The sequence below is a fragment of the Argiope bruennichi genome, chromosome 6, assembly GCF_947563725.1.
Source record: "Argiope bruennichi chromosome 6, qqArgBrue1.1, whole genome shotgun sequence".
Lineage (NCBI taxonomy): Eukaryota > Metazoa > Arthropoda > Arachnida > Araneae > Araneidae > Argiope > Argiope bruennichi.
Window position 1 is genome coordinate 110,552,536 of NC_079156.1, and position 136,365 is coordinate 110,688,900.

Genomic DNA, 136,365 nt, shown 5'->3' on the forward strand with positions numbered 1-136,365 from the left:
AATTATGGTTTTAACTGAATTAATAGATCATTACATTACATATGTATATGATTTTATTGAAATTCACTATATAGATGCATGTATATATGTATGAATGCCATTCTATTTAATCAGTAATTGAATTATTTTCAAATTTAAACTATAAGCAATAAGTATTCTTTTGAGTTTTGAAATGATTTTAACTTGTTGTTGTGTGTTATAAAACTTCAGAATGTGCACGTTTATAATGTATAAATAAAGAAAGATATTTTTTATGAGAATTTGCACTATTAAGGTATACAATTTTCGTTATAAAAATTATTTGGTTTTCCTGCATTCTATTTATTTAGCTAAATTTTTTATTATTATGAGTTCTATGTTTTTTTTTTTTTTAATATTGCACATTTATTTGTTATAACTTATATTTTAGAAATATATTGCATTCTTATTACAATTCTTAGCTTAACTAAACAGCATTGTATGATCACCAAACTGTAATTTTTTATGTGATAAATTGTTAATATTTGAAAAATCTTTTGCTGTTTTGCTTGATTTGGGGGAAACTCTCTTCCATGTTCTTTTTCTATAATGTTTGCCATATCTTGCATAATTGTTTTGTGAATTTGTGAAATCTCTTATGTTTCTTCAATTATAAATTGTTAGAGAAAATAATATTTATATCTTTATTCACCAGAGAACTGGTACAAAAAAGAATATTTTTGCAATTCATACTTTGTCTAAAGAGTGTGTTATATGATGCTTTTACTTTTCATTCTTTCTTTGACCACCTTCTGAATTGCTACACTAGGTTTGTTTGCTACCAAAATTTTTTAACAATAGCATGCTTTCTTGAATTTACATTCTGAATGCTCTTTATGAAGACAGGCTATAATCGGATATGTTATCAGAACCTCCCTTGGTATTGCCTCATAATTTTTTTACTGTTACTTTTGTTTCACTCTATGCTGGAAGTTATAACATTGAAAGTATATCCAGTTTTAATTCTTTCAAAGAATATAAAACAGCTTTTGAAAGAGTAGAAATCTTATTGCTTTCTTTTGAAAACTGAGCGAGTTCCACTATCTCTTTTCAAGTTGAAGGAAGTGTATTATGTAGCATTTGCATGAATATTAATTTCTTTACTTCATCTTTAATGACCAAGTAGAATGTGTCCTAGATATGAAAATTAATTTTTTATATTTAAATGCTTATAATTTTGTTTTGATTCTAATAATTGACTGAAGTTTAGTCAGATTGAAAAACTAATGAGAATTGTAAATGTATATGGAAGTGTGGAGAAATTTTTTATCTGCACTTGGTTTTTATAATATGCAGATAATGATATATTTTGTTAATTTTCCAGCATTGTATATTTATTTCAAAACTTTTATTGTAATACTTTTCTGCTTTATCCTCTTTAGAATCAATATATTTTTATTCAAATTGAAATATTATTTTTCTTCAAATATTACTACTGTTTATAAATTGTTAATATACATTGCATTTTTTTTCCGTGGCATTTATATAAGATGAAGTCAAGATTTTTAAAGAAATGCTGTGCTGTTTTTATCTATTTTAAATTTAAAAAAATTTCAAAAATTGAAAATATTTTTTTCAAAATGAAAAGAATAGGAAATATTTAGATCGTTATTTGTCGGTATAACTGATCTCATTAAAAGAATTAAAGGAATATTTTTCAAATAGTTTAAAGAAGACTTTAGTAATTAATTATTATTGAGAACATTCCTGATATATCTTTAATTTCTAAAATATTAATCAAGAAAGATTGTAAACTTGTGATATTCTTTCTGTTAATAAGGAATTTGTTCTTATTCTGTCTGCAAATAAGAAACTCTGGTATTTCATAGCAAATCAGGTAACACAAATAATTATGTAAAATATTTTCAATAATTACTATGGATGTGATATGAGAGAACACTTTATTTGCAATTATTTACATAGAAAGTTTCGAAAGCATATTTACATCGAGAAAAACGAAATCTGAAGGAATTACATTGGAGCGGAGTTGAGCTGCAACTGGTATGACGCTTACATAATCTCCCATCTTGCAATTTTATAGAGTACCTGAAATTGCAACAAAAGTTATAAATCGAGTCAGTTGGGAATTTTAATACGCCGATCAGCTTTAGTGACATCAGGAGTTATTTTGATTATATAATCATTATTTTCACTGGAATTATGATCTGAAACAGCTGGAGTTGCAGGAAGTTGAGTGTTTGTGCCTTTATCCTTTTGCTGAGCAATGAATGGTAATTTTTCAGAACTTCCGATTTCCAAGGAATAAAGTCTCTGGAATGGTCTTAATTTTTCCCCTTGAGCTGTTCTTATTCTGGCGACTCTTGAATGTCCATCTGCTCCAGGGAGGACTTCAGTTACGATTCCTTAGGGCCAGTGAAGGCGTTTTCCATCAGTTTCAAGAAGAATTATGTTTCCAACATTCAAAGATTCATCTCGAGTGTGATGACCTTTATGCACTAACATTGCTACGTATTCGTTGCGGAATCTCGTTCTTAAATCATGCCGTAGATTTTGAATAAAACGTAATCTTCTATTTAGGCTTTTACTGTCGATTTCGTCTAAATCAGTTGTATCACTACTAGGAATGCCTTGCAAGAAACAAGCATGTGTCAGTGGCCTTAGACCTTCTGAATTATCTTCAATATATGTGAGAGGTCTGGAATTTATTGTAGCTTCACAATCACATATAAGAGTTTCCAATTCTTCATAATCAATACTCTTTCGGACCAAAATTCTTCTTAACATTTCTTTTAGCATGGGGATCATCCGTTCCCACCATGCAGCAGTTGGAGGGTTGAAATTCCATTTAATTTTCTTGAGAGTGGAAAACGACATGATCTTCTCCCAATCTAGATTTTTCAATGCATTACTTGAAACAACGAAGTTGGTGCCGTTATCAGTGTAGATTATATTAAGTCGATCTCTTCTAGCAAAAAATCTTCTTAAAGCCATTATAAACGCTTCCGTGGACAAGGAATTGACTAACTCAAGATGAACAGCCCTATAAATAGCACAAGTAAAAAGGACTATCCATGTCTTTTCTCCAGAACGCAAAAACAATGGGCCTGCCAAATCAATCCCTGTGACTTCAAATGCTGCAGCAACTTTTATTCTATTTTTAGGAAGAGATGCTAAAGGTGGCTCCGTAGGTTTGGCTTTAAATCTTTTGCACGTAATATATTGAGAGCTTACTCGTTTTGCTATTTTATTGACAGAAATAATCCAGTAATTTTCCCTTTAATTGGAAATGAGAGTTCGAAATCCGGCATGCTGCAACTCACAATGTTTCTGGTGTATCAATCAACGAATTATTTCATGGTTACCCGCAACAATATTGGGCACTTAAAATTCTCTTCTTCATCTCCCAGTATGAGCTTAGTTCTAACTTTAAGAATGTTGGAATCGTCTTTGAAAGTTTGCATATTTTTCAATGCTTTCATCTTGCTCTCTGCAAAACTTTCCTTTTGAATTAGCTTTAGCAAACAGTTTTCAGCTGATTGGACTTCTTCATAGGTTAGTTTGGTTTCCTTACATTTTTCTTTAAGACGACAGTTTTTAATAAAACGTAGTATCCAAGCCAGCATTCTTAAAATCTTTGTATATTTCGAGAAATAAAGTAGATTGTCAGTAAAGTTAACTGATTCATGCTCAACATTACTGACTATTGTTTTCCTTTTCTCTGATTCAACTAAATTTTCATCAATAATTTGTTTTCCATTCAAAGGCCAGAACTCTTGTGATTTTGATAACCATTCTGGACCTTCCCACCACTTGCTCTTCAATAAAATCTTTGCATCACAACCTCTTGAAGGAAGGTCTGCTGGATTCATATGACCTGGCACGAAATACCAGTTATCAGAATTGGTATATTTTCTTATTTCAGTTATCCTATTTCTTACAAATATATTCCAAGAACTATCCCGTTTAATCCACGTTAAGACAACAGTCCAAAAGTATACTTCATTAAATTTTACCTCAAGTCCATCTGTCACTTGGCAATATAATTGGGATAATATAAGAGCTTCCAACAATTCTAATCGAGGAATTGTAATTTCCTTTGTTGGTGACACTCTTGACTTACTTGCTACTAATTGAACGGAAACTTTCCCGTTATATTCAGCACGTAAAAAAATACATGTGGCATAAGAGGCCTCAGTGGCGTCACTGAAACAGTGAAGACCTATCTGACAATATTTAAAAGGATTTGAAATGAGTCTTCTTGGGATTTTGCAATCTTTTAGCAGATTTACATGTTTGTACCAGGCTAAAAATTCATTACATATATCTGGTAGAAGCACATCATCCCAATTAATTTTTTTCTTCCATGTTTTTTGTAGAATGATCTTTGGAATTAGAGTAGTTGGACTCGTAAATCCTATTGGGTCGTAAATTCGTTGAGCAATAGATAATAATGTTTGTTTATTTATATTTTCTTCTGAAATTTTAATAGCACCGTTACAAGAAAGTTCATCATTTTCAGTATTCCAGGAAAGTTCTAATATTGGAATATATCTCATTTTTGTTTCTCCTACAATTTTTGCAGAAGTAACCCAACCTCGTAAATCAAATTTGGCTGCAGACATCAGTTCTTTAGCTTCAGAAATAAATTTGGCTGCCTCTTCTCTTGTTTCTAAACTAGTTATGCAATTATCTACATAAAAAGATTTTTGAAGTTGACGAGCTGTTTCCTTCCTTCCATCTGAAACGTTCTCTAGATGATGAGCTATCGTTGCCTCAAGTAAAAATGGACTAGGAGAAGCACCAAATACCACTCGACAATGTCTCAGGGTGATCAATTCCTCTCTTCTTGAAAAATCTTTCCACCATAAAAACTGAAAGTAGTCTCTGTCCTTTGGGTTCAGACTGATTTGTAAGAAGGCCTTTTTAATATCTGATGTTATTCTAATAGCATTCTTACGAAATTGCATTATTAATTTTGGTACTGTAAGTGATCGTAGCGCCATCTTTTATTCATGTCATTCTTAAGCGCTACCTATCTACTTTCCCTAATACTTCGCCCGGGGAATCCCCGTTCTATGTATACGTGCACTAAGCGGTGATGTTCCGATGGTTGTTAGTGAAATAAAGAGTTTATTTTTCTAATAGCGATGAAATGCTTTATACAACACTACATGAACATTACCAAAATGGTGACCCGGATAAGAAACCTCGCATCTCTTTTGATTTAATTTGGTTAATATTATCTTACTAAGTTTCGTTTTGAAACGACATTACTACCATGATGGAGGAAATCTCAGCGGTGAAAATGCCGAACTTCATGCCGTCCGACCCTTCCCTCTGGTTTACGATGGTGGAGTCAACATTTGAATTGGCTATTCCAAAGCCAATAACAGCTTCTCGCACTAAATTCAACTACTGCGTGAGCACCTTGCCTCCTGAAATCGCGATAACTGTGCTCGATATCATTCTTTCACCAGATGCAGCTGACCCTTACAGCCAACTAAAATCGGAGATCATTTCCCGATGCGAAGAATCTAAATCCCAGGAAATTCGTAAGTTATTGGCTGCAGAACAGTTGCATGATCGGAAGCCGTCCGAGCTGTTAAGAATTAAGCAAAGACGCGCCGAAAATCACAATATCGCCGATTCTCTTTTACTGCAATTATTTCTACAGCAACTACCATCTAATGTGCAATCGATTCTTGCATCAATACAACCTTTGACACCTCAAAAAGCCTCTGAAATAGCCGACAAAATACTGGATATAACACCAATCCAAGTAAGTGTTGTTTCGAATTCAACTGCTACAGCTGATTCTGAACTGCTAACAGAAATTAAAATGTTGCGCAAAGAAATTGCACAGATGCGTCGCCATTCCAGAAGTCATTCACGGAATCGTCAACCTCGTTTTCGACGGAAAAGCCCTGCCAGTAATGATGATATCTGTTGGTATCATCGGAAGTACGACTCCAAAGCGCATAAATGCATTCCGTCTTGCAATTATCAGCCAAACCACAACGGCAAGGAGTAGCGGCGACATACGCCTCGCCCAGTAGTTCTCGTCGCCTTTTTGTTCGCGATAGAAAATCAAATGTAAATTTTCTCGTTGACACTGGCAGTGATTGTTGTTTGATTCCTGCGACTAGAAATGATAAAATGTGTATTCCGATTCAAAAATTCTTTGCAGCAAATGGTTCCATCATAAATGTTTATAAACAAAAGTTATTATCTTTAGATTTAGGTTTAAGAAAACAATTTGTTTATCCTTTTTTATGTTTGTGATATTAAAACTGCAATTATTGGTGCAGATTTTCTACATGATTTTAATTTGCAACCTGATTTAAGAAATCGTCGTTTAAATGATATGTGTACACATATAAATGCCCATGCTATTCTTAATAATGCTGATGTTCATTCTGTAAAATCTGTATTTTGTAATGATGATTTTTCAAAGTTATTGCATGATTTTCCTAATATTGTTAAATCTCCATATGCAAACCAAACTGTAAAACATTCTGTTATGCATCATATTGAAACTTTTGGTTCTCCTGTTTATGCAAAACCTCGTAGGCTAACACCCGATCGCTTAAAAATCGCTAAAATGGAATTTCAGCATATGTTGGATTTAGGCCATATGCGGCCATCCAACAGCAATTATGCCTCTCCTCTACATATGGTTCCGAAAATGGTAAGTGACGATTGGCGTCCTGTTGGTGATTTTAGAACTCTTAATGCTCAGACCAAAAAGGACAAATATCCTATTCCCAGTGTTTTGGATTTTACTAGCGAACTTCATGGAACCACAATTTTTTCTCATATTGATTTAGTAAAAGCTTTTCATCAAATTCCGATTGCTCCCGTGGACATTCATAAAACAGCTATTTGTACTCCGTTCGGACTCTTCAAGAGCACTCGGATGCAATTTGGTTTGTGTAATGCATTAAGTACCTTTCAGAGATTTATTGATGAAGTTACTAGAGATTTAGATGGTGTGTATGCTTTTATTGACGATTTATTAATTGCTTCAAAATCAATCGAAGAGCATATTCAACATCTCAGAGCTCTCTTTTCAAAATTAGACCATTATGGACTTACAATTAAATCTTCTAAGTGTACATTTGGTGTTCCTACCCTAGATTTTTTAGGATTTAAAGTTTCCAAAGAAGGTATTTCTCCAATTCCTGATCGAGTTAATGCAATTCAAGAATTCCCACGACCCACTACCCTTACTCAACTTCGTAGATTTTTGGGTATGTTTAATTTTTACCGCAGATTACTTCCCAAGGCAGCTCACATATTATCACCTTTGATTAAACTTCTTGAAGGCCATACTAACAAAAAGAAATTACCACGGCCAGCAAAAAAAATCTGAAACTACTCTGCAATGGTCTGAGGAAGCTGACAAGGCATTTTCTAATGCTAAGAAAGCTCTTGCCGAATCTACCCTTCTCAAACATCCGATTCCTGGAGCTCTTTAAGTCTGTGGACTGATGCATCCTTATTTGCTATTGGAAGCTCTTTAAATGAACTTTGAAGTGGAATTTGGGAACCCATTGCATTCTTCTCAATGAAACTTTCTAAGAGTCAAACTAATTGGTCAACATACGACAGAGAACTTCTTGCTATTTATGCTTCCATAAAATTTTTCGATACATGCTTGATACATGCGATACATGCTTGATGAGGTAGGGAATTTTCAATCTATACTGATCAATGACCCCTTACTGAAGCCTTTAAGCAAAAGCTGCATAAATGCTCGCCTCGTCAACTGAGACATTTAGACTTCATATCCCAATTTTCTACCGATATTCGTTATGTCAAGGGTACAGAGAAAATTGTTGCAGATGCATTGTCTCGCATTGAAATCAATTCAATTTCAAAGAAAAATTTAATTTTCATGACATCTTACTTGCACAGTTAAATGATTCTGAACTTAAAGAATATCTGAAGTCTTCAAATTGTAAAATAGAAAAGCAACATTTTTCCATAGAGGATGTAACTTTGTATTGTGACTTATCTTCTAATTCACCTCGTCCGTACATTCCAAATTCTTTTCGTTCAATAGTTTTTGAAAATATTCACAATCTTTCTCATCCTGGCATTCGAGCAACAAGAAAGCTGATTACTAAACGTTATTTTTGGCCAAACATGAATTCATTTATTAAAAATTCTGTTCAATCTTGTCATAATTGCCAACGTTCTAAAATTCAAAAACATACAAAATCTCCTATAGGCACTTTTGCTTTGCCAGATGCTCGATTTGACCATATAAATATCGATTTCATAGGACCATTCCCACTATCTGATGGTTATAAATATTGTATGACAATAGTTGACCGATTTACCAGATGGCCGGAAGCTATTCCTACTTCTGATATAACTGCTGAAACAACATGTAAAGCCCTAATTCATAATTGGATATCTCGTTTCGGTTGTCCAGTAACTATAACTACAGATCAAGGTAAAAATTTTGATTCACATCTATTTAGACATTTGAATAATATTTTGGGTACAAATCGAATCCGCACAACGTCCTACTATCCCCAATCCAATGGACTTGTAGAACGTTTCCATATGGCTCTTAAGAGTTCTATTATAGCCCATTGTCAACCAAACTGGACTGAAACTATTCCCAAAGTTTTACTCGGAATTCGATCTGCAATTAAACCGGACATAAATGCCACATGTGCTGAATTAGTCTTTGGTACAACCCTCAGATTGCCTTCTGACATTTTAACCTCAAAAATAGATCTATCAATACCAACAGATACCTATGTATCAAAATTCAAAGCACTAATGCAATCTATAAATCCTATCTCTACGTCTAGACACTCGGTTAAGCCTATTTATATTCATGCATCCTTAAGTACTTGCTCTCATGTATTTTTGAGAGTGGACAGTGTTAAACCTCCTCTTTCACCTCCTTACACTGGTCCACACCCTGTAATCAGCAGGAAAGATAAAACTTTTGTATTAAAAATTAATAATAAAAATGTTACAGTTTCCATAGACCGTGTCAAACCTGCATATGTGTTGACAGGATCTAATGACTCGTTACCTTCTATACCTGCATCTATTCATAAAACTCAAATGAACTTTCTTCTAAAAATGAACAATTATCGACAAAACCTCTCGTAGTGGACGTCATGTCCATTTTCCAGCGAGATTAATTACTGAGATATAAATTGTCGTGTGTATATATATTGTAACTGTAATTTTATGTATTTCATATATTATTGCATCTATTTACTTCAATTTCTATTTACCATTTGAAACCATTATCCTATATTATACTTATTGTATTATGTGATGTTTTATTTTTATGCGTGTATAATTATCTTGTATTATTACATTTGTCGTTCTCCTTGTTCACTAGGGGGATACTCATGTAGTGATCGTAGCGCCATCTTTTATTCGTGTCATTCTAAAGCGCTACCTATGGTCCTTTTTTTTGAATTTTTAATTAGAATTTTAATTATTAATTAAAAGCTAACTTTCCCGCCAAAAAAATCTTTTCACTTCCCCACCGCCAAATAAATAAGGCTTCAGATTTTTTTTTTTTTTCCCACGCTAAAGAGGATAGGCTTAAGAAATTTTCGGCAGATTATTTCAAAGGATTTTGTTTATTTTCTTAAGGTTTAATGCATTTAAAGTTAACGATCGAAACATCGATTTAATAATCGATCTTTCAGATTCATTTTGAAGTACTTTTGAATTAAAATAAAACAGAATAAAGGAAACTAAAAATTTCTAATCTGCATAGCGTTACCCCAACTGGAGTAGAAATTCACGCATTTGCATTACCATAAGTGGCGTTGAAAATTCACGCATGCGCATTGTGTTCTGATTGTTGACAACGGATTCGGACTTGGTTTTGAAGGCTTAATATGTTTTCGACAGATTATTTCAAACGATTCTGTTTATTTTTTTAGTGTTTGATGCATTTAAAACTAAACATTGTTAATTAATCGATCTGTTCATGATGAATCTGAGAAAATTTTGTTGAAAACTTCTTAATATATTATATGAATTAAGAAATATATTCTCATAAGGTTTAAATACTCAGCGACTCTGTTTTCAGTACTCGTGTTTAAAAGAAATACTTCGTTTTAGTAAAAAAAAAAAAAAAAAAAAAAAAATTATTATATTTATTGCAGTTTTATTATTTCCACTTTAATTTAAAGCATAAATTCTATGGGAGCTAACAGAAAATTAGAGATACATATTACGTTATGGCTGAAAGCCTTTATAATATTAAGAGTGAATTATATGACTATTAAAATTTGAAGTTTTAAAATATTTTAATGAAGAAGCAATTAAAATGGGAGTTCCATAAAATATTTAATTATTAAAATTTTAATGTGCATTAAGATTGGCTAACCGGCTGGTCGCCAAAGACGGCTAGTAACACAATGTTACAAAGGTTCAATTTTTAAAAAAAAGATTGAGATTTTTTATATTTATGCTTAAAATCAAGTGAATGAAAATGATAGAAATAATTGCTTCTACATACATAGCATGAAAAAAAAATTCCCATTTACCATGGTGTAAGTATTTAGTTAATCTTTTACCATTTCTAATGTACTGATTTTACACATATATGCATGAAAGAGATTTAATTAGTGTTCTGATAGTGGAGTATAAGGAAGCGGTAGATTTTGTATGAACTTTTATTTTAGTGTACGCAAAGTATTGAGAGAAAACATCAATCAATTTAAGATGTGTCAGTACTTTTCATATCATTGATGAATATTATAAGTATTTTCTTTTTTATGATAATTTATTAATTTCATAAAGGCACTTGCCCGAATATAAACACCTCCTCAGAAATTATGTCAACGGACCTCGTAATTTTGAATCGCGGTCAAATGACGAGGACAACACCTTAGCTGGCACTCCCACTCCAAACTTTCACACCACACCAATGGGAGGGCATTTGGCCCCGATGTATTTAGCCTGCACCTTACACGACGGTTCTTCGGTGTCTCGGGTTTCGAACCTGAAGCTATCCTGTTCCGAAGCCGAGATCTTGCCACCGCAGCCCATTGCAGACATTACAACCGTATTATTTCAGAATCATTGTCCTGTTCTGGTATTTGTGTATAAAGTTCCATGTACTCATAGTGTAATTAAATTTGGCACCATTTGTTTTCTGACATTTGTGATACTTAACTTCACTAAGTTATTTCTTAAGCACGCTACTCAAGTATTAAAACAAAATCTTTCTTCCTGATATTTCAACTATAAAATCTCACGATTATATAGTTGATAAAAAAATGAAAACAAGTGGAGATTTTTGCAACAAAATGTATTATTAAAAATTAGATTTAAAAAATCATTTTGATTAAAATCACACACAAAAAAACAGTATTTCAGGGTAAAAAATTGCACAGTAAGCAAACTGGTATTGTAAAAAATAAAATTTTTAATAATATTATTTAAAATATTATATAAATCAATTTAACAAAATAATACTGTCGAGAATTTTCAGGAAAAATATCAAAATTTTGTTTTATTTTTAATTAATTAAAATTTTAAAAAAAATATTACTTGGTGCGCCTTTTTCCCGGATAAACAATTTATTCTGTAACACACCAGAAACACCCATGCGCGTTCTCTTTTATTCTAATTAGATAAAAGTACTGCAGTTTATTTATTTCTAATGAAAATCAATGTTAGTAACTTAAATATGCATTATTTCTTCTACAACTACCAAATTTCTTTTTAGTGTTCCACTTGAAAAAGGTTGTTTATTTATTATTCTCTCTCTCTCTCTCTCTTGTGTGTGTGTGTGTGTGCGTGTGTGTGTGTGTGTGTGCGTGTGTGTGTGTGTGTGTTTAACTACATTAAAATCTTCTATTTTTCAGGAATATCTTAAGATGTAATTCTACAACAAGTTTCTTTACTTTACCTTAACATTCAATAGTTTAACATTTACATTAATTCATTTAAATGCATAACCTAATTTTAGCACATTTAAAGTGAATTTTTAGTAAAATATAGAATGAGGCATTGCCTTCTTGATGTGAGATTCGATAATTTTTTTTTTTTTTTTTTTCATATTGATACAAACATTACATTTTTTAAAGAAACATTTATAACTAAGACGTGAAAATATTGTTCATTATATGTATAATACACATTATAAAAAATATATTGCATAATGCGTTGTGTGTTAAAAGGTATTTTGCATAGTACGTTATATACATAATACATATTTTAATAAATTGTAATGCATTGTTAAAATATTTGTATTTGATGTTTGTGGGCTTGTAATTTCTTTATTTCTGAAAATTTAACTTCAAGTGTAAAGATTAATGAAATTTTCTTTTTTTCAGGTTATGGAAGCAGCGGAAAGAGCAAAAATATTGCTTATAAGTCAGCAAGGTTAAATATATGCAGCTAACGCTCTACTTTTCAATAAGGCTTAGGATCTCATCAACCCAGTGATTGAGAAGAAAAGCTATTACTTTATATATGCAATAAAAACAAGTAGTCCTCTGAAAATTTTTAAAAAATATTCTGTCAATTCTTGTAAAATATATAAATCATGCACAAGCAGCATATCTATTAAGATACCTTTGCTAATAATAGTTTTTTTTTTTAATTCTTTACAAGGCACTTTAACAAAGCATTTTTTCACGCTTGTGAAAGAAAAGCAAATATGTGGATCATGCACTATAAAATATTATTTTAATCTTTCACGCCTGTGAAAGAAAAGCAAATATGTGGATCATGCACTATAAAATATTATTTTAATCTATGCACTCAAATTTAGAATATATGCAACCTTATGTAAGTAGAGTCTTTTCTTCGCAGGAATATATGATGCCACAAAACTTGACGCTTATTAGACAGAAACCATTTGTTTGTCATGTGTGCAATAAAGTGTTCTCTCTACGAGGGAGTTTAAAGATACATTTAAGAACGCATACAAAAAATCTGTATGCTTGTAATGTAAGCGATAAAATATTTTCCCAACAAGGAAATTTAAAGACAAATTTACTGACACATACGAAAGAGAAACTACATATTTGTGAGATATGCTGTAAAATGTTTTCTGTACGAGGAAATTTAAAGAGACATTCACTGATATGCAAGAAAGCGTTTTCTCATAAAGGAAGTTTAAGGAGGCACACGAAAGAGAAACCGTATATTTGTGAGATTTGCAGTAAAGCGTTTTCTAAAAAAGGAAGTTTAGACATGCATTTAAGAACGCATACGAAAGAGAAACCGTATGTTTGTGAGATTTGCAGTGTAGCGTTTTCTGAAAAAGGAAATTTAAAGAGACATTTAAGAACGCATACGAAAGAGAAACCGTATGTTTGTGAGATTTGCAGTGAAGCGTTTTCTCAAAAAGGAACTTTAAAAATACATGTAAGAACGCATACGAAAGAGAAACCGTATGTTTGTGAGATTTGCAGCAAACCTTTTCCTCAAAAAGGAAATTTAAAGAGACATTTAAGAACGCATACGAAAGAGAAACCTTATGTTTGTGAGATTTGCAGCAAACCTTTTCCTCAAAAAGGAAATTTAAAGAAACATTTAAGAACGCATACGAAAGAGAAACCTTTTGTTTGTGAGATTTGCAGTGTAGCGTTTTCTCAAAAAGGAACTTTAAAGATACATTTAAGAACGCATACGAAAGAGAAACCATATGTTTGTGAGATTTGCAGTGAAGCGTATTCTCATAAAGGAAGTTTCAAGATACATTTAAGAACGCATACGAAAGAGAAACCGTATGTTTGTGAGATTTGCATTAAACCTTTTACTCGTAAAGCAAGTTTAAATATACATTTAAGAACGCATACGAAAGAGAAACCGTATGTTTGTGAGATTTGCAGTGTAGCGTTTTCTGAAAAAGGAAATTTAAAGAGACATTTAAGAATGCATACGAAAGAGAAACCTTATGTTTGTGAGTTTTGCAGGAAAGCGTTTTCTCAAAAAGGAAGTTTAGACATGCATTTAAGAACGCATACGAAAGAGAAACCTTATGTTTGTGAGATTTGCAGTAAACCGTTCTCTCAAAAAGAAAATTTAAAGATACATTTAAGAACGCATACGAAAGAGAAACCGTATGTTTGTGAGATTTGCAGTAAACCGTTCTCTCAAAAAGAAAATTTAAAGATACATTTAAGAACGCATACGAAAGAGAAACCGTATGTTTGTGAGATTTGCAGTAAACCGTTTTCTCAAAAAGGAAGTTTAAAGATACATTTAAGAACACATACGAAAGAGAAACCGGACGTTTGAAATATATGCAATAAAATATTTTCTTGTGGAAACATTTTATGTAAATATTTTCTGATAAATACGAAGCAGAAAGTTCTGTATGTAATAAAGTATTTAATGAAAAAGGAAATATGCAGTCCCATTTACCGATCCATTCTTAAAAATAGCTACATGTTCGTTGTGTGTGTAATAGCGTATTTCCTGGTCGAAACATTGTAAGGAGGTATTTATTGACGCATACAAAATTAAATTCGCATATTTGTAAGATGTGCAACAAAACGTTTTCCTTGCTAGGATGTAACTACATTTCAAAATTTTTAAAAATAATTAATTTAGATATGGAATTAGAATTGAAAAATTAATTTTATATTCAAAGTAATTGCTTTTAGAATTAAAATTTATTTTTGAGTGTCTATGTACGAAAGATCTTTACGATTGATTGGTCCCTTAATAAAAATCATAACATTTGTGGTTATATAACACATTCTTTATGTATGAAATATTTTTGCAAATTTCTTGTGAGAAAATTTACTAAAAAAAACTGTTGAAAATGCTACAAATTGTATGCTTCAAGTGTAGGAATATGTAATATTAATTACTATCAAATCACTGGATAATTCCAAGACAAACTAAATCAATGTGAGAGATGTTTTTACAAAGATCAAAATTGAATTGTGTCTACCCTACTTTTTAAACTATCTTTATCTGCTACCTCTCTCTGACTTCTCATTCTACTTTTGAAGAAAAATAAATTATTTTATTTTCGACTCCCTAGACATCCAATAATTTTTATGTAATGATATCTTTAAATTTGGAAAAGGAAGCTGTAAAACAATTTGGCTGAATTTTTATCTAAATTTTAAAAGTTAAATAATATACAGGGTGATCAAGACATTAAAGGAGGTGCTCAGAGCCGTGTGGCGTGTTATGTATTAGATGAAATACAACAAAATTTGGTCATCATACACATTAAATTATGCGGTTTTGATTTATCAAGAGGGGGAAAAAAATTAGTCCCCAAAAAACGCCGATAAGAGAAATTCTGGCGTTGCAAGCGCAGAAAGTGTGGAAAAAGAATACATAACTGTCAGTGGAAACAGTAAATAGCAACACACCAAATACCAATAAAAAGCGTTTATTATAGCTAGCTTATTTACTTTCAAATTTTGCTCAAGGTGACTACCAACTTGATGTTCCAATAATTGCATACGGTACATGAAGTTTTCGAAGGTGGCTCGCAGCATATCGGCATTTATTCGTCTGACATGTAACGTTATTGATCTTTTAAAGTAGGAATGTCAGGAAAATGTCCTTGGTACACAACGCCTTTCAAGTGAATCAGAATTGTCACATAACCAGATATTGCCAAGATTCAGATCAGTGTCATAAGTTAACGGATGTTATCTTATACGGATAAAATTTCAGGATCTTACCCAATATCTTCTGGTCGTCGAGAACGGGGTATCTGTTTATCGTGATATTGATCGAGAACTGCTGGTACCCTGCTTATTAGCTATCCCTTGATCCATAACGGCAGTTGCAAATTCAACTTGTTCCTGCTTGATAACTTCACGTCCTCGGCCTGGTTGCACACCAAGAATTCCTGTTGTGTCAAATCTTTCAACTATCCTTCGGAAGTTAGTTATGGTCATCTGTCCTGTACGTAACTGTTTTAACCGCCGGTATTCATGAAGAGCAGCACTGGCATTTTCATCCCGCTGGATAAAACAGCTTGACTAATGAGGCGCGTTCACGTAGTGACAACGCAGTCGACTTGCGAATTCTTGCAGAATGACATATTCAACGCTTCCTTTTATCTTCGACGTCATGTCACAATGTACCCGTATAAGCAAATTACATAATAAAGCTTTGGTACTAATTATTTTTCCCCTTGATTAATCGAAGCCGCATACTTTAATGTGTATGGTGGCGGCCAAATTTTGTTGCATTTCGCCCAGTACATAACACGTTACAGGGCTCCCAACACCTCCTGTTATTTCTTGATCACAATGGATATCTATTGTTTCTATTTAATTTTCTTATTGTGTATATTTTTATGCGTTAGAACTTAAATTTTTAATTTAACATTTTTATGAATACTTAAAACATAATAATTTGTCAATAAAAATGTTTGAATTAGATGGAATATAAAGTTAAATAACATAATCAGTTACAATATATAAAGTTATTTCATAAAGTTTTAAATAAATTAATATCAATAATGAAATGTGAAATAAAAAGTATACATTTTAATTGAAAAAAAAATTATTTTGAATTTCAAGGGGGGAAAAAGATTTTTAATACTGCTGCAGAAATATTTTTATTGCTGCATTCCTAACATCTTGCAGGAGTTCCATATCTTTTGCTTATAACTTCCACAATACTCTTTAAAAATACAAATAAAATCCATAAGAATAATAACATTGAATTAACAAATTTTTATATAAAATATAGAATGAGTAACATTGACTTGGTTAAAGGATAGCTTATTGAATTTCAGATAATAAAACTTTATATTACAGATTACAATTTAATTGGTAATATACACATATTTACAAAGAAAGTTTTATGCTATTCTAAGAGTATCTGATATATGTGAAAAGTATTTATTTATTCTTTATACTCCAATTTGCAGTTTAAATAGTAATGAGGTCAATGATTACACCCAAAAAATTCAAACAATGTCTATAAGGATTAAAAATATCTTAAATGCATTGTAACTATTTATAACCAAAATTTATATGTTCATATGCATTGAATTTATAAATTAGTATAAAATTGAAGTTGCATTCAATGTAAGTAATTTACTACATATATGTAAATTTCACGTATTTTTGTACTCATTAGATAGAGAAAGAAATTCTAGATTACATAGAATTAAAACTTCATATAAAGACATCCAAAAGGAAAAGAAATAAGATTATATTTACACAGCATAACTCAATTTCGCTAATTAGAGTTTTTATAATTTGTTGTATTGTAAATACATTGGTCAAGTTATCTTTAGATTAGCATTACTCTGTAGTGATTGATTGATTATAAGGTATAATAATTGCAAAAGTTTTGCCAATGAAAAATACAAGTTAGTTGTTTGTAAAATTATTAAATATTATAAATTAAAATTATTCATAATATTTAAAATATAATCTTACCCACTTTTAATTGTTAGTAATAGTCTTGACAGTTTTGTAAATTACAATTTTCGACTTAGCAGGCAGAGGGTAATCTGCAAATTATAAAAAACATGTATTAATCTATAGAACACATAAAGATAATAAATAAAATATAATTATTTACTATTTTCTAAATTTAAATTAATACTGTTTTCTTTTTTACTACTAATACAAATGTGAAACATTTCAAATTTATATTTACATTCTAAATCAGAATGTTTTTTTTTTTTTTTTTTTTTTTTTGTACTATGTTACTTCTTCCATTATCATCATAACTTGAAATTATAAATATTATTTAAAAATTCATGCTGCTGCACAACAAGATATTGTAAATAAAAATAGGGTTTAAACAAAATGAAAAAAAAAAGCATCCCAAATATTCAAATATATTTATGGTTAAAATGCAGCTTTTGATTGAAAGCTGAATGTTCAAGTTTTCATATTTCAAAGTGGACATAGCCTGCCATTTAAATTACAATGATTGTTAAAAATTCTAAACAAATAAACATTACTTATAAGCATATTCTTTTTTACACCATGAAATAAAATTTGTAAATAGTTACTTATTTTTTTAAGTGATATTCTTTTGAATTGTTTTCGTTTTAAGTATATTCATTATATTTAAAATTTTACACTTCAGTTGTATAAAATTTAATTCTTTAAATAATAGTTTTATATGTTTTAAATTATTAGGATGAAGAAAATTTAATCCAACTAAAAAATTTCGAAATAATGAAGATTAATGTCATTGTTATAAAGAATTCTTCTTGAAATTTTTATACTTCCATAAAAGATTTTTTATTATGAAGCAAGCATTGCAACCTTAAACTGACTTCAAAATTTATGCAATTAATAATTATTCTTAAATTTAAAAGGACAATTTAAAATTAAATGTAGAGGTGTCCGTTGGTGCTTTGTGTATAGCAGAATTCCATTAAGAACTCTTGGCTTACCAATATTATTAAATGCAACTTTTGGCATTCAAAGGAAAGAGAAAACAAGCGTCTGTACCACAAGCAAGGATCTGAGCAACTTAACGTTCATTGGCTGTCTAAATCACGTGAGCTAAATGCAAGTTTTTTCTATCTTGGCAATTTACTGCCTTTTTGGCAAGCTAACTCGCTATGTAAAAAAACAATTTGCATTTTTATATTTGTTTTAAAATACTATTATAACACAATGAGTGGGTACCAGGAATTTTATTTTTATTTTTTTTAATGATAGCAATGCTTAGTGAATTTCTAATGCGACATATGTATAGGTTTAACATATTTTTACTTAACAAATATCATTTATAAACAGCAACAATGGTCGAAAAAATTTTATTGAAAAGAAATTATGTCGATTTTTATTTCTGCAAAGGCTTTATTTGTTCATTAAATAGAATATGCTTCTTTGAATGTATATACGGATAGATTTCCAATAACTACCACCCAGGACGTTAATTAATCTCTAAATTGTTTGAATAATCTTGATTTTTATATTGATGTGTAAAGTGATCTAAAACACCTTAATATCTATTTTTAGCAGATGTAAAATGCATGCACTGCTGTGATTTAGGATATTTATATATAATATAAATATGTATAGAATGCATATTTAGAATTACAATAAGCTAATAAGAAGAAAACTAGAAATATGAGAATTTTTAAGTTTCATTGCAATTAAAAACATGAATCAGTAAGAGCAAAAATACAATTTTATTGCATGGATCCTTCATAAAATATGTGGTCTAAAAATATTAACTCTTTTTGAAACAAAATGAAATGTTGAGTTTGGTTTTTTAATTACAAAGCGCTGAGAATAGAAACTAAAACGTAATATATAATTGCTTATAATTCTTTTTGGATTAATAAATCAAATTACCTTAACGTTTTTTTGAATTCAAAAGGCATATTTTAATAAGTTTTAATAAAGTTCGTAGCCGCCAGAAGCTACGAACCTTGTTTCAGATGCATAAGTTGGAGGAAAATCTCTTCGCCCTACTCATTACTCATGAGTTGAGAGTTTTTAAATGTGGATTATTCTGAAAGTATATTCATTCATATTACTTTCAACAAAAGTATTTTTGTAAAATGATTTCAGCAGCAAGGATCGTAAATTACTTTGTAGCTGAATCTGTTGTAAATAACTGACCTTATATTAGACACACGCTCCTTTTTTTTTTGCAGTTTCTTTGATAGACAGGATTTATCTGGATCATGAACTTTAATATGCTTTTTTGCTCTTAATTTTAATATAAATGTCAGGATTAAAATCTAACTAAAAGGAAACCCATTTGCAATTTTAAGAGGAAAGAATTTTACTTTTACTGCTTAAAGTTTAAATTAAAACACAAAATTTAAATTCGAATGGCCATTCAAAAACACATTATGTATATAAAATACTTTTTGAAGGATATTTAAAAAACTATGTAGATGTTTCATTGTCTATCTATTTTCTGTTATTATTATTATTATATTAATTTATAAAATATCCAGGCTTTGGGTATATACCCTTGAGAATTTTCCCATCCCACATCGCTAATTTTTTGCCTTCTACCTGTTTTATTATTATGATTAAATGGGATATTTTGTCAAAAATTCACCAAGATAAAAAATATATATATATTGTGACGGAGGTGAGAAGAATAACAAATCAGAAAGCAACACTATATCAAGTTTATTAGCTTTAAGCAACTCTAACATGCAGGCGAAGAACTGACACTACGGCTTGCGGAACTCGGAATTTATACCTTTACGGAATAATCTAGAATTATAAAGAAGGTTTTAGAAAGTTCTGGAAGCTTATAGAATATTAACAAATGAATAATAAGATTTTCAGATTAAAGTTCAACATTTAAATTAATGGGATTTCGCTTTCGTTCTAACCCTTGACCTTGTTCGTTGCAAGCGCGTTCTTTATCTCCGAGCAACGCTGACTATCTGCAGATCTTTCTTGTGCGACAAGATTTTGAACACAAGGCATCAGCATTATTTAATGATTAAATTACTGTAATTTTTTCCTGTAACAAAGTGAGTGAAAATCTGTGATTTTTATAAGTTTTATACTAGGCTAATACCTTTTTTCATTATTTTTGCAATTTATTTTTTACAAAATGCATTGCTCTGACAGAATTTCAATTTGTTCCTAAACACTGATAATTAGGTATTAAGAATAACATTTTTTAAGACAGGTTAAGATTCATCTGGTGGTTTTTAAGACTAATGAATTTGATTCCTTGAAAATGTTGCTAGTAAGCCAGTACGGACAGCTTGCCGAGCTTCTAGTGACTTCATATGAGCATCCAATCAGCGTTAGGATGCATTAATTCCTAGTTTCTGATATTGGCGCTTCGAAACAGAAACGGATAATGCAGTGGTGGATTCTGACAACATGAGGCCGCAGATGCTAAATTATTTTCAGCCCCCTTCTAGTAAATCCTATTTATAAAAAGAAAATAATAGGAATTAAGTTTATTTTAGCCTTTAATTTTAACTCTACGCTCACTTTCTAGCCATTTTTACATTATACGTATATATCAAATAGATGGGGGGGGGGGGGGAATGCACCTTTCTTTATAAAAAAAATTGTTATCAGAAAAGGATAAAATGACTTTTCTATTCAGTAACTATTAGGGAAAAATATTCTTATTTACATTCCCTCAAAACTTTAGTAAAAAGAGTTTCAACATACTCTAGATGTACTAATAAAGTTTTAAATAATATAATTACAAAACCCAATATTTCATGTCAACAATGTGAGCTCATTATTGTCATATTAACAATCTGTTCTGCTCTGGTTATTAAACTTATAACTAAAATAATTAGTTAAAAAAATTCATGGAATTTAACTTATTAAAAAGAGAAAGAGTTAATATGTATCAAATGTACGGTTAATTAATAAATATTTCACCGATTTATGCCAAAATCACAATAATTGTTTTAATGATAATGCGGAAAAGAGTAAAATCTTGTTATTTCCGACAGTTAAAATGGTTATATTAGGCAAGAAATTATCACGACATATAAATTTATTACTGCTCGATATCCAATTCATGATCAAAATGTTCACGATATTCAAATACATTAAATGCTCTTTTCTATTTCATCTTGAACATTTATTCTTAATTTATGTTTGCAGATGTTTCTTAGAAATAGTTTTAAACAAAACCATGCTTTTATAAAAAAAATAATTAATACAACAAATCAATACAATGTGCAACACAATAAGACTTCTTACCTCTTTCAAAGTAATTTCAGTTTCAAAGCAGCTATTTTTCAACCGTCTTTGTTCTTATAGTTTAAATTGCAACACCCTTCCAGGTCGTAAATGTGCCCCTACGTAAAAAGAAGAAATAGTCACGTTGCCTCAGCTGCCAATGCATCTCAACATTATTTGAAAGATTTTATTCACCGAGTGCGCACACTTCACTTAGAAGAACGAACATACAAAAGAGTCAGAAATATATTTCTCTAGATTTATATAGCATTGAATTAAAATTAAAATAATTAAAATAAAGAATTAAATTATACTATAAAAAATAACTATATATATCATTCGGTGTGTTTTCAAAATATTTAATGGCGGTAAAAATTGAAAGCATATTTTCAATAACATAAAAACAAAATGATTTAAAAAAATACCAAGCTTTTTTTTTTTTTTTTTTTTTTTTGAGGAAGGAAGAGTTTGCATTAAAAAAAAAAGACAGAGTTCCTAAACTCCCTGAAACAATCTATGATTTGAGTATTGTAAATATTAAAGCGTCATAACAATAACTTGCTATAAACAACATGCATTTGATTATAACGCATTTAAAGAGACTACTACTTTAAAATTTTCAGAATGAATATGTAATTAACTAGTTATAAATACATGTCAATTCCCTCCCCTCGAATGTAAATAGTACTTGCAGAAAAAAAAAGAGGAAGTAAAGAATTTCATAATCTAGTATAAGAAAAAAAAAAAAAAACTAACGAATTTTTTAAAAAAGCACAGCAGAGAAAAGTTTAAATCAGAGCGTTAAAAATTGTCAACTCTTTGGCTTTAATAAATGTTACCATTCCCATAACTGAGTTCACTTTAATAAAAACTCCACTGTAGTGATTGGATTTTGAAGCGTTAGGAAATAAACGTTCATAGATGGCGCTAGACCACTAGCGCGAGTGTAATTAAAAGAGTGATGTCATTCGAGTGTTGGCTCTTGGAAGAGAAGGAGTTACTGAGCAGAGTAACTCGAACGAATCTGCAATAAATTTGTTAAGTTTTCTATTTGCCTATTTATTGAAAGCACTCACGAACCAGCCACGACATCCACCATTTATTAAACAGTAATTCTTCTTTTATTGTGTAATAAATACCATTCGCGTGATTTTTGTACCAAACTAATAAAAATTTTCAACCTTTTTTTTGTAATAAATATTTTGATGAAAGCATTTGCATGAAGTGTATTTTGGAAATTTTTTTTTTCCTATATTGGAAATAAATCCTAAGAATAATACTTTTTTTTTTGTTATTGTTATTTCTGAGTATTTTTTCATAAAATTTCAACTCTGTGAATTCAAATAGTTATATATTCCTTATTTATTATGGAATTTTTAAAAAAAATAAGAAGTCATAAATGTTTTCTTTTATTTAAAAGTATTAAATTAATAAGAAAATGACAAGCACAAAATTAAAATTATCATTTTATTTTTTAATATTTTTTGTTATAAAATGCTTTTAATTTAAAAAAAAATTAACGCATATAGAAAATTATAGAATGAATTATCTTTAAATCATTAAAAAAATGGCACTGAATAAATATTTATGATAGCTGAGAAAAATTATAGTTTTAATTCTAAGAAAATGACGTTTGTTTCTCACGGTGCTTGAAAAATGTGTATAGAAACTGGGATATTCAAAAATTCAGCTAAAAGAAAATTTCGGGAAAAATAAATGCTTTAATGGAAATGTAGACGACAGGAAACGATAAATACACAGAAGTTTCGACAAATCAAAGTCATTCCCTCAGCCTAAGGTCAAGAGTGAGATCAATTTTACACCCTTTTGTTGGTGCGGGGAATAGCACTGATATTTTTTGTAAAAGGGGGCTTTTATTTTCTTCATCTTATGTTAGCTGAGAAATGTTTACTTCTGAATCGTTCAGAAAACGAAAGGAAAATTGGATCTCACGGATTTGCAAACATATTTGATATAAATCATGATAGAAATATTTTAATTATAATGCATTTGAGAACACTATCCTTCTAAATCAAATAAATAAAACACAGTTGCTTATTTGCTTCCGAAGAAAAAAGAAAGTATTTAGAATGTCCCTCGACCCGGTGTGCCATATCTCCCTCAGTTAATAAAAATATTCAAAACATATGATTTTGCTAATCTTAGTGCAATTTATTTTGAACAAATGGTTTTAATGTTTCGTTTTCTTTCCAAGATTTTACAATTTTTTTTATATGTTAGAAATTTCTTGAATATTGTTACGAACTGATGCGAAGTGATACTAGCCGCGAGGCAGAGTTACACTGTGACCTCAGCTTGTTCGTGTTTTGTGTTCCGTGTTTGAGTGTGTATGTCGAACGTCAAATAAAAGATGTTTTATGTTGAACATTGTTAGAATTTTCATTCCACAGTCTCGTCCTAGAATCTACCGAGTATGAATTAATACACGTTAATAGTACATATTTGGTGTCCGCGACAAGATTCGAACCTGCAATCTTCTGATTCGAATCCAGTCGCGGACGCCAAATATGTTCTATTAACGTGTATTAATCCATACTCGGCAGATTCTAGGACGAGACTGTGGATTACGAACTTTGAAATAAACTGCTGAATTTCGATAAGTGAATTTTGAACTTAATGATATTGATATTTGAATGAATTTTTTGAAAGTTGGAGTGATTAGAATTTTGATTTGATTATTCTTGAAAATGAAAGTACGTTTTATTTTACTTTCAAAACGAAACGAACTTTGGATTTTTTTATATCCTGGAAAACTGGAACAGAATTTTATGATTGAAAAAGAAACTAATCGAGAAAATGGATCTGTCTGTTCTAAAACCAAAACGAAAAGAATTACTATCTTTCTTCACCATCAGTGCTAATAAAATTGAAACCGAAACCGGGACAGAGGAATGGGATTTGAAAATTTTGACCCCATTAAGCAAACAGTTGGATTATAAATGTCATCCACTTGAAAATGTTCAAGAAAAAATTAATAATATGATTCTGAAAACGGAAGATTCAGAAGTGAAGTTTGAAGATGAATTTTTGGAAACTAAAGTTTATAGAGAGAGAGATTTAGAGCTCATCACCGGAATCGAAGAGAAATTGGAAAAAATGTATCCTTCTCCGAAAACGAAAAACTAAACTTCCAGCTTCCAAAAATAGAGTTTAAGAAATTTAATGGAGATGCAAAGTATTTTCTGATATTTTGGGCTCCATTCAAGAAAATTCATGAAGACAAGTCAATTGAATATGACTTGAATGAAACATACACGGAAACTATATAATAACGATGCATGTTTCAAAAATTTCTATCTGAGTGACTATTGGAAACTTGAAAGTTTGGGAATTGATCATGCAGCAAAAGTTGAAGGTGCAAAAACGACTTATGATGAACAGTTGATTGATTTTAAAGAAAAATTAAAGATTCTCCCAGATGGTCGTTATGAATTGGAATTACCGTTTAAAGACTTTTCTCAAAATTTGCTGGTTTATAAGGAATTAACTCTGAAAAGACATGAAAAAATTAAAGTACAACAATTTAATTAGAGATTATAGAAATGTTTTTGATGAATGGGAAACACTTAATCTCATTGACCGTGTTCCGAAAACGGAAGTTGGGGATAAATGTCATTATTTACACCATAGAACGGTAGTAAAAATGAGCAGTCAGACCTCAAAAATTCGGCCGGTATTTGATGTCTCTGCTTGTGAGAGAGGGAAACTAAGTTTAAAGGATTGTCTCTTTAAAGGTTTGAATCTTATTTCTTTGTTACCAGGCATAATTGACAGATTTAGAATGTATCCCATTGGTCTAAGTGTTGATGTGGAAAAGGTGTTTATGATGATGTCAATCGCACCGAAAAATACGGATTTTCATCGATTTTTTTTAACCTTGTGATGATGTAGAAACAATAAACCGTCATTGTAGAATTGTATTTGGAGTATCAGCGAGCCTCTTTTTATTGAATGCTACCATAATGCAACTTCTTAATAATTATACAGAATTTCCTGATGTATTTCAAAAACTTAAATGTTCCTCTTATTTTGAGAGCTGTTTAACTGGAGTGTATAATGCTGCAGAGGCTGAAAATTTTATTGAAAGGGCTGAACTTATTATGTCTGAAAGTTGCTTTAATTTGAGAGTTTGGGAGAGTAAAGTAGAGTTAAGACATACTAGCAAGCATTCTGGAAACACTTCTGTATTGGGCATAATTTGGAATCTAGATGAAGATACGCTAAAGTGTAAAATTGATTTTGAAATTTTATCTTGTGGTACAAAAATTACTAAGAACAAAGTGGTTCCTATAAAATCTCTGAGCATTCCAAGGATGGAATCAATGGCTTTTTGTATCGGAGCAAGACTTGTAAGTTCTATTATCAAGGTTCTTGATACATCAGGTATAAAAGTTATACTCTGGTCTAATTCCACTGTTGCTTTGTGGTGGATTGAAAAGCATGGAATTTTTGGTTTTCGTTGAAAATCGCGTGAAAGAGATTAAAGAACTAATTGGCAGCTATTTATGGCGACATGTACCTGGAAATTTGAATGTTGATGATCTCTTATCTCGCGGATGTACTCCTCAACAAATGTTTAATTCGAAATGGCAACAAGTGTTTAATTCCATCTTGGTTGAAAGAAAAACCAGAGTACTGGCCTGTTAGTGAAATTATTTGTCAGCATGAGGAACTAGGTATTTAAAAGAGAAAGAGCAAATTAGTCAGTATGAATCTAACAGAAGATCCCCCCCTTGTTATGCAGAAAGAGTATCCGATTATGATAAAATGATTAATGCATTTGCATGGGTTTTGCGTTTCATGTAAAGATTTAACACTATCTAATTTTGAAATTGAAAATTCTGAAAGAACTCTGATTTTATTTATTCAAAACAATTACTTTTCCGAGGTGTCTTAAGAGTTAAAACTGGAATTATTCAACATGAAGATGATCAAGCATTTTTGACACTAATATTATTTACAGGTAAAAGTAGGTTTACTAGATTATTGATTGAATTTGTTCACAAAAAGAATTCTCATGCAGTATTCAGATAATACAATGTATGTTGCATGAAAAATTTTGGATTATAAGATTTAGGAAAACCATTTGAAGTGTATTCAACAAATGTATAAAATGCAAACGTTTTAAAGTGACATCGATGTTAACTGAACCTCCACCTTTGCCATCAGACAAGGTTTCAGACTGTTCAGTCTTTCAGGCACCGAACTAGATTTTGTTGGCCCCCACATTTTGAAATCTGGCGAAAAGGTTTGGATCGTCCTTTTCACAGGCACAGTGTACACGGTTGTTCTGCTTGAACTTGTGAAATACTTATCGACGGGTTCCTTTTCGTTAGTTCTCAGAAAGTTTATTGCCAAACGGTATATTCAGATAATGGGTATAATTTTAGTAAATCTTTCAATGAATTTTCTAATTTGGATTGGGAAAAATTGCAAGAGAATCCAAATTACAGAGAATATTCTGGAAATTTATCCCTCCTACCTCAGCTTGGTAGGGAGGGTGGTGGTTCGGTCAAAAAAAGAACTGTTAAGGCGTACTTTAGGTAAATCTGTTTTAACTTATGAAGAACTTGAAACTGTCATATGTGATTGTGAGTCGATAATTAATTGTAGACCTTTGACGGTAAATATCCGAAAATTCTAAGGAATTGATTTCGCTCACCCCTTTCATGTTTCTAATTAAAACTCGATGTTTTGGAGTTGCAGATATTGATAAAGTTGATTGTCATTCTCTTCAAAAGAGAATAAGATGTAGAGCGAAACTCTTTAACGACTTATGGCATCGTTTCAGAAAAGAATACATTGGACAATTATCCAAAAATGAAATGAAAACAAGATAACTCAAGAACCTAAAGCAGGAGAAGTAGGGTTAATAGGTGACGGTGTCAAAAAACGATGAGATTGGCCTTCGGCTTTGATTATCGAATTAATTCCGGGCCCTGATAGCAAGGTCCGTACTGTTAGGCTAAAAACAGCTAACGGGACAGTCTTGCGACCTGTGCAACATATTTTCCCCTTGAAAATACAATCAAATAAAAATTTGGAGCAGACTGCAGAGGAATCAATTCCAGATTCTGTTGAAAGTGTGTCATCTGAAGAAATGGTACTTAAAAAGTACACTTCATCAGGAATAGAATTGAAAGCACCTAAGAGACTAGATCTTTTAAACCAAATTTGCTATGAGTTTGAGTCTCTTCACCAAGACTCAATGGTGGGGAGGATGTTACGAACTGATGCGAAGTGATACTAACCGCGAGGCGGAGTTAAACTGTGGCGTCAGATGACGAACGATAATTTGTTAATAGAACGATGTTGTATACCGAAAATGTAACTTGTTTGCGTGTGTGTTGAACATTTAATAAAAGATGTTTTGTGTTGAATTTTGTTAAAATCTTCATTTCACAGTCTCGTCCTAGAATCTGCTGAGCGTGAATTAATACAAGTTAATAGAACAAATATTACAACTTTTGAAATTATTTATTTTTCGTTTTTCCATTCATAGTTATTTCCAACAGTTTGGTTCACTCTTTTCCTCTTCCTTTAGTTAACTTTAATTTTCTTTCCTTTTCTTTCTTCTTTTCTATATAAAAGAGAAAAAATTCTGAACAAATCTGCAATGAAAAATATTGCTGCCGAGTCAGCACTACGATATAGTTTTCGATTTGTGATGGATTCAAAGTGAATTTATATCAAACAACTTTTCTATTGTTAAAAATGAAATGTCAATAGTTTATTGTATTTAAACTGAAATTGACTGTTATCATAATATTCTGTTATAACACAGTGCACCTCAGTGATTTCTGTTTTAATAAATAAAGGTCTTTTCATTGAAAATCAATTTCTATATAAGCATTTATTATATAATTTTTATTCCCAACTTCATTGCTACATGCATGTTTCACTTTTTTTTTCCTCTATTTCTTTAACCTATCAATTTTGAATTATAAATTCTGTGAAAGCATAAAAGTGTTTCTTTCAACTCCTCTTTATATCCTATTTAATTTCTCTCTCTCTCTCTCTCTCTGTAGATATATATATATATATTTTAACTTTATATAATGTATATATATAATGTAACTTTAGCATTTCAAAAAGTTTCATTAATATCCTGCTTTAAAAGTATATTGTTCAGCATTATGTTTTTATTAGTGATAAAAAAAATTGTTCTTTAGTATCTAGGATGTTTCTGTTGAATAAAATTGATTTCATCATTTACATTGACATTCTTGTCATACTGTGTTTATATTATTTTCAAGTGTCTAGAAAAATAAATGGTGATAAATAGTAAATAGTTTAATTTTAATTTTTTGAATTAATGAGTACATTAAAACATAAAATTGATCATATTTTTTCAAATAATCATCACATATATTTTATATATATATATATATCTATATATATATATATTTATATTTGTAATGTGTAAATAAAAATTATGAAAGCGTGATTTTGTTTGTTTTTCTTTAATGATTTCTACAAATTAAAATGAAACTATTTATTGATAAGCTGCATAGATTTAAAAAAAGGTATCCATACCTTTTAAATTTCATAATTTGAAATTGTAAACATAATTTATTCAATATATACTAATTTGAGTTTCATGTTCTTTCCTCTGAGCAAACTGAAAACATCAAAGTCTCAATATTTATAAAAGTAATTACATAAGAAAAAAGTATAATAATTATTTCAGTAAGCTTTAAAATATTAACTTATCTAAGACTAATAATTATTTTTAAAAAGAACTAACTAGTGGAACTATATTCATAAGATTCTACATTCAATAATATTGAAATAATATGTAAAAAAACATAAGTAATTTTTCAGAAACACTGCCATAGTTATTTGTCAAAATGTATCCTTCGGATAAAAAAAGGGGGTGGAAGGATATGGGAAAGGAAAGAATAAAGCCGCACCAAGCGAATTAAAAAGCGATGTTAATTAATTAAGTAAAAACAATAATTCCATTGAAAATACTAATTAAAATTTTAATATAAGAAATAAAATTATATGACTAAGAAAATTTGGCGAAAATAATTCAAAATAATATCTTTAAAAAAAATCAGCAGTTTTTAATTATTGATCGGCTAGCGTAATATTTACTGAACAATGATTTCGTCAACGTTATCGGCAGATATCACGACATGCGCAGAACTGTTGAAAATTGAACAGAAGCGGTTTGTTTGGTACGCGATCGTGAATTGACCCCATTAGATGCGTGAATGTATCAGTCAGTGTTTTAAGAGGAATTTTATTTGAGCTCCTTGCGATAGCACTTTGAGGGGGTTCTGAATTGCCGGGACCTACGGGCCTAACTGATTATATCAAAGAGTGCCAAGCAGAAGCTGAAAGTCAGAGAAGGATCATACAATGTAATCGGATTTAGAAAATTTTTTAGGAGTAAATATATAACTGGCTACTCTAATCGATAAAATCTTTGTGATCACTCTGCCTTAGAGATGCATAATCCACGATTTTTTGAATAACAAATAATTTTGTTCTTGTTATTTTTAAATATTTTTTCCAAATATCTGTTATTTCAATGATATTATTAATTAAAAATTATTACTTAGGATTAAATATAAAATCTATTAATTGTAATTAATACTTAATTTACTAATTTAAGTAACGAGTGATTGAATTAATTTATTTATTTCTTAAATTTTATTTTTTTTTAAAACTACTTATTTAATTTCTTTATTAGAGTAAACCATATTCATTAATTTTCTGAAAAATTTGATTTAAATATATATGTCATTTCTTTAAAATGTTTAATTTAGTTCTATATTCTAAATATAGATGGCGTCAGCAGTAAACAGAATATATGCAGTCATGTCACATGATAAAAATGATTTGTATGGAATAGTGCATTATCAAATGCGAATATCGGAAAGTCCAATTTCAGCGGCGACTTCACACTTTTCAGTGAAGTCACCGCTCCGATAAATCTCAGTGATATGCAATTCAGTGATACGATAATTCCAAGAATAACCGATCCTTTCACTTTTTACCAATTCACAGATTTCGCCTTTTCTGTTTTGTTCGAGAGCTTCCATTGGACACATCATATCGATTGTTACTTTCTATCATGATCCAAAACCTGTACTCGAAATATCACCCGTAAGATCGTATCAAGAATTTGAATCACACCCATCTTTGAAAAGTATTGATCACTGGTATTTGTGACTTTATGATATTGGTTACGTATTATCCGCTCGTAAAATATTCGTTATCCCTACTCTACCTTGATATAGCAGAATTTATTAAGGAGAGGGTCATTGTTTTTTTCATGAAACACGTGGTTGCTATTTGCATTACGCTTATAGTAAGCACGGATTTCTCTTCAAAAATGCGCTAATCATTCAAAATACATTTTAAAATTCGAATTATCGCGAATTCATCAGATTGTAGTAAAAGCTTATAAGCCAGTTAACAGCTACACTAAACGGGCAATTGCTTTTGCCTTGTGGTCATGTTACTTGGTTGCGAACCACAAGGTCCCAGGTTCTATCCTCGCTCATACCATTCCGCTACAAGGTAAAGATCACAGGGAGGAACGTGAAGATGAACAGAATAAAAATATCAAAGATTACTGTGATATTTTTGGAAGAAATTTGAAAAGGAAAGTTATGTCAGCATCAAAGGAAACAAGCACGATGTTTCATATGAATAACTGCACAGAAAACAGAATTTAGTGTGCGTTAATAGTTCAGTTTTTTATTTCTTTTAAAAAATAGAAGAATTTCTTAACTCATGTGGTAAATTTCTTAAAATATATCTCCGATTCACAAATGAGAAGAAAAAAAATCTTCTCTATGGTGATAACCCTAAACAGAATAATTATTTAGATTTTCCATTCTTGCCAAGCAACCGGATGGATATTACTCTTTTTCTCCAGTTAAATCTGAGCATGAGCAGTAAAACTTATTCCAAATTAGAAAATTTCTTTGTCCATTAGCATCACATCACGGTTTTTGAATTCAACATTCTGATCTTAACTTTGAAATAATTGTAAGTAAGTTTTAATTGATTCATAACACCTTTTATTTTGAAAGAGTTGATTTTTTTAAGGAATTAAACGTCATTATATATGGATAAATAAGACAGTTGTTGTATTGAAATGGAGGTTTGTTTTCCGGCATAGCTGTATTGAAAGTTTAATACTTGCTTCATTAGTAAATAAAAAACGCGTGAAGTTTTGTTTGTATTTTTTTTAAATCTAAGATTATATATGTATATTACTGACTTTTTTATATGGTAAAAGTGAATTATAGTGTGCTCCCTGCTGCGCCAACAATGCCAAGTCGCCAATAAAGATGGCGGACAAAATAAACAAATACTTACGTGGAACAGTTACGGTTACAATTTCCCGCCATATAATTAGGACTTTTTAAAAATAAGTATTGTCTTTTTTTACATACTGCCCAGTGCCTTCTACAGATGCCGAATTTTGTACATTAAAAAAAAACACCCTACGGCTACGCTAGCAGCGGGAACCTAGTAGCTTCGCTAGCACATTGAACATAAGGACTGTTTGTATAACAGAAAAAGTACATAACCAAAAGAAAGAAGCAGTCGGAACATTCTCCATACAAAATTTCAAATATTCTTTTCCCAACTTCATCAACTCGTAAAAAAATATATTCCACTCACCCTTCATCCATTCTGCCGGTTCGATATCAAACCATTCTCAATACAAAATTTCAAACAAGCATCCTTTCCTATATATATATTTACATATTTTACTCACCCTTCATCCATTCTACAGGTTCGAAATACTTCCGACATAATAAATTATGAAGGGAGTCATTCCATTGCAGCTGTCTTTTAAAGTGAGAATGCAGACGATTTTTTAAAGAGCATATTGACAATTAAAAATTGCAAAAGAATAAATATTTTCTGTTCGTATTCACATTAAAAAAAAAAGAAAGCAGAATATAACTTTTAATTATAAACTTAACTTTCTTTGTTTAATAAACTTTTAATTATAATAAAGAATAAAATTTAAATCTTTAATAGATATTTTTTTAATTTAACATTTTTCATAATATAGTTGTAGTTTATGTACAACTCAACCATTGCAAAAAGTAGTAAACAAAACAACATTAGTGTTGCTAGAAAAGCGTTCTGATGGGTTGCAATATTGGCGACAAACTCTTGTGCACACTATTCTTCACTTAATCCTTTTATATATTTAATTATGTTGCATAAATTTCAACATGTAAAATTGAATGATTAGTCAATGTATTTTTTCAAAATCAATTTGAAGCATTTATTTACTCAATAAGAATTCAGTAGAAGATCAGTGGCAATATTTGAAAATGCGTTTCTAAAAAATATTTTAAAATTTCTTAGAAACTCTCAATTGTATCTTCATTTCGATATGCAATTTTCACTTATAAACATCAAGTAAAGATTCCTTTGCCACAAAACATGCTATTTCAAGTATTACATTTTTAGAGGAGACTTTAATTTTGTATAATTACCACATCATAAATGAAATTTCAATTAATGAAAAGTGAATCCAGATTGTCAAAACTTCATAGGTATTAAATCTGTCATAGAGTTCATATTATTTAGAATGTGACTTCAATTTTTTACTAGGTCTTAACTTTTTTTCAGTTTGATTCGATTCCCCAGAAATAATTTAATTGTTTACCACAAAATTGTCATATGCATCTGACAGGATCTGCTTATGCATAAATTCCACTTCCACTCTTCCTTACTAAAAATTCATAATAGTTTACCAAAAAAAAAATTGCTATTATAATCTTATTACATTATTAAAATTCTGAATCATTTAATAAATATGAGCTAAAATTATATAAAATGTTCATATCATAATTCTAACATTTAATCATTAATAAATATGATATTTAAGACTTTGAATAACATAAATTTTGAGTTTTCTGTATTGAATGAGAATTTTGAATATATATATATATATAATTAAATAAATTCTGTTCATTTCATTTAATAATAGAATAATTCTTTCTAATATTAAGTATCAATTTTGTTTATTAAAAATAATAAAATTTATTTTTATTCAACTATTTTTTTAAGTAATAAGATACTTGTAATTTTATGCATTATTTATAAAATTTGGTTTATAATTTTCAAATGTCATTCGATATAAAATTCATTATTAAAAAAATAATTGAACAAAAACAAAGATATTTTTCAAGAAAAATAAAGAAAATTATTGCAAACAATTTGTTCTTAAAATGGTAATGCAAAATATGGGATTTATCATCAAAGCATATCTGTCTACTCCCAACACGTAGTAGTCTAATGCTAATACAATCTTAGGCTTAATTTGTAGCTGCAGTCAAAAAGTTACAACTCGGAAAATGCTGGTAATAAAAGAAAATAAAATATGTTAAGTACTTACATGAATTACAGAGATATTATATATTTTGTTTTAGGTAATTCATTGGTAAATTAGAATTGGTAAATTTGCATGAATTTGTAATCCATTGGTAAATTTGCATGAATTTTAAACTCAAAAATTATTTAGGAATCCAAATCATGTGAAAGTTCTCCCTGGTTCTGCTATAGAAAACTGACTGGCTACAGCAGAAAGTAATTCATTGCTTATTCTCGAATAGCAACGGCGGAAGGGGTTAGTGTTCCAGACATATAAAACAACTGTATTATTTCCCCAGAGACCCCGATAATGTCTTGTTTCTTTCCAAGATATGCTAAGTAAAATAAGAGAACTGCAATAAATTTGCTAGGATTTTACTTGGCAAGAAATTATCTGAATGCAATTTACACGCTGATACTTTCATTGGAAATGGAACCAAAAATATCTGAAGTAGAATATGCTAATTCAGTTATATTAATTAAAAAAACATTACATTTGTTTTAGGATAAAGAACCTAATTTAGATAAAAGTTATTTATCCATCATGTAAAGAAAGTAATTCCCCTGTTATATCAATAAAACCTCATTTTCTATTGTGCATATATCTATAAAATTTATTTTTAAGATAATGCAAATTTCTTTTGATTTACCATATCAAAACTCTCAGAAGCCAAATGTGATTGAGTTACTACAAATGGGAAATGATTTGTTCATTAAACATGCTTGCCCAGGTATATATTTGAAAACATAAATTTTTTTTTTTTTTTGAGAATTCTATTCTCATTATTGCTGTTTTTGAAGGTTAAGATAATTTTTCTTATTTATGAAATTGAAGCTCATGCATTCAAGTGTGCTGAGTTCGAATTATGTTAGGAATAAAAGGGTTTAAGAAATGGTTATTCAAAGTGTGAAATGTTACATGTGTTTTTAAAAAATACTGCTTAAGAAAAGTACTATCAATTTCAAACTATTATGAAGTTATAAAAGTCTTATTTTTGCTGTGAAAAATAGTTAAAGTTGTTATGTGTTGCTAGAAAAATATTGTAGTGATCGTAGCACCATCTTTTATTCATGTCATTCTAAAGCGCTACCTATCTACTTTCCCTAATACAATCTATATTAATATTTCACCCGGGGAATCCCCGTTCTATGTATACATGCGCTAAGCAGTGATGTTCCGATAGTTTTAGTGTAATAAAGAGTTTATTTTTCTAATAGCGATGAAATGCTTTATACAACACTCTACATGAACATCACCACAATATAATCATTTAATTGTATTACTCTAAGTGAAATGGTATCTAATTCTAAGAGAATAAAAAAATTGAATCCAAGTTTAAAAATTTCAGAAATCATATATATTTCACTTCTTAAATGAAGAAGATGACTGCAAGTTGATAGAGACTGACTTGCAAATAGGACAATGAAAATATTTATTTTTTCTGCCATTAACACTTGTTAAAAATTTGGAATAATTTGGTTCAATTCTTTGGAGATTTTATCATGAAAGAAATTGTGATCTTTCTATGCTATCAAAATTTGATAACTTTCTGGATATAATATGATTATAGATGTTTGTGGATATATGGATATTTGCATGATAATATGAAAATTAAACTTTCTGAATAACCTTCCTACAACAAGTTTTTTTCCCTGTCTTGATGATTTTTGGGTTTCTTTACTTTTATAACATAAATTGTGAAAACAATTACATATATAGAAAAATTTTGAGATTCATGACCAAAAAAAAAATGACTCCTTTAGAATAATTTTCAATTTATTTTTCTTTGGAAAGTCTAAGTTTGTATATAGTATAATGTGTTCAATCACAACAGAACATATGAGATAAGGGATTCTAATAGAAGTTCTTTGACATGTGTCAGTTCAGGAAATGGAATCTTGAGTAACCTTGAAAGGAATGTGTGGGTGTTAGTAATTTTTATCATTTGTTTGTGTTGTGGGATTGTTAAGCAATTTGTTTCAGGCATATTAGAAATAATTAAATGAAAAAAATAGAATTTACATCAGGAAATAAGAGAAAAATCTGGAATAAAGTAAATTAACTAGAAAACTAATTATGGTTTTAACTGAATTAATAGATCATTACATTACATATGTATATGATTTTATTGAAATTCACTATATAGATGCATGTATATATGTATGAATGCCATTCTATTTAATCAGTAATTGAATTATTTTCAAATTTAAACTATAAGCAATAAGTATTCTTTTGAGTTTTGAAATGATTTTAACTTGTTGTTGTGTGTTATAAAACTTCAGAATGTGCACGTTTATAATGTATAAATAAAGAAAGATATTTTTTATGAGAATTTGCACTATTAAGGTATACAATTTTCGTTATAAAAATTATTTGGTTTTCCTGCATTCTATTTATTTAGCTAAATTTTTTATTATTATGAGTTCTATGTTTTTTGTTTTTTTTTTAATATTGCACATTTATTTGTTATAACTTATATTTTAGAAATATATTGCATTCTTATTACAATTCTTCGCTTAACTAAACAGCATTGTATGATCACCAAACTGTAATTTTTTATGTGATAAATTGTTAATATTTGAAAAATCTTTTGCTGTTTTGCTTGATTTGGTGGAAACTCTCTTCCACGTTCTTTTTCTATAATGTTTGCCATATCTTGCATAATTGTTTTGTGAAATCTCTAATGTTTCTTCAATTATAAATTGTTAGAGAAAATAATATTTATATTTTTATTCACCAGAGAGCTGGTACTAAAAAGAATATTTTTGCAATTCATACTTTGTCTAAAGAGTGTGTTATATGATGCTTTTACTTTTCATTCTTTCTTTGACCACCTTCTGAATTGCTACACTAGGTTTGTTTGCTACCAAAATTTTTTAACAATAGCATGCTTTCTTGAATTTACATTCTGAATGCTCTTTATGAAGACAGGCTATAATCGGATATGTTATCAGAACCTCCCTTGGTATTGCCTCATAATTTTTTTACTGTTACTTTTGTTTCACTCTATGCTGGAAGTTATAACATTGAAAGTATATCCAGTTTTAATTCTTTCAAAGAATATAAAACAGCTTTTGAAAGAGTAGAAATCTTATTGCTTTCTTTTGAAAACTGAGCGAGTTCCACTATCTCTTTTCAAGTTGAAGCAAGTGTATTATGTAGCATTTGCATTAATATTAATTTCTTTACTTCAACTTTAATGACCAAGTAGAATGTGTCCTAGATATGAAAATTAATTTTTTATATTTAAATGCTTATAATTTTGTTTTGATTCTAATATTTGACTGAAGTTTAGTCAGAGGGAAAAACTAATGAGAATTGTAAATGTATATGGAAGTGTGGAGAAATTTTTTATCTGCACTTGGTTTTTATAATATGCAGATAATGATATATTTTGTTAATTTTCCAGCATTGTATATTTATTTCAAAACTTTTATTGTAATACTTTTCTGCTTTATCCTCTTTAGAATCAATACATTTTTATTCAAATTGAAATATTATTTTTCTTCAAATATTACTACTGTTTGTAAATTGTTAATATACATTGCATTTTTTTTTCCGTGGCATTTATATAAGATGAAGTCAAGATTTTTAAAGAAATGCTGTGCTGTTTTTTATCTATTTTAAATTTAAAAGATTTCAAAAATTGAAAATATTTTTTTCAAAATGAAAAGAATAGGAAATATTTAGATCGTTATTTGTCGGTATAACTGATCTCATTAAAAGAATTGAAGGAATATTTTTCAAATAGTTTAAAGAAGACTTTAGTAATTAATTATTATTGAGAACATTCCTGATATATCTTTAATTTCTAAAATATTAATCAAGAAAGATTGTAAACTTGTGATATTCTTTCTGTTAATAAGGAATTTGTTCTTATTCTGTCTGCAAATAAGAAACTCTGGTATTTCATAGCAAATCAGGTAACACAAATAATTATGTAAAATATTTTCAATAATTATTATGGATGTGATATGAGAGAACACTTTATTTGCAATTATTTACATAGAAAGTTTCGAAAGCATATTTACATCGAGAAAAACGAAATCTGAAGGAATTACATTGGAGCGGAGTTGAGCTGCAACTGGTATGACGCTTACATAATCTCCCATCTTGCAATTTTATAGAGTACCTGAAATTGCAACAAAAGTTATAAATCGAGTCTGTTGGGAATTTTAATACGCCGATCAGCTTTAGTGACATCAGGAGTTATTTTGATTATATAATCATTATTTTCACTGGAATCATGATCTGAAACAGCTGGAGTTGCAGGAAGTAGAGTGTTTGTCTTTATCCTTTTGCTGAGCAATGAATGGTAATTTTTCAGAACTTCCGATTTCCAAGGAATAAAGTCTGTGGAATGGTCTTAATTTTTCCCCTTTAGCTGTTCTTACTCTGGCGACTCTTGAATGTCTATCTGCTCCAGGAAGGACTTCAGTTACGATTCCTTAGGGCCAGTGAAGGCGTTTTCCATCAGTTTCAAGAAGAATTATGTTTCCAACATTCAAAGATTCATCTCGAGTGTGATGACCTTTATGCACTAACATTGCTACGTATTCGTTGCGGAATCTCGTTCTTAAATCATGCCGTAGATTTTGAATAAAACGTAATCTTCTATTTAGGCTTTTACTGTCGATTTCGTCTAAATCAGTTGTATCACTACTAGGAATGCCTTGCAAGAAACAAGCATGTGTCAGTGGCCTTAGACCTTCTGAATTATCTTCAATATATGTGAGAGGTCTGGAATTTATTGTAGCTTCACAATAATAAGAGTTTCCAATTCTTCATAATCAATACTCTTTCGGCCCAAAATTCTTCTTAACATTTCTTTTAGCATGGGGATCATCCGCTCCCACCATGCAGCAGTTGGAGGGTTGAAATTCCATTTAATTTTCTTGAGAGTGGAAAACGACATGATCTTCTCCCAATCTAGATTTTTCAATGCATTACTTGAACCAACGAAGTTGGTGCCGTTATCAGTGTAGATTATATTAACTCAATCTCTTCTAGCAAAAAATCTTCTTAAAGCCATTATAAACGCTTCCGTGGACAAGGAATTGACTAACTCAAGATGAACAGCCCTATAAATAGCACAGGTAAAAAGGACTATCCATGTCTTTTCTCCAGAACTCAAAAACAATGGGACTGCCAAATCAATCCCTGTGACTTCAAATGCTGCAGCAACTTTTATTCTATTTTTAGGAAGAGGTGCTAAAGGTGGCTCCGTAGGTTTGGCTTTAAATCTTTTGCAAGTAATACATTGAGAGCTTACTCGTTTTGCTATTTTATTGACAGAAATAATCCAGTAATTTTCCCTTTAATTGGAAATGAGAGTTCGAAATCCGGCATGCTGCAACTCACAATGTTTCTGGTGTATCAATCAACGAATTATTTCATGGTTACCCGGCAACAATATTGGGCACTTAAAATTCTCTTCTTCATCTCCCAGTATGATCTTAGTTCTAACTTTAAGAATGTTGGAATCGTCTTTGAAAGTTTGCATATTTTTCAATGCTTTCATCTTGCTCTCTGCAAAACTTTCCTTTTGAATTAACTTTAGCAAACAGTTTTCAGCTGATTGGACTTCTTCATAGGTTAGTTTGGTTTCCTTACATTTTTCTTTAAGACGACAGTTTTTAATAAAACGTTGTATCCAAGCCAGCATTCTTAAAATCTTTGTATATTTCGAGAAATAAAGTAGATTGTCAGTAAAGTTAACTGATTCATGCTCAACATTACTGACTATTGTTTTCCTTTTCTCTGATTCAACTAAATTTTCATCAATAATTTGTTTTTCATTCAAAGGCCAGAACTCTTGTGATTTTGATAACCATTCTGGACCTTCCCACCACTTGCTCTTCAATAAAATCTTTGCATCACAACTTCTTGAAGGAAGGTCTGCTGGATTCTTATGACCTGGCACGAAATACCAGTTATCAGAATTGGTATATTTTCTTAATTCAGTTATCCTATTTCTTACAAATGTATTCCAAGAACTATCCCGTTTAATCCACGTTAAGACAACAGTCGAGTCAGTCCAAAAGTATACTTCATTAAATTTTACCTCAAGTCCATCTGTCACTTGGCAATATAATTGGGATAATATAAGAGCTTCCAACAATTCTAATCGAGGAATCGTAATTTCCTTTGTTGGTGACACTCTTGACTTACTTGCTACTAATTGAACGGAAACTTTCCCGTTATATTCAGCACGTAAAAAAATACATGTGGCATAAGAGGCTTCACTGGTTTCACTGAAACAGTGAAGACCTATCTGACAATCTTTAAAAGGATTTGAAATGAGTCTTCTTGGGATTTTGCAATCTTTTAGCAGATTTACATGTTTGTACCAGGCTAAAAATTCATTACATATATCTGGTAGAAGCACATCATCCCAATTAATTTTTCTTTTCCATGTTTTTTGAAGAATGATCTTTGGAATTAGAGTAGTTGGACTCGTAAATCCTATTGGGTCATAAATTCGTTGAGCAATAGATAATAATGTTTGTTTAGTTATATTTTCTTCTGCAATTTTAATAGCACCGTTACAAGAAAGTTCATCATTTTCAGTGTCCCAGGAAAGTTCTAGTATTGGAATATATCTCACTTTTGTTTCTCCTACAATTTTTTCAGAAGGAACCCAACCTCGTAAATCAAATTTGGCTGCAGACATCAGTTCTTTAGCTTCAGAAATAAATTTGGCTGCCTCTTCTCTTGTTTCTAAACTAGTTATGCAATTATCTACATAAAAAGATTTTTGAAGTTGACGAGCTGTTTCCTTCCTTCCATCTGAAACGTTCTCTAGATGATGAGCTATCGTTGCCTCAAGTAAAAATGGAATAGGAGAAGCACCAAATACCACTCGACAATGTCTCAGGGTGATCAATTCCTTTCTTCTTGAAAAATCTTTCCACCATAAAAACTGAAAGTAGTCTCTGTCATTTGGGTTCAGACTGATTTGTAAGAAGTCCTTTTTAATATCTGATGTTATTCCAATAGCATTCTTACGAAATTGCATTATTAATTTTGGAACTGTGGGTGATCGTAGCGCCATCTTTTATTCATGTCATTCTAAAGCGCTACCTATCTACTTTCCCTAATACTTCGCCCGGGGAATCCCCGTTCTATGTATACGTGCACTAAGCGGTGATGTTCCGATGGTTGTTAGTGAAATAAAGAGTTTATTTTTCTAATAGAGATGAAATGCTTTATACAACACTCTGCATGAACATCACCAAAATGGTGACCCGGATAAGAAACCTCGCATCTCTTTTGATTTAATTTGGTTAATATTATCTTACTAAGTTTCGTTTTGAAACGACATTACTACCATGATGGAGGAAATCTCAGCGGTGAAAATGCCGAACTTCATGCCGTCCGACCCTTCCCTCTGGTTTACGATGGTGGAGTCAACATTTGAATTGGCTATTCCAAAGCCAATTACAGCTTCTCGCACTAAATTCAACTACTGCGTGAGCACCTTGCCTCCTGAAATCGCGATAACTGTGCGCGATATCATTCTTTCACCAGATGCAGCTGACCCTTACAGCCAACTAAAATCGGAGATCATTTCCCGATGAGGAGAATCTAAATCCCAGGAAATTCGTAAGTTATTGGCTGGAGAACAGTTGCATGATCGGAAGTCGTCCGAGCTGTTAAGAATTATGCAAAGACGTGCCGAAAATCACAATATCGCCGATTCTCTTTTACTGGAATTATTTCTTCAGCAACTACCATCTAATGTGCAATCGATTCTTGCCTCAATACAACCTTTGACACCTCAAAAACCTCTGAAATAGCCGACAAAATACTGGATATAGCACCAATCCAGGTAAGTGTTGTTTCGAATTCAACTGCTACAGCTGATTCTGAACTGCCAACAGAAATTAAAATGTTGCGCAAAGAAATTGCACAGATGCGTCGCCATTCCAGAAGTCATTCACGGAATCGTCAACCTCGTTTTCGACGGAAAAGCCCTGCCAGTAATGATGATATCTTGTTGGTATCATCGGAAGTACGACTCCAAAGCGCATAAATGCATTCCGCCTTGCAATTATCAGCCAAACCACAACGGCAAGGAGTAGCGGCGACATACGCCTCGCCCAGTAGTTCTCGTCGCCTTTTTGTTCGCGATAAAAAATCAAATGTAAATTTTCTCGTTGACACTGGCAGTGATTGTTGTTTGATTCCTGCGACTAGAAATGATAAAATGTGTATTCCGATTCAAAAATTCTTTGCAGCAAATGGTTCCAACATAAATGTTTATAAACAAAAGTTATTATCTTTAGATTTAGGTTTAAGAAAACAATTTGTTTATCCTTTTTTCTGTTTGTGATATTAAAACTGCAATTATTGGTGCAGATTTTCTACATGATTTTAATTTGCAACCTGATTTAAGAAATCGTCGTTTAAATGATATGTGTACACATATAAATGCCCATGCTATTCTTAATAATGCTGATGTTCATTCTGTAAAATCTGTATTTTGTAATGATGATTTTTCAAAGTTATTGCATGATTTTCCTAATATTGTTAAATCTCCATATGCAAACCAAACTGTAAAACATTCTGTTATGCATCATATTGAAACTTTTGGTTCTCCTGTTTATGCAAAACCTCGTAGGCTAACACCCGATCGCTTAAAAATCGCTAAAATGGAATTTCAGCATATGTTGGATTTAGGCCATATGCGGCCATCCAACAGCAATTATGCCTCTCCTCTACATATGGTTCCGAAAAAGGGAAGTGACGATTGGCGTCCTGTTGGTGATTTTAGAGCTCTTAATGCTCAGACCAAAAAGGACAAATATCCTATTCCCAGTGTTTTGGATTTTACTAGCGAACTTCATGGAACCACAATTTTTTCTCATATTGATTTAGTAAAAGCTTTTCATCAAATTCCGATTGCTCCCGTGGACATTCATAAAACAGCTATTTGTACTCCGTTCGGACTCTTCAAGAGCACTCGGATGCAATTTGGTTTGTGTAATGCATTAAGTACCTTTCAGAGATTTATCGATGAAGTTACTAGAGATTTAGATGGTGTGTATGCTTTTATTGACGATTTATTAATTGCTTCAAAATCAATCGAAGAGCATATTCAACATCTCAGAGCTCTCTTTTCAAAATTAGACCATTATGGACTTACAATTAAATCTTCTAAGTGTACATTTGGTGTTCCTACCCTAGATTTTTTAGGATTTAAAGTTTCCAAAGAAGGTATTTCTCCAATTCCTGATCGAGTTAGTGCAATTCAAGAATTCCCACGACCCACTACCCTTACTCAACTCAACTTCGTAGATTTTTGGGTATGTTTAATTTTTACCGCAGATTTCTTCCCAAGGCAGCTCACATATTATCACCTTTGATTAAATTTCTTGAAGGCCATACTAACAAAAAGAAATTACCACGGCCAGCAAAAAAATCTGAAACTACTCTGCAATGGTCTGAGGAAGCTGACAAGGCATTTTCTTATGCTAAGAAAGCTCTTGCCGAATCTACCCTACTCAAACATCCGATTCCTGGAGCTCTTTAAGTCTGTGGACTGATGCATCCTTATTTGCTATTGGAAGCTCTTTAAATGAACTTTCAAGTGGAATTTGGGAACCCATTGCATTCTTCTCAATGAAACTTTCTAAGAGTCAAACTAATTGGTCAACATACGACAGAGAACTTCTTGCTATTTATGCTTCCATAAAAATTTTTCGATACATGCTTGAAGGTAGAGAATTTTCAATCTATACTAATCAATGACCCCTTATTGAAGCCTTTAAGCAAAAGCTGCATAAATGCTCGCCTCGTCAACTGAGACATTTAGACTTCATATCCCAATTTTCTACCGATATTCGTTATGTCATGGGTACAGAGAAAATTGCTGCAGATGCATTGTCTCGCATTGAAATCAATTCAATTTCAAAGAAAAATTTAATTTTCATGACATCTTACTTGCACAGTTAAATGATTCTGAACTTAAAGAATATCTGAAGTCTTCAAATTGTAAAATAGAAAAGCAACATTTTTCCATAGAGGATGTAACTTTGTATTGTGACTTATCTTCTAATTCACCTCGTCCGTACATTCCAAATTCTTTTCGTTCAATAGTTTTTGAAAATATTCACAATCTTTCTCATCCTGGCATTCGAGCAACAAGAAAGCTGATTACTAAACGTTATTTTTGGCGAAACATGAATTCATTTATTAAAAATTCTGTTCAATCTTGTCATAATTGCCAACGCTCTAAAATTCAAAAACATACAAAATCTCCTATAGGCACTTTTGCTTTGCCAGATGCTCGATTTGCCCATATAAATATCGATTTCATAGGACCATTCCCACTATCTGATGGTTATAAATATTGTATGACAATAGTTGACCGATTTACCAGATAGCCGGAAGCTATTCCTACTTCTGATATAACCGCTGAAACAACATGTAAAGCCCTAATTCATAATTGGATATCTCGTTTCGGTTGTCCAGTAACTATAACTACAGATCAAGGTAAAAATTTTGATTCACATCTATTTAGACATTTGAATAATATTTTAGGTACAAATCGAATCCGCACAACGTCCTACCATCCCCAATCCAATGGACTTGTAGAACGTTTCCACATGGCTCTTAAGAGTTCTATTATAGCCCATTGTCAACCAAACTGGACTGAAACTATTCCCAAAGTTTTACTCGGAATTCGATCTGCAATTAAACCGGACATAAATGCCACATGTGCTGAATTAGTCTTTGGTACAACCCTCAGATTGGCTTCTGACATTTTAACCTCAAAAATAGATCTATCAATACCAACAGATACCTATGTATCAAAATTCAAAGCACTAATGCAATCTATAAATCCTATCTCTACGTCTAGACACTCGGTTAAGCCTATTTATATTCATGCATCCTTAAGTACTTGCTCTCATGTATTTTTGAGAGTGGACAGTGTTAAACCTCCTCTTTCACCTCCTTACACTGGTCCACACCCTGTAATCAGCAGGAAAGATAAAACTTTTGTATTAAAAATTAATAATAAAAATGTTACAGTTTCCATAGACCGTGTCAAACCTGCATATGTGTTGACAGGATCTAATGACTCGTTACCTTCTATACCTGCATCTATTCATAAAACTCAAATGAACTTTCTTCTAAAAATGAACAATTATTGACAAAACCTCTCGTAGTGGACGTCATGTCCATTTTCCAGCGAGATTAATTACTGAGATATAAATTGTCGTGTGTATATATATTGTAACTGTAATTTTATGTATTTCATATATTATTGCATCTATTTACTTCAATTTCTATTTACCATTTGAAACCATTATCCTATATTATACTTATTGTATTATGTGATGTTTTATTTTTATGCGTGTATAATTATCTTGTATTATTACATTTGTCGTTCTCCTTGTTCACTAGGGGGATACTCATGTAGTGATCGTAGCGCCATCTTTTATTCGTGTCATTCTAAAGCGCTACCTATGGTCCCTTTTTTTGAATTTTTAATTAGAATTTTAATTATTAATTAAAAGCTAACTTTCCCGCCAAAAAAATCTTTTCACTTCCCCACCGCCAAATAAATAAGGCTTCAGATTTTTTTTTTTTTCCCCACGCTAAAGAGGATAGGCTTAAGAAATTTTCGGCAGATTATTTCAAAGGATTTTGTTTATTTTCTTAAGGTTTGATGCATTTAAAGTTAACGATCGAAACATCGATTTAATAATCGATCTTCCAGATTCATTCTGAAGTACTTTTGAATTAAAATAAAACAGAATAAAGGAAATTAAAAATTTCTAATCTGCATAGCGTTACCCCAACTGGAGTAGAAATTCACGCATTTGCATTACCATAAGTGGCGTTGAAAATTCACGCATGCGCATTGTGTTCTGATTGTTGACAACGGATTCGGACTTGGTTTTGAAGGCTTAATATGTTTTCGACAGATTATTTCAAACGATTCTGTTTATTTTTTTAGTGTTTGATGCATTTAAAACTAAACATTGTTAATTAATCGATCTGTTCATGATGAATCTGAGAAAATTTTGTTGAAAACTTCTTAAGATATTATATGAATTAAGAAAAATATTCTCATAAGGTTTAAATACTCAGCGACTCTGTTTTCAGTACTCGTGTTTAAAAGAAATACTTCGTTTTAGTAAAAAAAAAAAAAAAATTATTATATTTATTGCAGTTTTATCATTTCCACTTTAATTTAAAGCATAAATTCTACGGGAGCTAACAGAAAATTAGAGATACATATTACGTTATGGCTGAAAGCCTTTATAATATTAAGAGTGAATTATATGACTATTAAAATTTGAAGTTTTAAAATATTTTAATGAAGAAGCAATTAAAATAGGAGTTCCATAAAATATTTAATTATTAAAATTTTAATGTCATTAAGATTGGCGAACCGGCTGGTCGCCAAAGACGGCTAGTAATACAATGTTACAAAGGTTCAATTTTTTAAAAAAAGATTGAGATTTTTTATATTTATGCTTAAAATTAAGTGAATGAAAATGATAGAAATAATTGCTTCTACATACATAGCATGAAAAAAATCCCATTTACCATGGTGTAAGTATTTAGTTAATCTTTTACCATTTCTAAGGTACTGATTTGACACATATATGCATGAAAGAGATTTAATTAGTGTTCTAATAGTGGAGTATAAGGAAGCGGTAGATTTTGTATGAACTTTTATTTTAGTGTACTCAAAGTATTGAGAGAAAACATCAATCAATTTAAGATGTGTCAGTACTTTTCATATCATTGATGAATATTATAAGTATTTTCTTTTTTATGATAATTTATTAATTTCATAAAGGCACTTGCCCGAATATAAACACCTCCTCAGAAATTATGTCAACGGACCTCGTAATTTTGAATCGCGGTCAAATGACGAGGACGACACCTTAGCTGGCACTCCCACTCCACACTTTCACACCACACCAATGGGAGGGCATTTGGCCTCGATGTATTTAGCGTGCACCAAACCCGCTTACACGACGGTTCTTCGGTGTCTCGGGTTTCGAACCTGAAGCTATCCTGTTCCGAAGCCGAGATCTTGACACCGCAGCCCATTGCAGACATTACAACCGCATTATTTCAGAATCATTGTCCTGTTCTGGTATTTGTGTATAAAGTTCCATGTACTCATAGTGTAATTAAATTTGGCACCATTTGTTTTCTGACATTTGTGATACTTAACTTCACTAAGTTATTTCTTAAGCACGCTACTCAAGTATTAAAACAAAATCTTTCTTCCTGATATTTCAACTATAAAATCTCACGATTATATAGTTGATAAAAAAATGAAAACAAGTGGAGATTTTTGCAACAAAATGTATTATTAAAAATTAGATTTAAAAAATCATTTTGATTAAAACCACAAAAAAAACAGTTTAAAAAATCATTTTGATTAAAATCACACAAAAAAAACAGTATTTCAGGGGAAAAAATTGCACAGTAAGCAAACTGGTATTGTGAAAAATAAAACTTTTAATAATATTATTTAAAATATTATATAAATCAATTTAACAAAATAATACTGTCGAGAATTTTCAGGAAAAATATCAAAATTTTGTTTTATTTTTAATTAATTAAAATTAAAAAAAAAAAATATTACTTGGTGCACCTTTTTCCCGGATAAACAATTTATTCTGTAACACACCAGAAACACCCATGCGCGTTCTCTTTTATTCTAATTAGATAAAAGTACTGCAGTTTATTTATTTCTAATGAAACTCAATGTTAGTAACTTAAATATGCATTATTTCTTCTACAACTACCAAATTTCTTTCAAGTGTTCCACTTGAAAAAGGTTGTTTATTTATTATTCTCTCTCTCTCTCTCTTGTGTGTGTGCGTGTGTGTGTGTGTGTGTGTGTGTGTGTGTGTGTGTGTGCGTGTGTGTGTGTGTGTGCGTGCGTGTGTGTGTGTGTGTGTGTGTGCGTGTGTGTGTTTAACTACATTAAAATCTTCTATTTTTCAGGAATATCTTAAGATGTTATTCTACAACAAGTTTCTTTACTTTACCTTAACATTCAATACTTTAACATTTACATTAATTCATTTAAATGCATAACCTAATTTTAGCACATTTAAAGTGAATTTTTAGTAAAATATAGAATGAGGCATTGCCTTCTTGATGTGAGATTCGATAATTTTTTTTTTTCATATTGATACAAACATTACATTTTTTAAAGAAACATTTATAACCAAGACGGGAAAATATTGTTCATTATATGTATAATACACATTATAAAAAATATATTGCATAATGCGTTGTGTGTTAAAAGGTATTTTGCATAGTACGTTATATACATAATACATATTTTAATAAATTGTAATGCATTGTTAAAATATTTGTATTTGATGTTTGTGGGCTTGTAATTTCTTTATTTCTGAAAATTTAATTTCAAGTGTAAAGATTAATGAAATTTTCTTTTTTTCAGGTTATGGAAGCAGCGGAAAGAGCAAAAATATTGCTTATAAGTCATCAAGGTTAAATATATGCAGCTAACGCTCTACTTTTCAATAAGGGTTAGGATCTCATCAACCCAGTGATTGAGAAGAAAAGCTATTACTTTATATATGCAATAAAAACAAGTAGTCCTCTGAAAATTTTTAAAAAATATTCTGTCAATTCTTGTAAAATATATAAATCATGCACAAGCAGCATATCTATTAAGATACCTTTGCTAATAATAGTTTTTTTTTTAATTCTTTACAAGGCACTTTAACAAAGCATTTTTTCACGCTTGTGAAAGAAAAGCAAATATGTGGATCATGCACTCTAAAATATTATTTTAATCTATGCACTCAAATTTAGAATCTATGCAACCTTATGTAAGTAGAGTCTTAATGTGTAGTAGAGTCTTTTCTTCGCAGGAATATATGATGCCACAAAACTCGACGCTTATTAGACAGAAACCATTTGTTTGTCATGTGTGCAATAAAGTGTTCTCTCTACGAGGGAGTTTAAAGATACATTTAAGAACGCATACAAAAAATCTGTATGCTTGTAATGTAAGCGATAAAATATTTTCCCAACAAGGAAATTTAAAGACAAATTTACTGACACATACGAAAGAGAAACTACATATTTGTGAGATATGCTGTAAAATGTTTTCTGTACGAGGAAATTTAAAGAGACATTCACTGATATGCAAGAAAGCGTTTTTTCATAAAGGAAGTTTCAAGAGGCATTTAAGGAGGCACACGAAAGAGAAACCGTATATTTGTGAGATTTGCAGTAAAGTGTTTTATAAAAAAGGAGGTTTAGACATGCATTTAAGAACGCATACGAAAGAGAAACCGTATGTTTGTGAGATTTGCAGTGTAGCGTTTTCTGGAAAAGGAAATTTAAAGAGACATTTAAGAACGCATACGAAAGAGAAACCGTATGTTTGTCAGATTTGCAGTGAAGCTTTTTCTCAAAAAGGAACTTTAAAGATACATTTAAGAACGCATACGAAAGAGAAACCGTATGTTTGTGAGGTTTTCAGTGAAGCTTTTTCTCATAAAGGAAGTTTAGACATACATTTAAAAACGCATACGAAAGAGAAACCGTATGTTTGTGAGATTTGCAGTGTAGCGTTTTCTGAAAAAGGAAATTTAAAGAGACATTTAAGAACGCATACGAAAGAGAAACCGTATGTTTGTGAGATTTGCAGGAAAGATTTTTCTCATAAAGGAAGTTTAGACATACATTTAAAAACGCATACGAAAGAGAAACCATATGTTTGTGAGATTTGCAGTGAAGCGTATTCTTATAAAGGAAGTTTAAAGATACATTTAAGAACGCATACGAAAGAGAAACCGTATGTTTGTGAAATTTGCATTAAACCTTTTACTCGTAAAGCAAGTTTAAATATACATTTAAGAACGCATACGAAAGAGAAACCGTATGTTTGTGAGATTTGCATTAAACCTTTTACTCGTAAAGCAAGTTTAAATATACATTTAAGAACGCATACGAAAGAGAAACCGTATGTTTGTGAGATTTGCAGCAAACCTTTTCCTCAAAAAGGAACTTTAAAGAAACATTTAAGAACGCATACGAAAGAGAAACCTTATGTTTGTGAAATTTGCAGTAAACCGTTTTCTCAAAAAGGAAGTTTAGACATACATTTAAGAACGCATACGAAAGAGAAACCGTATGTTTGTGGGTTTTGCAGGAAAGCGTTTTCTCAAAAAGGAAGTTTAGACATGCATTTAAGAACGCATACGAAAGAGAAACCTTATGTTTGTGAGATTTGCAGTAAACCGTTCTCTCAAAAAGAAAATTTAAAGAAACATTTAAGAACGCATACGAAAGAGAAACCTTATGTTTGTGAGATTTGCAGTAAACCGTTTTCTCAAAAAGGAAGTTTAGACATGCATTTAAGAACGCATACGAAAGAGAAACCGTATGTTTGTGGGTTTTGCAGGAAAGCGTTTTCTCACAAAGGAAGTTTAGACATGCATTTAAGAACGCATACGAAAGAGAAACCTTATGTTTGTGAGATTTGCAGTAAACCGTTCTCTCAAAAAGAAAATTTAAAGAAACATTTAAGAACGCATACGAAAGAGAAACCTTATGTTTGTGAGATTTGCAGTAAACCGTTTTCTCAAAAAGGAAGTTTAGACATGCATTTAAGAACACATACGAAAGAGAGACCGGACGTTTGAAATATATGCAATAAAACATTTTCTTGTGGAAACATTTTATGGAAATATTTTCTGATAAATACGAAGCATAAAGTTCTGTGTGTAATAAAGTATTTAATGAAAAAGGAAATATGCAGTCCCATTTACCGACCCATTCTAAAAAATAGCTACATGTTCGTTGTGTTGTAATAACGTATTTTCTGGTCGAAACATTGTAAGGAGGTATTTATTGACGCATACAAAATTAAATTCGCATATTTGTAAGATGTGCAACAAAACGTTTTCCTTGCTAGGATGTAACTACATTTCAAATTTTTTAAAAATAATTAATTTAGATATGGAATTAGAATTGAAAAATTAATTTTATATTCAAAGTAATTGCTTTTAGAATTAAAATTTATTTTTGAGTGTCTATGTACGAAAGATCTTTACGATTGATTGGTCCCTTAATAAAAATCATAACATTTGTGGTTATATAACACATTCTTTATGTATGAAATATTTTTGCAAATTTCTTGTGAGAAAATTTACTAAAAAAAACTGTTGAAAATGCTACAAATTGTATGCTTCAAGTGTAGGAATATGTAATATTAATTAATATCAAATCACTGGATAATTCCAAGACAAACTAAATCAATGTGAGAGATGTTTTTACAAAGATCAAAATTGAATTGTGTCTACCCTACTTTTTAAACTATCTTTATCTGCTACCTCTCTCTGACTTCTCATTCTACTTTTGAAGAAAAATAAATTATTTTATTTTCGACTCCCTAGACATCCAATAATTTTTATGTAATGATATCTTTAAATCTGGAAAAGGAAGCTGTAAAACGATTTGGCTGAATTTTTATCTAAATTTTAAAAGTTAAATAATATACAGGGTGATCAAGAAATAAAAGGAGGTGCTCAGAGCCGTGTGGCGTGTTATGTATTAGATGAAATACAACAAAATTTGGTCATCATACACATTAAATTATGCGGTTTTGATTTATCAAGACGGGAAAAAAATTAGTCCCAAAAAAACGCCGATAAGAGAAGTCCTGGCGCTGCAAGCGCAGAATGTGTGGAAAAAGAATACATAACTGTCAGTGGAAACAGTAAATAGCAACACACCAAATACCAATGAAAAGCGTTTATTATAGCTAGCTTATTTACTTTCAAATTTTGCTCAAGGTGACTACCAACTTGATGTTCCAGTAATTGCATACGGTACATGAAATTTTCGAAGGTGGCTCGCAGCATATCGGCATTTATTCGTCTGACATGTAACATTATTGATCTTTTAAAGTAGGAATGTCAGGAAAATGTCCTTGGTACACAACGCCTTTCAAGTGAATCAGAATTGTCACATAACCAGATATTGCCAAGATTCAGATCAGTGTCATAAGTTAACGGATGTTATCTTATACGGATAAAATTTCAGGATCTTACCCAATATCTTCTGATCGTCGAGAACGGGGTATCTGTTTATCGTGATATTGATCGAGAACTGCTGGTACCCTGCTTATTAGCTATCCCTTGATCCATAACGGCAGTTGCAAATTCAACTTGTTCCTGATTGATAACTTCACGTCCTCGGCCTGGTTGCACACCAAGAATTCCTGTTGTTTCAAATATTTCAACTATCCTTCGGAAGTTAGTTATGGTCATCTGTCCTGTACGTAACTGTTTTAACCGCCGGTATTCATGAAGAGCAGCACTGGCATTTTCATCCCGCTGGATAAAACAGCTTGACTAATGAGGCGCGTTCACGTAGTGACAATGCAGTTGACGTGCGAATTCTTGCAGAATGACATATTCAACGCTTCCTTTTATCTTCGACGTCATGTCACAATGTACCCGTATAAGCAAATTACATAATAAAGCTTTGGTACTAATTATTTTTCCCCTTGATTAATCGAAGCCGCATGCTTTAATGTGTATGGTGGCGGCCAAATTTTGTTGCATTTCGCCCAGTACATAATACGTTACAGGGCTCCCAACACCTCCTGTTATTTCTTGATCACAATGGATATCTATTGTTTCTATTTAATTTTCTCATTGTGTATATTTTTATGCGTTAGAACTTAAATTTTTAATTTAACCTTTTTATGAATACTTAAAACATAATAATTTGTCAATAAAAATGTTCGAATTAGATGGAATATAAAGTTAAATAACATAATCAGTTACAATATATAAAGTTATTTCATAAAGTTTTAAATAAATTAATATCAATAAGGAAATGTGAAATAAAAAGTATACATTTTAATTGAAAAAAAAAATTATTTTGAATTTCAAGGGGAGAAAAAGATTTTTAATACTGCTGCAGAAATATTTTTATTGCTGCATTCCTAAAATCTTGCAGGAGTTCCATATCTTTTGTTTATAACTTCCACAATATTCTTTAAAAATACAAATAAAATCCATAAGAATAATAACATTGAATTAACAAATTTTTATATAAAATATAGAATGAGTAACATTGACTTGGTTAAAGGATAGCTTATTGAATTTCAGATAATAAAACTTTATATTCCAGATTACAATTTAATTGGTAATATACACATATTTACAAAGAAAGTTTTATGCTATTCTAAGAGTATCTGATATATGTGACAAGTATTTATTTATTCTTTATACTCCAATTTGCAGTTTAAATAGTAATGAGGTCAATGATTACACCCAAAAAATTCAAACAATGTCTATAAGGATTAAAAATATCTTAAATGCATTGTAACTATTTATAACCAAAATTTATATGTTCATATGCATTGAATTTATAAATTAGTATAAAATTGAAATTGCATTCAATGTAAGTAATTTACTACATATATGTAAATTTCACGTATTTTTGTACTCATTAGATAGAGAAAGAAATTCTAGATTACATAGAATTAAAACTTCATATAAAGACATCCAAAAGGAAAAGAAATAAGATTATATTTACACAGCATAACTCAATTTCGCTAATTAGAGTTTTTATAATTTGTTGTATTGTAAATACATTGGTCAAGTCATCTTTAGATTAGCATTACTCTGTAGTAATTGATTGATTATACGGTATAATAATTGCAAAAGTTTTGCCAATGAAAAATACAAGTTAGTTGTTTGTAAAATTATTAAATATTATAAATTAAAATTATTAATAATATTTAAAATATAATCTTACCCACTTTTAATTGTTAGTAATAGTCTTGACATTTTTGTAAATTACAATTTTCGACTTAGCAGGCAGAGGGTAATCTGCAAATTATAAAAAACATGTATTAATCTATAGAACACATAAAGATAATAAATAAAATATAATTATTTACTATTTTCTAATTTAAATTAATACTGTTTTCTTTTTTACTACTAATACAAATGTGAAACATTTCAAATTTATATTTACATTCTAAATCAGAGTGTTTTTTTTTTTTTTTTTTTTTTTTTGTACTATGTTACTTCTTCCATTATCATCATAACTTGAAATTATAAATATTATTTAAAAATTCATGCTGCTGCACAACAAGATATTGTAAATAAAAATAAGGTTTAAACAAAATGAAAAAAAAAAAAAAAGGCATCCCAAATATTCAAATATATTTATGGTTAAAATGCAGCTTTTGATTGAAAATCAATGTTCAAGTTTTCATATTTCAAAGTGGACATAGCCTGCCATTTAAATTACAGTGATTGTTAAAAATTCTAAAAAAATAAACATTACTTATAAGCATATTATTTTTTACATCATGAAATAAAATTTGTAAATAGTTACTTATTTTTTTAAGTGATATTCTTTTGAATTGTTTTCATTTTAAGCATATTCATTATATTTAAAATTTTACACTTCAGTTGTATAAAATTTAATTCAACGAATTAATTTAAAATTTAATCCAACGAAAATTTTTCGCGATAATGAAGATTAATGTCATTAATTAAAAGGACAATTTAAAATTAAATGTAGAAGTGTCCATTGGTGCTTTGTGTATAGCAGAATTCCATTAAGAACTCTTGGCTTACCAATATTATTAAATGCAACTTTTGGCATTCAAAGGAAAGAGAAAACAAGCGTCTGTACCACAAGCAAGGATCTGAGCAACTTAACGTTCATTGGCTGTCTAAATCACGTGAGCTAAATGCAAGTTTTTTCTATCTTGGCAATTTACTGCCTTTTTGGCAAGCTAACTCGCTATGTAAAAAAACAATTTGCATTTTTATATTTGTTTTAAAATACTATTATAACACAATGAGTGGGTACCAGGAATTTTATTTTCATTTTTTTTTAATGATAGCAATGTTTAGTGAATTTCTAATGCGACATATGTGTAGGTTTAACATATTTTTACTTAACAAATATCATTTATAAGCAGCAACAATGGTCGAAAAAATTTTATTGAAAAGAAATTATGTCGATTTTTATTTCTGCAAAGGCTTTATTTGTTCATTAAATAGAATATGCTTCTTTGAATGTATATACGGATAGATTTCCAATAACTACCACCCAGGACGTTAATTAATCTCTAAATTGTTTGAATAATCTTGATTTTTATATTGCTGTGTATAGTGATCTAAAATACCTTAATATCTATTTTTAGCGGATGTAAAATGCATGCACTGCTGTGATTTAGGATATTTATATATAATATAAATATGTATAGAATGCATATTTAGAATTACAATAAGCTAATAAGAAGAAAACTAGAAATATGAGAATTTTTAAATTTCATTACAATTAAAAACATGAATCAGTAAGAGCAAAAATACAATTTTATTGCATGGATCCTTCATAAAATATGTGGTCTAAAAATATTAACCCTTTTTGAAACAAAATGAAATGTTGAGTTTGGTTTTTTAATTACAAAGCGCTGAGAATAGAAACTAAAACGTAATATATAATTGCTTATAATTCTTTTTGGATTAATAAATCAAATTACCTTAACGTTTTTTTGAATTCAAAAGGCATATTTTAATAAGTTTTAATAAAGTTCGTAGCCGCCAGAAGCTACGAACCTTGTTTCAGATGCATAAGTTGGAGGAAAATCTCTTCGCCCTACTCATTACTCATGAGTTGAGAGTTTTTAAATGTGGATTATTCTGAAAGTATATTCATTTATATTACTTTCAACAAAAGTATTTTTGTAAAATGATTTCAGCAGGATCGTAAATTACTTTGTAGCTGAATCTGTTGTAAATAACTGATCTTATATTAGACACACGCTCCTTTTTTTTTTTTTTTTTTTGCAGTTTCTTTGATAGACAGGATTCATCTGGATCATGAACTTTAATATACTTTTTTGCTCTTAATTTTAATATAAATGTCAGGATTAAAATGTAACTAAAAGGAAACCCATTTGCAATTTTAAGAGGAAAAAATTTTACTTTTACTGCTTAAAGTAAATTAAAACACAAAATTTAAATTCGAATGGCCATTCAAAAACACATTATGTATATAAAATACTTTTTGAAGGATATTTAAAAAACTATGTAGATGTTTCATTGTCTATCTACTTTCTGTTATTATTATTATTATATTAATTTATAAAATATCCAGGCTTTGGGTATATACCCTTTAGAATTTTCCCATCCCACATCGCTAATTTTGTGCCTTCTACCTGTTTTATTATGATGATTAAATGGGATATTTTGTCAAAAATTCACCAAGATAAAAAAATATATATATTGTGACGGAGGTGAGAAGAATAACAAATCAGAAAGCAACACTATATCAAGTTTATTAGCTTTAAGCAACTCTAACATGCAGGCGAAGAACTGACACTACGGCTTGCGGAACTCGGAATTTATACCTTTACGGAATAATCTAGAATTATAAAGAAGGTTTTAGAAAGTTCTGGAAGCTTATAGAATATTAACAAATGAATAATAAGATTTTCAGATTAAAGTTCAACATTTAAATTAATGGGATTTCGCTTTCGTTCTAACCCTTGACCTTGTTCGTTGCAAGCGCGTTCTTTACCTCCGAGCAACGCTGACTATCTGCAGATCTTTCTTGTGCGACAAGATTTTGAACACAAGGCATCAGCATTATTTAATGATTAAATTACTGTAATTTTTTCCTGTAACAAAGTGAGTGAAAATCTGTGATTTTTATAAGTTTTATATTAGGCTAATACCTTTTTTCATTATTTTTGCAACTTATTTTTTACAAAATGCATTGCCCTGACAGAATTTCAATTTGTTCCTAAACACTGATAATTAGGTATTAAGAATAACATTTTTAAAGACCAGTTAAGATTCATCTGGTGGTTTTTAAAACTAATGAATTTGATTCCTTGAAAATGTTGCTAGTAAGCCAGTACGGACAGCTTGCCGAGCTTCTAGTGACTTCATATGAGCATCCAATCAGCGTTAGGATGCATTAATTCCTAGTTTCTGATATTGGCGCTTCGAAACAGAAACGGATAATGCAGTGGTGGATTCTGACAACATGAGGCCGCAGGTGCTAAATTATTTTCAGCCCCCTTCTAGTAAATCCTATTTATAAAAAGAAAATAATAGGAATTAAGTTTATTTTAGCCTTTAATTTTAACTCTACGCTCACTTTCTAACGATTTTTACATTATACGTATATATCAAATAGATGCGGGGGGGGGGGGGGGAGGGGAATGCACCTTTCTTTATAAAAAAAATTGTTATCAGAAAAGGATAAAATGACTTTTCTATTCAGTAACTATTAGGGAAAAATATTCTTATTTACATTCCCTCAAAACTTTAGTATAAAGAGTTTCAACATACTCTAGATGAACTAATAAAGTTTTAAATAATATAATTGCAAAACCCAATATTTCATGTCAACAATGTGAGCTCATTATTGTCATATTAACAATCTGTTCTGCTCTGGTTATTAAACTTATAACTAAAATAATTAGTTAAAAAAATTCTTGGAATTTAACTTATTAAAAAGAGAAAGAGTTAATATGTATCAAATGTACGGTTAATTAATAAATATTTCACCGATTTATGCCAAAATCACAATAATTGTTTTAATGATAATGCGGAAAAGAGTAAAATCTTGTTATTTCCGACAGTTAAAATGGTTATATTAGGCAAGAAATTATCACGACATATAAATTTATAACTGCTCGATATCCAATTCATGATCAAAATGTTCACGATATTCAAATACATTAAATGCTCTTTTCTATTTCATCTTGAACATTTATTCTTAATTTATGTTTGCAGATGTTTCTTAGAAATAGTTTTAAACAATAGCATGCTTTTATAAAAAAAAATAATTAATACAACAAATCAATACAATGTGCAACACAATAAGACTTCTTACCTCTTTCAAAGTAATTTCAGTTTCAAAGCAGCTATTTTTCAACCGTCTTTGTTCTTATAGTTTAAATGGCAACACCCTTCCAGGTCGTAAATGTGCCCCTACGTAAAAAGAAGAAATAGTCACGTTGCCTCAGCTGCCAATGCATCTCAACATTATTTGAAAGATTTTATTCACCGAGTGCGCACACTTCACTTAGGAGAACGAACATACAAAAGAGTCAGAAATATATTTCTCTAGATTTATATAGCATTGAATTAAAATTAAAAAAATAAAAATAATTAAAATAAAGAATTAAATTATACTATAAAAAATAACTATATATATCATTCGGTGTGTTTTCAAAATATTTAATGGCGGTAAAAATTGAAAGCATATTTTCAATAACATAAAAACAAAATGATTTAAAAAAATACCAAGCTTTTTTTTTTTTTTTGAGGAAGGAAGAGTTTGCATTAAAAAAAAAAGACAGAGTTCCTAAACTCCCTGAAACAATCTATGATTTGAGTATTGTAAATATTAAAGCGTCATAACAATAACTTGCTATAAACAACATGCATTTGATTATAACGCATTTAAAGAGACTACTACTTTAAAATTTTCAGAATGAATATGTAATTAACTAGTTATAAATACATGTCAATTCCCTCCCCTCGAATGTAAATAGTACTTGCAGAAAAAAAAAGAGGAAGTAAAGAATTTCATAATCTAGTATAAGAAAAAAAAAAAAAAAAACTAACGATTTTTTTAAAAAAGCACAGCAGAGAAAAGTTTAAATCAGAGCGTTAAAAATTGTCAACTCTTTGGCTTTAATAAATGTTACCATTCCCATAACTGAGTTCACTTTAATAAAAACTCCACTGTAGTGATTGGATTTTGAAGCGTTAGGAAATAAACGTTCATAGATGGCGCTAGACCACTAGCGCGAGTGTAATTAAAAGAGTGATGTCATTCGAGTGTTGGCTCTTGGAAGAGAAGGAGTTACTGAGCAGAGTAACTCGAACGAATCTGCAATAAATTTGTTAAGTTTTCTATTTGCCTATTTATTGAAAGCACTCACGAACCAGCCACGACATCCACCATTTATTAAACAGTAATTCTTCTTTTATTGTGTAATAAATACCATTCGCGTGATTTTTGTACCAAACTAATAAAAATTTTCAACCTTTTTTTTGTAATAAATATTTTGATGAAAGCATTTGCATGAAGTGTTTTTTGGAATTTTTTTTTTTTCCTATATTGGAAATAAATCCTAAGAATAATACTTTTTTTTTTGTTATTGTTATTTCTGAGTATTTTTTCATAAAATTTCAACTCTGTGAATTCAAATAGTTATATATTCCTTATTTATTATGGAATTTTTAAAAAAAATAAGAAGTCATAAATGTTTTCTTTTATTTAAAAGTATTAAATTAATAAGAAAATGACAAGCACAAAATTAAAATTATCATTTTATTTTTTAATATTTTTTGTTATAAAATGCTTTCAATTTAAAAAAAATTAACACATATAGAAAATTATAGAATGAATTATCTTTAAATCATTAAAAAAATGGCACTGAATAAATATTTATGATAGCTGAGAAAAATTATAGTTTTAATTCTAAGAAAATGACGTTTGTTTCTCACGGTGCTTGAAAAATGTGTATAGAAACTGGGATATTCAAAAATTCAGCTAAAAGAAAATTTCGGGAAAAATAAATGCTTTAATGGAAATGTAGACGACAGGAAACGATAAATACACAGAAGTTTCGACAAATCAGTCATTCCCTCTGCCTAAGGTCAAGAGTGAGGTCAATTTTACACGCTTTTGTTGGTGCGGGGAATGGCACTGATATTTTTTGTAAAAGGGGGCTTTTATTTTCTTCATCTTATGTTAGCTGAGAAATGTTTACTTCTGAATCGTTCAGAAAACGAAAGGAAAATTGGATCTCACGGATTTGCAAACATATTTGATATAAATCATGATAGAAATATTTTAATTATAATGCATTTGAGAACACTATCCTTCTAAATCAAATAAATAAAACACAGTTGCTTATTTGCTTCCGAAGAAAAAAGAAAGTATTTAGAATGTCCCTCGACCCGGTGTGCCATATCTCCCTCAGTTAATAAAAATATTCAAAACATGTGATTTTGCTAATCTTAGTGCAATTTATTTTGAACAAATGGTTTTAATGTTTCGTTTTCTTTCCAAGATTTTACAATTTTTTTTATATGTTAGAAATTTCTTGAATATTGTTACGAACTGTTGCGAAGTGATACTAGCCGCGAGGCAGAGTTACACTGTGACCTCAGCTTGTTCGTGTTTTGTGTTCCGTGTTTGAGTGTGTATGTCGAACGTCTAATAAAAGATGTTTTATGTTGAACATTGTTAGAATTTTCATTCCACAGTCTCGTCCTAGAATCTACCGAGTATGAATTAATACACGTTAATAGTACATATTTGGTGTCCGCGACAAGATTCGAACCTGCAATCTTCTGATTCGAATCCAGTCGCGGACGCCAAATATGTTCTATTAACGTGTATTAATCCATACTCGGCAGATTCTAGGACGAGACTGTGGATTACGAACTTTGAAATAAACTGCTGAATTTCGATAAGTGAATTTTGAACTTAATGATATTGATATTTGAATGAATTTTTTGAAAGTTGGAGTGATTAGAATTTTGATTTGATTATTCTTGAAAATGAAAGTACGTTTTATTTTACTTTCAAAACGAAACGAACTTTGGATTTTTTTATATCCTGGAAAACTGGAACAGAATTTTATGATTGAAAAAGAAACTAATCGAGAAAATGGATCTGTCTGTTCTAAAACCAAAACGAAAAGAATTACTATCTTTCTTCACCATCAGTGCTAATAAAATTGAAACCGAAACCGGGACGGAGGAATGGGATTTGAAAATTTTGACCCCATTAAGAAAACAGTTGGATGATAAATGTCATCCACTTGAAAATGTTCAAGAAAAAATTAATAATATGATTCTGAAAACGGAAGATTCAGAAGTGAAGTTTGAAGATGAATTTTCGGAAACTAAAGTTTATAGAGAGAGAGATTTAGAGCTCATCACCGGAATCGAAGAGAAATTGGAAAAAATGTATCCTTCTCCGAAAACGAAAAACTAAACTTCCAGCTTCCAAAAATAGAGTTTAAGAAATTTAATAGAGATGCAAAGTATTTTCTGATATTTTGGGCTCCATTCAAGAAAATTCATGAAGACAAGTCAATTGAATATGACTTGAATGAAACATACACGGAAACTATATAATAGCGATGCATGTTTCAAAAATCTCTATCTGAGTGACTATTGGAAACTTGAAAGTTTGGGAATTGTTCATGCAGCAAAAGTTGAAGGTGCAAAAACGACTTATGATGAACAGTTGATTGATTTTAAAGAAAAATTAAAGATTCTCCCAGATGGTCGTTATGAATTGGAATTACCGTTTAAAGACTTTTCTCAAAATTTGTTGGATTATAAGGAATCAACTCTGAAAAGACATGAAAAAATTAAAGTACAACAATTTAATTAGAGATTATAGAAATGTTTTTGATGAATGGGAAACACTTAATCTCATTGACCGTGTTCCGAAAACGTAAGTTTGGGAAAAATGTCATTATTTACCCCATAGAACGGTAGTAAAAATGAGCAGTCAGACCTCAAAAATTCGGCCGGTATTTGATGTCTCTGCTTGTGAGAGAGGGAAACTAAGTTTAAAGGATTGTCTTTTTAAAAGTGTTAATCTTATTTCTTTGTTACCAGGCATAATTGACAGATTTAGAATGCATCCCATTGGTCTAAGTGTTGATGTGGAAAAGGTGTTTTTGATGATGTCAGTCGCACCGAAAAATACGGATTTTCATCGATTTTTTTAACCTTGTGATGATGTAGAAACAATAGACCGTCATTGTAGAATTGTATTTGGAGTATCAGCGAGCCTCTTTTTATTGAATGCTACCATAATGCAACTTCTTAATAATTATACAGAATTTCCTGATGTATTTCAAAAACTTAAATGTTCCTCTTATTTTGAGAGCTGTTTAACTGGAGTGTATAATGCTGCAGAGGCTGAAAATTTTATTGAAAGGGCTGAACTTATTATGTCTGAAAGTTGCTTTAATTTGAGAGTTTGGGAGAGTAAAGTAGAGTTAAGACATACTAGCAAGCATTCTGGAAACACTTCTGTATTGGGCATAATTTGGAATCTAGATGAAGATACGCTAAAGTGTAAAATTGATTTTGAAATTTTATCTTGTGGTACAAAAATTACTAAGAACAAAGTGGTTCCTATAAAATCTCTGAGCATTCCAAGGATGGAATCAATGGCTTTTTGTATCGGAGCAAGACTTGTAAGTTCTACTATCAAGGTTCTTGATACATCAGGTATAAAAGTTATACTCTGGTCTAATTCCACTGTTGCTTTGTGGTGGATTGAAAAGCATGGAATTTTTGGTTTTCGTTGCAAATCGCGTGAAAGAGATTAAAGAACTAATTGGCAGCTATTTATGGCGACATGTACCTGGAAATTTGAATGTTGATGATCTCTTATCTCGCGGATGTACTCCTCAACAAATGTTTAATTCCAAATGGCAACAAATGTTTAATTCCATCTTGGTTGAAAGAAAAACCAGAGTACTGGCCTGTTAGTGAAATTATTTGTCAGCATGAGGAAGTAGGTATTTAAAAGAGAAAGAGCAAGTTAGTCAGTATGAATCTAACAGAAGATCCCCCCCTTGTTATGCAGAAAGAGTATCCGATTATGATAAAATGATTAATGTATTTGCATGGGTTTTGCGTTTCATGTAAAGATTTAACACTATCTAATTTTGAAATTGAAAATTCTAAAAGAACTCTGATTTTATTTATTCAAAACAATTACTTTTCCGAGGTGTCTTAAGAGTTAAAACTGGAATTATTCAACATGAAGATGATCAAGCATTTTTGACACTAATATTATTTCCAGGTAAAAGTAGGTTTACTAGATTATTGATTGAATTTGTTCACAAAAAGAATTCTCATGCAGTATTCAGATAATATAATGTATGTTGCATGAAAAATTTTGGATTATAAGATTTAGGAAAACCATTTGAAGTGTTTTCAACCAATGTATAAAATGCAAACGTTTTAAAGTGACATCGATATTAACTGAACCTCCACCTTTGCCATCAGACAGGGTTTCAGACTGTTCAGTCTTTCAGGCACCGAACTAGATTTTGTTGGCCCCCTCATTTTGAAATCTGGCGAAAAGGTTTGGATCGTCCTTTTCACAGGCAGAGTGTACACGGTTGTTCTGCTTGAACTTGTGAAATACTTATCGACGGGTTCCTTTTCGTTAGTTCTCAGAAAGTTTATTGCCAGACGGTATATTCAGATAATTTGTATAATTTTAGTAAATCTTTCAATGAATTTTCGAATTTGGATTGGGAAAAATTGCAAGAGAATCCAAATTACAGAGAATATTCTGGAAATTTATCCCTCCTACCTCAGCTTGGTAGGGAGAGTGGTGGTTCGGTCAAAAAAAGAACTGTTAAGGCGTACTTTAGGTAAATCTGTTTTAACTTATGAAGAACTTGAAATTGTCATATGTAATTGTGAGTCGATAATTAATTCTAGACCTTTGACGGCAAATATCCGAAAATTCTCAGGAGTTGATTTTGCTCACCCCTTTCATGTTTCTAATTAAACTCGATGTTTTGGAGTTGCAGATATTGATAAAGTTGATTGTCAATATCTTCAAAAGAGAATAAGATGTAGATCGAAACTCTTTAACGACTTATGGCATCGTTTCAGAAAAGAATACATTGGACAATTATCCAAAAATGAAATGAAAACAAGATAACTCGAAAACCTAAAGCAGGAGAAGTAGGTTTAATAGGTGACGGTGTCAAAAAACGATGAGATTGGCCTTCGGCTTTGATTATCGAATTAATTCCGGGCCCTGATAGCAAGTTCCATACTGTTAGGCTAAAAACAGCTAACGGGACAGTCTTGCGACCTGTGCAACATATTTTCCCCTTGAAAATACAATCAAATAAAAATTTGGAGCAGACTGCAGAGGAATCAATTCCAGATTCTGTTGAAAGTGTGTCACCTGAAGAAATTGTACTTAAAAAGTACACTTCATCAGCAATAGAATTGAAAGCACCTAAGAGACTAGATCTTTTAAACCAAATTTGCTATGAGTTTGAGTCTCTTCACCAAGACTCAATGGTGGGGAGGATGTTACGAACTGATGCGAAGTGATACTAACCGCGAGGCGGAGTTAAACTGTGGCGTCAGATGACGAACGATAATTTGTTAATAGAACGATGTTGTATACCGAAAATGTAACTTGTTCGTGTCCTGTGTTTGCGTGTGTGTGTTGAACATTTAATAAAACATGTTTTGTGTTGAATTTTGCTAAAATCTTCATTCCACAGTCTCGTCCTAGAATCTGATGAGCGTGAATTAATACAATAGAACAAATATTACTACTTTTGAAATGATTTATTTTTAGTTTTTCCATTCATAGTTATTTCCAACTGTTTGGTTCACTCTTTTCCCTTTCCTTTAGTTATCTTTTATTTTCTTTCCTTTTCTTTCTTTTTTTCTATATAAAAGGAAAAAAATTCTGAGCAAATCTGCAATGAAAAATATTGCTGCCGATTCAGCACTACGATATAGTTCCCCCCCCCCCCCTACATTTCAATTCGCGAGTCTACCGCCTCCAACGCCCGTGCGAAAATCCGCCACTACGCACCAGGACCGCAGTTATGTTGGTAGTAGTTTTACTCTCTGTGCTAGCCAAATATATCAATGCGGTCAATTCATGTGATGTAAAAGTCACATGTCATGTACTTCTTGCGTATGGCATTTAAGTTTCATCCGCACCGCTTTCGTCGATCAGTCTGCCATAAACGTTCTCCGCCAAGTATGAAGCGGATTTTTTGTTTAGATTTGAAGTTATAATTTTTGAGTCATTTTCTTTCCTCTTATTATGTGTTAACAAAGGAAATACAGGTGTGCTAATGGATGCATGCTTGAATGCGAAACACAACAGTGACTGCCATGATAAAATGTTTTCTTATTTTCCTTTCAACAATCCTGATTTGGGTTGATAGCTTTGGTATAGATTTTTTCAAGCCTTCGAAGTCCGTGATATGCTCCGATCATTTTGAAGAATTCATTCAGTGTGTGTCCATTTATTAAATATAGCTGTTCTAGTAATTTGTTAGAAAAACTCTTCGAAGAAAAAGAAATCGGTAAGCGATTTGCCGTCAAAAACAATCAAACAAAATCGTGAGTGCATTTCTAATTTACTTTATTCACATTTGATGAAAATTCTGATAATTTTGAATATGCTTAGAAGGTTTTAAAATGTTTACATGAATATTGCATTGCATTCTTTTACAAAATCTTATCTAAATTTAATTAATGTCGGTAAACAAACTCCTGTTGCAAACATAACAACTGCTATAATGCTAAACCTAGGTGGAAGTGAATATTACTAATTTCCTAATTACATTTGCAGATTTGTGATGGATTCAAAGTGAATTTATATCAAACAACTTTTCTATTGTTAAAAATTAAATGTCAATAGTTTATTGTATTTAAACTGAAATTGACTGTTATCATAATATTCTGTTATAACACTGTGCACCTCAGTGATTTCTGTTTTAATAAATAAAGGTCTTTTCATTGAAAATCAATTTCCATATCAGCATTTATTATATAATTTTTATTCCCAACTTCATATATATATATATATATATATATATATATATATATATATATATATATATATATATATATATATATATATATATATATATATATATTAACTTTATATAATGTATATATATAATGTAACTTTAGCATTAAAAAAAATTTCATTAATGTCCTGCTTTAAAAATATATTGTTCAACATTATGTTTTTATTAGTGATTAAAAAAATTGTTCTTTAGTATCTAGGATGTTTCTGTTGAATAAAATTGATTTCATCATTTACATTGACATTCTTGTCATACTGTGTTTATATTATTTCCAAGTGTCTAGAAAAATAAATGGTGATAAATAGTAAATAGTTTAATTTTAATTTTTTGAATTAATGAGTACATTAAAACATAAATTTGATCATATTTTTTCAAATAATCATCACATATATTTTATATATATATATATCTCTATATATATATTTATATTTGTAATGTGTAAATAAAAATTATGAAAGCGTGATTTTGTTTGTTTTCCTTTAATGATTTCTACAAATTAAAATGAAACTATTTATTCATAAGTTGCATAGATTTAAAAAAAGGTATCCATACCTTTTAAATTTTATAATTTGAAATTGTAAACATAATTTATTCAATATATACTAATTTGAGTTTCATCTTCTTTCCTCTGAGCAAACTGAAAACATCAAAGTCTCAATATTTATAAAAATAATTACATAAGAAAAAAAAATATAATAATTATCTCAGTAAGCTTTAAAATATTAACTTATCTAAGACTAATAATTATTTTTAAAAAGAACTGACTAGGGGAACTATATTCATAAGATTCAACATTCAATAATATTGAAATAATATGTAAAAAAAACAAGTAATTTTTCAGAAACACTGCCCTAGTCATTTGTCAAAATGTATCCTTCGGATAAAAAAAGGGGGTGGAAGGATATGGGAAAGGAAAGAATAAAGCCACACCAAACGAATTAAAAAGCGATGTTAATTAATTATGTAAAAACAATAATTCCATTGAAAATACTAATTAAAATTTTAATATAAGAAATAAAATTATATGACTAAGAAAATTTGGCGAAAATAATTCAAAATAATATCTTTAAAAAAAATCAGAAGTTTTTAATTATTGATCGGCTAGCGTAATATTTACTGAACAATCATTTCGTCAACGTTATCGGCAGACATCACGACATGCTCAGAACTGTTGAAAATTGAACAGATGCGGTTTGTTTGGTACGTGATCGTGAATATGCGTGAATGTATCAGTCAGTGTTTTAAGAGGAATTTTATTTGAGCTCCTTGCTATAGCACTTTAAGGGGGTTCTGAATTGCCGGGACATACGGGCCTAACTGATTATATCAAAGAGTGCCAAGCAGAAGCTAAAAGTCAGAGAAGGATCATACAATGTAATCGGATTTAGAAAATTTTTTAGGAGTAAATATATAACTGGCTACTCTTATCGATAAAATCTTTGTGATCACTCTGCCTTAGAGATGCATAATCCACTATTTTTTGAATAACAAATAATTTTGTTCTTGTTATTTTTAAATATTTTTTCCAAATATCTGTTATTTCAATGATATTATTAATTAAAAATTATTACTTAGGATTAAATATAAAATCTATTAATTGTAATTAATACTTAATTTACTAATTTAAGTAAACGAGTGATTGAATTAATTTATTTATTTCTTAAATTTGATTTTTTTTTTCAAAACTACTTATTTAATTTTTTTTATTAGAGTAAACCATATTCATTGATTTTCTGAAAAATTTGAATTAAATATATATGTCATTTCTTTAAAATGTTTACTTTAGTTCTATATTCTACCAATAGATGGCGTCAGCAGTAAACAGAATATATGCAGTCATGTCACAAGCAATTAAAAATGATTTGTATGGAATAGTGTATTATGAAATGCGAAAATCGGAAAGTCAAAGTGGAGCGGCGACTTCACACTTTTCAGTGAAGTCACCGCTCCGATAAATCTCAGTGATATGCAATTCAGTGATACGATAATTCCAAGAATAACCGATCCTTTCACTTTTCACCCATTCACAGATTTCGCCTTTTCTGTTTTGTTCGAGAACTTCCATTGGACAGATCATATCGATTGTTACTTTCTATCGAGATCCAAAACCTGTACTCGAAATATCACCCGTAAGATCGTATCAAGAATTTGAATCACACCCATCTTTGAAAAGTATTGATCACTGGTATTTGTGATTTTATGATATTCGTTACGTATTATCCGCTCGTAAAATATTCGTTATCCCTACTCTGCCTTGATATAGCAGAATTTATTAAGGAGAGGGTCATTGGTTTTTTCATGAAACACGTGGTTGCTATTTGCATTACGCTTATAGTAAGCACGGATTTCTCTTCAAAAATGCGCTAATCATTCAAAATACATTTTAAAATTCGAATTATCGCGAATTCATCAGATTGTAGTAAAAGCTTATAAGCCAGTTAACAACTACACTAAACGGGCAATTGGTTTTGCCTTGCTGTCTTGTTACTCGGTTGCGAACCACAAGGTCCCAGGTTCTATCCTCGCTCATACCATTCCGCTACAAGGTAAAGATCACAGGGAGAAACGTGAAGATGAACAGAATACAAATATCACAAAATAATGTGATGTTTTTGGAAGAAATTTGAAAAGGAAAGTTATGTCAGCATCAAAGGAAACAAGCACGATGTTTCATATGAATAACTGCACACAAAACAGAATTTAGTGTGCCTTAATAGTTCAGTTTTTTATTTCTTTTAAAAAATAGAAAAATTTCTAAACTCATGTGGTAAATTTCTTAAAATATATCTCCGATTGACAAATGAGAGAAAAAAAAATCTTCTCTTTGGTGATAACCCTAAACAGAGTAATTATTTATGTTTTCCATTCTTGCCAAGCAACCAGATGGATATTACTCGTTTTCTCCAGTTAAATCTGAGCATGCGCAGTAAAACTTATTCCAAAATCCAAATTAGAAAATTTCTTTGTCCATTAGCATCACATCACGGTTTTTGAATTCAACATTCTGATCTTAACTTTGAAATAATTGTAAGTAAGTTTTAATTGATTAATAACATCTTTTATTTTGAAAGAGTTGATTTTTTTAAGGATTGAAACGTCGTTATATATGGTTAAAATATGATAGTTGTTCTATGGAAATGGAGTTTTGTTTTCCGGCATATCTGTATTGAAAGTTTAATACTTGCTTCTTTAGTAAATAAAAAACGCGCAAAGTTTTGTTTGTATTTTTTTTTTTTTGGAATCTACGATTATTTATATATGTATTACTTACATATTTACATATATTATACTTTTAATTATGTTACATAAATTTCAACATGTAAAATTGAATGATTAGTCAACGTATTTTTTCAAAATAAATATGAAGCATTTATTTACTCAATAATTATCTGAAGTACAATATGCCAATTCGGTTTTATTAATTAAGAAACATAGCATTTGTTTTAGGGTAAAGAACCTGTTTTAGATAAAATTTATCTATCATGTAAAGTAATTCCTCAGTTCTATCAGTAAAACCTCATTTTCTGTTGTGCTATCTATAAAATTTATTTTTAAGTTAATGCAAATTTCTTTTGATTTACTATATCAAAACTCTGAGAACCCAAATGTGATTGAGTTAATACCCATGGGAAATGATTTGGGGACAGTTCTCGAGACGGGTACCATTTGGCGATTTCCCGCCAAATTTTTCTCGCCAAGCCCCGCGTCCGCTGTAATCTTCAGAATTGTATTTCTCAATATTATGACTATTTTCAAGAGATTCTTTTCTGAAGATTACAGCGTCTTTGGGGCGATGGCAGGAGAAAAATTTGGCATGAAGTATACAAAAATAAGAATAATTATATTTAATAGAATATTATATTTAGAATATTATAGAATTTAGAATATTATAATAATAAAATAAGAATAATTATATCAGAAATAATTAAAAATAGCTCAATTTGAACAATGTTAAATTTAAAAAAATGCACAAAAATAACAATACAAATTTTTTTGAACTCACCCGATTTAACGATGTGAATTTCGTTAATTTACAATAATGCCCTTCTCTTCTACAAACCTTTCCTTTCTGTAAATACCATATCCTGCCCGCATTCACCACACTTCCATCAGCAATTAAATCCATTTTCATGCACCATTCAACACACGCTTTCGCTACCAAACGTTCTAAATCGAAATTTAAGGGATTCCTCATTTGTCACATTCACACCAGCCATTTTACACCACAAGAAAAATCGACGAAAGTAAGAAAAAAAATACTTTACAAGCAGAAGAAATCAGAATAAATCCAATCTTCGGAAAGATTTCCCACGAAAAGCTGCCACCACAAGAGAAATCGAAGAGAGAAATGAAAAAATACGGTACAAGACTTGAGGAGCAGCAGAAATTTTTTAGACCTAATTGGTTGAAATTCAAAGTCAATTCAAACCTGATTGGTTAAAAATTACACCCCCGATATCACCCCCGATATCGCATTCTCTTAACAGGGTTGCCATACATTGGAAGCGTAGAGGACTTTAGCTTTAAAATTTGGCGCCAAACTTGGCGGCACCCGTCTCTAGAATTTAACCTAAGTGTCTCTCACAAAAAACATATCAAATAAATATAACAAATTATTTAATAGAATAATTATCAAATAACTTTTATTTGAAGCATAATTCTAAAAGCTTAATATTATTCCAGATATGAAGTTTACAAATATTGATGTTTCAGTGATCCATTACATTATATAACACTAATAAATAAGCAAAAATCTCATTATTTCAGATCAGGTTCATATTCATGGTCACCCCATGGGCGATTATGATTTAATCTATTTAAATGGTATGCAACACTTCTTTCTTTCAGCGGTTTCAATGTCGATGTTTTTTCGATTAACACTTTCTCTTGAGGTTTTTCATTCTGTTCAAGATAAAGTTTCTCCTGTTCCTCTGTTACATAGGGATTCTTTAAATACATCATAACTTCTTCTTCAATCATCATTTTCTTCCACATCTCTAATCTGACTTTCCTTGTCACCGGAGGCACAAAGCGATGTTTACCAATCCATATATTACCGGGTATACCTTTCACAAATTTATATTTAAATAAGATGGTAGTTAGCTTCATATTTAACAAGCAATAAAATTAAGAAACAGAATATATGGTTATCATTGAATTTGTTTAGTTAAAGTTGGAGAGTGTTTCACTAGCTTATGCTATTACAAAAATGAAATTGTTTATTTACATGAGACAATATCCACCAAATTTGTTGAGTTGTAATCAGGCTTCCATCAATTTTCAAGTATTTTCATCTTGCAAATAAATACGCGTATTCATAAAAAAAAATCATTTTGTGACATGAATTTTAAAACAATAGGCGCTTTCATTTTTTTTTCTTTCTGTATTTTATACAACCTTGTGAAATCATTCAATTAAAAATCTCCAGAAATGCTATGCAAAGAAAACAGAACTCATAAATAAAATTCACTACGGACAAACAGGATTGCTTAATTTTAGGGTTTAATAACAACTATTTTTGTTATTGTTATTTTTAATTGTCTATTCTAAATAACTATTGTCTATTCTAAATTTCAATCACACTTTTATGGAACTTTAAATGAACATTGAATGTTTTGAAAGAATATAAGTTTTTTTATGTATTGTTTCTTCAAAATTTCCGTTTTTAGCTCAAAGTTTCCTTTTAAGTTCAAATTTGAGTCATACTTAACAAAACACACACACAAAAAAAAAAGGAATCGACTTTAAATACATTCTTTTTCTAGGGATGACTAGAGATGCATAATCACGATTTTTTGAATAACAAATAATTTTGCTATTGTTATTTTTTAAATATTTGTCCCAAATATCTGTTATTTCAAATATTATTAAATAAAAATTATTAGTTAGTATTAAATTTAAAATTTATTAATTGTAATTAATACTTAATTTACTAATTTAAGTAACGTGTGATTGAATTAATTTATCTATTTCAGATTACTTCTTAAATTTGATTTTTTTTTCTCAAAACTATTTATTTAATTTTTTATTGGAGTAAACCATTTTCTGAAAAATTTGAATTAAATATATATATTATTTCTTTAAAATGTTTACTTTAGTTCTGTATTCGACCAATAGATGGCGCCAGCAGTAAACAGAATATACGTAATCAAAGTCAGTCATGTCACAAGCACTTAAATTAATTTGTATGGAATAGTGCATTGTCAAATGCGAATGTCGGACAGTCAAGGTCACTCCCCTAAAGTGGAGCGGTGATTTCGAGCTTTGAACTTTCCAGTAAAGTCACCGCTCTGATAAATTTCAGTGATATGCAATTCGATAATATGATAATTATAAGAATAACCGGTCTGTTCACTTTTCAACCCATTCACAGATTTCTCCTTTTCTGTTTTGTTCGAAATCTCTCCAGTCGGACAAATTCTATCGGACATCTTTATCTTCTATCTATAATGTAAATAAATATGTAGCGATTGGCGATGATGGGGACCGAACTCGTAATGTTTGGGTTAGTAGCCGACTAACAAGACCAAAAGATAAAAGTAATTACTCATGTCCCGTAGCTGTTTATCTGACTTATAAAGCTTCACCACATTACTTCCATTGGACAGATCGTATCGATTGTTACTTTCTATAGTGATCCAAGATATATAATCGAAATTTCACCAGTAAGATCGCATCAAGGGTTTGAATCACACCCCTCTTTGAAAAGTATTGATCACTGGTATTTGTGACTTTTTGATATTGGTGACGTAATAACGGCTCGTATCAAACCAATATCAAAGGACCCCTAGGGAAAGGGGTGTGATTCAAATCTCTGACATGAGCTTACTGGTGATATTTCGATTACAGGTCTTGAATCACGTTAGAAAGTAACAATCGATACGATCTGTCCAATGGAAGTAATGTGTTGAAGCTTTATAAGTCAGATAAATAGCTTTATAAGTCAAATTCTATCGGACATGAGTAATTACTTTTATCTTGTGGTCTTGTTACTCGGCTACTAACCCAAACATTACGAGTTCGGTGCCCATCTTCGCCAATCGCTACATATTTATTTACATTATAGATAGAAGATAAAGATGTCCGATAGAATTTGTCCGACTGGAGAGATTTCGAATTTAAAGCGATTTAGTACTGATATTTTTGAAGCAAGAAAGTTTGTTCCCTATTCCTTTGTTTTGTTAGAATTATTAGAAGAAAGGGAGGCGAGACTTCCCTTTCTTTTCTTTCTACTGTTCCGAATTTTAATCAAAGCTGATCCATACAAAGATATTGGAGGAATATGGTATATGCTGTACTTTAAGAAGAATGGTAGAAAGGCAAAAAAGAAAATTTATATAGATATAAGATGTCTAATTGCTGCTATAGAAAATACTTTTTATGCATAGTAATATAAGAACTTTAAAACTATTATATATAGTTAATAATATATTTTTATAAATTAAATTACAAGTTGCTAAGTGTTATTTTAGATCTTTCAATAACTAACTGAAATGAATAAAAATTGCTATATTGCAAAGGAATTTAAATAATCATTTCATTCAACAGTTCTTTCAAACACAACCTTGTTGCTTGCAACTTGAATAAAAAGAAATAAGCAGGCCTCTTAAGTTAATGTGCACCTTCAAATATTTTCCTTTCACCCTCCCACACGAAATAGATTTACTGTATTCATTTTGCTAGGAACTTCCTATATTTATATTGTTCCTCTGAAAAAAAATCATGTTTGTTAAAAATTATTTCAAACTACACTGTCTAATATTAAAAGGAAAGACTTAAATATGTGCTGCTTTTCGTAAATCTAATCATCTTTTCTTTTAATTCTTTGACATATGTTTATCTTTCCATTAACAGGATTTTGTATTTAATATGCAGAATAAAATCTCCAGATAATCTAAATAATGCATATGCTAAAATTAATCTTTTTTCATCATCCAATAATTTTTAAAAAGAATTCTTATCCTGTTTATTGAATAAAAACATTTACAGTCTGTTGAAAAGAAAGAAGGAAAGAAATGGCCTTTGAATCCAAGGAACTATCTTATTGTACATTAATTTGATTTTATGTATAATTTTCTTTGATTAAATTTTAATCAATGAATTTTAAAATGCATAAACCATTATTTGTAATAACGGTTTTTGAAATGTAAGGGAATTTTATGTAGACATTTCTTAGAAAAATATAGAAAATAATATAAATTATTTCTAGAAAAGTGTGAAGAAGGAAAAAAAATATGGTTTATAGATTTAGAAGATTAAGGCATTTTTGATTTCTTTAGAAATGCATCCATACAATTGAATTTAGAAAAACAAAAATAGTTAAATAAAAAATAATTTTTAATGAAATAATACTAAATAAATTTTATTTCGCAAACTTCTTTTAATGGATGAATTCTTATTTCTTGCTAGCCGCATTTGGTGATTAGCTGGCTCACCGAGATTAAAGATTACTAAAAATTAAATGTTTCGTTAAACTGTGTTTTAATGATTTCTTCAAAAAAATAATTTTATATTATTAAACATTTATGACATAAAATTTGCATATGTTATTCTGGGGTCCATTTCTAGGTAGCTGTGTATTTCTGCTATTTATTATTCTTAATTTATTATTTCTTAAAATACTCAAATAATTAAAATATGTGCCAGCCTTTAGTATTTTAGCTCGACATTAATGTTACTTCATCTTGCAACTTTTGAAATAATTATTGCGAAAAAGTATCTTATATGCCAGTTTAAAGTGTAAATACTTATATTGTCAAAAACTTTGGATTAAATATTATAAAGTGTTTCGTTGATTTATAAATGGTTCTTGCTAATGTAACATTACCGAGTTCTTCCCTTACCGATGAGGAAGTTAGCGCACAGCTGGTTCCCTGGCGATATTTGCTATATTTAATAGCTTGATTTTAGCTATTTTCATAGCTATTTAGCTATCATAGCTATTTTTTATGATTCCTTCAAATTGTCAGATATTTAAAAAAAATATTATTTTTATTTCTTTCGTATGCTCAGTTTATTGTGTACATGGATCTTTCCAATAGAGAAAAGTCAGCTTTGAATTTCTGAAATGATCACAGCATAAAAATGTTTTGTATGGCAATTTAAAGTGTAAATACTTATTTTTCAAAGACGCTTATCTAAACATAGCAGACTACATTATTTAATTTTCATAGATTTTTAAAACTACCGAGACCTTTTCCCAACGATGAAGGGGATCTAATTGCCTTTGGCGACCAGTTGGTTTGCCAGAAATTTCGGCTTATTTAATTTTTTTAAATCGTATAAACATAGCTATGTTCATTATTCTGGCAAATTATCAGATTTTAAAAATCATGTTATTTTAATTGACATACATATACTTTACGCAATGTGTACATGAACGCTTCTAATGAGGATCAATCCCATGACATAGCACTATTAAAAACGTAAAAGCTCGGTCATTTATTTTCTAAATTTCGCAATATTGTATCTTCAATTTAACTTATTTCTTAACGGTCTGTACTTTTAAAAACATGTAAATGCAATAATTCGAAAACGAAACTAATTAATTGCATCAAATTTGATCTGGAATTTTCTCAGTACTGGCGGCAGAAATTTGCCGACAGGGGAGGGACAAGACATCCGAAATGGGAGAAAATCCCAATTTTCTAGTTTGGCTTCAAAATAACTCATAATAGTTAATTTTTGCATTTAAATAAAAAGGAAATTAAGTATTGTAATGTTCAGATCCCTTTTTGCCTAATTCCAAGATGTGGCGCTCCTATTTCTGATTGATGGGGGGATGTAAAAAAAAACAGTGAGGGGCTGAGGTGAGTTCCATTGATTACGAAATAGCTGTGCACCAATTTCGCGAAGTCTATCGGGTGAGATGATCAATATATTTTAGCTTCTGAAAGAAACGTTGGCTGCAAAGCCTTCAAAATCATATGATTCATCTTAGTTGTTACTCTCTGAGGGCTGCAACTTGTAACATCTCTTCTGTTACGTAGTTCCATTATATGTGTCCCATCTGTGTCTTAAAAAAATGCCTATGTGAAAACCAGAGAATTTACTACAAGAAACACGAGATCGGAAGATCCGAATGATTTAACTCCACTGATTCCCTCGATGTTCATTCAAGAGACTTTGGATAAAGTAAATATCTCCAAACGATATCAGTATCAACAAAAATTACGAGAGGACTTGAGGAAAAGATTTCGAAAAGAATATCTAAGCTTGTTAATCCAGAAGAAGCCAAAGAGAAAGGAATCTAGACAAGGGTAAGTGGGAGATATTGTTATAATTGAAAGTGATATCAAAAAGCGACTAGATTGGCCTTTGGGAATGATAATCGAAGTGTTTCCTGAGAGAGATGGTTGCATCCGTATAGTAAAGCAGAAAACAGCGAGTGGAGAACGTATGCGTCCTGTGCAACGTTTATACCCCTTGGTATAAATGACGACAATGACGATCTTCTAGTTGCGAGAAAAAACGAATCGGTTGCTTCGTACGAAGAAATCAAAATCCCGAGCTCGGAAAATTACGACTATGAAACAAAAACTAGAAGTGGAAGAAGAGTAGTTAAACCTTCACGTTTTAACTAACTTTTGAACTTTATTATGTACTTTTCTAATATGTGCATTTCATGTTTTGATTTCTTAATATTTTGAATGCAATGTTTTGTTAATTTTGAGTTATTTTGATCCTCCTAATTTAAAAATCAAAAGGTGGGAGGATGTTGCGAGCGCCTTTGGCTAAAAAATAGTTTTAACTTTAAGCATACTAGAGCTATAACTTACTTTCAGAACTCCAAAGTCAGAATTAATTGCTCGCGAAACCAATATACGTTTTTGTATATGGCAACTATACAAAGCAAGCAACTATATATAGCAGGTAAATAGAATTGTAAAGAAGAGAGAATGAAATGGAGTCAGATTAACAAGGAGTGGATTATTTCACATTACGAATCCACATCTTTGAATCATATTAGAGGAGAAACGATTGAATGAAATGAAAATTTGATAGAGTCTCAATCAATATGTTAACAGAACGATGTTGGATACCGAAAATGTAACTTGTTCGTGTCTTGTGTTCCGTTTTGTGTGTGTGTGTCGAACGTCTAATAAAAGATGTTTTGTGTTGAACTTTGTTAGAATCTCCATTCCACACTCTCGTACTAGAGTCTGCTCAGCGTGAATTAATATACGATAATGGAACAAATATGACTACTTTTGAAATTATTTATTTTTAGTTTTTCCATTCAAAGTTATTTCCACCTACGTTTGGTTTACTCTTTTCCTTTTCATTTAGTTACTTTCTTTTTTTTCTTTCCTTTTCTTTCTTTTTTTCTGAGTAAAAGAGAAAAATTCGGAACAAATCTGCAATGAAACAAATTTCTGCTGCTTCGATATAGGTTTTGAGGCTCCAACCCCGCCTACATTTCAAGTCAAGAGGCTACCGCCTCCAACGCCTGTGCGAAAATCCGCCACTACGCACCAGGACCGCAGTTATGTTGGTAGTAGTTTTACTCTCTGTGCTAGCCAAATATATCAATTAGATGCATGAATGTATGCGTCAGTGTTTTAAGAGGAATTTTATTTCAGCTCCTTGCTTGAGCTTGCACATTAAGAGGTTCTGAATTGCTGGGACCTACGGGCCTATCTGATTATATCCAAGTGTGTCAAGCAGAAGCTGACTCTGCCTTGATATAGCAGAATTTATTAAGAAGAGGGTCATTGTTAATTTCATGAAACGTGGTTACTATTTGCATTACGCTCATAGTATGCTCAGATTTCTCTTGAGAAATGCACTAATCATTCAAAATACATTTTCAAATTCAAATTATCGCGAATTCATCAGACGAAGATCATAGGGAGAAACATGAAGATGAACAGAAGCCAAATATCACAGAATACTATTATATTTTTGGAAGAAATTTGAAAAGGAAAGTTATGTCAGTATCAAAGAAAATAAGCATTATGTTTCATAAGAATAATTGCAAACAAAACAGAATTTAGTTTGCCCTAATGTTTCAGTTTTTTATTTCTTTAAAAAAATAGAAAAATTTTTTAAAATATATCTTTGATTCCCAAATGAAAAAAAAAAAAAAAAAAAAAAAAAAAAATCTTCTCTATGGTGATAACTCTAACCAGAATACTTATTTATATTTTCCATTCTTGCCTAGGGATGACGAATATCTTATGAGCGGTTATTACGTAACCAATATCATAAAGTCACAAGTACCAGTGATCAATACTTTTCAAAGAAGGGTGAGATTCAAATCCTTGATACGATCTTACTGATGATATTTCGATTACAGGTTTTGGATCACGATAGAAAGTAACAATCGATATGATCTGTCCAATGGAAGTTCTCGAACAAAACAGAAAAGGCGAAATCTGTGAATGGATTGAAAAGTGAACGGACCGGTTAATGGAATTATCGTATCATTGAATAGCATATCACTGAAATTTTTCGGAGTGGTGACACCACTGGAAAGTGTGAAGTCGCCGTTCCACTTCATGAGAGTAACCTTGATTTTCCGATATTCGCATTTGATGATGCACTATTCCAAACAAATCCTTTTTAATTGCTTGTGATTCGACTTTGGATATATTCCGTTTACTGCTGGCCCCATCTATTGGTAAAATATAGAACTAAAATAAACAATTTAAAGAAATGATATATATATTTAATTCAAATTTTTCAGAAAATGGTTTATTCCAATAAAGAAATTAAATAAATAGTTTTGAAAAAAAATCAAATTTAAAAAGTAAGCTGAAATAGATAAATTAATTCAATCACACGTTACTTAAATTAGTAAATTAAGTATTAATTAAAATTAATAAATTTTATATTTAATATTTAGTAATAATTTTTAATTAATAATATGATTGAAATAACAGATATTTGGAACAAATATTTAAAAATAACAATAGCAAAATTATTTGTTATTCAAAAAATCGTGGATTATGCATCTTTATTCTTGCTAAGCAATCGAATGAGAAGCGGATAGCGAAAGAACGATCATGTAATGTTAACGGACTTAGAAAATGTTTTCGGGAGAAATATCCACCAGGCAGCTCTAATCGATAACATTTCGCTAAGGTGCTTCGAAGGGCTTAATTTTTGCATCCATTTCACACTACGCACTCTGGATCAGATATAATATTATTTTAAGTTTATTATTGTATCAAATACTTTTAGACTATTTGTTTTATTTATTCTGTAATTTTTTTGCCTTGATTTAGATTTTTGTTTAACACTTTAAATGTGTCATTATCTAGAATTATGCATATATATGTATAGATAGGTATATAAATAATTTTGATTGAATTATTCTATGCAATGATTTAAATTAAGAATTTTGATCATTTGAGTGATTAATTTTATCAAATTTTTGAAAATGCAATTATTAAAAATAAAAATTTACACTATTATAAATATGAGCTTTGTAAAAAAATGTTTTGTTTTATTATCATTTTCTCCTATTTAATCATATACATTAATAATATACATCGTATATTAAGATAATATACATCGTACATTATCTTACTATATATATATGTAAGCATTATTTGTTGTGAAGCATGATGCAGTTTGAAGACAGTGAAGATACTTTTAATTTCATGACGTCGTTTTATTTCATTTTGAAGAAGCAGGCATATGTACAAGCGATGAGCACACAGAACGACACAGAGAAGGAACGAGGAAAAAGCTCTTGGACATTTTATCCCTGGTCTTATATAACCTATGATTTTGATAGGGAAAATATTTCTTTACAGTGTTAATATATTACAAGATTTCGATAGGGATTTTCGTTACACGCGCGGAGAAGGTAGGGGAAACAAAGGGAGATTTTAAAAAAGAATTTGCCTCATCAGCGGTATTTTGTCTTTTCACGCGGAGTGTGGAAAAGTTAGTTTTAGCTCATGCAGCAGTTTAACAAAGCTTCTCTTGAATTAATTAAGTAGAGACAGTGGAATTGGATCACAAAATAAGAAAATATTTTAGAATAAAGTTACTATGGGCTAAAAATCTTGAAAATTAATTAAATTGAAATTAGAGTTAAAATATCATTATATATATATATATATATATATATAAACCTTTATATTAAAACAGTTTATGTTGCTTTAACCATATAAAATTCTTTATGATTCTGTACTATTTTTCAATATATGATTTATTAATCAAATACTTTCACAATTACATACTATATCACTTTTATTGTTATTTAATTTTTGTATATTTCTGATTAGTGCATAACCCAAAGGCATTTTTTTTTTTTTTTGTTCTTTTTTTCAATTATAACACTAAGAATATGATGATAAGGTTTCATGAGGAATATAATAATCTTACATGTCTGATTTTAAATTCATTTATAAATTTTACATTATTTTAGATTCTCTGTCAAGTCACTCATGTATTGCTTTAACCCTCTATATTTTGTAATTTTTTTTAAACATATATATTTTTAAATATTCATTATATTGTTGTTTGAATTTTTGTATTACTGATTACTTCATAAAAAATAGCATTGATTTTCAATAATGGCACAATGTATGTTATATTTTATTTGTTTCTAAACTTTATTTTAAACTTTCTATCTTGTCAATCTAGAGTTCTATTACTATTCTGCAATTTTTTTTCTCAAAATCTCTTCAATTATATTGTTTGAGTTTTTGTATTATTAATTAGTCCAGAAGATTCAGAATTTGTTATGCTTTTTAATTTTTATAATTTGTATACAATGGCAATTATATTTATGTCGCATGGTTTTCAGATATTTTAGAGAATTAATCTTTTTTTTTTTTTTCTTACCTTGATTTTTATCTTTTCTACCTATACATTGTAAAACTTTTGTAAATTCTACATTAAATTATACTCATAATAATTTACTTTATAATTTCAAAATTTGTTTTGTGATTTTGATATTTGAAAAATGTTTATATTCATAACTTAATGTAGAATTCATCTTACATTTTGTAAAAAGTAATCAGATGCATTTTGTAGTTCTTATGTCTGTAATAAAAATTTCAAAATTGTTTATAATTCTTCTAATTTATTATTCTGATTCAGTTTTACATTTCAGTACACTTTTTCTTTCATTTAGCTTAGAAAAATGTCAAGTAAAAATATCAAAATATTTATTGCTTAAAATAAATAAAATGAATATGATGATATAAGAAATCTCTTATAATTTTCCTATAAAAACACTAACATTTTGGTATGGCAACATAATATAGCTTGTCAGATTTTTATAAAAATATAAAATTATTAATATTTATAATTTATAATTTCAAATAACTTTTATTTAAATTAAAATGTTCAGAAATCAAATTTTTAAAAATATATTTGTATTATTTAAATATATCTGAAAGAATGAAATAATAAATTAAATTCTCTGAATTAAAAAAAAATTACTGAAAAATCTTGGCAGCTACACCAGTAGTCATGGAGGGACAAGAGTTGAAATCATATGAGTTATTAAGATTTTTCTTAAAGAAGAAATGGTTAATAGTTATTTTTGGATTATTGATTAATTTTGTTTCTGATAAATGCATATCTATCATGGATATAGTTACTCCATGATTGACTCCCTTTTGAGTATATAGTCATGTTAAATTTTATCTAAATATTGTTTATTTTTAAGAATCCAAAGAATTTGGGGAGGGGATCTTATTAAATTTTATTTTTGTCTCTTTTGATAAACATTTTATTACTAATTTAAACTGATGATTTTTTTTCCAGTTATCTTTCTCTGATGGTACCATAATAAAAACTTAAGTATTCATCAAACTTAATGTATATGCAGTAACAAAAAGTGTATATGTTTTAAAAGAAAGTATTTGCCACTGAAAAAATATGTAGCTGCAGAATAGTTCACGTTTATCACAGTAAATTTGACAAATTGCTTTTTCTCTTTGTCAGAACTGAATTTCAAAACTATAATTCATTATTATTATTTTTTCAATTATTTATTAGACTGAAATAAAATTTAAGGAATGATTGAAATCAGTGGAAGTATATCCCCTTAAATTCTTTGCTCAAAAAAAGGTTTTAGATCAAATTTTCGTTCCATTGATAGGATGTAGATACTTACTATATTTAAAATTATTATGTACATAAAGTACTTTTATTGCAAAAATAGTTAATGGGATTATTTCATTAAAAAATACATTGATTAAATGAAATTTGGATGGATTACATAGAATCTTTAAGTGGAAAATTTATTAAATTCTTAGAAAAATTAGGAAACATGATGTAAATAATCCTGTTTTTTATGAATAAGGATTACGATGATAGTTGGAAACTTTAGTACTATATATAATTATTGTATTTTTTATTCTCACTTCATATTACTACAAAAATAAGATCTAGAATTCGTAATTTTTTATCATCTCATTTTTCAATTTAAAAAAAAAAGAAATTTTTTTCAACTAAAATACTCAACAAAAGAAGATATTGTTACAAATCTGTAATTTTGCTACCCGGCACGAATAGTGTCATCCTGGGAAAAACCGTTCAAACCTTTGTAAGATCTGTCCTGTGCGTCAATGACCTGAGAGATTGGCGGCCATTTGGTGACGAATTTAGCGACTAAATGGATCATACTGGAAAGTTCGAGAAGTTTCACGATCCATCCAGTAGGAACTGAGATACACACAGATACGTCCTGATTGGTCTGAAGATTCTAGCCCCGCCTCCCGAAACTATAAAAGACGGGCACTCTGAAGCTGCAGTGAAGTGTGTGTATCGTCAGAAGTGGTGAGTGAGAGTAGTCGGAATCGCCAACACGTAGAGAAACTGGAGGATTAGACAGCAAGAAAGCTGCTTAACTAGCAATTAAATGTGCTGCGTCATTATGATTGATCGAAGGTATTTTGTTGTAGAAAATTTTTTGTAACAATATGAAGAAAAATAGCAGCTTCAATTAATATGCTGGTTGATACTTCCTTGTTGCTCAAAAGCCCTTTTTAAAAATGATTTCAAATGTTATTCTCAGAAATTCCGCAAAGGAAGATAAATTTCTTTAAGTTTTCTAAATTATTATATTAAATTCATAGATATGGGTATTTGATTACTAACATTTTTAAATAAAGCATTTAAAATTTTTAAAAAATAAGGTAAACCTTTATTTCACTTTAAATATAAGAGAAAAAAAACATAACCATACTTTCCTAACTTACATCCTCAATATAGTACTGAAGATACATTAATTTTACTGTCATTTTTCCGGAAGTTTCATTAAATATTTAAGAAACCAAAAATCAACCCTATTTTTAAAGTTTTAATTATAAAACTTTTTATTTATAAAATACTTTTTTAATTAACTTTCAAAATAGGTTGAAAAAAAACTTCCCTACTTTTTTTTTAATAGTTGTAAATGATAAAATATTTTTAACATTTTTGATTTTCTAAACACGAAAAAATTCTTCATCCTGATGATGCTCCTGACGTAAGCGGATAGCGAAAGAACGATCATGAACCATAGTGAATATTACTTATTTTCTCCAGTAAAATCTGAGCATGCGCAGAGACATTCAGTCCTGTTCAGAAAATTTCAAAGTCCGTTAAGGTGGGTTAATACGAGGCTTATTATTGCGCGCAATAGAAGGTCACGCCTACTTCAGCAAAATCACGTGACTGCAACGGGACAATGGCAAATGGTTGTCCCGTCGGGACAACTATTAGCCATTGTCCCGACACGTTGTCTCAACTGTTCACACGGGGACAATAGAGGGACAACAGTAGAGAGACAACGTTTGCGCGCAATAAAAAGCCTCGTGTGAACCCACCTTTAGCCATTGTCCCATCAACGTTGTCTCAACTGTTCTCACGGGGACAATAGAGGGACAACAGTAGAGAGACAACGAGATTGCGCGCAATAAAAAGCCTCGTGTGAACCCACCTTTAACATTGTATGATCGTTCTTTAGATATCCGCTTCTAATCGGATGGATATTACTCGTTTTCTCCAGTTAAATCTGAGCATGCGCAGAAAAACTTATTGCAAATTGGAGAATTTCTGTGGCCATTAGCATCGCATAACGGTGTTTGAATTCAACTTCTGTTCTAAACTTTGAAATAATTGTGAGTAAGTTTTAATTGATTCATAACACCTTTTATTTTGAAAGAGTTGATTTTTTTAAGGAATTAAACGTCGTTATATATGGTTAAAATAAGATAGTTGTTGTATTGAAATGGAGGTTTGTTTTCCGGAATGCTGTATTGAAAGTTTAATACTTGCTTCTTTAGTAAATAAAAAACGCGTGAAGTTTTGTTTGTTTGTTTTTTTAAATCTAAGATTATATATATATATTACTGACTTTTTTATATGTTAAAAGTGAATTATAGTGTGCTCCCTGCTGCGCCAACAATGCCAAGTCGCCAATAAAGATGGCGGAGAAAATAAACAAATACTTACGCGGAACAGTTACGGTTACCATTTCCCGCCATATAATTAGGACTTTTTAAAAATAAGTATTGTCTTTTTCTTACATACTGCCGAGTGCCTTCTACAGATGCCGAATTTTTTACATTAAAAAAAAAACACCCTACGGCTACGCTAGCAGCGGGAACCTAGTAGCTTCGCTAGCACATTGAACATAAGGACTGTTTGTATAACAGAAAAAGTACATAACCAAAAGAAAGAAGCAATCGGAACATTCTCCATACAAAATTTCAAATATTCTTTTCCCAACTTCATCAACTCGTAAAAAAATATATTCCACTCACCCTTCATCCATTCTGCCAGTTCGATATCAAACCATTCTCAATACAAAATTTCAAACAAGCATCCTTTCCTAACTTCAGCAACTCGTAAATATATATATATATTTACATATTTTACTCACCCTTCATCCATTCTACAGGTTCGAAATACTTCCGACATAATAAATTATGAAGGGAGTCATTCCATTGCAGCTGTCTTTTAAAGTGAGAATGCAGACGATTTTTTAAAGAGCAAATTGACAATTAAAAATTGCAAAAGAATAAATATTTTCTGTTCGTATTCACATTAAAAAAAAGAAAGCAGAATATAACTTTTAATTATAAACTTAACTTTCTTTGTTTAATAAACTTTTAATAATAATAAAGAATAAAATTTAAATATTTAATAGATATTTTTTTAATTTAACATTTTTCATAATATAGTTGTAGTTTATGTACAACTCAACTATTGCAAAAAGTAGTAAACAAAACAGCATTAGTGTTGCTAGAAAAGCGTTCTGATGGGTTGCAATATTGGCGACAAACTCTTGTGCACACTATTCTTCACTTAATCCTTTTATATATTTAATTATGTTGCATAAATTTCAACATGTAAAATTGAATGATTAGTCAATGTATTTTTTCAAAATCAATTTGAAGCATTTATTTACTCAATAAGAATTCAGTAGAAGATCAAGGACAATATTTGAAAATGCGTTTCTAAAAAATATTTTAAAATTTCTTAGAAACTCTCAATTGTATTTTCATTTGGATATGCAATTTTCACTTATAAACATCAAGTAAAGATTCCTTTGCCACAAAACATGCTATTTCAAGTATTACATTTTTAGAGGAGACTTTAATTTTGTATAATTACCACATCATAAATGAAATTTCAATTTATGAAAAGTGAATCCAGATTGTCAAAACTTCATAGGTATTAAATCTGTCATAGAGTTCATATTATTTAGAATGTGACTTCAATTTTTTACTAGGTCTTAACTTTTTTTCAGTTTGACTCGATTCCCCAGAAATAATTGAATTGTTACCACAAAATTGTCATCTGCATCTGACAGGATCTGCTTATGCATAAATTCCACTTCCACTCTTCCTTACTAAAAATTCATAATAGTTTACCAAAAAAAATTGCTATTATAATTTTATTACATTATTAAAATTCTGAATCATTTAATAAATATGAGCTAAAATTATATAAAATGTTCATATCATAATTCTAACATTTAAACATTAATAAATATGATATTTAAGACTTTGAATAACATAAATTTTGAGTTTTCTGTATTAAATGAGAATTTTGAATATATATATATATATATATATATAATTAAATAAATTCTGTTCATTTCATTTAATAATAGAATAATTCTTTCTAATATTAGGTATCAATTTTGTTTATTAAAAATAATAAAATTTATTTTTATTCAACTATTTTTTTAAGTAATAAGATACTTGTAATTTTATGCATTATTTATAAAATTTGGTTTATAATTTTCAAATGTCATTCGATATAAAATTCATTATTAAAAAAATAATTGAACAAAAACAAAGATATTTTTCAAGAAAAATAAAGAAAATTATTGCAAACAATTTGTTCTTAAAATGGTAATGCAAAATATGGGATTTATCATCAAAACATATCTGTCTACTCCCAACACGTAGTAGTCTAATGCTAATACAATCTTAGGCTTAATTTGTAGCTGCAGTCAAAAAGTTACAACTCGGAAAATGCTGGTAATAAAAGAAAATAAAATATGTTAAGTACTTACATGAATTACAGAGATATTATATATTTTGTTTTAGGTAATTCATTGGTAAATTAGAATTGGTAAATTTGCATGAATTTGTAATCCATTGGTAAATTTGCATGAATTTGTAATCCATTGGTAAATTTGCATGAATTTTAAACTCAAAAATTATTTAGGAATCCAAATCATGTGAAAGTTCTCACTGGTTCTGCTATAGAAAACTGACAGGCTACAGCAGAAAGTAATTCATTGCTTATTCTCGAATAGCAACGGCGGAAGGGGTTAGTGTTCCAGACATATAAAACAACTGTATTATTTCCCCAGAGACCCCGATAATGTCTTGTTTCTTTCCAAGATATGCTAAATAAAATAAGAGAACTGCAATAAATTTGCTAGGATTTTACTTGGCAAGAAATTATCTGAATGCAATTTACACGCTGATACTTTCATTGGAAATGGAACCAAAAATATCTGAAGTAGAATATGCCAATTCAGTTATATTAATTAAAAAAACATTACATTTGTTTTAGGATAAAGAACCTAATTTAGATAAAAGTTATTTATCCATCATGTAAAGAAAGTAATTCCCCTGTTATATCAATAAAACCTCATTTTCTATTGTGCATATATCTATAAAATTTATTTTTAAGATAATGCAAATTTCTTTTGATTTACCATATCAAAACTCTCAGAAGCCAAATGTGATTGAGTTACTACAAATGGGAAATGATTTGTACATTAAACATGCTCGCCCAGGTATATATTTGAAAACATAAATTTTTTTTTTGAGAATTCTATTCTCATTATTGCTGTTTTTGAAGGTTAAGATAATTTTTCTTATTTGTGAAAGGGAAGCTCATGCATTCAAGTGTGCTGAGTTTGAATTATGTTAGGAATAAAAGGGTTTAAGAAATGGTTATTCAAAGTGTGAAATGTTACATGTGTTTTTAAAAAATACTGCTTAAGAAAAGTACTATCAATTTCAAACTATTATGAAGTTATAAAAGTCTTAATTTTGCTGTGAAAAATAGTTAAAGTTGTTATGTGTTGCTAGAAAAATATTGTAGTGATCGTAGCACCATCTTTTATTCATGTCATTCTAAAGCGCTACCTATCTACTTTCCCTAATACAATCTATATTAATATTTCACCCGGGGAATCCCCGTTCTATGTATACATGCGCTAAGCAATGATGTTCCGATAGTTTTAGTGTAATAAAGAGTTTATTTTTCTAATACCGATGAAATGCTTTATACAACACTCTACATGAACATCACCACAATATAATCAGATAATTCTATTACTCAAAGTGAAATGGTTTCTAATTCTAAGAGAACAAAAACAAGGAATCCCAAGTTTAAGAATTTCAGAAATCATATATATTTCACTTCTTAAATGAAGAAGATGACTGCAAGTTGATAGAGACTGACTTGCAAATAGGACAATGAAAATATTTATTTTTTCTGCCATTAACACTTGTTAAAAATTTGGAATAATTTGGTTCAATTCTTTGGAGATTTTATCCTGAAAGAAATTGTGATCTTTCTATGCTATCAAAATTTGATAACTTTCTGGATATAATATGATTATAGATGTTTGTAGATAAATGGATATTTGCATGATAATATGAAATCAATAATGTTCTGAATAACCTTTCTACAATAAGTTTTTTTTTCTTCCCTGTCTTGATGTTTTTGGGGTTTCTATTCTTTTATAACATAAATTGTGACAACAATACATATATAGAAAAATTTTGAGATGTATGACCAAAAAAAATGACTCTTTTAGAATAATTTTCAATTTATTTTTCTTTGGAAAGTCTAAATTTGTATATAGTATAATGTGTTCAATCACAACAGAACATATGCGATAAGGGATTCTAATAGAAGTTCTTTGACATGCGTCAGTTCAGGAAATGAAATGTTGTGTAACCTTGAAAGGAATGTGTGGATGTTAGTAATTGTTATCCTTTTGTTTGTGCTGTGGGATTGTTAAGCAATTTGTTACAGGCATATTGGAAATATTTAAATGAAAAAATAGAATTTACATCAGGAAATAAGAGAAAAATCTGGAATAAAGTAAATTAACTAGAAAACTAATTATGGTTTTAACAATTAATAGATCATTACATTACATATGTATATGATTTTATTGAAATTCACTATATAGATGCATGTATATATGTATGAATGCCATTCTATTTAATCAGTAATTGAATTATTTTCAAATTTAAACTATAAGCAATAAGTATTCTTTTGAGTTTTGAAATGATTTTAACTTGTTGTTGTGTGTTATAAAACTTCAGAATGTGCACGTTTATAATGTATAAATAAAGAAAGATATTTTTTATGAGAATTTGCACTATTAAGGTATACAATTTTCGTTATAAAAATTATTTGGTTTTCCTGCATTCTATTTATTTAGCTAAATTTTTTATTATTATGAGTTCTATGTTTTTTTTTTTGTTTTTTTTTAATATTGCACATTTATTTGTTATAACTTATATTTTAGAAATATATTGCATTCTTATTACAATTCTTCGCTTAACTAAACAGCATTGTATGATCACCAAACTGTAATTTTTTATAAGTGATAAATTGTTAATATTTGAAAAATCTTTTGCTGTTTTGGTGGAAACTCTCTTCCATGTTCTTTTTCTATTGTGTTTGCCATATCTTGCATAATTGTTTTGTGAATTTGTGAAATCTCTAATGTTTCTTCAATTATAAATTGTTAGAGAAAATAATATTTATATTTTTATTCACCAGAGAGCTGGTACAAAAAAGAATATTTTTGCAATTCATACTTTGTCTAAAGAGTGTGTTATATGATGCTTTTACTTTTCATTCTTTCTTTGACCACCTTCTGAATTGCTACACTAGGTTTGTTTGCTACCAAAATTTTTTAACAATTGCATGCTTTCTTGAATTTACATTCTGAATGCTCTTTATGAAGACAGGCTATAATCGGATATGTTATCAGAACCTCCCTTGGTATTGCCTCATAATTTTTTTACTGTTACTTTTGTTTCACTCTATGCTGGAAGTTATAACATTGAAAGTATATCCAGTTTTAATTCTTTCAAAGAATATAAAACAGCTTTTGAAAGAGTAGAAATCTTATTGCTTTCTTTTGAAAACTGAGCGAGTTCCACTATCTCTTTTCAAGTTGAAGCAAGTGTATTATGTAGCATTTGCATTAATATTAATTTCTTTACTTCAACTTTAATGACCAAGTAGAATGTGTCCTAGATATGAAAATTAATTTTTTATATTTAAATGCTTATAATTTTGTTTTGATTCTAATAATTGAATGAAGGTTAGTCAGATTGAAAAACTAATGAGAATTGTAAATGTATATGGAAGTGTGGAGAAATTTTTTATCTGCACTTGGTTTTTATAATATGCAGATAATGATATATTTTGTTAATTTTCCAGCATTGTATATTTATTTCAAAACTTTTATTGTAATACTTTTCTGCTTTATCCTCTTTAGAATCAATACATTTTTATTCAAATTGAAATATTATTTTTCTTCAAATATTACTACTGTTTGTAAATTGTTAATATACATTGCATTTTTTTTTTCCCGTGGCATTTATATAAGATGAAGTCAAGATTTTTAAAGAAATGCTGCGCTGTTTTTTATCTATTTTAAATTTAAAAGATTTCAAAAATTGAAAATATTTTTTTCAAAATGAAAAGAATAGGAAATATTTAGATCGTTATTTGTCGGTATAACTGATCTCATTAAAAGAATTGAAGGAATATTTTTCAAATAGTTTAAAGAAGACTTTAGTAATTAATTATTATTGAGAACATTCCCGATATATCTTTAATTTCTAAAATATTAATCAAGAAAGATTGTAAACTTGTGATATTCTTTCTGTTAATAAGGAATTTGTTCTTATTCTGTCTGCAAATAAGAAACTCTGGTATTTCATAGCAAATCAGGTAACACAAATAATTATGTAAAATATTTTCAATAATTACTATGGATGTGATATGAGAGAACACTTTATTTGCAATTATTTACATAGAAAGTTTCGAAAGCATATTTACATCGAGAAAAACGAAATCTGAAGGAATTACATTGGAGCGGAGTTGAGCTGCAACTGGTATGACGCTTACATAATCTCCCATCTTGCAATTTTATAGAGTACCTGAAATTGCAACAAAAGTTATAAATCGAGTCTGTTGGGAATTTTAATACGCCGATCAGCTTTAGTGACATCAGGAGTTATTTTGATTATATAATCATTATTTTCACTGGAATCATGATCTGAAACAGCTGGAGTTGCAGGAAGTTGAGTGTTTGTGTCTTTATCCTTTTGCTGAGCAATGAATGGTAATTTTTCAGAACTTCCGATTTCCAAGGAATAAAGTCTCTGGAATGGTCTTAATTTTTCCCCTTGAGCTGTTCTTATTCTGGCGACTCTTGAATGTCCATCTGCTCCAGGGAGGACTTCAGTTACGATTCCTTAGGGCCAGTGAAGGCGTTTTCCATCAGTTTCAAGAAGAATTATGTTTCCAACATTCAAAGATTCATCTCGAGTGTGATGACCTTTATGCATTAACATTGCTACGTATTCTTTGCGGAATCTCGTTCTTAAATCATGCCGTAGATTTTGAATAAAACGTAATCTTCTTATTAGGCTTTTACTGTCGATTTCGTCTAAATCAGTTGTATCACTACTAGGAATGCCTTGCAAGAAACAAGCATGTGTCAATGGCCTTAGACCTTCTGAATTATCTTCAATATATGTGAAAGGTCTGGAATTTATTGTAGCTTCACAATCACATATAAGAGTTTCCAATTCTTCATAATCAATACTCTTTCGGCCCAAAATTCTTCTTAACATTTCTTTTAGCATGGGGATCATCCGTTCCCACCATGCAGCAGTTGGAGGGTTGTATTTCCATTTAATCTTCTTGAGAGTGGAAAACGACATGATCTTCTCCCAATCTAGATTTTTCAATGCATTACTTGAACCAACGAAGTTGGTGCCGTTATCAGTGTAGATTATATTAACTCGATCTCTTCTAGCAAAAAATCTTCTTAAAGCCATTATAAACGCTTCCGTGGACAAGGAATTGACTAACTCAAGATGAACAGCCCTATAAATAGCACAAGTAAAAAGGACTATCCATGTCTTTTCTCCAGAACGCAAAAACAATGGGCCTGCCAAATCAATCCCTGTGACTTCAAATGCTGCAGCAACTTTTATTCTATTTTTAGGAAGAGGTGCTAAAGGTGGCTCCGTAGGTTTGGCTTTAAATCTTTTGCAAGTAATATATTGAGAGCTTACTCGTTTTGCTATTTTATTGACAGAAATAATCCAGTAATTTTCCCTTTAATTGGAAATGAGAGTTCGAAATCCGGCATGCTGCAACTCACAATGTTTCTGGTGTATCAATCAACGAATTATTTCATGGTTACCCGGCAACAATATTGGGCACTTAAAATTTTCTTCTTCATCTCCCAGTATGAGCTTAGTTCTAACTTTAAGAATGTTGGAATCGTCTTTGAAAGTTTGCATATTTTTCAATGCTTTCATCTTGCTCTCTGCAAAACTTTCCTTTTGAATTAGCTTTAGCAAACAGTTTTCAGCTGATTAGACTTCTTCATAGGTTAGTTTGGTTTCCTTACATTTTTCTTTAAGACGACAGTTTTTAATAAAACGTAGTATCCAAGCCAGCATTCTTAAAATCTTTGTATATTTCGAGAAATAAAGTAGATTGTCAGTAAAGTTAACTGATTCATGCTCAACATTACTGACTATTGTTTTCCTTTTCTCTGATTCAACTAAATTTTCATCAATAATTTGTTTTCCATTCAAAGGCCAGAACTCTTGTGATTTTGATAACCATTCTGGACCTTCCCACCACTTGCTCTTCAATAAAATCTTTGCATCACAACCTCTTGAAGGAAGGTCTGCTGGATTCATATGACCTGGCACGAAATACCAGTTATCAGAATTGGTATATTTTCTTATTTCAGTTATCCTATTTCTTACAAATGTATTCCAAGAACTATCCCGTTTAATCCACGTTAAGACAACAGTCCAAAAGTATACTTCATTAAATTTTACCTCAAGTCCATCTGTCACTTGGCAATATAATTGGGATAATATAAGAGCTTCCAACAATTCTAATCGAGGAATTGTAATTTCCTTTGTTGGTGACACTCTTGACTTACTTGCTACTAATTGAACGGAAACTTTCCCGTTATATTCAGCACGTAAAAAAATACATGTGGCATAAGAGGCCTCACTGGCGTCACTGAAACAGTGAAGACCTATCTGATAATATTTAAAAGGATTTGAAATGAGTCTTCTTGGGATTTTGCAATCTTTTAGCAGATTTACATGTTTGTACCAGGCTAAAAATTCATTACATATATCTGGTAGAAGCACATCATCCCAATTAATTTTATTCTTCCATGTTTTTTGTAGAATGATCTGTGGAATTCGAGTAGTTGGACTCGTAAATCCTATTGGATCGTAAATTCGTTGAGCAATAGATAATAATGTTTGTTTATTTATATTTTCTTCTGAAATTTTAATAGCACCGTTACAAGAAAGTTCATCATTTTCAGTATCCCAGGAAAGTTCTAATATTGGAATATATCTCATTTTTGTTTCTCCTACAATTTTTGCAGAAGTAACCCAACCTCGTAAATCAAATTTGGCTGCAGACATCAGTTCTTTAGCTTCAGAAATAAATTTGGCTGCCTCTTCTCTTGTTTCTAAACTAGTTATGCAATTATCTACATAAAAAGATTTTTGAAGTTGACGAGCTGTTTCCTTCCTTCCATCTGAAACGTTCTCTAGATGATGAGCTATCGTTGCCTCAAGTAAAAATGGACTAGGAGAAGCACCAAATACCACTCGACAATGTCTCAGGGTGATCAATTCCTCTCCTTGAAAAATCTTTCCACCATAAAAACTGAAAGTAGTTTCTGTCCTTTGGGTTCAGACTGATTTGTAAGAAGGCCTTTTTAATATCTGATGTTATTCTAATAGCATTCTTACGAAATTGCATTATTAATTTTGGTACTGTGAGTGATCGTAGCGCCATCTTTTATTCATGTCATTCTTAAGCGCTACCTATCTACTTTCCCTAATACTTCGCCCGGGGAATCCCCGTTCTATGTATACGTGCTCTAAGCGGTGATGTTCCGATGCTTGTTAGTGAAATAAAGAGTTTATTTTTCTAATAGCGATGAAATGCTTTATACAACACTCTACATGAACATTACCAAAATGGTGACCCGGATAAGAAACCTCGCATCTCTTTTGATTTAATTTGGTTAATATTATCTTACTAAGTTTCGTTTTGAAACGACATTACTACCATGATGGAGGAAATCTCAGCGGTGAAAATGCCGAACTTCATTCCGTCCGACCCTTCCCTCTGGTTTACGATGGTGGAGTCAACATTTGAATTGGCTATTCCAAAGCCAATTACAGCTTCTCGCACTAAATTCAACTATTGCGTGAGCACCTTGCCTCCTGAAATCGCGATAACTGTGCGCGATATCATTCTTTCACCAGATGCAGCTGACCCTTACAGCCAACTAAAATCGGAGATCATTTCCCGATGCGAAGAATCTAAATCCCAGGGAATTCGTAAGTTATTGGCTGCAGAACAGTTGCATGATCGGAAGCCGTCCGAGCTGTTAAGAATTATGCAAAGACGCGCCGAAAATCACAATATCGCCGATTCTCTTTTACTGCAATTATTTCTACAGCAACTACCATCTAATGTGCAATCGATTCTTGCATCAATACAACCTTTGACACCTCAAAAAGCCTCTGAAATAGCCGACAAAATACTAGATATAACACCAATCCAAGTAAGTGTTGTTTCGAATTCAACTGCTACAGCTGATTCTGAACTGCTAACAGAAATTAAAATGTTGCGCAAAGAAATTGCACAGATGCGTCGCCATTCCAGAAGTCATTCACGGAATCGTCAACCTCGTTTTCGACGGAAAAGCCCTGCCAGTAATGATGATATCTGTTGGTATCATCGGAAGTACGACTCCAAAGCGCATAAATGCATTCCGTCTTGCAATTATCAGCCAAACCACAACGGCAAGGAGTAGCGGCGACATACGCCTCGCCCAGTAGTTCTCGTGAAAGAAAATCGATAATTCGCGATAGAAAATCAAATGTAAATTTTCTCGTTGACACTGGCAGTGATTGTTGTTTGATTCCTGCGACTAGAAATGATAAAATGTGTATTCCGATTCAAAAATTCTTTGCAGCAAATGGTTCCATCATAAATGTTTATAAACAAAAGTTATTATCTTTAGATTTAGGTTTAAGAAAACAATTTGTTTATCCTTTTTTATGTTTGTGATATTAAAACTGCAATTATTGGTGCAGATTTTCTACATGATTTTAATTTGCAACCTGATTTAAGAAATCGTCGTTTAAATGATATGTGTACACATATAAATGCCCATGCTATTCTTAATAATGCTGATGTTCATTCTGTAAAATCTGTATTTTGTAATGATGATTTTTCAAAGTTATTGCATGATTTTCCTAATATTGTTAAATCTCCATATGCAAACCAAACTGTAAAACATTCTGTTATGCATCATATTGAAACTTTTGGTTCTCCTGTTTATGCAAAACCTCGTAGGCTAACACCCGATCGCTTAAAAATCGCTAAAATGGAATTTCAGCATATGTTGGATTTAGGCCATATGCGGCCATCCAACAGCAATTATGCCTCTCCTCTACATATGGTTCCGAAAAAGGGAAGTGACGATTGGCGTCCTGTTGGTGATTTTAGAGCTCTTAATGCTCAGACCAAAAAGGACAAATATCCTATTCCCAGTGTTTTGGATTTTACTAGCGAACTTCATGGAACCACAATTTTTTCTCATATTGATTTAGTAAAAGCTTTTCATCAAATTCCGATTGCTCCCGTGGACATTCATAAAACAGCTATTTGTACTCCGTTCGGACTCTTCAAGAGCACTCGGATGCAATTTGGTTTGTGTAATGCATTAAGTACCTTTCAGAGATTTATTGATGAAGTTACTAGAGATTTAGATGGTGTGTATGCTTTTATTGACGATTTATTAATTGCTTCAAAATCAATCGAAGAGCATATTCAACATCTCAGAGCTCTCTTTTCAAAATTAGACCATTATGGACTTACAATTAAATCTTCTAAGTGTACATTTGGTGTTCCTACCCTAGATTTTTTAGGATTTAAAGTTTCCAAAGAAGGTATTTCTCCAATTCCTGATCGAGTTAGTGCAATTCAAGAATTCCCACGACCCACTACCCTTACTCAACTTCGTAGATTTTTGGGTATGTTTAATTTTTACCGCAGATTACTTCCCAAGGCAGCTCACATATTATCACCTTTGATTAAACTTCTTGAAGGCCATACTAACAAAAAGAAATTACCACGGCCAGCAAAAAAAATCTGAAACTACTCTGCAATGGTCTGAGGAAGCTGACAAGGCATTTTCTAATGCTAAGAAAGCTCTTGCCGAATCTACCCTACTCAAACATCCGATTCCTGGAGCTCTTTAAGTCTGTGGACTGATGCATCCTTATTTGCTATTGGAAGCTCTTTAAATGAACTTTCAAGTGGAATTTGGGAACCCATTGCATTCTTCTCAATGAAACTTTCTAAGAGTCAAACTAATTGGTCAACATACGACAGAGAACTTCTTGCTATTTATGCTTCCATAAAAAATTTTCGATACATGCTTGATACATGCGATACATGCTTGATGAGGTAGGGAATTTTCAATCTATACTGATCAATGACCCCTTACTGAAGCCTTTAAGCAAAAGCTGCATAAATGCTCGCCTCGTCAACTGAGACATTTAGACTTCATATCCCAATTTTCTACCGATATTCGTTATGTCAAGGGTACAGAGAAAATTGTTGCAGATGCATTGTCTCGCATTGAAATCAATTCAATTTCAAAGAAAAATTTAATTTTCATGACATCTTACTTGCACAGTTAAATGATTCTGAACTTAAAGAATATCTGAAGTCTTCAAATTGTAAAATAGAAAAGCAACATTTTTCCATAGAGGATGTAACTTTGTATTGTGACTTATCTTCTAATTCACCTCGTCCGTACATTCCAAATTCTTTTCGTTCAATAGTTTTTGAAAATATTCACAATCTTTCTCATCCTGGCATTCGAGCAACAAGAAAGCTGATTACTAAACGTTATTTTTGGCCAAACATGAATTCATTTATTAAAAATTCTGTTCAATCTTGTCATAATTGCCAACGTTCTAAAATTCAAAAACATACAAAATCTCCTATAGGCACTTTTGCTTTGCCAGATGCTCGATTTGACCATATAAATATCGATTTCATAGGACCATTCCCACTATCTGATGGTTATAAATATTGTATGACAATAGTTGACCGATTTACCAGATGGCCGGAAGCTATTCCTACTTCTGATATAACTGCTGAAACAACATGTAAAGCCCTAATTCATAATTGGATATCTCGTTTCGGTTGTCCAGTAACTATAACTACAGATCAAGGTAAAAATTTTGATTCACATCTATTTAGACATTTGAATAATATTTTGGGTACAAATCGAATCCGCACAACGTCCTACCATCCCCAATCCAATGGACTTGTAGAACGTTTCCACAGGGCTCTTAAGAGTTCTATTATAGCCCATTGTCAACCAAACTGGACTGAAACTATTCCCAAAGTTTTACTCGGAATTCGATCTGCAATGAAACCGGACATAAATGCCACATGTGCTGAATTAGTCTTTGGTACAACCCTCAGATTGCCTTCTGACATTTTAACCTCAAAAATAGATCTATCAATACCAACAGATACCTATGTATCAAAATTCAAAGCACTAATGCAATCTATAAATCCTATCTCTACGTCTAGACACTCGGTTAAGCCTATTTATATTCATGCATCCTTAAGTACTTGCTCTCATGTATTTTTGAGAGTGGACAGTGTTAAACCTCCTCTTTCACCTCCTTACACTGGTCCACACCCTGTAATCAGCAGGAAAGATAAAACTTTTGTATTAAAAATTAATAATAAAAATGTTACAGTTTCCATAGACCGTGTCAAACCTGCATATGTGTTGACAGAATCTAATGACTCGTTACCTTCTATACCTGCATCTATTCATAAAACTCAAATGAACTTTCTTCTAAAAATGAACAATTATCGACAAAACCTCTCGTAGTGGACGTCATGTCCATTTTCCAGCGAGATTAATTACTGAGATATAAATTGTCGTGTGTATATATATTGTAACTGTAATTTTATGTATTTCATATATTATTGCATCTATTTACTTCAATTTCTATTTACCATTTGAAACCATTATCCTATATAATACTTATTGTATTATGTGATGTTTTATTTTTATGCGTGTATAATTATCTTGTATTATTACATTTGTCGTTCTCCTTGTTCACTAGGGGGATACTCATGTAGTGATCGTAGCGCCATCTTTTATTCGTGTCATTCTAAAGCGCTACCTATGGTCCTTTTTTTTGAATTTTTAATTAGAATTTTAATTATTAATTAAAAGCTAACTTTCCCGCCAAAAAAATCTTTTCACTTCCCCACCGCCAAATAAATAAGGCTTCAGATTTTTTTTTTCTTTTTCCCCACGCTAAAGAGGATAGGCTTAAGAAATTTTCGGCAGATTATTTCAAAGGATTTTGTTTATTTTCTTAAGGTTTAATGCATTTAAAGTTAACGATCGAAACATCGATTTAATAATCGATCTTTCAGATTCATTCTGAAGTACTTTTGAATTAAAATAAAACAGAATAAAGGAAACTAAAAATTTCTAATCTGCATAGCGTTACCCCAACTGGAGTAGAAATTCACGCATTTGCATTACCATAAGTGGCGTTGAAAATTCACGCATGCGCATTGTGTCCGATTGTTGACAACGGATTCGGACTTGGTTTTGAAGGCTTAATATGTTTTCGACAGATTATTTCAAACGATTCTGTTTATTTTTTTAGTGTTTGATGCATTTAAAACTAAACATTGTTAATTAATCGATCTGTTCATGATGAATCTGAGAAAATTTTGTTGAAAACTTCTTAAGATATTATATGAATTAAGAAAAATATTCTCATAAGGTTTAAATACTCAGCGACTCTGTTTTCAGTACTCGTGTTTAAAAGAAATACTTCGTTTTAGTAAAAAAAAAAAAAAAAAAAAAAATTATTATATTTATTGCAGTTTTATTATTTCCACTTTAATTTAAAGCATAAATTCTATGGGAGCTAACAGAAAATTAGAGATACATATTACGTTATGGCTGAAAGCCTTTATAATATTAAGAGTGAATTATATGACTATTAAAATTTGAAGTTTTAAAATATTTTAATGAAGAAGCAATTAAAATGGGAGTTCCATAAAATATTTAATTATTAAAATTTTAATGTGCATTAAGATTGACGAACCGGCTGGTCGCCAAAGACGGCTAGTAACACAATGTTACAAAGGTTCAATTTTTTAAAAAAAGATTGAGATTTTTTATATTTATGCTTAAAATCAAGTGAATGAAAATGATAGAAATAATTGCTTCTACATACATAGGATGAAAAAAAAATTCCCATTTACCATGGTGTAAGTATTTAGTTAATCTTTTACCATTTCTAATGTACTGATTTTACACATATATGCATGAAAGAGATTTAATTAGTGTTCTGATAGTGGAGTATAAGGAAGCGGTAGATTTTGTATGAACTTTTATTTTAGTGTACGCAAAGTATTGAGAGAAAACATCAATCAATTTAAGATGTGTCAGTACTTTTCATATCATTGATGAATATTATAAGTATTTTCTTTTTTATGATAATTTATTAATTTCATAAAGGCACTTGCCCGAATATAAACACCTCCTCAGAAATTATGTCAACGGACCTCGTAATTTTGAATCGCGGTCAAATGACGAGGACAACACCTTAGCTGGCACTCCCACTCCAAACTTTCACACCACACCAATGGGAGGGCATTTGGCCCCGATGTATTTAGCCTGCACCTTACACGACGGTTCTTCGGTGTCTCGGGTTTCGAACCTGAAGCTATCCTGTTCCGAAGCCGAGATCTTGCCACCGCAGCCCATTGCAGACATTACAACCGTATTATTTCAGAATCATTGTCCTGTTCTGGTATTTGTGTATAAAGTTCCATGTACTCATAGTGTAATTAAATTTGGCACCATTTGTTTTCTGACATTTGTGATACTTAACTTCACTAAGTTATTTCTTAAGCACGCTACTCAAGTATTAAAACAAAATCTTTCTTCCTGATATTTCAACTATAAAATCTCACGATTATATAGTTGATAAAAAAAATGAAAACAAGTGGAGATTTTTGCAACAAAATGTATTATTAAAAATTAGATTTAAAAAATCATTTTGATTAAAACCACAAAAAAAAAACAGTTTAAAAAATCATTTTGATTAAAATCACACACAAAAAAAAACAGTATTTCAGGGTAAAAAATTGCACAGTAAGCAAACTGGTATTGTGAAAAATAAAATTTTTAATAATATTATTTAAAATGTTATATAAATCAATTTAACAAAATAATACTGTCGAGAATTTTCAGGAAAAATATCAAAATTTTGTTTTATTTTTAATTAATTAAAATTTTAAAAAAATATTACTTGGTGCACCTTTTTCCCGGATAAACAATTTATTCTGTAACACACCAGAAACACCCATGCGCGTTCTCTTTTATTCTAATTAGATAAAAGTACTGCAGTTTATTTATTTCTAATGAAACTCAATGTTAGTAACTTAAAGGATGCATTATTTCTTCTACAACTACCAAATTTCTTTTTAGTGTTCCACTTGAAAAAGGTTGTTTATTTATTATTCTCTCTCTCTCTCTCTCTCTCTCTCTCTGTGTGTGTGTGTGTGTGTGCGTGCTCGTGTGTGTGTGTGTGTGTGTGTTTAACTACATTAAAATCTTCTATTTTTCAGGAATATCTTAAGATGTAATTCTACAACAAGTTTCTTTACTTTACCTTAACATTCAATAGTTTAACATTTACATTAATTCATTTAAATGCATAACCTAATTTTAGCAGATTTAAAGTGAATTTTTAGAAAAATATAGAATGAGGCATTGCCTTCTTGATGTGAGATTCGATAATTTTTTTTTTTTTTTTTTTCATATTGATACAAACATTACATTTTTTAAAGAAACATTTATAACTAAGACGTGAAAATATTGTTCATTATATGTATAATACACATTATAAAAAATATATTGCATAATGCGTTGTGTGTTAAAAGGTATTTTGCATAGTACGTTATATACATAATACATATTTTAATAAATTGTAATGCATTGTTAAAATATTTGTATTTGATGTTTGTGGGCTTGTAATTTCTTTATTTCTGAAAATTTAACTTCAAGTGTAAAGATTAATGAAATTTTCTTTTTTTCAGGTTATGGAAGCAGCGGAAAGAGCAAAAATATTGCTTATAAGTCACCAAGGTTAAATATATGCAGCTAACGCTCTACTTTTCAATAAGGCTTAGGATCTCATCAACCCAGTGATTGAGAAGAAAAGCTATTACTTTATATATGCAATAAAAACAAGTAGTCCTCTGAAAATTTTTAAAAAATATTCTGTCAATTCTTGTAAAATATATAAATCATGCACAAGCAGCATATCTATTAAGATACCTTTGCTAATAATAGTTTTTTTTTAATTCTTTACAAGGCACTTTAACAAAGCATTTTTTCACGCTTGTGAAAGAAAAGCAAATATGTGGATCATGCACTCTAAAATATTATTTTAATCTATGCACTCAAATTTAGAATCTATGCAACCTTATGTAAGTAGAGTCTTAATGTGTAGTAGAGTCTTTTCTTCGCAGGAATATATGATGCCACAAAACTCGACGCTTATTAGACAGAAACCATTTGTTTGTCATGTGTGCAATAAAGTGTTCTCTCTACGAGGGAGTTTAAAGATACATTTAAGAACGCATACAAAAAATCTGTATGCTTGTAATGTAAGCGATAAAATATTTTCCCAACAAGGAAATTTAAAGACAAATTTACTGACACATACGAAAGAGAAACTACATATTTGTGAGATATGCTGTAAAATGTTTTCTGTACGAGGAAATTTAAAGAGACATTCACTGATATGCAAGAAAGCGTTTTTTCATAAAGGAAGTTTCAAGAGGCATTTAAGGAGGCACACGAAAGAGAAACCGTATATTTGTGAGATTTGCAGTAAAGTGTTTTCTAAAAAAGGAGGTTTAGACATGCATTTAAGAACGCATACGAAAGAGAAACCGTATGTTTGTGAGATTTGCAGTGTAGCGTTTTCTGGAAAAGGAAATTTAAAGAGACATTTAAGAACGCATACGAAAGAGAAACCGTATGTTTGTCAGATTTGCAGTGAAGCTTTTTCTCAAAAAGGAACTTTAAAGATACATTTAAGAACGCATACGAAAGAGAAACCGTATGTTTGTGAGGTTTGCAGTGAAGCTTTTTCTCATAAAGGAAGTTTAGACATACATTTAAGAACGCATACGAAAGAGAAATCGTATGTTTGTGAGATTTGCAGTGTAGCGTTTTCTGGAAAAGGAAATTTAAAGAGACATTTAAGAACGCATACGAAAGAGAAACCGTATGTTTGTCAGATTTGCAGTGAAGCTTTTTCTCAAAAAGGAACTTTAAAGATACATTTAAGAACGCATACGAAAGAGAAACCGTATGTTTGTGAGGTTTGCAGTGAAGCTTTTTCTCATAAAGGAAGTTTAGACATACATTTAAGAACGCATACGAAAGAGAAATCGTATGTTTGTGAGATTTGCAGTGTAGCGTTTTCTGAAAAAGGAAATTTAAAGAGACATTTAAGAACGCATACGAAAGAGAAACCGTATGTTTGTGAGATTTGCAGGAAAGCGTTTTCTCAAAAAGGAAGTTTAGACATGCATTTAAGAACGCATACGAAAGAGAAACCATATGTTTGTGAGATTTGCAGTGAAGCGTATTCTCATAAAGGAAGTTTAAAGATACATTTAAGAACGCATACGAAAGAGAAACCGTATGTTTGTGAGATTTGCATTAAACCTTTTACTCGTAAAGCAAGTTTAAATATACATTTAAGAACGCATACGAAAGAGAAACCGTATGTTTGTGAGATTTGCATTAAACCTTTTACTCGTAAAGCAAGTTTAAATATACATTTAAGAACGCATACGAAAGAGAAACCGTATGTTTGTGAGATTTGCAGCAAACCTTTTCCTCAAAAAGGAACTTTAAAGAAACATTTAAGAACGCATACGAAAGAGAAACCTTATGTTTGTGAGATTTGCAGTAAACCGTTTTCTCAAAAAGGAAGTTTAGACATGCATTTAAGAACGCATACGAAAGAGAAACCGTATGTTTGTGGGTTTTGCAGGAAAGCGTTTTCTCAAAAAGGAAGTTTAGACATGCATTTAAGAACGCATACGAAAGAGAAACCTTATGTTTGTGAGATTTGCAGTAAACCGTTCTCTCAAAAAGAAAATTTAAAGAAACATTTAAGAACGCATACGAAAGAGAAACCTTATGTTTGTGAGATTTGCAGTAAACCGTTTTCTCAAAAAGGAAGTTTAGACATGCATTTAAGAACGCATACGAAAGAGAAACCGTATGTTTGTGGGTTTTGCAGGAAAGCGTTTTCTCACAAAGGAAGTTTAGACATGCATTTAAGAACACATACGAAAGAGAGACCGGACGTTTGAAATATATGCAATAAAACATTTTCTTGTGGAAACATTTTATGGAAATATTTTCTGATAAATACGAAGCAGAAAGTTCTGTATGTAATAAAGTATTTAATGAAAAAGGAAATATGCAGTCCCATTTACCGACCCATTCTAAAAAATAGCTACATGTTCGTTGTGTGTGTAATAACGTATTTCCTGGTCGAAACATTGTAAGGAGGCATTTATTGACGCATACAAAATTAAATTCGCATATTTGTAAGATGTGCAACAAAACGTTTTCCTTGCTAGGATGTAACTACATTTCAAAATTTTTAAAAATAATTAATTTAGATATGGAATTAGAATTGAAAAATTAATTTTATATTCAAAGTAATTGCTTTTAGAATTAAAATTTATTTTTGAGTGTCTATGTACGAAAGATCTTTACGATTGATTGGTCCCTTAATAAAAATCATAACATTTGTGGTTATATAACACATTCTTTATGTATGAAATATTTTTGCAAATTTCTTGTGAGAAAATTTACTAAAAAAAACTGTTGAAAATGCTACAAATTGTATGCTTCAAGTGTAGGAATATGTAATATTAATTAATATCAAATCACTGGATAATTCCAAGACAAACTAAATCAATGTGAGAGATGTTTTTACAAAGATCAAAATTGAATTGTGTCTACCCTACTTTTTAAACTATCTTTATCTGCTACCTCTCTCTGACTTCTCATTCTACTTTTGAAGAAAAATAAATTATTTTATTTTCGACTCCCTAGACATCCAATAATTTTTATGTAATGATATCTTTAAATCTGGAAAAGGAAGCTGTAAAACAATTTGGCTGAACTTTTATCTAAATTTTAAAAGTTAAATAATATACAGGCTGATCAAGAAATAAAAGGAGGTGCTCAGAGCCGTGTGGCGTGTTATGTATTAGATGAAATACAACAAAATTTGGTCATCATACACATTAAATTATGCGGTTTTGATTTATCAAGAGGGGAAGAAAATTAGTCCCAAAAAAACGCCGATAAGAGAAATCCTGGCGCTGCAAGCGCAGAATGTGTGGAAAAAGAATACATAACTGTCAGTGGAAACAGTAAATAGCAACACACCAAATACCAATGAAAAGCGTTTATTATAGCTAGCTTATTTACTTTCAAATTTTGCTCAAGGTGACTACCAACTTGATGTTCCAATAATTGCATACGGTACATGAAGTTTTCGAAGGTGGCTCGCAGCATATCGGCATTTATTCGTCTGACATGTAACGTTATTGATCTTTTAAAGTAGGAATGTCAGGAAAATGTCCTTAGTACACAACGCCTTTCAAGTGAATCAGAATTGTCACATAACCAGATATTGCCAAGATTCAGATCAGTGTCATAAGTTAACGGATGTTATCTTATACGGATAAAATTTCAGGATCTTACCCAATATCTTCTGATCGTCGAGAACGGGGTATCTGTTTATCGTGATATTGATCGAGAACTGCTGGTACCCTGCTTATTAGCTATCCCTTGATCCATAACGGCAGTTGCAAATTCAACTTGTTCCTGCTTGATAACTTCACGTCCTCGGCCTGGTTGCACACCAAGAATTCCTGTTGTTTCAAATCTTTCAACTATCCTTCGGAAGTTAGTTATGGTCATCTGTCCTGTACGTAACTGTTTTAACCGCCGGTGTTCATGAAGAGCAGCACTGGCATTTTCATCCCGCTGATAAAACAGCTTGACTAATGAGGCGTGTTCACGTAGTGACAACGCAGTCGACGTGCGAATTCTTGCAGAATGACATATTCAACGCTTCCTTTTATCTTCGACGTCATGTCACAATGTACCCGTATAAGCATATTACATAATAAAGCTTTGGTACTAATTATTTTTCCCCTTGATTAATCGAAGCCGCATACTTTAATGTGTATGGTGGCGGCCAAATTTTGTTGCATTTCGCCCAGTACATAATACGTTACAGGGCTCCCAACACCTCCTGTTATTTCTTGATCACAATGGATATCTATTGTTTCTATTTAATTTTCTCATTGTGTATATTTTTATGCGTTAGAACTTAAATTTTTAATTTAACATTTTTATGAATACTTAAAACATAATAATTTGTCAATAAAAATGTTCGAATTAGATGGAATATAAAGTTAAATAACATAATCAGTTACAATATATAAAGTTATTTCATAAAGTTTTAAATAAATTAATATCAATAATGAAATGTGAAATAAAAAGTATACATTTTAATTGAAAAAAAAAATTATTTTGAATTTCAAGGGGGGAAAAAGATTTTTAATACTGCTGCAGAAATATTTTTATTGCTGCATTCCTAACATCTTGCAGGAGTTCCATATCTTTTGCTTATAACTTCCACAATACTCTTTAAAAATACAAATAAAATCCATAAGAATAATAACATTGAATTAACAAATTTTTATATAAAATATAGAATGAGTAACATTGACTTGGTTAAAGGATAGCTTATTGAATTTCAGATAATAAAACTTTATATTCCAGATTACAATTTAATTGGTAATATACACATATTTACAAAGAAAGTTTTATGCTATTCTAAGAGTATCTGATATATGTGACAAGTATTTATTTATTCTTTATACTCCAATTTGCAGTTTAAATAGTAATGAGGTCAATGATTACACCCAAAAAATTCAAACAATGTCTATAAGGATTAAAAATATCTTAAATGCATTGTGACTATTTATAACCAAAATTTATATGTTCATATGCATTGAATTTATAAATTAGTATAAAATTGAAATTGCATTCAATGTGAGTAATTTACTACATATATGTAAATTTCACGTATTTTTGTACTCATTAGATAGAGAAAGAAATTCTAGATTACATAGAATTAAAACTTCATATAAAGACATCCAAAAGGAAAAGAAATAAGATTATATTTACACAGCATAACTCAATTTCGCTAATTAGAGTTTTTATAATTTGTTGTATTGTAAATACATTGGTCAAGTCATCTTTAGATTAGCATTACTCTGTAGTAATTGATTGATTATACGGTATAATAATTGCAAAAGTTTTGCCAATGAAAAATACAAGTTAGTTGTTTGTAAAATTATTAAATATTATAAATTAAAATTATTAATAATATTTAAAATATAATCTTACCCACTTTTAATTGTTAGTAATAGTCTTGACATTTTTGTAAATTACAATTTTCGACTTAGCAGGCAGAGGGTAATCTGCAAATTATAAAAAACATGTATTAATCTATAGAACACATAAAGATAATAAATAAAATATAATTATTTACTATTTTCTAATTTAAATTAATACTGTTTTCTTTTTTACTACTAATACAAATGTGAAACATTTCAAATTTATATTTACATTCTAAATCAGAGTGTTTTTTTTTTTTTTTTTGTACTATGTTACTTCTTCCATTATCATCATAACTTGAAATTATAAATATTATTTAAAAATTCATGCTGCTGCACAACAAGATATTGTAAATAAAAATAAGGTTTAAACAAAATGAAAAAAAAAAAAAAAAGGCAGGCATCCCAAATATTCAAATATATTTATGGTTAAAATGCAGCTTTTGATTGAAAATCAATGTTCAAGTTTTCATATTTCAAAGTGGACATAGCCTGCCATTTAAATTACAGTGATTGTTAAAAATTCTAAAAAAATAAACATTACTTATAAGCATATTATTTTTTACATCATGAAATAAAATTTGTAAATAGTTACTTATTTTTTTAAGTGATATTCTTTTGAATTGTTTTCATTTTAAGCATATTCATTATATTTAAAATTTTACACTTCAGTTGTATAAAATTTAATTCAACGAATTAATTTAAAATTTAATCCAACGAAAATTTTTCGCGATAATGAAGATTAATGTCATTAATTAAAAGGACAATTTAAAATTAAATGTAGAGGTGTCCATTGGTGCTTTGTGTATAGCAGAATTCCATTAAGAACTCTTGGCTTACCAATATTATTAAATGCAACTTTTGGCATTCAAAGGAAAGAGAAAACAAGCGTCTGTACCACAAGCAAGGATCTGAGCAACTTAACGTTCATTGGCTGTCTAAATCACGTGAGCTAAATGCAAGTTTTTTCTATCTTGGCAATTTACTGCCTTTTTGGCAAGCTAACTCGCTATGTAAAAAAACAATTTGCATTTTTATATTTGTTTTAAAATACTATTATAACACAATAAGTGGGTACCAGGAATTTTGTTTTCATTTTTTTTTTTTTTTTTTTTAATGATAGCAATGCTTAGTGAATTTCTAATGCGACATATGTGTAGGTTTAACATATTTTTACTTAACAAATATCATTTATAAACAGCAACAATGGTCGAAAAAATTTTATTGAAAAGAAATTATGTCGATTTTTATTTCTGCAAAGGCTTTATTTGTTCATTAAATAGAATATGCTTCTTTGAATGTATATACGGATAGATTTCCAATAACTACCACCCAGGACGTTAATTAATCTCTAAATTGTTTGAATAATCTTGATTTTTATATTGCTGTGTATAGTGATCTAAAATACCTTAATATCTATTTTTAGCAGATGTAAAATGCATGCACTGCTGTGATTTAGGATATTTATATATAATATAAATATGTATAAAATGCATATTTAGAATTACAATAAGCTAATAAGAAGAAAACTAGAAATATGAGAATTTTTAAATTTCATTACAATTAAAAACATGAATCAGTAAGAGCAAAAATACAATTTTATTGCATGGATCCTTCATAAAATATGTGGTCTAAAAATATTAACCCTTTTTGAAACAAAATGAAATGTTGAGTTTGGTTTTTTAATTACATAGCGCTGAGAATAGAAACTAAAACGTAATATATAATTGCTTATAATTCTTTTTGGATTAATAAATCAATTTACCTTAACGTTTTTTTGAATTCAAAAGGCATATTTTAATAAGTTTTAATAAAGTTCGTAGCCGCCAGAAGCTACGAACCTTGTTTCAGATGCATAAGTTGGAGGAAAATCTCTTCGCCCTACTCATTACTCATGAGTTGAGAGTTTTGAAATGTGGATTATTCTCAAAGTATATTCATTCATTTTACTTTCAACAAAAGTATTTTTGTAAAATGATTTCAGCAGCAAGGATCGTAAATTACTTTGTAGCTGAATCTGTTGTAAATAACTGACCTTATATTAGACACACACTCCTTTTTTTTTTTTTTTTTTTTTTTTTTTGCAGTTTCTTTGATAGACAGGATTTATCTGGATCATGAACTTTAATATACTTTTTTGCTCTTAATTTTAATATAAATGTCAGGATTAAAATCTAACTAAAAGGAAACCCATTTGCAATTTTAAGAGGAAAAAATTTTACTTTTACTGCTTAAAGTTTAAATTAAAACACAAAATTTAAATTCGAATGGCCATTCAAAAACACATTATGTATATAAAATACTTTTTGAAGGATATTTAAAAAACTATGTAGATGTTTCATTGTCTATCTACTTTCTGTTATTATTATTATTATATTAATTTATAAAATATCCAGGCTTTGGGTATATACCCTTGAGAATTTTCCCATCCCACATCGCTAATTTTGTGCCTTCTACCTGTTTTATTATTATGATTAAATGGGATATTTTGTCAAAAATTCACCAAGATAAAAAATATATATATATTGTGACGAAGGTGAGAAGAATAACAAATCAGAAAGCAACACTATATCAAGTTTATTAGCTTTAAGCAACTCTAACATGCAGGCGAAGAACTGACACTACGGCTTGCGGAACTCGGAATTTATACATTTACGGAATAATCTAGAATTATAAAGAAGGTTTTAGAAAGTTCTGGACGCTTATAGAATATTAACAAATGAATAATAAGATTTTCAGATTAAAGTTCAACATTTAAATTAATGGGATTTCGCTTTCGTTCTAACCCTTGACCTTGTTCGTTGCAAGCGCGTTCTTTATCTCCGAGCAACGCTGACTATCTGCAGATCTTTCTTGTGCGACAAGATTTTGAACACAAGGCATCAGCATTATTTAATGATTAAATTACTGTAATTTTTTCCTGTAACAAAGTGAGTGAAAATCTGTGATTTTTATAAGTTTTATATTAGGCTAATACCTTTTTTCATTATTTTTGCAATTTATTTTTTACAAAATGCATTGCTCTGACAGAATTTCAATTTGTTCCTAAACACTGATAATTAGGTATTAAGAATAACATTTTTTAAGACCAGTTAAGATTCATCTGGTGGTTTTTAAAACTAATGAATTTGATTCCTTGAAAATGTTGCTAGTAAGCCAGTACGGACAGCTTGCCGAGCTTCTAGTGACTTCATATGAGCATCCAATCAGCGTTAGGATACATTAATTCCTAGTTTCTGATATTGGCGCTTCGAAACAGAAACGGATAATGCAGTGGTGGATTCTGACAACATGAGGCATCAGGTGCTAAATTATTTTCAGCCCCCTTCTAGTAAATCCTATTTATAAAAAGAAAATAATAGGAATTAAGTTTATTTTAGCCTTTAATTTTAACTCTACGCTCACTTTCTAGCGATTTTTACATTATACGTATATATCAAATAGATGGGGTGGGGGGGGGGAATGCACCTTTCTTTATAAAAAAAATTGTTATCAGAAAAGGATAAAATGACTTTTCTATTCAGTAACTATTAGGGAAAAATATTCTTATTTACATTCCCTCAAAACTTTAGTATAAAGAGTTTCAACATACTCTAGATGAACTAATAAAGTTTTAAATAATATAATTGCAAAACCCAATATTTCATGTCAACAATGTGAGCTCATTATTGTCATATTAACAATCTGTTCTGCTCTGGTTATTAAACTTATAACTAAAATAAATAGTTAAAAAAATTCATGGAATTTAACTTATTAAAAAGAGAAAGAGTTAATATGTATCAAATGTACGGTTAATTAATAAATATTTCACCGATTTATGCCAAAATCACAATAATCGTTTTAATGATAATGCGGAAAAGAGTAAAATCTTGTTATTTCCGACAGTTAAAATGGTTATATTAGGCAAGAAATTATCACGACATATAAATTTATAACTGCTCGATATCCAATTCATGATCAAAATGTTCACGATATTCAAATACATTAAATGCTCTTTTCTATTTCATCTTGAACATTTATTCTTAATTTATGTTTGCAGATGTTTCTTAGAAATAGTTTTAAACAAAACCATGCTTTTATAAAAAAAATAATTAATACAACAAATCAATACAATGTGCAACACAATAAGACTTCTTACCTCTTTCAAAGTAATTTCAGTTTCAAAGCAGCTATTTTTCAACCGTCTTTGTTCTTATAGTTTAAATTGCAACACCCTTCCAGGTCGTAAATGTGCCCCTACGTAAAAAGAAGAAATAGTCACGTTGCCTCAGCTGCCAATGCATCTCAACATTATTTGAAAGATTTTATTCACCGAGTGCGCACACTTCACTTAGAAGAACGAACATACAAAAGAGTCAGAAATATATTTCTCTAGATTTATATAGCATTGAATTAAAATTAAAAAAATAAAAATAATTAAAATAAAGAATTAAATTATACTATAAAAAATAACTATATATATCATTCGGTGTGTTTTCAAAATATTTAATGGCGGTAAAAATTGAAAGCATATTTTCAATAACATAAAAACAAAATGATTTAAAAAAATACCAAGCTTTTTTTTTTTTTTTTTTTTTTTTTTTTTGAGGAAGGAAGAGTTTGCATTAAAAAAAAAAAGACAGAGTTCCTAAACTCCCTGAAACAATCTATGATTTGAGTATTGTAAATATTAAAGCGTCATAAGACAAACTTGCTATAAACCACATGCATTTGATTATAACGCATTTAAAGAGACTACTACTTTAAAATTTTCAGAATGAATATGTAATTAACTAGTTATAAATACATGTCAATTCCCTCCCCTCGAATGTAAATAGTACTTGCAGAAAAAAAAAGAGGAAGTAAAGAATTTCGTAATCTAGTATAAGAAAAAAAAAAAAAAACTAACGAATTTTTTAAAAAAGCACAGCAGAGAAAAGTTTAAATCAGAGCGTTAAAAATTGTCAACTCTTTGGCTTTAATAAATGTTACCATTCCCATAACTGAGTTCACTTTAATAAAAACTCCACTGTAGTGATTGGATTTTGAAGCGTTAGGAAATAAACGTTCATAGATGGCGCTAGACCACTAGCGCGAGTGTAATTAAAAGAGTGATGTCATTCGAGTGTTTTGCTCTTGGAAGAGAAGGAGTTACTGAGCAGAGTAACTCGAACGAATCTGCAATAAATTTGTTAAGTTTTCTATTTGCCTATTTATTGAAAGCACTCACGAACCAGCCACGACATCCACCATTTATTAAACAGTAATTCTTCTTTTATTGTGTAATAAATACCATTCGCGTGATTTTTGTACCAAACTAATAAAAATTTTCAACCTTTTTTTTGTAATAAATATTTTGATGAAAGCATTTGCATGAAGTATATTTTGAATTTTTTTTTTTCCCTATATTTGAAATAAATCCTAAGAATAATACTTTTTTTTTTGTTATTGTTAGTTCTGAGTATTTTTTCATAAAATTTCAACTCTGTGAATTCAAATAGTTATATATTCCTTATTTATTATGGAATTTTTTTAAAAAAATAAGAAGTCATAAATGTTTTCTTTTATTTAAAAGTATTAAATTAATAAGAAAATGACAAGCACAAAATTAAAATTATCATTTTATTTTTTTAAATTTTTTGTTATAAAATGCTTTCAATTTAAAAAAAATTAACACATATAGAAAATTATAGAATGAATTATCTTTAAATCATTAAAAAAATGGCACTGAATAAATATTTATGATAGCTGAGAAAAATTATAGTTTTAATTCTAAGAAAATGACGTTTGTTTCTCACGATGCTTGAAAAATGCGTTATAGAAACTGGGATATTCAAAAATTCAGCTAAAAGAAAATTTCGGGAAAATTAAATGCTTTAATGGAAATGTAGACGACAGGAAACGATAAATACACAAAAGTTTCGACAAATCAGTCATTCCCTCAGCCTAAGGTCAAGAGTGAGGTCAATTTTACACCCTTTTGTTGGTGCGGGGAATGGCACTGATATTTTTTGTAAAAGGGGGCTTTTATTTTCTTCATCTTATGTTAGCTGAGAAATGTTTACTTCTGAACCGTTCAGAAAACGAAAGGAAAATTGGATCTCACGGATTTGCAAACATATTTGATATAAATCATGATAGAAATATTCTGAAATTTGACAGAACATTTTAATTATAATGCACTTGAGAACACTATTCTTCTAAATCAAATAAATAAAACACAGTTGCTTATTTGCTTCCGAAAAAAAAAAAAAAAAAGAAAGAAAGTATTTAGAATGTCCCTCGACCCGGTGTGCCATATCTCCCTCAGTTAATAAAAATATTCAAAACATGTGATTTTGCTAATCTTAGTGCAATTTATTTTGAACAAATGGTTTTAATGTTTCGTTTTCTTTCCAAGATTTTACAATTTTTTTTATATGTTAGAAATTTCTTGAATATTGTTACGAACTGATGCGAAGTGATACTAGCCGCGAGGCAGAGTTACACTGTGACCTCAGCTTGTTCGTGTTTTGTGTTCCGTGTTTGAGTGTGTATGTCGAACGTCTAATAAAAGATGTTTTATGTTGAACATTGTTAGAATTTTCATTCCACAGTCTCGTCCTAGAATCTGCTGAGTATGAATTAATACACGGTGATAGAACATATTTGGCTTCCGCGACTGGATTCGAATCAGAAGATTGCAGGTTCGAATCTTGTCGCGGGTGCCAAATATGTTTTATTAACGTGTATTAATCCATATTCGGCAGATTCTAGGACGAGTCTGTGGATTACGAACTTTGAAATAAACTGCTGAATTTCGATAAGTGAATTTTGAACTTAATGATATTGATATTTGAAGGAATTTTTTGAAAGTTGAAGTGATTAGAATTTTGATTTGATTATTCTTGAAAATGAAAGTACGTTATACTTTACTTTCAAAACGAAACGAACTTTGGATTTTTTTATATCCTGGAAAACTGGAACAGAATTTTATGGTTGAAAAAGAAACTAATCGAGAAAATGGATCTGTCTGTTCTGAAACAAAAACGAAAAGAATTACGATCTTTCTTCACCAACAGTGCTAATAAAATTGAAACCGAAATCAGGACGGAGGAATGGGATTTGAAAATTTTGACCCCATTAAGAAAGCAGTTGGACGATAAATGTCATCGACTTGAAAATGTTCAAGAAAAAATTAATGATATGATTCTGAAAACGGAAGATTCAGAAGTGAAGTTTGAAGATGAATTTTTGGAAACTAAAGTTTATATAGAGAGAGATTTAGAGCTCATTACCGGAATCGAAGAGAAATTGGAAAAAATGTATCCTTCTCCGAAAATGAAAAACTAAACTTCCAGCTTCCAAAAATAGAGTTTAAGAAATTTAATGGAGATGCAAAGTATTTTCTGATATTTTGGGCTTCATTCAAGAAAATTCATGAAGACAAGTCAATTGAATATGACTTGAATGAAACATATACGGAAACTATATAATAGCGATGCATGTTTCAAAAATTTCTATCTGAGTGACTATTGGGAACTTGAAACTTTGGGAATTGATCATGCAGCAAAAGTTGAAGGTGCAAAAACCACTTATGATGAACAGTTGATTGATTTTAAAGAAAAATTAAAGATTCTCCCAGTTGGTCGTTATAAATTGGAACTACCGTTTAAAGACTTTTCTCAAAATTTGCTGGATTATAAGGAATTAACTCTGAAAAGACATGAAAAAATTAAAGTACAACAATTTAATTAGAGATTATAGAAATGTTTTTGATGAATGGGAAGCACTTAATCTCATTGACCATGTTCCGAAAACGGAAGTTGGGGATAAATGTCATTATTTACCCCATAGAACGGTAGTAAAAATGAGCAGTCAGACCTCAAAAATTCGGCCGGTATTTGATGTCTCTGCTTGTGAGAGAGGGAAACTAAGTTTAAAGGATTGTCTTTTTAAAAGTGTTAATCTTATTTCTTTGTTACCAGGCATAATTGACAGATTTAGAATGCATCCCATTGGTCTAAGTGTTGATGTGGAAAAGGTGTTTTTGATGATGTCAGTCGCACCGAAAAATACGGATTTTCATCGATTTTTTTAACCTTGTGATGATGTAGAAACAATAGACCGTCATTGTAGAATCGTATTTGGAGTATCAGCGAGCCTCTTTTTATTGAATGCTACCATAATGCAACTTCTTAATAATTATACAGAATTTTTGATGTATTTCAAAAACTTAAATGTTCCTCTTATTTTGAGAGCTGTTTAACTGGAGTGTATAATGCTGCAGAGGCTGAAAATTTTATTGAAAGGGTTGAACTTATTATGTCTGAAAGTTGCTTTAATTTGAGAGTTTGGGAGAGTAAAGTAGAGTTAAGACATACTAGTAAGCATTCTGGAAACACTTCTGTATTGGGCATAATTTGGCATCTAGATGAAGATACACTAAAGTGTAAAATTGATTTTGAAATTTTATCTTGTAGTACAAAAATTACTAAGAACAAAGTGGCTGCTATAAAATCTCTGAGCATTCCAATGATGGAATCAATGGCTTTTTGTATCGGAGCAAGACTTGTAAGTTCTATTATCAAGGTTCTTGATACATCAGGTATAAAAGTTATACTCTGGTCTAATTCCACTGTTGCTTTGTGGTGGATTGAAAAGCATGGAATTTTTGGTTTTCGTTGCAAATCGCGTGAAAGAGATTAAAGAACTAATTGGCAGCTATTTATGGCGACATGTACCTGGAAATTTGAATGTTGATGATCTCTTATCTCGCGGATGTACTCCTCAACAAATGTTTAATTCCAAACGGCAACAAATGTTTAATTCCATCTTGGTTGAAAGAAAAACCAGAGTACTGGCCTGTTAGTGAAATTATTTGTCAGCATGAGGAAGTAGGTATTTAAAAGAGAAAGAGCAAATTAGTCAGTATGAATCTAACAGAAGATCCCCCCCTTGTTATGCAGAAAGAGTATCCGATTATGATAAAATGATTAATGTATTTGCATGGGTTTTGCGTTTCATGTAAAGATTTAACACTATCTAATTTTGAAATTGAAAATTCTGAAAGAACTCTGATTTTATTTATTCAAAACAATTACGTTTCCGAGGTGTCTTAAGAGTTAAAACTGGAATTATTCAACATGAAGATGATCAAGCATTTTTGACACTAATATTATTTCCAGGTAAAAGTAGCTTTACTAGATTATTGATTGAATTTGTTCACAACAAAAATTCTCATGCAGTATTCAGATAATACAATGTATGTTGCATGAAAAATTTTGGATTATAAGATTTAGGAAAACCATTTGAAGTGTATTCAACAAATGTATAAAATGCAAACGTTTTAAAGTGACATCAATGTTAACTGAACCTCCACCTTTGCCATCAGACAGGGTTTCAGACTGTTCAGTCTTTCAGGCACCGAACTAGATTTTGTTGGCCCCCTCATTTTGAAATCTGGCGAAAAGGTTTGGATCGTCCTTTTCACAGGCACAGTGTACACGGTTGTTCTGCTTGAACTTGTAAAATACTTATCGACGGGTTCCTTTTCGTTAGTTCTCAGAAAGTTTATTGCCAGACGGTATATTCATATAATGGGTATAATTTTAGTAAATCTTTCAATGAATTTTCGAATTTGGATTGGAAAAAATTGCAAGAGAATCCAAATTACAGAGAATATTCTGGAAATTTATCCCTCCTACCTCAGCTTGGTAGGGAGGGTGGTGGTTCGGTCAAAAAAAGAACTGTTAAGGCGTACTTTAGGTAAATCTGTTTTAACTTATGAAGAACTTGAAACTGTCATATGTGATTGTGAGTCGATAATTAATTCTAGACCTTTGACGGCAAATATCCGAAAATTCTCAGGAATTGATTTCGCTCACCCCTTTCATGTTTCTAATTAAAACTCGATGTTTTGGAGTTGCAGATATTGATAAAGTTGATTGTCAATATCTTCAAAAGAGAATAAGATGTAGATCGAAACTCTTTAACGACTTATGGCATAGTTTCAGAAAAGAATACATTGGACATCCAAAAATGAAATGAAAACAAGATAACTCGAGAACCTAAAGGCCTTATCACATGGGCAAATACCGTCTACATTTTCGTGGGCAATTTTCCGTTTTTACCCGCAGGCAACCGGTCAAGCAAGTTTTCCGTCATCGTGAGCTTTTTCAAACCTGCTTGAAAATGCAGACGATAGTGACGGAAAGATTGTTTGCAAACGAAATTCAACCAATCGTGCATGGCATTGGTACTGACGTAGTTGCCAAGAATGGCGCGATTGGCGCCAATATGAAACTAATTTGTAAACACATTTCCAAAGTGTTCTATGGTCGTGTGATAAAAAATGGGTTTTGATCGACTTTATTCATCAACAACCGGCTATTTGGAATCCACTGAATATTTATTATTAAAGACAAATGCTACACGAAGAAATTCGTACAATAATTAAGACGAAGAGATATTGACACCCGTAGATAGTCATTAAAACTAAGAAAATTTATTTTCAGAATTAAAAAAATTATTAATGTTTATGTGAACTGTCTTCTTTTTGTGAACTGTATTTGATCAGATTAAATGTTTAATTTTTTTTTAAATAATGGTATAATTTTTGAATTTCTAAAATATGTAATTAACATCTTCCATACAGTTGAAAAATTATTTAATTCTTTGCTGTTGTGAAAGTTAATAAGGTTCAATTAATTTTCTTACCTCTGAAATATTGTTCAGCACATTATATAGTACATTTAAGGGAACTGAAGAATATGAATAATTCTGTTGTTGTTTAATGCTTTGATTAATAAATAAGAGTGAAATTTTTATTTTTAAAATTAATTGCACATCCAACTCACAAAATCGCTTTTTTAGCATATTTCTGTGTTCAATTTGATTTACACAATTTAATCTATGAAATACCAATACAGATACATTATGCAATTATTAGATTTTTTTTTGTACGTAAACCTGTCATTATTACTGAAAAATTAACAAAAGTGATGAAACAGCAATATATCCCAGGATATAATGTATGGAATGTATGAACAGGAATCTCACTAACGAAATGTGTAAACTACAGATATTCACCAAACAGAAAAAGCGAATAAAGAGAGATAAATTAGCCATAAAGTACACCTGTGTTTTAGGTTTACCATACAGCAAATCCCCCACATGACGTCACTACACACATTTTTCCGTGCGCGTTTGCCCACGAAAGTGCAGACGGTATTTGGCCGTGTGATAAGGCCTTAAAGCAGGAGAAGTAGGGTTAATGGATGACGGTGTCAAAAAACGATGAGATTGGCCTTCGGCTTTGATGATCGAATTAATTCCGGGCCCTGATAGCAAGTTCCATACTGTTAGGCTAAAAACAGCTAACGGGACAGTCTTGCGACCTGTGCAACATATTTTCCCCTTGAAAATACAATCAAATAAAAATTTGTAGCAGACTACAGAGGAATCAATTCCAGATTCTGTTGAAAGTGTGTCACCTGAAGAAATGGTACTTAAAAAGTACACTTCATCAGGAATAGAATTGAAAGCACCTAAGAGACTAGATCTTTTAAACCAAATTTGCTATGAGTTTGAGTCTCTTCACCAAGACTCAATGGTGGGGAGGATGTTACGAACTGATACTAACCGCGAGGCGGAGTTAAACTGTGGCGTCTGATGACGAACGATAATTTGTTAATAGAACGATGTTGTATACTGAAAATGTAACTTGTTCGTGTCCTGTGTTTGCGTGTGTGTGTCGAACATTTAATAAAAGATGTTTTGTGTTGAATTTTGTTAAAATCTTCATTCCACAGTCTCGTCCTAGAATCTGATGAGCGTGAATTAATACAATAGAACAAATATTACTACTTTTGAAATTATTTATTTTTCGTTTTTCCATTCATAGTTATTTCCAACTGTTTGATTCACTCTTTTCCTTTTCCTTTAGTTAACTTTTATTTTCTTTCCTTTCCTTTCTTTTTTTTCTATATAAAAGAGAAAAAAATTCTGAACAAATCTGCAATGAAAAATATTGCTGCCGATTCAGCACTACGATATAGTTTTCGAAGCGGATTTTTTGTTTAGATTTGAAGTTATAATTTTTGAGTCATTTTCTTTCCTCTTATTATGTGTTAACAAAGGAAATACAGGTGTGCTAATGGATGCATGCTTGAATGCGAAACACAACAGTGACTGCCATGATAAAATGTTTTCTTATTTTCCTTTCAACAATTCTGACTTGGGTTGCTAGCTTTGGTATAGATATTTTCAAGCCTTCGAAGTCGGTGATATGCTCCGATGATTTTGAAGAATTCATTCAGTGTGTGTCCATTTATTAAATATAGCTGTTCTAGTAATTTGTCAGAAAAACTCTTCGAGGAAAAAGAAATCGGTAAGCGATTTGCCGTCAAAAATAATCAAACAAAATCGTGAGTGCATTTCTAATTTACTTTATTCACATTTGATGAAAATTCTGATAATTTTGAATATGCTTAGAAGGTTTTAAAATGTTTACATGAATATTGCATTGCATTCTTTTACAAAATCTTATCTAAATTTAATTAATGTCGGTAAACAAACTCCTGTTGCAAACATAACAACTGCTATAATGCTAAACCTAGGTGGAAGTGAATATTACTAGTTTCCTAGTTACATTTGCATATTTGTGATTTATTCAAAGTGAATTTATATCAAACAACTTTTCTATTGTTAAAAATTAAATTTCAATAGTTTATTGTATTTAAACTGAAATTGACTGTTATCATAATATTCTGTTATAACACTGTGCACCTCAGTGATTTCTGTTTTAATAAATAAAGGTCTTTTCATTGAAAATCAATTTCCATATCAGCATTTATTATATAATTTTTATTCCCAACTTCATTGCTACATGCATGTTTCACTTTTTTTTTTTTTTTCTCTATTCCTTTAACCTATCAATTTTGAATTATAAAATTCTGTGAAAGCATAAAAGTGTTTCTTTCAACTCCTCTTTATATCTTATTTAACTTCTCTCTCTCTCTCTGTATATATATATATATATATATATATATATATATATATATATATATATATATATATATATATATATATATATATATATATATATATATGTAACAAATTCGAATCCTGTCGGTTTTTAATATGTAATATTATTTGTTGTGAAGCATGATGCAGTTTGAAGACAATGAAGAGATTCCTTTTATCTTTTTAAATTCTTTTTAATCCATCGGGTAAGCATAATTATTTACAAGCAGAGATGCGGACCAGACGTCCGTCACAGCGCAGTGCAAAAGCCAGAGTGGGGGAAAAAAGGGCCGAAATAAATTATCCCTCGCCTTATATAACCTTAGATTTTGATAGGGAAAATATCTGTCCACAGTGCTAATATATTATTAAGATTCTGATAGGGATTTCTGATGCATGTCAATCACATGTAAGGGAAACACAGAGATCTTTTAAGAAAGAATGTGCTTACTGGACATTTTTACCCCTTCATGCCGAGCGTGTGAAAGTATCGGCTTTTAGCTGACTAAGTAATTTTATAAAGCTTCTCTTGAATTAATTAAGTAGAGAAAGTGGAATTGGATCACGAAATAAGAGAATATTTTAGAATGAAGTTACTATGGGTTAAATTAAGATAAAATCTTGGAAATTAATTAAGTTGAAATTAAAGTTTAAAATATCATTACATATATATATGTAACATTATTTGTTGTGAAGCATGATGCAGTTTGAAAAAATGAAGATACTTTTAATTTTGTGACGTCGCTTTATTTCATTTTGAAGAAGCAAGCATATGTACAAGCGATGAGCACACAGAACGACACAGAAAAGGAATGAGGGAAGTGCTCTTGGACATTTTATCCCTGGTCTTATATAACCTATGATTTGGATAGGGAAAACATTTCTTCATAGTGCTAATGTATTACGAGATTTCGATAGGGATTTTCATTATACGGGTGGACAAGATAGGGGAAACACAGGGAGATTTTAAAAAAGAATTTGCTTGATCAGCGCTGTGTTATCTCTTCACGCGTAGTGTTGGAAAGTTAGATTTTAGCTGATTCAACAATTTAACAAAGCTTCTCTTGAATTAATTAAGTAGAGACAGTGGAATTGGATCACGAAATAAGAGAATATTTTAGAATGAAGTTACTATGAGCTAAATTAAGATAAAATCTTGAAAATTAATTAAATTGAAATTAGAGTTAAAACATCAGTACATATATATATATATATATATATATATATATATATATATATATATATATATATATATATTAACTTTATATAATGTATATATATAATGTAACTTTAGCATTTAAAAAAATTTCATTAATGTCCTGCTTTAAAAGTATATTGTTCAACATTATGTTTTTATTAGTGATAAAAAAAATTGTTCTTTAGTATCTAGGATGTTTCTGTTGAATAAAATTGATTTCATCATTTACATTGACATTCTTGTCATACTGTGTTTATATTATTTCCAAGTGTCTAGAAAAATAAATGGTGATAAATAGTAAATAGTTTAATTTTAATTTTTTGAATTAATGAGTACATTAAAACATTAATTTGATCATATTTTTTCAAATAATCATCACATATATTTTATATATATATATATCTCTATATATATATTTATATTTGTAATGTGTAAATAAAAATTATGAAAGCGTGATTTTGTTTGTTTTCCTTTAATGATTTCTACAAATTAAAATGAAACTATTTATTCATAAGTTGCATAGATTTAAAAAAAGGTATCCATACCTTTTAAATTTTATAATTTGAAATTGTAAACATAATTTATTCAATATATACTAATTTGAGTTTCATGTTCTTTCCTCTGAGCAAACTGAAAACATCAAAGACTCAATATTTATAAAAGTAATTATATAAGAAAAAAATATAATAATTATCTCAGTAAGCTTTAAAATATTAACTTATCTAAGACTAATAATTATTTTTAAAAAGAACTAACTAGGGGAACTATATTCATAAGATTATACATTCAATAATATTGAAATAATATGTAAAAAAACATAAGTAATTTTTCAGAAACACTGTCGTATTTATTTGTCAAAATGCATCCTTCGGATAAAAAAAAGGGGGGTGGAAGGATATGGGAAAGGAAAGAATAAAGCCGCACCAAACGAATTAAAAAGCGATGTTAATTAACTAAGTAAAAACAATAATTCCATTGAAAATACTAATTAAAATTTTAATATAAGAAATAAAATTATATGATTAAGAAAATTTGGCGAAAATAATTCAAAACAATATCTTTAAAAAAAATCAGAAGTTTTTAATTATTGATCGGCTAGCGTAATATTTACTGAAGAATGATTTCGTCAACGTTATCGGCAGACATCACGACATGCGCAGAACTGTTGAAAATTGAACAGAAGCGGTTTGTTTGGTACGTGATCGTGAATTGACCCCATTAGATGCGTGTATCAGTCAGTGTTTTAAGAGGAATTTTATTTGAGCTCCTTGCGATAGCACTTTAAGGGAGTTCTGAATTGCCGGGACCTACGGGCCTATCTGATTATATCAAAAAGTGCCAAGCAGAAGCTGAAAGTCAGAGCAGGATCATACAATGTAATCGGATTTAGAAAAAAATTTTAGGAGTAAATATATAACTGGCTACTCTAATCGATAAAATCTTTGTGATCACTCTGCCTTAGAGATGCATAATCCACGATTTTTTGAATAACAAATAATTTTGTTCTTGTTATTTTTAAATATTTTTTTCCAAATATCTGTTATTTCAATGATATTATTAATTAAAAATTATTACTTAGGATTAAATATAAAATCTATTAATTGTAATTAATACTTAATTTACTAATTTAAGTAACGAGTGATTGAATTAATTTATTTATTTCAATTTATTTCTTAAATTTGATTTTTTTTCAAAACTACTTATTTAATTTCTTTATTAGAGTAAACCATATTCATTAATTTTCTGAAAAATTTGAATTAAATATATATGTCATTTCTTTAAAATGTTTACTTTAGTTCTATATTCTAAAAATAGATGGCGTCAGCAGTAAACAGAATATATGCAGTCATGTCACATGATAAAAATGATTTGTATGGAATAGTGCATTAAAAAATGCGAATATCGGGAAGTCCAAGTGGAGCGGCGACTTCACACTTTTCAGTGAAGTCACCGCTCCGATAAATCTCAGTGATATGCAATTTAGTGATACGATAATTCCAAGAATAACCGATCCTTTCACTTTTTACCAATTCACAGATTTCGCCTTTTCTGTTTTGTTCGAGAGCTTCCATTGGACAGATCATATCGATTGTTACTTTCTATCATGATCCAAAACCTGTACTCGAAATATCATCCGTAAGATCGTATCAAGAATTTCAATCACACCCATCTTTGAAAAGTATTGATCACTGGTATTTGTGACTTTATGATATTGGTTACGAATTATCCGCTCGTAAAATATTCGTTATCCATACTCTGCCTTGATATAGCAGAATTTATTAACCCTCCTGGCGGCGGCTTTCACATTGCTATCCTTACCGAAAGCGGCACGCCGGAATAACAGGTTCAACCTTAAAAATGTCGCGGTTTGGTCAAAAGGATTGCTTTCCCCTTTTGCGGTCAGTTCAGCACTGCAGGTGGGAAGTGATTAGCAAATTTCATGCTGTGAGTAGCAGGTGTTTCTTATCGTAATCTTTCGATTTCTAAGAGCATTTTTCTTTCAGTGCTTAGGAAGAGATTGACAATAACATCGATTAAAAAAGCGAAAATGTGATTGGTATTTTTAGAGGTTTTTCGATTATTTTATAAAACAATACATAAAATTTATGTTAGGAATAAGTTATTATCATGTTTATTTTGATACTAGTCTAGTTTTTATAAATTGAAAGTCCTCGTCTAATATTTTTTTCATTGCAATATGTTTCGCAAATTATTTTATTCCGTAGTACTGTGAAATTATTTCTCGACATTACCTGCAAGTGATTTAATTTTTTAAAAAAACCCTTTCAGCGCATTGCCAATTTATTTTGATATTTTAAAATGCGTATAACTTTGTTTCTTCAGTATTCAAAAAAATAATTGTGTAATTAGGGAATTTCATGCAATGTTTCACTTTCAAATATTTCGATTTTCAGTATTTATCTGCATGATTAAAATTTTATAAATAAATATACTTCACAATATTTAATTGGCAAAGCTAATTGGCCAGTTATTCAGTAATGCTGAAATAACTGGTCGATGCGCCTTATGACTGTAACAAATAAAAATAATTGTCAAAATATTTCTTTGTAATATTCATGATACAAATTTGGCCTGGAAAAATGACTCAAATAATACAGATTATTCATACTCTTAATTAACCATTTGCAACTGGAATTTTTTGAATACCTTCAAATCAAGTTCCTACAGAATATTAAGTACTGTTTTAAAATAAATTACAATTTTTGAAAAATCTCAGTTTTAAGTTTTTCGGGTTAGAATCAAAGCTCTTACTATTTTGCAATCGGATAACGACAAACCGTGGGGTAAAAGAATTTTTAAAAAGAAAAATCTGAATTTAAAAGCTTTGCAAATACAATTGCATTGATCTTTTTTACTTATTACTTTTACATTATTTATTGCTTTCGGTGATCAGCACATGTGTTACGTCGAGGTTACTAGCCAATATAAAATTTTTAATTAAATGTTTTCTTCAGCAAAACATCTTGAAATTTCAAATTTTGATAGTCATATAATTCATACTATTTCAGACTCATTGTACCATTCTGTATTGCAGATTTTTTGAATTTTCTGTCAGCTCCTTGACAGTAATTCCTTAATTTAAAACGGGAGTGAATAAACTTCAATTAATGCAAAACCTGTTTTGTAGAAACCAATCAGGCTTATTAAATTTCTAAATACAGGGAATAGAATCATTCAGCAATAAAGTTTGATGTATATACTGAATATTTCTTTTTAATTTTTGAAATGACTCAGATGATTTCTCATATCTCTTATTCAATAAAAATTTCCAAAAATTCCTTCTTATTCTGTAATAATTTTGAAAGTTATGATGGAATACACTTAAAAATCTCATTTTATTTTTAATTCAGAATTTTTTAAAATTTTCAGAAAAACAACAACAACAACAAAAAAAAAACATTTTACACATTTTTATTTTCTAAGATGCATATTCTCCTAAGATATATATGGAAGCTCTAATAGACGCCACGCACAAACATTCGTCTAAGTTAATAATAAAGATGGACAAGTGTGTGTGTCATTATTTGTCTGGTTGTATTGGTACTTTTCAGACCAGACAATTTGAAATAGAATTACCAAAATCTGCACCTACATACTTTGGACAGTGGGAATCATTTCTTTAAAATTTTAACTAACCCTTTCAAGGGACAAGGGAAGTATGCTCATCACCAAATTCAACAATTTTTGAATAAAGTTATGTAAGTTGGCATAAATTCTTACGAATTTTTCAATAAGGTTTCAGTTGTAGGTTAGAGGTTTCAATTGTTTATCTCAAATAAAATGAAGTGTCTTGATTTATTTCTTAGTTATTAATTGAAAAAATTAATTAATAAATCAGATTAAATTGATCTAATAAGTTGAATGAATTACTTTTCCTAGGCCAATCTTAATTTTAAAACCATTTTACTCCAACAAGACTAGGAAAAAAAGGCCCTTTAAAGGGTTAATAAAAATTATTAAAATTTTAAAGTTCATTCGAAAATATCACAGTAGAAAAATAATTTGTACATTAATTGTGAATTCAAATTTTTTTCCCACTTTTAATTAAATTAAAAATATTTTAGCATATTTTAAAAATATATTTTATTTTTGAATTGAAACTAAACGTTTTCATTGTTATCCTTATATTTCATTCCGGCTTTTTACCCATTGATGATGATTTAGTTAAAAGGTTAAAAAGATCTAAGCTAAAAGCAAAGGGATAAAAATTTCTTTACTGAAATACAAATAAACCAAGTGGCTGAAGAGAATGCTCCATAATTAGCATCTCAATAAATAAGACACTAAAAGTTCAAGATCTTAATTTTACCTCAAAGAATGAATTTCCTTGGTGATACATTCAAATGTATAAATGACACATTGTATACATTATATTAGAATAATTTCGTATTTTATCGCTGATAAATGGTAAAAATTTCCTCTCGAGGTGAACATTAACAGTTTTCTAATTATTTAATGGCGAAGTGTGTTCGCTGTAAGTCAAACAGTTTGATCTGGAGATCGCCAATACGAACATTCATATTCATTATAATTAGAGATATTCGCTACTTTAATAGAAATATTCGCAAGCGACCTTCATGTCTGACACCCTTGTTCAAACTAGTTCCGTTTTTAAAAAATGAAAATGTGAGGCTAAAGGTTGTTAAGAATAAAGAATTTCAAATTACATGGAAGTGGGAGTTTCCGAATTTTTTTTACTCTCGTGATCAAAAATAAAATAAAACAAAGATCATATCCCGTCTTGTTTGTTAACTGACCGAACAGGAGAAGTGACCAAACAGGAGTAGAAAATAGTCTAAATGCCAGTTGTACGCATTAAAAAATTTTTAAATGCTAACATATGAGATAAAATTAGATCAAGGAGTTAAAATAATGGCAACAATTTTAAAATTATTAATTCTCACATTTAACTCACACATTCACTCACTTTCAAGTGGATTAAAATTCGTGGATTAAATTACTCAGCATTAAGAGTAAAAATGTCAATATAAACCAGTTTCATATAAACAGAATCGTGCGATGTATATATAAGATTGTATAGTGAAATAAGATTAATATTTCGATACAAAAAATAGAACCTTTAAAAACTGCGCTTATATTAACTTTGAATATATTATTAAAAACAAGAGGGAAAATATAAAAACAATGAAACTTATATTTCTACAATGCTTACATTTTTGTTCGAATTCGTCAAAGAGTGTGAAATTCTATAAGGTTTAGAGAATGAAACAAATATTCAATTTTCATATATAGTTTATTACGTTATAAAAATAAGGATTTAATGTAACGAATACTAATCTTTCCGAAAAATCGCACTTTAATATATTGGTTCTATATATTTCCCCGTTTTGAAATACACTTATTAATGAATACTAAAAAAAAAATAATTCATTAAAAGTTAAAAAGTTTTGTTCGTTAAGTAAATTCTGTAGATAAGTTTAGTGTCTTATTTTCAAAAATAAGTTGCATAAGCAATGTCAATTCTAAAATCCTTAAATGAAAGCACGCTATAAAAAAGAAACTTGTCAAATTTTAATTATATATTTTTTATTTATTTTTTACATTAACTATTTTCTTATGCTAGAAAGCTTTAAAATCTTATGTTTCAAATTATTAATAATAATACGTTTATGTATGTATTCATTCCAGGTACATATTTTTATACGTTCAATTTTATTCTCGTTATTTAAATTTCATTTTGGATACGTAATTATTATCAAAATCTCAAAAGTAACGCCTCAGAACGTAAGCGAGATTTTAAAATGCTTAAAAGGGCGCGAGCAGGAAGACATCAATCATATCGTCCACTGATAACGATTCACTTTTCCTTATCTCACATTTCCTTCTCATTATCTCACAGCTTGAGATTGGGGGTAGGGTAAAACTGGAACCCGTAAAAATACGGGCAGTGACAGTTTTAAGGGAGTTTTTGTTTCCGTCTATAGACGGGTGCGCCGTTTTGAAGGGAGAAAAGATTCCGTCTTTTTCCGGGTTTGCCGCTTGGAGGGTTAAGGAGAGGGTCATTCTTTTTTCATGAAACACGTGGTTGCTATTTGCATTACGCTCATAGTAAGCACGGATTTCTCTTCAAAAATGCGCTAATCATTCAAAATACATTTTAAAATTCGAATTATCGCGAATTCATCAGATTGTAGTAAAAGTTTATAAACCAGTTAACAGCTACGCTAAACTGGCAATTGCTTTTACATTGCGAACCACAAGGTGCCAGGTTCTATCCTCGCTCATACCATTCCGCTACAAGGTAAAGATCACAGGGAGAAACGTGAAGATGAACAGAATAAAAATATCAAAGATTACTGTGATATTTTTGGAAGAAATTTGAAAAGGAAAGTTATGTCAGCATCAAAGGAAACAAGCACGATGTTTCATATGAATAACTGCACACAAAACAGAATTTAGTGTGCGCTAATAGTTCAGTTTTTTATTTCTTTTAAAAAATAGAAAAATTTCTAAAATCATGTGGTAAATTTCTTAAAATATATCTCCGATTCACAAATGAGAAGAAAAAAAATTTTCTCTATGGTGATAACCCTAAACAGAATAATTATGTATATTTTCCATTCTTGCCAAGCAACCAGATGGATATTACCACGACCCCCATTAGACAAGGGCGGAAAACTTACGTCACAGAAAGTAATGACGTCGCTCCGAGAGGTTACACGAGTGGGTGCGAATTGGGGGACCGAGGGAGGAATTTCACCCTCTTCAAGTTTACTGATAAGAAACGAACTCTTTTCCTCCCACGCCATGTTTTAGCCAGTGGCCCTCCTGTGTTTGAGTAGGCAGGAAGCGCCATTTCTTATTTGCAAGAAAAATCATTTGGATTACTAAAAATAAGGAATAGAAATGCCTTTGATCTGTTGTGTTCCAAACTGTAATGGAAATTACAGGAATAGCCCAAGAGTAAGTGTTTTTGCCTTTCCTAAAAATGAAGAGCTTAAAAAGAAATGGTTAAGTGCCATACATCGTGAAGGATTTTATCCGATGCAGCATAGTAGGGTAAGCTTATTTAATTATTTCAAACCAATGCTTAATGTTTCTAAATGAAAAATCATTTATTCTCACATTAGAAATGTAACAGCTCAGTAATATCCATTATTCGTGATTTTAATCAAGTGCATTATGAAAAGAATTATTTTATAAAATGCTGTAATACAGGTAATAATGTCTGTAATTATTGTCAATAATAATTATAATATTTGCCGTAATTATATTTACATGCTTTGTTTACTATTATATCTATAATTACGTTTATATAGTTAAATTTTATTATATAACATAACGATAAAAGCATGAGAGTAAACAATAATAATTATATATTGTTTTATGTTGTATATTTGTTACTGTATTTAAATTAAACATTAAAGGAAGTCAATATTTACGAATAATTTCCTTTACTGTAGGTCTGTGAATTACATTTAAAAAAAATGATATTGAGAGAGAAACTAGTCTATTTGAGTCGAAGTCAGGAAAATTATTAAGTGCCCCTCTTAAATATCCGAGACTAGTGATTGGAGCAATTCCATATATTTATCATGTAATAACCATTCATTTCGTAGAAACCATGAAAATAATAGAAACTCCTAATAATGGAAATTTTTGTATGTTTAATCGAATAATTCAGTAAATACAAACTGTGCTAATAAATCATATAAACAGGATTAAAAATTCGAAAATTAGAATTGGGCATCATTTAACACTGCGATCAAATGAACAAAATATTCCTGCATTATGAAATGAAATCCTTAGCAAAATTAAAGTCTATTCAAAATCATCCAAGTACAGCAGTAACCAAATGGAATATAATCTTGATTTTCCCCATTAAGAACAAACGCACTTCAGTCATTATTAGGTATGAAAATATTGAAGAGAAAAGATTAAATATAAATGCGTCGTTTATAGGGGTTATTAAAGTAATCATTGTGACTGGAGAAGGGCTAGCAAAACCTCTGTTGAAAAGATTAAGTGAGCTGGATTTAAATATTATGAATTGTAGAGGATAGGCGTAAGGCAAAGATAGCAACACGAAACGGAAGTACAAAGTTTTGCAATTTAGAATAGTTGCTCTAAATCCACATGCAATTTATATGTCTTGCACATCATACTTTTTAAATTTATTAATTTGTGATACCATTTCCAGCAGTGTATATTGTAATTTTTTTTTTTTTTGGATATTACAACTTCTATATGCTTTTTTATGGTTTTTACTCCCGGTAGTAAGTCTATTGGCACGCTGCCAAAAGTGACGGAGTTGTCCTACCGAGGTTATAAAACGAAATCGCAGTTTGTTATCGTTATCATAACGTGTTAATCATTCTGTCACTGAGTGTGCCGATTCATTAGTATTCGTTCTTTGTTTCAAGAGGAAAGAAGGATTAACGATTGTCAGCGAGTGATTCACTTTGGAGAAAACTCTTACAGGCCTTATTTTTATTTATTTTCTTATTTAATCTCTTTAAGAAAATTTGTTATAATTTTTTTCGTTTACTTAAAACTGTTGTTTTTAAGATAGTGCTAATTAGGGTTAATAGTAAACGTACTAATTAGGGTTAAGAGTAAACGAGGAGTTTGATTAGTGTTATTTGATATTTTGTTTTTTCATGTAATAAGTGTATCTAAATTTAATTGCATAGCCTTAAATATTTATTTCTCATTGATTGTTTGTCATATTTTTCTGTTTAATTATAGTGTTAATTAGGGTTAAATAGTGAGAGGAATTTTACTAGTGCTTTTGTCATTTTATTTATTGTCATTCATAAATTTTTTTGAGTACATTGTATAGAAATGTTTTTTAGTGACTAGTTATTTATTGTCTTACAGTAGAAAGTGTATCATTCATGTGGTAGCTAGTAGAATTTGGAAATATCTCAGTATTGTATTGACTTTGCTCTATTTGATCTTGGATTAGCTTATCTGTGTGCATATTATTCAGATATTTATTGCTATTAGTCATTTGTTATAAGGAAATCAGTTTAGAATATATAACTGTGTCACAATGAATATTCTTTTGATTGGAGATTCGATGATTAAACACTTGGAAGCGCATTTATCTGAGGATTTGGATGTTATTTTTTACCGAGGAACAACCATTGAGAGGTTAACCAGTAGAATTTCTAAAATAAAGAAACACTATGATTGGATTTTAGTGCATGTGGGCACCAATAACATATCAGTTGATAGTGTAGAAATAATACTTCAAAAGTATAGGTCACTGGCTAATGAGATTTTACGAGTCAATCCAAAGGCAAGAATTATTTTCTCCAGTATCATTCCTAGAGATTTTAATTACTTTGAAAATGATTACTGGAAAACTGTTGAACATATAAAAATCTTAAACCATAAGATTGAAGCTGTAAATAAAGCATTAGAAAAGTTGTGCCATAATGAAGATGCTTTTATCTTTTGCAGTTCTAACAAGCCATCCTGGTCTGGTTTCCTGGGAAAAGATGGTTTACATCCTAATAAAAGTGGTGATCTTCGCTTGGCCAATTATTTCTGTAGGTTTTTAAAGAAATGCATTTCTTCAGATAATGCATCTCGAAAGGTATGTATGAATATTATTGTTTATATGGAATTTATAATATATATTTTTTAAGTACTGATGAAAGTTGGAAAAATATTTGTATTTATTTTGACTTTTGTTTAACTTTTGTAGAGGAAAAATTGCCAGTTGATCACCTCGGGATATATTTTGGATTCTTTGGAGTTTCCTCCATTGCCTTCCTGTGATCAGCCTTCATTTTTATCATCATGGCCACAGCATTCTGGTTCTGCTGTGCCTTGTAGCGAGGTACCAACTTTTGTTGACCCAGTTCCTTCATATGTTTCTTCTTTTCCATCAGCTTCTCAAAAGGTATGTGTTTATATATATATATATATATATATATATATATATATATATATATATATAATATAATATAATATAAATGCATCTGTTATCTGATTATTTATAATTTATATTGATATTTTTAATGTCCAGAGTTGTTTTAAAAGATCTGTTATTCATTTTTCTTATATAATTTTTACAGGATCAAAAATGCCAATCAGTTGCTCCTAAATTCATTTTGAATTCTACTGAGTTTCCTGCATTGTCTTCCTCAAGGCAATCTTCATTTTTATCATCTTGGTCTAAACATCCTGCTTCTTGGCCTTTGGCACGGCCATCTGTTTCAGCTTGTGCAGTCTCAACCGCTTCTTGCTCTCTTCCACCCTCTCCGCCTGTGCCTCGCTCTCTTCCACACTCTCCGCCTGTGCCTCGCTCTCTTCCACCCTCTCCGCCTGTGCCTCCTACTCTCCCAGCCTCTCCGCCTGTGCCTCCTACTCTCCCAGCCTCTCCGCCTGTGCCTCCTACTCTCCCAGCCTCTCCGCCTGTGCCTCCTACTCTCCCAGCCTCTCCGCCTGTGCCTCCTACTCTCCCAGCCTCTCTGACTGTGCCTCCTACTCTCCCAGCCTCTCTGACTGTGCCTCCTACTCTCCCAGCCTCTCCGCCTGTACCTCCTACTGGTCATGTTCAATTTCTTGTACCTATTGTTTCTTATATGCCTATGGTTCAGTTCGTGCCATTCCATTCTGTTGCTGTGTCCTATCCTCCATTTTATGTACCTGTTGTTCCACCATTTCTACCTGCTGCTGTTTCCTCTCTTCCAACATGCAGTCAGTCAGTTATTGCATGCACTCTGCCAACCCACTCTGAACCAGAACCTGCTAGCACATCCCCAGTCCACTCTAAACCAAAACCTGCTCGCACATCCCCAGTCCACTCTAAACCAAAACCTGCTCGCACATCTCCAGTCCACTCTGAACCAGAACCTGCTCGCACATCTCCAGTCCACTCTGAACCAGAACCTGCTCGCACATCTCCAGTCCACTCTGAACCAGAACCTGCTCGCACATCTCCAGTCCACTCTGAACCAGAACCTGCTCGCACATCTCCAGTCCACTCTGAACCAGAACCTGCTCGCACATCTCCAGTCCACTCTGAACCAGAACCTGCTCGCACATCTCCAGTCCACTCTGAACCAGAACCTGCTCGCACATCTCCAGTCCACTCTGAACCAGAACCTGCTCGCACATCCCCAGTCCACTCTGAACCAGAACCTGCTCGCACATCTCCAGTCCACTCTGAACCAGAAGCTTCTCGCATTTCCCCAGCCCAGTGTCGGCCAGCATGTGCTTCTAACAAACTTGGAAAGGCAAGAATTACTAAGATAAGTAAAAATATTTTTTCAAAATGTGACAAAAATATCTATGGAAATATTATTTGCAGTATTCCTACAACAAATAAATTTGCAGGGTTACTAGATGATTGTAAAGAAGAAAATAGGACAGATATAGTTTTGGCTCTAAATTTAAAAAAAATAAATATCACTGGAGGAGGTGCTCAAAATTTCTCATATTCAAAGACTTGTGATTATTGTGGGAAAACTTTTATGTCCAAGTCATCATTTTCAAAGCATTTAAGAAAATATAAATGTGTAGAACGCGTTAAGAGTACTTATCCTAAAAAATGTGAGGTATGCTTAAAATTTTATTCCTCGAGATCCTCTTTTGCAAATCATTTAAAACGCTGTAAACCAAAGATTTGTGATGTTTTACCAAAAAGCAATTGTAATAATTTATTGGAGGCTAGTGTTAGCTCTCAAGCAGAAATTGTAAAAAAGCCCAAATTATGTTTAGTGCCAGTCAAAACAACTTTAGATAATCAGCATTTAACTGATAAGTGTGAAAATTCTCCCCAGTTGTGTCTAGAATGTGGTAGATTTTATAGTGGTAATGAATATTTTAATGAACACACAAAAAGATGTACTGGTGACAAGAAGCATGAATTGTATTTTTGCACAGAATGTGATAAAGCTTATGTTAGTGTATGGAATTTAAATAAGCATCTTAATGTTGTGCATGACATTAAAAACATCAAAACTTATTCTTTCAATTCTATTTCAAGTTTTAAAATTTGGTTAGAATCTGAAACTATTGGTACTCATACTTATTTTAAAAAATCAACTGGGAAAAAAATATGCGGTGAGAAAACATTCTATTATTATTCTTGTCAATTTTTTCATCCGTCATATCAATCAAGGATTAATTCAAGGGCAGAGCGAAACGGTAAACGTAAAAATAAAAAGGGGGTAATTCCTTTCAATATAAGTTGTCCTGTTAAGATCTGTGTATGTGAACAAAATAATTTGATATTGGTTACATATTATTCCATTCATAACCATCAAGTCAGTTACGAGAACACTAAATATCACCCCCTTAAAGAAAGTTCACGTGATTTAATTAAATCTTACTTATTACTTTCCTTTCCCATTTCAAAAATTGTAAATTTATTACGTGGCGATGTAGGATGTCGAGATAATAGAAATTTTTTTCCTACAAAGGAAGCCTTCATATCTCGTACAATTCAGCCAGCCAATGATGCTATGTCTGTTTCTTGTATAGTAGAGGAATTAAGGAAAGAGCCATACAATCCTATTTTAATTTTTAAATTGCAGAAGTCGAAAACAATTTGGGGCCCTGCACATTTAGATAACTTGCAAAACTATGAAAGTTCTTTTGCATTAGGTTTACAGACTAAAGCACAAAAAGATATGTTAGTTAAGCATTCAGATAAAATTCTTTGTATTGATGCAACTCATGGCACAAACTTTTATGACTTTTATCTTCTTTCTCTGCATGTTCAGGATGAGTATGGTCAAGGTTATCCAGTTGCACATTTTATCACTAATGATTTAGATTACCATACCTTAATTGCTTTATTTTCAAGTTTACATTGTCGAATTCCTGACCTGAATGTAAATACGGTAATGACTGATGATGATGGTTATTCCTTTAAAGCATTTAATTCTGTATTTGGTCCAAATATAAAGCATCTACTATGCCAATGGCACGTTTTTCGCGCTTGGAAAAGGCAGTTATCTTCAAAAGTATGTGATAAGTTTCTCCGTCAAAAAATGTTAGATGAGTTATTAAAAATAATGAAGGAAGTGTCTGAAATAAATTTTGAAAATAAACTTTTAATGTTTATCGACAGCAATTCAAATGAATGCCAAAATTTTATTGATTATTTTGTTAGAAATTATTCTGGGAGAAAAGAATTATGGGCAACCTGTTTTAGACAATTTCCACATGGTAATACTAATACTAACAATTATTGCGAATCTTTTCACAATCAGTTAAAAACAATATATCTTGAGCGTAAGTATAATAGGCGAATAGATGATCTTGTTTCAACTCTTTTGGAAATGGAAAGGGATCGATTTTTAAAATATTCTTGTAATGTTATTAATAATATTCCTACTCATTCCAAGTTCACTAAAACTGTTAAAGAGAAACATGACAGGGCTGTAAAGATTCAGAATACAGATGTCATTGAATATGACAATCATTGGGAGGTTAAATCTCAATCTGTAAAAGGAAAGATATATGTAGTAAGAAAAATTGCAGATGCTTGTATTTTATTGGATCATTGGAGCTTTAAATGTACGAATATGTGGTGGTAACATTATAAGCCAGATAACAACTTCCGGAGAAAAGAGTACTCTTTTGTCTAGTGGTTATGTTACTCGGCTATGAACCCTAACGTTGCGAGTTCGAACCTCAACCCGCACAAATATTAATTGCGAGGCATTGTGCAGTCATTTGTATCATTGCTCTTGTGAAGACTGCAGCAATTTGTGCAAGCACATACATAAAATTCATTTAATGTCTGCCAAACCTAATATGTACACAACTGATGATTTTTATAAATTTGATGAAGAAAATAGTATTACAATTAATTCTGATATTTTGAGTGAAAAATTAAATCCCAACATGTTATCTACTAATGAGAAGTGCAGATCAAAGGAGGCAGAGTGCAAAAAGTTATGTTCGGAAATATTAACCCTTTAAGCAGTTTGCCCGTACAGTGTACGTGCTACCCGAAATTGGCCTCATCTGGTTTGCCCGTACGGCGTACGGGCATCGATATTTTCTCCTTTCCTTTTCTGGTTTGCCCGCATTTTTCATTATTGAAAGAGACTATTTAGTATTATTATTTTTCAACAGATGGTGTGGCTTGCCCATGTAAATGAAATGCTTTTCATCCGGGTTTTTCTATGTAGCGGGAAAGCGGAAACTTTTCTTTGAAATTTTTGTTCTACTGTATGCCGTGCTTGTGAATCTTATGGAAATTATGGATGGAATAGACGACGAAAATACTTTCTTGTTCGATGATGAACTACCTTCTGATACAGATATTTCTTCTAATTAATCGGATTATTCCTCAGATGACTCGTGCAGTGAGCTCAGATGCATGCAGAATGTACTTGAAAAAAGCAAACATTTAGGGGGTTTTGTGTCCAAAATTGTAAAATAAAAAATGTTGTAAAAGCATTAAAAGTGAAAAAAAAAATTAAAAAAAAATTCTTAATATTCTTATTCTATTAAGTATGGCACTTAATTATATGCAATAAAAAATATGCCTTTTTTGGAAGCATTTCTGGTAAAATAATTGACCGCTTAAAGGGTTAAAATTAATAGAAATTCCACAGATTAAAAAAATCATGCTAAATAATGTAGTTAGTTGTTTGAATAATTTAGTAGCTGGCATGCGTGGGGTTTTGAATCTTAAAAATAATCTGGCTTCTGTTACACCTAAATTATATGTTGCACCTAATCAAAAAATTAATCCATAGATTAAGTTTTTTAAAACTTCTCATAGAAAAAAAAGGAACTGCTCGGCCCGTGAAAATTGCAATAAGAAGCAAAAATTAAATGAAGTACTTCTTGATGAACCTAATAATCTTTCTGAGCAAGAGACAGATTTAAAATCCTTTAATGTTAAAAATTCTGAATGTGTTAATATTGATGTGTTTCATAGATTTAATAAGTTTAATGTCACAAATCCTACTGCTACAATATTAACTATTAATAATATTGATCTTTCATTTTATATGTTAAAATCTTTAGATCCATTTGTTACTATCAAAGAAGAAAAATATCTTAAATCAATATCGTCAAATTTCAAAAAAGGTTGGCTATACGATTCAGTCATTGATGTATTTAATTTTGTATTAACCAGAAGATTCACAAATTTCAAAGCTGTAGAATCTTTACACTCTCTTTTGATTTTTAATCAAAAAAACATTCTTCAATTTCCTTGGATTCAAGAAATAGCAAATTTTGATTTTCTTATAATTCCTGTAAATTTAAATTCCCATTGGACTTTAATTATAGCTGATTTGAAAAATAAAATGTTTGAATATTTTGACCCATTTTGTTATAAGCCAGATAAGGATACTTCAACATTAATAAACCATTGGTGTACAGTATTAAATAATTCGCTTAAATCAAATAGCCACTGGCAGATTGTTTTTCCACCTCATGTAAAACAAATAGATGATTTTAATTGTGGTGTTTATATTAGCTACTATGTGTATCAAAAATTAAACAATTTATCATTGATTGAAAATTTTGATATAGTTGCTTTTAGAGCATTAATACTTGTACAAATAACTGCAGGCTTAAATTTTTAAAATGCTAGTTTTGTTTTGAATACACATTTTCAGCATTGTATGCTCACTACATTTCTTTAAGTAATTTTTAAAAAATGGGAATTGAACTGTACACCATTAACTTTAACTTTAAACTTTAAATTAATAAAATTCCCAATGGTTGGGTT

General features: G+C 30.3%; 7 protein-coding genes across 14 annotated transcripts in view; 5 read left to right on the forward strand and 2 right to left on the reverse strand.

Moving 5' to 3' along the window:
* LOC129971480 (zinc finger protein 569-like) overlaps positions 1 to 14,341 on the forward strand; it is a 19,204-nt gene extending 4,863 nt beyond the window's left edge. For all 3 annotated transcript variants that reach the window (XM_056085294.1, XM_056085292.1, XM_056085293.1), the window contains exon 2: positions 12,318 to 14,341. In XM_056085294.1, coding sequence (XP_055941269.1) covers positions 12,742 to 14,232 — 1,491 coding nt within the window. In that variant the 5' untranslated portion in view covers positions 12,318 to 12,741 and the 3' untranslated portion in view covers positions 14,233 to 14,341. The remainder of the gene's footprint in view (positions 1 to 12,317) is intronic.
* Positions 5,261 to 6,010, forward strand: LOC129971900 (uncharacterized). Its single transcript, XM_056085878.1, has one exon. The coding sequence runs from the start codon at positions 5,261 to 5,263 to the stop codon at positions 6,008 to 6,010; it is 750 nt and encodes a 249-aa protein (XP_055941853.1).
* A 17,165-nt stretch (positions 14,342 to 31,506) lies between the features above and the next one.
* LOC129971479 (zinc finger protein 845-like) lies at positions 31,507 to 52,490 on the forward strand. 3 transcript variants are annotated; one of them, XM_056085289.1, is made up of 2 exons: positions 31,507 to 31,613; positions 48,419 to 52,490. In XM_056085289.1, exon 2 carries the CDS (start codon positions 48,780 to 48,782, stop codon positions 50,634 to 50,636), a length of 1,857 nt encoding a protein of 618 aa, XP_055941264.1. In that variant the 5' UTR covers positions 31,507 to 31,613; positions 48,419 to 48,779; the 3' UTR covers positions 50,637 to 52,490. The 3 variants fall into 3 exon arrangements, with proteins under 3 accessions (XP_055941264.1, XP_055941265.1, XP_055941266.1); XM_056085290.1 differs by lacking the exon at positions 31,507 to 31,613 and adding an exon at positions 32,738 to 33,148; XM_056085291.1 differs by lacking the exon at positions 31,507 to 31,613 and adding an exon at positions 34,594 to 34,699.
* Positions 39,829 to 40,987, reverse strand: LOC129971901 (uncharacterized). The gene is made up of 2 exons (XM_056085879.1): positions 40,034 to 40,987; positions 39,829 to 39,885 (listed from the first exon to the last, which is right to left on the reverse strand). The coding sequence occupies exons 1-2, from the start codon at positions 40,985 to 40,987 to the stop codon at positions 39,829 to 39,831; spliced, it is 1,011 nt and encodes a 336-aa protein (XP_055941854.1).
* Positions 52,491 to 68,573: 16,083 nt separating the features above from the next.
* LOC129971478 (zinc finger protein 845-like) lies at positions 68,574 to 102,968 on the forward strand. 4 transcript variants are annotated; one of them, XM_056085288.1, is made up of 2 exons: positions 68,574 to 68,656; positions 100,559 to 102,968. In XM_056085288.1, exon 2 carries the CDS (start codon positions 100,919 to 100,921, stop codon positions 102,857 to 102,859), a length of 1,941 nt encoding a protein of 646 aa, XP_055941263.1. In that variant the 5' UTR covers positions 68,574 to 68,656; positions 100,559 to 100,918; the 3' UTR covers positions 102,860 to 102,968. The 4 variants fall into 4 exon arrangements, with proteins under 4 accessions (XP_055941263.1, XP_055941260.1, XP_055941259.1 ...); XM_056085285.1 differs by lacking the exon at positions 68,574 to 68,656 and adding an exon at positions 83,252 to 83,707; XM_056085284.1 differs by lacking the exon at positions 68,574 to 68,656 and adding an exon at positions 83,252 to 83,703.
* On the reverse strand, positions 70,388 to 70,738 carry LOC129971903 (ribosomal protein 63, mitochondrial-like). The gene has a single exon (XM_056085880.1). It carries the CDS (start codon positions 70,736 to 70,738, stop codon positions 70,388 to 70,390), a length of 351 nt encoding a protein of 116 aa, XP_055941855.1.
* On the forward strand, positions 93,450 to 94,199 carry LOC129971904 (uncharacterized). Its single transcript, XM_056085881.1, has one exon. It carries the CDS (start codon positions 93,450 to 93,452, stop codon positions 94,197 to 94,199), a length of 750 nt encoding a protein of 249 aa, XP_055941856.1.
* Positions 102,969 to 136,365: the final 33,397 nt, after the last annotated feature.

What these genes read in the sequence shown, in the direction of transcription:
- LOC129971900 (XM_056085878.1), top strand. Translation starts at nt 5,261, where the DNA reads ATGGAGGAAATCTCAGCGGTGAAAATGCCGAACTTCATGCCGTCCGAC.
- LOC129971901 (XM_056085879.1), bottom strand. Translation starts at nt 40,987, where the DNA reads ATGCAATTTCGTAAGAATGCTATTGGAATAACATCAGATATTAAAAAG. An exon ending in AAGTGACAGATGGACTTGAG is followed by an intron (nt 39,886 to 40,033) that starts GTAAAATTTAAT and finishes ATTTCGTGCCAG; the next exon opens with GTCATAAGAATCCAGCAGAC.
- LOC129971479 (XM_056085289.1), top strand. Translation starts at nt 48,780, where the DNA reads ATGCACTCAAATTTAGAATCTATGCAACCTTATGTAAGTAGAGTCTTA.
- LOC129971903 (XM_056085880.1), bottom strand. Translation starts at nt 70,738, where the DNA reads ATGAAGCTAACTACCATCTTATTTAAATATAAATTTGTGAAAGGTATA.
- LOC129971904 (XM_056085881.1), top strand. Translation starts at nt 93,450, where the DNA reads ATGGAGGAAATCTCAGCGGTGAAAATGCCGAACTTCATTCCGTCCGAC.
- LOC129971478 (XM_056085288.1), top strand. Translation starts at nt 100,919, where the DNA reads ATGCACTCAAATTTAGAATCTATGCAACCTTATGTAAGTAGAGTCTTA.